Raw genomic sequence first — 144,179 nt, 5'->3', positions numbered from 1 at the left:
ACCCACAAGAAAATTAGAATATCACTGTGGGCCCCTCCCCTATGTCACCTTTAGGATGCATGGGGCCCCCTTCCCTAACTGCCTTTGTGGCCGGAGATCTACTCAGGGTGCCGGCATCATATAGTTATTTACTTACAGTCACACTGACTGCAGCCATCAGACTCCATCTGCTCCACTGCTGCTTGGGTAGGACTGCTGACCAATCACAGCACAGCTCCTTGCCTGAGCTGTGCTGTGAGCTCACACAAAGAAAACTCACTCTGATTGGCTGAATTGCAGCCAATCAGCGTTTACACTGCTGCCCAGGGCTTTGTGGATTGTGGAAGAGGAGCAAAGATCATACCCAGCACAGGAAACAGGTGACTGCGGGTCAGCTGCTGTGTGCTGTCTGCTCTCAGCCTCACAGTCAGCTGTTCCTCTGACTGTGCTGGCTGAAGTGAGGGTTGGGACTCTGCACACAGCTCTCCTGGCAGAGGAATGGCAGCAGCAGCAGGTGATGTGAAGGAGCTGTTCCTGCACTTCCCATCACCTGTGCAGTCTGCCAGCTGTGCCGACTATACAATAAAGTGCGCACTGCTGGGTGCACCCTATGAGCATGCAGGGCAGGCACACATGAAGGAGGCAGGAGCTGGGGGCGGGGCCCACCGGAGGATTCTCCGGTGTCCCGGTGCCCCAGTCCAACCCTGCACCTCATACACACAAGGCTCCGCTTCGAACACCACATACACACACGGCTCTGCTCCATACACCTCATACAAACCCAGCTCTGCTCCATACACCTCATACACACCCGGCTCTGCTCTGCACATTGCATACAAATCCGGCTCTGCTCCGTACACCTCATACACACATGGCTCTGCTCCATACACCTCATACACACACGGCTCTGCTCCGTACACCTAATACACACCCGGCTCCGCTCCGTACACCCCATACACACCCGGTTCTGCTCTGAACACCTCATACACACACGGCTCCGCTCCATACACCTCGTACACATTCAGCTCTGCTCCATACACCTCATACACACATGGCTCTGCTCCATACACACCCAGCTCCGCTCCATACACCCCATACACACCCGGTTCTGCTCCGAACACCTCATACACACACGGCTCCACTCCATACACCTCGTACACATTCAGCTCTGCTCCATACACCTCATACACACATGGCTCTGCTCCATACACCTCATACACACACGGCTCCGCTTGTTATGAATAGGTAATTCAGAACCACAATGGACCTTGAAGTTCAGAGCACACAAGTGACCTGACAAAAACCACAAAACATAGGACGAGCTCTGAGACGTGGAAACTCTGCTGACCGCAATCCCTAAACCTATCAAACCACACTAGAGGTAGCCGTGGATTGCGCCTAACGCTCCCTATGCAACTTGGCACAGCCTGAGAAACTAGCTAGTCCTGAAGATAGAAAAATAAGCCTACCTTGCCTCAGAGAAATTCCCCAAAGGAAAAGGCAGCCCCCCACATGTAATGACTGTGAGTTAGATGAAAATACAAACACAGAGATTAAATAGATTTAGCAAAGTGAGGCCCGACTTACTGAATAGACCGAGGATAGGAAAGATAGCTTTGCGGTCAACACAAAAACCTACAAACAACCACGCAGAGAGGCAAAAAGACCCTCCGCACCGACTCACGGTACGGAGGTGCTCCCTCTGCGTCTCAGAGCTTCCAGCAAGCAAGCAGAACCAAAAAAGCAAGCTGGACAGAAAATATCGCAAGAAAAGGACACAAGCAGAACTTAGCTTATGCTGAGCAGACAGGCCACAGGAACGATCCAGGAGGAAGCAAGACCAATACTAGAACATTGACTGGAGGCCAGGATCAAAGCACTAGGTGGAGTTAAATAGAGCAGCACCTAACGACTTAACCTCATCACCTGAGGAAGGAAACTCAGAAGCCGCAGTACCACTCGTGACCACAGGAGGGAGCTTGATCACAGAACTCACAACATCCACTCCATACACCTCATACACACACGGCTTTGCTCCGTACACCTAATACACACCCAGCTCTGCTCCGTACACCTTATAGACACCACGCTCTGCTCCGTACACCTCATTCAAACCCGGCTCTGCTCCGTGCACCTCATATACACAAGGCTCCGCTCCGAACACCTAATACACACCTGGCTCTGCTCCGTACACCTCATACACACCCAGCTCTGCTCCATACACCTCATACACACACGGCTCCGCTCCATACACCTCAAACACATCCAGCTCTGCTCCATACACCTCATACACACACGGCTCTGCTCCATAAACCACATGCACACACGGCTCTGCTCCATACACCTCGTACACATTCAGCTCTGCTCCATACACCTCATACACACATGGCTCCACTCCATACACACACGGCTCTGCTCCATACACCTCATACACACACTTACCATGGCAACCAGCACAGCAGAGTCCTGCAATCCATGGAGGTCCCGATCAAGTGACCCCTGACTCCTCCCCTCCTGTAACCTCATCACAGGTCCTGTTTGCACAGAGCAGCCAATATGTGGTGTGCTGCTCTGAGGGTGCAGGGATGACCAGCTGATATTGCACACTGTGGGTTGTGAGCAGGGGCTCGCGCACCGCACTAGTGACAGCAAATGTCAGGGATTATGGAGAGTCGGCACCAGGTGCTGTGACCGCCACTCTGCCACCCCCTGTCTTTCAGTGACGACTGCTGCCTGAAGCAAAGGGCTCAACTTGCCCCATGATAGCGGCGCCCCTGGTTGAGGTCAGGGGAAGATGGTGGCCACACCATGAGTTTATCTCCTTTTAGGCCCACAGCAGCCAATGACTCAGAGGTATTCTTTGTAGCATGAGATGCATGTCATGCATGAAGATGATTTTGCTCCTAAAGGCACGTTTCTGCTTTTTACCTAGGAAGAAAGTTGTCAGTCAGAAATGTTATATACTTTGCAGAGGTCATTTTCACACCTTCAGGAACCTTAAAGGGCCCTACCAGCTGTTTCCCCATGATTCCGGGCCCAAAAATGACTCATCCACCTCCTTGCTGACGTTCGTCCTTGTTGGGACATGGTGGCCATCCACCAATCATCCATCTGTGCTGAAATAACGCCGATCTCCATTTTTTTTCTTTCCCGCATTTACAGTGGGGAGGTGCAGTCTCTCAGCCTATCAGCAGTGCGCACACACACAGCAATGTGCATGTGATGCACACAAGCAAGGGCATGTGTCATTGGCTGTGCATGTCACATGTCCTTGCCCTATAAGAACCAGCCATTTGCCCCATCGCCACCATTTCCACAGTGCTGCAGCTTAGTGTTAGACAGCACCGCTGCTGCTGTGGCCGCTATACAGACAAAGAGTGTTTTTTGGAGCGAATTGTCAGATAGATGGGTTCAGGGAATCGGGAGGAGTTGGGACTAGATGTAATATCAGCCCTTTTCAGGGTAGGTTACAGCAGTTCATAGCACTGTTTGCCAGGCAGGTCTGTGCCAGTGCTGTGCAAGTGTTTGTCACAGCATTTGGTGTAATCTAGCTCAGCCAATACTTTTGGGCTAGTAGCATTGTCTGATAGTCATCTGAGTAACCCGCCTGTGAAGCTAGCTACACCGCCTGTGTATCTCTATTTTTACTGCATCTAACCCAGTTATTAGTTTTGGGCCTAGGAGCAGTGTCTGCACGTCAGCAGAGCAGCCCGCCTGTAAAACAAACTATACCGCCTGTGTAACTCTATTTTCACTGCATCTAATCCAGTTATTAGTTTTGGGTCTAGGAGCAGTGTCTGCATGTCAGCAGAGTAGCCCGCCTGTGAAACAAACTATACCGCCTGTGTATCTCTATTTTCACTGCATCTAATCCAGTTATTAGTTTTGGGCCTAGGAGCAGTGTCTGCATGTCAGCAGAGTAGCCCGCCTGTGAAACAAACTATACCACCTGTGTAACTCTATTTTCACTGCATCTAATCCAGTTATTAGTTTAGGGCCTAGGAGCAGTGTCTGCATGTCAGCAGAGTAGCCCGCCTGTGAAACAAACTATACCGCCTGTGTATCTCAATTTTCCCTGCATCTAATCCAGTTATTAGTTTTGGGCCTAGTACCACAGTTTGGCCACTCAGTTCTGCTCGGTTTTCAACCATCGGTTGTTGTGCCAACAACTACAGATACAGAGTTGCCAATTAGTTAAGCACTAAAATGAGTGGCAAAAGGCCTGCTGCTGGTGAAAAGGGGAATAGGTGTGTTGGAAAGGGAAAAAAAGGTTGTGTCTGTGCGGTGGTAAAGCAACAGTAACATCTGCAGAAGAAAGACCATCTTCCAGCCAAAGTAAGATGTCTACTTCTTTTTGTGGACAATCTGATATGATCCCTTTCTTATGACCATTGCTACAAGGATCGCCAAAAAATCTAGATGAGGCACAAAAACAGCAGGTGCTTGAACCGATATCAAGTGCTCGTTCAAGTGGGCTCTCCTCCATGTCAACTTCAACATCACAACTATTCCAGTCCTCAGAGTTGTCTTCCCAATTGCATTTGCTTCCTCACAGCTCCCAAATCTCCAGCTGCCCGTCTGAGCATGGGGTAACACACATGGTTGAGTCTGTAGAGCTGTTTACGCATACTATAGCATGGGAATCAGAGGTCAGCTCCAGAGCTTCTGTGAATCCAGACGAGGAAATGATCTGCACTGATGCCCAGAATCTTTGTGAGTCGGATCCAGGCCCAGATGAAGAAGGTTCTGAGCATAATGTAGACCCTCATTCCCAAACTGTAACTCCTGTTGGTGGAGACAATGAGGAAGATGATGATGAGACAGACCTGATTACAACGAAAACTTGACTTTTCAGTCGGGGCAGGAAGAGGTTGGCTCTGAGGACGACGGGTGTGAGAACACACAGGATGATGATGACGAGGTTGTAGACCCCACTTACTGTCAACCCCCAGTCCGCCAGTCCATGAGGTCAGCAGAGGAGGTGGAGGAGGATGCTAGAGACGAGTCTGATGACGAGGTAACGGTGTACCTTCCTGGACAGAGACGGAGTACTGGAAGCACGTCAACAACTGCATCCTCAACCCCAACTGTGCCTCAGACCAGAAATCGTGGTGGCTCTTCAGGTCGCACGGGCTCTAAGAGTTGCATAGCCTGGGCATTTTTTGACATCGCAAAGGATGACCCAACTCATGTTGTCTGTAAGATTTGTCAACAAAATCTCAGTAGAGGCCAAAAAATCACTAGCTTGAGTACTTCATGCATGAACCGTCATATGGATATGAGGCATAAGTTGCAGTGGGAAGCTCACTGTGCTACAATGCGGCCTAGTGGGCCGGGTCAACCACCGTCTGCCCCATCAAGTGCATCTGCATCCTCTTCATCCTCTGTGACTGTGGGGACAGCAGTCGCACATGGTTTTGGATGCAGACCTTCCACCTCTTTACCCGCAACAGTCAGTGTGATTGGCAGGTCGTCAGGACATTTGCTAGAGGAAACACCTGCTGGTGTTGAGCACTCTCTGACATCGACACCACATTTTGATCAAGGCAACATAACATCTCCGCCTGCACCTTCCTCACAGACCAGCAGTTTGCCGGGGACACCCTACTCAACGCCATCTAAGCACGGCAGCCAGCCCTCACTCCCTCAGATGTGGACAAGTAAAAGACCATTTCCTCCTAGCCATGAGAAAGCTAAGAGGTTGAATTTCTCCATCAGCAAGCTGTTGGCTACAGAAATGCTGCCTTTCCGCCTGGTGGACACAGAGGATTTTCGAGACCTTATGTCCGTCGCAGTGCCCCAGTACTAGATGCCCAGTCGCCACTACTTCTCAAAGAAAGCTGTGCCTGCGCTACACCAGCATGTCGCACACAACATCACCGCTCCCTTGAGAAACTTTGTGTGTGACAGGGTGCATTTCTCCACAGACACTTGGACGAGTAGACATGGACAGGGGCGTTACATGTCGGTGACTGGGCACTGGGTAACTACGGCAACATCAGGAGAAGGGGCGGCTGTCCAAGTCTTGCCGTCCCTACGAGTTGCTCGTCGATCCTCTGTATCTAGAAGTTCCTCCACTGCTTCTGCCTCCTCAACCTCCTCTTGGTCCTCCACCCGCACCCAAAGCCTGTCTGGTAATGCCACCCGCGTTGTAACTGCGCAGAAGGAATCCTGCACACCTCCTCACTATGCTGTCACCAGGGCTCAATGGCATCAGGCAGTGTTTACAATGAAATGTCTGGGAAATGTGAGTCACACAGCACGGAGTTGTGGTCAGCTCTGGAGATCGAGTTCCATCAATGGTTGTCTCCACTCAACCTGCAGCCAGGGAAGGCTGTGTGCGACAATGCTGCAAACCTGGGTGCGGCCCTTCGCCGGGGCAATGTCACATATGTGCCTTGTATGGCTCACGTTTTGAACCTGGTTGTCCAGCAATTTTTATTCCACTATCCCGGACTAGATGGGCTTCTGCTCACTTCCGCCATTCGCATCCCGCAGCTCGGGATGCACTTTTTGGAAGTGCATTTGAACAGCAAGGTGGATTGCTGTTAAGGGAACTAGTGAAAAAAAAATCTATAAATCTTCAGCATAGCGAGTGTGAGTGACTGAGTGTGAACTGAGCGTGAGTGTGAACGGCGGTAAGTGTGATTCAGTGACTTTGGATTCAGGGAGTTTCCAAGGAAGGAATTACTGAATTGCTGTCTGTTTTTTATTAATACATTGTATTTTTTTTTTATTTAACTTTTCTGTCTGGTGCAATCCCCATTAGGAAATGTGCTCCACTCTTGTTAATGCCATCCAGTGCACATCTTGCCACATGTATGCAGTCCTTGATCAGCCGGTCGAGGGTACATACTGCTGTGCGAGATGTGAGCACGTTGTGCATTTGGAAACCCAGATTCTGACTCTAAATGTGCAGCTGGCAACACTGAGATCCATAGGCAATATGGAGAGGAGTCTTCTGCTCACGGAGCAGACGCTCAATGGGACAGATGAGGGGGGGGATGGTAGGATGGAGCTGCAGGATGGTGAAGTAGCAAGCTGGGTGACAGTTAGGAAGCGGTGTAGAGGGAAGAGTGCCAGGGAGGCTAGTCCTGATCTGGAACACCCCAATAAGTTTGCTAAGTTGGCAGATGAGGGGGGTGCCAGTACAGGGGTAGCACTGCTGCAGCTAGGCATGTCCTCTGAAAGCCGGAGGAGTGACTGCTCCAGTAAGGAGGGAAATAGGAGAGCAGGGCAGGCCAGACAGGTGCTGGTAGTGGGGGACTCAATTATTAGGGGAACAGATAGGGCAATCTGTCACAAAGACAGGGATCGTCGAACTGTGTGCTGCCTACCTGGCGCTCGAGTCCGACACATCGCTGATCGGGTGGACAGATTATTGGGAGGGGTTGGTGAGGACCCAGCGGTCATGGTGCACATTGGCACTAATGACAAAGTTAGAGGTAGGTGGAAGGTCCTTAAAGATGATTTCAGGGAATTAGGCCGCAAGCTGAAAGCAAGAACCTCCAACGTGGTATTTTCCGAAATACTGCCGGTACCACGTGCCACGCCAGAGAGGCAACGGGAGATTAGGGAGTTTAATAAGTGGCTCAAGAATTGGTGTAGGAAGGAGGGGTTTGGGTTCCTGCAGAACTGAGCCGACTTCTCAGTTGGCTACAGGCTCTACGCTACGGACGGGCTTCATCTCAATGGGGAAGGTGCAGCTGTGCTGGGAGAGAAAATGGCTAGAAGGTTGGAGGAGTGTTTAAACTAGGAATTGAGGGGGAGGGTATTCATTTTATAGGAGGGGAAGATAGTGCAGATAGAGACCTGGGCACAAATAAGGAAGTTGGGGGTGGCGGTGGCATGGGGGGTGGGGTTAGAACAGTTAATAATTTAAGAAAGAATAGAGGTACAGAGAGGAACATCAAGTGCATGTATACTAATGCCAGAAGCCTCGCCAACAAAATGGACGAATTAGAATTATTGTTGTTGGAGCATAATTATGACATGGTGGGGATATCTGAAACATGGCTGGATGAGAGCCATGACTGGGCTGTTAACTTGCAGGGCTATAGCCTGTTCAGAAATGACCGTACAAGCGAGGGGGAGGGGTGTGTCTGTATGTAAAATCATCCTTAAAACCCATCCTGCGTGATAATATAGGTGAATTTAATGAAAATGTAGAATCCCTGTGGGTGGAGATAAGGGGAGGGGGAAAAAATAATAAATTACTGATAGGGGTTTGTTATAAATCTCCAAAAATAATGGAAGCAATGGAGAATATCCTCGTAAAGCAAATAGATGAAGCTGCGACTCAAGGAGAAGTCATTATTATGGGGGACTTCAACTACCCTGAAATAGATTGGGGAACAGAAACCTGCAGTTCCAGCAAAGGTAATCGGTTTTTGACAACTATGAGAGACAATTACCTTTCACAACTGGTTCAGGACCCAACAAGAAGGGGGGCACTGCTAGACCTAATATTAACCAACAGGCCAGACCGCATATCAAATATAAGGGTTGGGGGTCACTTGGGGAATAGTGATGACAAAATAATAAGTTTTCATGTATCCTTTAAAAAGATGTGTAATAGAGGGGTTACAAGGACACTAAACTTCAGAAGGGCAAATTTCCAAAGGATGAGAGAGGATCTTGGGGCAATTAACTGGGACGATATCCTGAGACACAAAAATGCACAAAGAAAATGGGAGACGTTTATTAGCATCCTGGATAGGACCTGTGCACAGTATATACCGTATGGGAATAAACATACTAGAAATAGGAGGAAACCAATATGGCTAAATAGAGCTGTAAGGGGCGCAATAAGTGACAAAAAGAAAGCATTTAGAGAATTAAAGGAAGTAGGTAGTGAGGAGGCATTAAATAAATACAAAAAATTAAATTCTGTAAAAAGCAAATCAAGGCAGCAAAGATTGAGACAGAGAGACTCATTGCCAGAGAGAGTAAAAATAATCCCAAAATATTCTTTAACTACATAAATAGTAAGAAACTAAAAAAATGATAGTGTTGGCCCCCTTAAAAATAGTCTGGGTGAGATGGTGGATGAGGATGAGGAAAAAGCCAATATGATAAATGACTTTTTTTCATCAGTATTTACACAAGAAAATCCCATGGCAGACAAAATGACTAGTGATAAAAATTCCCCATTAAATGTTACCTGCTTAACCCAGAAGGAAGTGCGGCGGCGTCTAAAAATCACTAAAATTGACAAATCTCCGGGCCCGGATGGGATACACCCCCGAGTACTGCAGGAATTAAGTACAGTCATTGATAGACCATTATTTTTAATCTTTAAAGACTCCATAATAACAGGGTCTGTACCACAGGACTGGCGTATAGCAAATGTGGTGCCAATATTCAAAAAGGGGACAAAAACTGAACTCGGAAATTATCGGCCAGTAAGCTTAACCTCTACTGTGGGTAAAATCCTGGAGGGCATTCTAAGGGATGCTATACTGGAGTATCTGAAGAGGAATAACCTCATGACCCAGTATCAGCATGGGTTTACTAAGGACCGTTCATGTCAGACAAATTTGATTAGTTTATATGAAGAGGTAAGTTCCGGATTGGACCAAGGGAACCCAGTGGATGTAGTGTATATGGACTTTTCAAAAGCTTTTGATATGGTGCCACACAAAAGGTTGATACATAAAATGAGAATAATGGGGATAGGGGAAAATATGTGCAAGTGGGTTGAGAGCTGGCTCAGGGATAGGAAACAAAGGGTGGTTATTAATGGAGCACACTCGGACTGGGTAGCGGTTAGCAGTGGGGTACCACAGGGGTCAGTATTGGGCCCTCTTCTTTTTAACATATTTATTAATGACCTTGTAGGGGGCATTCAGAGTAGAATTTCAATATTTGCAGATGACACTAAACTCTGCAGGGTAATTAATACAGAGGAGGACAATTTTATATTACAGGATGATTTATGTAAACTAGAAGCTTGGGCTTATAAATGGCAAATGAGCTTTAATGGGGATAAATGTAAGGTCATGCACTTGGGTAGAAGTAATAAGATGTATAATTATGTGCTTAATTCTAAAACTCTGGGCAAAACCGTCAACGAAAAAGACCTGGGTGTATGGGTGGATGACAAACTCATATTCAGTGGCCAGTGTCAGGCAGCTGCTACGAAGGCAAATAAAATAATGGGATGCATTAAAAGAGGCATAGATGCTCATGAGGAGAACATAATTTTACCTCTATACAAGTCACTAGTTCGACCACACTTAGAATACTGTGCACAGTTCTGGTCTCCGGTGTATAAGAAAGACATAGCTGAACTAGAGTGGGTGCAGAGAAGAGCGACCAAGGTTATTAGAGGACTGGGGGGTCTGCAATACCAAGATAGGTTATTACACTTGGGGCTATTTAGTTTGGAAAAACGAAGACTAAGAGGTGATCTTATTTTAATGTATAAATATATGAGGGGACAGTACAAAGACCTTAATGATGATCTTTTTAATCCTAGACCTGAAACATGGACAAGGGGGCATCCTCTGCCTTTGGAGGAAAAAAAGGTTTTAGCATAATAACAGACGTGGATTCTTTACTGTAAGAGCAGTGAGACTATGAAACTCTCTGCGATATGATGTTGTAATGAGTGATTCATTACTTAAATTTAAGAGGGGACTGGATACCTTTCTGGAAAAGTATAATGTTACAGGGTATATACACTAGATTCCTTGTTAGGGCGTTGATCCAGGGAACTAGTCTGATTGCCGTATGTGGAGTCAGGAAGGAATTTTTTTCCCCAATGTTGAGCTTACTCTTTGCCACATGGTTTTTTTTTGCCTTCCTCTGGATCAACATGTTAGGGCATGTTAGGTTAGGCTATGGGTTGAACTAGATGGACTTATAGTCTTCCTTCAACCTTAATAACGATGTAACTATATAACTATGTAGATGGGCTTCTGCTCACTTCCGTTATTCGCATCCCGCAGCTCGACGACTTGCATCTCTACAGAAGTCATTGGGCCTGCCAGTTCACCGGCTGAAATGCGATGTGCCCACATGGTGGAATTCAACTCTGCACATGTTTCAGCGACTGTGGCAGCACCGACGAGCCCTGGTGCAATACGTTATGACGTATAGCCTGGGCCAACGAGATCAAGAGGTGGGGCAAATCACGCTGCAGGAGTGGTCTCAGATCAGGGACCTTCTGCACAGTTTTGATAAAGCAACGAAGATGTTTAGTGCTGACTATGCCATTATCAGCAAGACCATTCCGGTGATATACATGCTAGAGCAGACCTTACACAGTGTTCGGAGTCAGGTGGTGGAACAAGAGGAGGAGGAGGAGGAACAGGAGGAGTCATATGTGGAAGGGATCATATCTCCAAGGTCAAGAAGGTTGGCAGCACCAAGGCAGCTGGCATTGGAGGCTGGGGGAGAGGGGTACCGAAGGCGCATGGTAGCAGCCAAACTGTTGAGGAAGGTGCAGGAGGTGAGGAAGAAGTGGAGGACAACTGGCGTTGGGCATGGAAGACTCATCAGATGAGGGAGACCTTGATCAAATTTCTGTTGTGCGAGGTTGGGGGGAGAGGGCAGATGAAGGAAGCATGATTCTCACCTCTCCACCACCAAGACAACAAGGACTTGGTCCTCCTGGACGCACAAGACACATGAGTGCCTTCTTGCTGCACTACCTGCAACATGACCCTCGGATTGTCAGAATCCGAAGTAATGCCGACTACTGGGTTGCCACACTCTTAGATCCCCGGCACAAAAGCAAATTTGGCAAAATAATTCCTGCCATAGAAAGGGATTCACGCATGCAGGAGTATCAGCAGAGACTGTTACAGACTCTAACATCTGCTTTTCCACAAAACACCAGTGGTGCACGTAGTCAATCTCTGAGTTCTAACTTGCCAATCGTGGGACTATCGATTCATCACTCAAACTGTAACAGTAACATCGTATCTGGTGGTAACAAGAATTTTTTCCAATCGTTTCAAGATTTTTTTAGACCATCCTTTGCAAGGCCACAGGAGACAAGAAGTCTGATGCACAGCCAACGCCTAGAGAGGATGGTACAAGAGTATCTCCAAGTTAACATCGATGCCATGACTGTGGAACTGGACCCTTGCTCATTTTGGGCTTCCAATCTTGAAAAATTGCCTGAGCTTGCCACTCATGCCTTGGAGATCTTGTCGTGCCCTGCAGCCAGCGTTCTCTCTGAACGTGTGTTCAGCGCTGCTGGTGGTGTGCTGACAGACAAGCGCAGGCGGCTGTCCAGTGACAATGTAGACAGACTAACGTTCATCAAGATGAACAAATCCTGGATCCGCAAGGACTTTTCTACCCCTGTGTCATCTTGGGGAGACCAAAAGCTTGATGATTTTTGAAAATCACCTCCCCAACAGTTTTAAAAAACTCTGGCGAAATTGATGCCACTTAAGTGGTGTCCGAATTTTTGGAAAAATGGAGATTCTTTTATTTAGTCCCCTTGCTGAGTTTTACATGACGTTGCCATTGTCAATTCCAGGTGGGTTGGGTCGTCTGCAGAGTTGTTTCCTCATACTATGGCCTGGGATTCAGAGGTCTGCTCCAAAGCTTCAGTGTCTGCTAGTCAGCAGAGTAGCCCAGCCACCCACCGCCTGTTTACCTAAGTACTATTTTTAATGGCATGTAGCCCAGGAAATCCTTTTGTGCCTAAAAGAATTTGGTGCTACTTAGCAGCGTACTTCACCCATGAAGCAAGCTACACCGCCTGTTTACCTAAGTACTATTTTTTAATGGCATCTAGCCCAGGAATTTTTTTTGTACCTAATAGCATTTAGTGCTACTCAGCAGTGTACCCCACCCATGAAGCAAGCTACACTGCCTGTTTGCCTAACTACTATTTTGTAACGGCATCTAGCCCAGGAAATCCTTTTGGGCCTAGTAGAATTTAGTGATACTCAGCAGCGTACCCCACCCATAAAGCAAGCTACACCGCCTGTTTACCTAACTACTATTTTGTAACGGCATCTAGCTCAGGAAAACCTTTTGGGCCTAGTAGAATTTAGTGATACTCAGCAGTGTACCCCACCCATGAAGCAAGCTACACCGCCTGTTTACCTAACTACTATTTTGTAACAGCATCTGGCCCAGGAAATCCTTTTGGGCCTAGTAGCAATTTCTGCTACTCAGCAGAGTACCCCACCTATGAAGCAAGCTACACCGCCTTCTTTCTTTCTCAATCTAACCCCTCGGCTCTGGGGTGTCCACTCTTCCTCCAGCTCTCTCCTTCTCACAGGTGAACTACCGCGTGTTTTCACACTTTGGCGAATCTTTTGGGCGAGGTAATGGATAATATGTATTATCTTACAAACGCCCATGACAACACATTCGAGGAAGCAACTAAACACCTCAAATAGTGAGCAGGATATGGAGCACCCCATGGGCAAACAGCGATCTATGTAGTATGCTCCTTCACAGAAGCAGCCCAATGGAAGGACACTATTCGGGAGCACAGGTAGTAACCGTAACGCCCCCTCAATGTCTGTTTTGCCCATTAGGGTGCCCCTTACCAACTTCTTGACCCGCCTGATTGCCTCGTCAAAGGAGGTAAAGTACAAAATACTGTACTTGGCTCCGTGTAGATGTTGTCGTTTACTGACATGCCCCTTGGATATGACAAATGGTGGATTAGTCTGAATGTATTGGGTTCATTTTTTGGCACAACTCCCAATGGGGGCACCACTACGTCTTCTAAGGAAAGTGTTCTGAATGGACCCGCCGCCATTCCACCTAAAGATATTTTTTTTTTTTTGTCAAGACGTCTGGGTGTTGGTGGAGTGAGTTTAGATTTTTACTCCAGCCTTTCTTGATTTTAGATGGGCATGACATGCCTATATCTGTGTCTCCTCCTCCTTTTACTCCTCCACCTCTTTTCTTTTCGCATGACTATATGTAGTTGTGACTTTTCCATGTTTGTTGTGTCTTCTGAGCAGTTTGTCAGCTTTTGGACACCTTTTAAGGTGTTTTCTATATGTTTTCCATGTGTTTGTATGTGTTTGTGTTTGCCTGCCATTGGTTTCAACGGGGTTCGAGGTTGTTCATCGAACGTTCGACGAACAGTTCAGCACCTCCCTGATCGACGAACCGAACCGAACCCGAACACTAGGGAGGTGGCTCAACACTACTCATTATGTTCAGTAAAAAATAAAGTCCAAAATAAAAAAGTTCAAAATTATAATCAGTAAAATGGTTCTACTAGAACTTCTGTACAGAGTAGAAAAAAGTATAGACACATAGCGATTGACAGATCACCATGTATACACTCATGCAGAAGCTGCCAAGCATCAATGAGTGGGAGGAGGAAAGCAGGAATCACAGACTTTCTATAGTAAACAATATTTTACCCAAAAATAATGATTCAAAGCATAGAAAAGTACACGTATATTTCCAAACTCTGTGCTCAGCATTTGGAATTCAAAAGATCTGCTCAAATAGAACTTGTATGTTTTTGTCGGTGTGTTTGTCAAACTCTTAGTCCTAACTCCTAAGTGAATATTTCAGTATTAAGCAAATACATGGAGATTTTACATTGAGCTCATTCACTTTTTTATTACAAGATTATTGACCAAAATATTGTACATTCTTGTGGTTGACTGAAGTCTGAAAAATGAATGATCTAGCACATTCCACCAGAGATGCTCTCATTTAATAACAATATTTTTGTAGAACCGCACTTACCAACATGTTTTAGTGTCTTGAAGATTGCTATTAAAGATATTTGTTGAACTGTATTTTTGTACTAAATTAGTTGTATTTTTTAAGTCTCTATACACGAACCCTTACATGTAGTTGAGATGAGAAGGTTTTGGAGACACTGGAGCAGTCCGCTGGCTCAAGCCTGCATGTACCACTGAACGCCTGCTCTTCTTTTTCTGTAAGGGAAATACAACTCAGACAACACCGGATGAGGGTAAAACAGTGTGGCAATACTTTATTGAACCACAAAAGAGCCAAAAAACACATAGAACAGTCCCAGCAAAATACCCAAGATGGTTTAAATTACAGAGCCTAACCCTTCTGCGGCATCACCAGGATTAGAGCTGCTCACAGGGTCGACTGCCCTCACCAGTGGCACCCCACTTTTAGCGAGCACCCACAGAGAATAGGTAACGGCAAGCTTAGGAAGCTAACAGAGAGCAGTGAGGTATGTGGCAAGGTGACCTGATTGTCCCAACCTGAATTCTTCAAGACATCTCAGAGGGTTCAGCGCTGGTCAATGGAGCACATCTGTGTTCTTCCAGCTGGTGCCATGGTCTCCTAAGCTGACATGCTGTAGAGTCACTTGGAACAGAGACAATGTCTCCTTATTTAGGTCACAACTGTCCTTCAAGCCATCATTCAAAGGTCAAGGGGAAGGGGTGATGAAGTCAACTCGCATTGTTTGATTATTTGTAGTTTATCCTTCAGTGTTTGCAAGTCAGCAAACTGCATGGCCTAGTATAATGTGTAATCAACATATCAGCAAAATTCGTTGTTCTGTGACCCTGGATCCCTGTTTTGTAAAGATAGCAGTTCAATTAACTGTAGGAATTGATATAAGCATGAATGAAATTCATTCATTAATTTACAAATATATATTAAAGCTACACGTAGAGTCAATAATTCAGACATATAGTCTATGATTCTGGGCCTACGGAATTTACATCTGGCATAATTAAAATGAAATGCTTTGTCATCAGATTCCTTCTTAATTAGCCCCCAAGACGGCTGGATCCTGTAGTGAGTCGCTGTTGACAGTGCTTCCAGATGTGATAGACTTCTAGTCATCCTTTTCCATTTGTCGGCACAGTCTACAGGCATTTCCATGATCTTTGCCCTTTTTATGGGTAACAAAAAAATTATAGGATTGTAATGCTAGACTCCATCTCAGTAAACATTCGTTGTCCCCAGCAGTCCGATTTAGAGAACTTAAAGGATGGTGGGCGGTTATGACAGTGTATTCCTCGCTGTTGAGGTAGGGCTGCTATTTTTTAGGGACCAGACTATGGCAAAGCATTTTTTTTCTATTATGGCATATGCCCTCTCCTGGCCCAACAGCTTCGAGGAGATATAGGCTATCAGGAGTTCCTGACCCCAATTGACTAAGAACAGCTCCCAATCCAGTATCCAATGTGTCTCTTTTGAGCAATGAACTGGTGGTATAAGTCAGGAGCAGTCAGCACTGTGCTTTGAGCTAGCTTGGGTTTCAACTGGAGGAATGAAGACTCGCATTCTGGAGTCCAGAAGAGATTGCTGGCATATTGTTTGGCATATCGTTTGGTGTTAAGGTCAGTGAGGGGCTATGCTGCTGTACTGTAATTGGGGATAAACTTTCGATAATAGTTTGCAGTCTCTAGGATTGCGCGGACCAGTTTTTCATTGGCTGGGTGAGGCCACTGGGTAATGGCTTCTACTTTTGCAGGTTCGCGACGAAGGTACCCACTTCCCACCCAATGTCCCAGGTTTAGTACCTCGGCCAACCCCATCTGGCACTTGTCAGGTCGGATGGTAAGCTGCGCTTTTGCTACTGTCTGCAACACCTGGAACACATGTTTCAGACACTCTTCCCAGGTGTTGCTAAAGATAGTGATGTCATCATTGAAGGCCTGGGCATAGCCAGTTGACATAATCGATTAGCTCACGTACACCTGTTCAATCCAAGGCTACAGTGTAGTCAGTCTCCTCACATTTTCTGGTGATGGTGAATGGACTCGCCCACATGGCTTGCAGCTTGTTTTTGTGTACCGTTACTAGTACTAGAACCTTCTCTCCACAGGTAAATTTTTGGAGTCTGGCAGCACAGTTGTAACACCATTGTTGCCTTTCCTGAGCTACTTCTAAGTTCCCATGGGCTAAGGCAATGAATATCTCATCTTTTTCCTAAACTTTTGGACATACTCTAGAATGAAAACCTTTCTGTGGGAAAAGGGCCCTCCTAACTGTCTCTTACTAACTCCAACTGCCCTTATACTTTTTGGCAGTACAGCAATTCAAAAGGAGAAAACCCTGCGGCACCTCCCGATAGGCGAACATGAGCTGCTGCAGGTTTTTCTCCCAGTCTCCTCCTCAAACTCCACATACCAACTAATGAGCTTCTTGAGCATTTTGTTGAAACGCTCACGCAACATGTTAGTTTCAAGGTGGTAGGGGGTGGTACGCATAGGGCTGACCCCATGATTCCTCCAGAGAGTCAGCTCACTTTGGAACTGGGTCCCTTGGTCAGTGAATACCTCCTGTGGAAACCGTGCTAGACTAAAAATGTCCAGCATAGCAAGAGCCATGTGCTCCACATCTATGGATGACAAGACAATGGCCTCTGGGTAACAGGTAGCAGAGTCAACCAAAGTGAGGTTGCAGCTAGGGACAGCTAAGGGGCCCACTAAATCTATTGCAACACTCTGGAATGGTTCACCTATCAAGGGCATGGATTGGAGCGGGACACGACATTGTGCTCCCCTATCCGTTAAACAGGAAAAGAGACTCAGTTTTTTCAAACCTCTTGAGTGACCCTTCGCCAGAAGATACTATGCAGCATTGGAGTCTGTTTTTTTTACCCCCAAGTGCCCAGCTGCAGGAACCAAGCACAGGAGTTGGGATTGGTACTCCATGGGAGATCATCGTGGGACACTCGTGGATTTCTGCGGACAGGGAGTATATTGGTTGTTTGTTATTTTAATCTTTTTACAGATGACGCTGGCTTCGGGGATCAAAATGACAAGTAATGGTGAGTGGTGAGTATGTACTCTATGTTATATGTACTGTATGTCTGTATGTATGTATTGTATGTAATGTATGAATGTATTGCATGTAGTATGTATGTATGCTGTATGTAGTATGTATGTATGTAGTATGTATGTAGTATGTATGTAGTATGTATGTAGTATGTATGTAGTATGTAGCAGTAGTATGTAGCATGTATGTAGTATGTATGAATGTAGTATGTATGTTGTATGTATGTAGTATGTATATATTATGTATGTATGTAGTATGTTGTATGTATGTATTATGTATGTAGTATGTATGTATGTATGTAGCATGTATGTAGTATGTATGTATTATGTATGTATATAGTATGTATGTTGTATGTACGTAGTATGTATGTAGCATGTTGTATGTATGCATGTAGTATGTATGTAGTATGTATGTATGTAGCATGTTGTATGTATGTAGTATGTATGTAGTATGTTGCATGTATGTAGTATGTATGTATATACGTAGTATGCATGTAGTATGCATGTAGTATGTATGCTTTTTTTTTTTTTTTACTTTCAACACATTAGCCGGATGATGGAACTACTACTGTTCTACTACTACTACACATTGGCTAATGTGTCAATCACTGCCATTGTAGCAGGCATAGCCCGATGGGACTTGTAGTCCCATCAGACGATGCCTGCACATACGCACAGACCCCCGAGAGGTCCATACAGACCCCCGGCAGGCCGCACAGACCCCCGGCAGGCTGCACAGACCCCCGGCATGCCACACCGACCCCCTGAGAGGCCCATACAGACCCCCTGTAGGCTGCACAGACCCCTGGCAGGCCACACAGACGCCAGAGAGGCCCGTACAGACCCCCGGCAAGCCATACATACCCCCAGCAGCCCACACAGAACCCCCGAGAGGCCCGTACAGACCCCCGGCATGCAGCACAGACCCCAGAGAGGCCCGTACAGACACCCGGCAGGCCCGCACAGACCCCCCACGGTCACGCACAGACGCAGTCTCTGCCCATTCACCACCCACACTCCATTATAGTGCATCATTGCACCATAGGAACTTCCAATTCCGGTATCCGATATCTTAAAAATATCGGAACTCAGTATCGGAAATCCGATACAGCGAATATCGGCTGATACCCGATATTTGCAGTATCGGAATGCTCAACACTAATCACCAGTGACATTACACACAGGAGTTCTGTATATAGTGTATAGGTAATACAGTGATCACTGGTGACATTATACACAGGAGCTCTGTAAATAGTGTCAGGGTACAGGTAATACAGTGATCACCAGTGACATTACACACAGGAGATCTGTATATAGTGTCAGGGTACGGGTAATACAGTGATCACCAGTGAAATTATACACAGGAGCTCTGTATATAGTGTCAGTGTACAGATAATACAGTGATCACCAGTGACTTTATGCACAGGAGCATTGTATATAGTGTACACATATTACAGGGATCACCAGAAAAATTATACACAGGAGCTCTGTATATAGTGTCAGTGTTTAGTGTAAGTGTACAGTGTACACATTGACTAACCAGTGGCATCTCTAGTTGAAGATATTCCTCTTCGCTTTTCATCTTCATCCAGCACAGACTGCCATCATTTCTTCCAGCCAGGACTCGTCTCTGCAGAAAATAACAGTTATCCAGAACACCGCTTCCAAAACGCATTCCTCAATGTTTCCCCAACTTCTATATTATGCCAGATGACTTTGCGTACTTATGCAAAATCAAAACTGCAGTGGCCAGATACTAAAGCATAGTGGATGGGATTTCTAAAATCCCATGTCCACTATGCGTGTATGTGTACCTGTGGATCACCCGCAGAGACAGAAAGTGCGGCGCGGGTTTATGAGCCATAGCATGTCAATTTCTCTTGTGGAGAGGCTCGTCTCTGCAATAGAAATGTCAACAATAGAAATATATTTGCATGCAGTAAATCCACATGGTTCAGTGAACACATGTGGATTTAGCTATGTGATTAGAATGCAGCAATTTGGAAAATACGCTGCGTCCAAAGCACTGCTACTTCCTGATTGTGGGAACATAGCCTAAATGGCTAGTGGGTCCTATTGCTGTGCAGGAAGCGGTCTTGCATGACAATAGACTTAAACTGAATGTGCGTCTGAGGATGCACGTTCAGTTACTGAGTGAACGGTTGAATCCTGACCCTGGGGTCTAGTGAGGAGAAGGGCCCTGACTGGTGAGGGGAAGAGCCCTAACTGGTGAGGAAAAGGGCCCTGACTGGTGAGGAGAAGGGCCCAGACTGAGGATGCCCGTTCAGTTACTGAGTGAACGGCTGAATCCTGACCCTGGGGTCCAGTGAGGAGAGGGGCCCTGACTGGTGAGGAGAGGGGCCCTGACTGGTGAAGAAAGGGGCCCTGGCTGGTGAGGCAAGGGCCCAGACCGAGGACGCACGTTCAGTTACTGAGTGAACGGCTGAATCCTGACCCTGGGGTCCAGTGAGGAGAGGGACCCTGACTGATGAGGGAAGGGCCCAGACCGAGGATACATGTTTAGTTGCTAAGTGAATGGCTGAATCCTGACCCTGGGATCCAGTGAGGAGATGGGCTTTTACTGGTGAGCAGAGGGCCCCTGACTGGTGAGGGAAGGGCCCAGACCAAGGATGCATGTTCAGTTACTGAGTGAATGGCTGAATCCTGACCCTGGGGTCCAGTGAGGACATGGGCCCTGACTGGTGAGCTGAGGGGCCCTGACTGGTGAGGGAAGGGCCCAGACCGAGGATGCACATTCAGTTACTGAGTGAATGGCTGAATCCTGACCCTGGGGTCCAGTGAAGCGATGGGCCCTGACTGGTGAGGAGCAGGGCCCTGACTAGTGAGGGAAGGGCCCAGACTGAGGACACACGTTCAGTTACTGAGTAAACGGCTGAATCCTGACCCTAGGGTCCAGTGAGGAGAATGGCCCTGACTGGTGAGGAGAAGGGCCCTGACTGGTGAGGGAAGGGCCCAGACCGAGGATGCACATTCAGTTACTGAGTGAATGGCTGAATCCTGACCCTGGGGTCCAGTGAGAAGATGGGCCCTGACTGGTGAGGAGCCGGGCCCTGACTAGTGAGGGAAGGGCCCAGACCGAGGACGCACGTTCAGTTACTGAGTAAACGGCTGAATCCAGACCCTGGGGTCCAGTGAGGAGTGGGGCCCTGACTGGTGAAGAGAGGGGCCCTGACTGGTGAGGCAAGGGCCCAGACCGAAGATGCATGTTCAGTTACTGAGTGAACGGCTGAATCCTGACCCTGGGGTCCAGTGAGGAGAGGGACCCTGACTGATGAGGGAAGGGCCCAGACTGAGGATGCATGTTTAGTTGCTAAGTGAACGGCTGAATACTGACACTGGGGTCCAGTGAGGACATGGGCCCTGACTGGTGAGCTGAGGGGCCCTGACTGGTGAGGGAAGGGCCCAGACCGAGGATGCATGTTCAGTTACTGAGTGAACGGCTGAATCCTGACCCTGTGGTCCAGTGAGGAGAGGGGCCCTGACTGGTGAGGAGAGGGGCCCTGACTGGTGAAGAGAGGGGCCCTGACTGGTGAGGCAAGGGCCCAGACTGAGGACGCACGTTCAGTTACTGAGTGAACGGCTGAATCCTGACCCTGGGGTCCAGTGAGGAGAGGGACCCTGACTGATGAGGGAAGGGCCCAGACTGAGGATGCATGTTTAGTTGCTAAGTGAACGGCTGAATCCTGACCCTGGGGTCCAGTGAGGACATGGGCCCTGACTGGTGAGCAGAGGGCCCCTGACTGGTGAGGAAAGGGCCCAGACCAAGGATGCATGTTCAGTTACTGAGTTAACGGCTGAATCCTGACCCTGGGGTCCAGTGAGGACATGGGCCCTGACTGGTGAGCCGAGGGGCCCTCACTGGTGAGGGAAGGGCCCAGACCGAGGATGCACGTTCAGTTACTGAGTGACTGGCTGAAACCTGACCCTGGGGTCCAGTGAGGAGATGGGCCCTGACTGGTGAGGGAAGGGCCCAGAACGAGGATTCACATTCAGTTAATGAGTGAATGGCTGAATCCTGACCCTGGGGTCCAGTGAGAAGATGGGCCCTGACTGGTGAGGAGCCGGGCCCTGACTAGTGAGGGAAGGGCCCAGACCGAGGACGCACGTTCAGTTACTGAGTAAACGGCTGAATCCTGACCCTGGGGTCCAGTGAGAAGTGGGGCCCTGACTGGTGAGGAGAGGAGCCCTGACTGAGGATGCACATTCAGTTACTAAGTGAGTGGCTGAATCCTGGCCCTGGCGTCCAGTGAGGAGATGGACCCTGACTGGTAAGCAGAGGGCCCCTGACTGGTGAGGGAAGGGCCCAGACCGAGGATGCACATTCAGTTACTGAGTGAACGGCTGAATCCTGACCCTGGGGTCCAGTGAGGAAATGGGTTCTGACTGGTGAGCAGAGGGGCCCTGACTGGTGAGGGAAGGGCCCAGACCAAGGATGCACATTCAGTTACTGAGTGAATGGCTGAATCCTGACCCTGGGGTCCAGTGAGGAGATGGGCCCTGACTGGTGAGGGAAGGGCCCAGACCGAGGATGCACGTTCAGTTACTGAGTAAACGGCTGAATCCTGACCCTGGGGTCCAGTGAGGAGATGGGCCCTGACTGGTGAGGGAAGGGCCCAGACCGAGGATGCACGTTCAGTTACTGAGTAAACGGCTGAATCCTGACCCTGGGGTCCAGTGAGGAGATGGGCCCTGACTGGTGAGGGAAGGGCCCAGAACGAGGATGCACATTCAGTTACTGAGTGAATGGCTGAATCCTGACCCTGGGGTCCAGTGAGAAGATGGGCCCTGACTGGTGAGGAGCCGGGCCCTGACTAGTGAGGGAAGGGCCCAGACCGAGGACGCACGTTCATTTACTGAGTAAACGGCTGAATCCTGACCCTGGGGTCCAGTGAGGAGTGGGGCCCTGACTGGTGAGGAGAGGGGCCCTGACTGGTGAGGAGAGGAGCCCTGACTGAGGATGCACATTCAGTTACTAAGTGAGTGGCTGAATCCTGGCCCTGGCGTCCAGTGAGGACTGACCCTGACTGGTAAGCAGAGGGCCCCTGACTGGTGAGGGAAGGGCCCAGACCGAGGATACACATTCAGTTACTGAGTGAACGGCTGAATCCTGACCCTGGGGTCCAGTGAGGAAATGGGTTCTGACTGGTGAGCAGAGGGGCCCTGACTGGTGAGGGAAGGGCCCAGACCAAGAATGCACATTCAGTTACTGAGTGAATGGCTGAATCCTGACCCTGGGGTCCAGTGAGGAGATGGGCCCTGACTGGTGAGGGAAGGGCCCAGACCGAGGATGCACGTTCAGTTACTGAGTGAATGGCTGAATCCTGACCCTGGGGTCCAGTGAGAAGATGGGCCCTGACTGGTGAGGAGCCGGGCCCTGACTAGTGAGGGAAGGGCCCAGACCGAGGACGCACGTTCAGTTACTGAGTAAACGGCTGAATCCTGACCCTGGGGTCCAGTGAGAAGTGGGGCCCTGACTGGTGAGGAGAGGGGCCCTGACTGGTGAGGAGAGGAGCCCTGACTGAGGATGCACATTCAGTTACTGAGTGAACGGCTGAATCCTGACCCTGGGGTCCAGTGAGGAAATGGGTTCTGACTGGTGAGCAGAGGGGCCCTGACTGGTGAGGGAAGGGCCCAGACCAAGGATGCACATTCAGTTACTGAGTGAATGGCTGAATCCTGACCCTGGGGTCCAGTGAGGAGATGGGCCCTGACTGGTGAGGGAAGGGCCCAGACCGAGGATGCACGTTCAGTTACTGAGTGAATGGCTGAATCCTGACCCTGGGGTCCAGTGAGAAGATGGGCCCTGACTGGTGAGGAGCCGGGCCCTGACTAGTGAGGGAAGGGCCCAGACCGAGGACGCACGTTCAGTTACTGAGTAAACGGCTGAATCCTGACCCTGGGGTCCAGTGAGAAGTGGGGCCCTGACTGGTGAGGAGAGGGGCCCTGACTGGTGAGGAGAGGAGCCCTGACTGAGGATGCACATTCAGTTACTGAGTGAACGGCTGAATCCTGACCCTGGGGTCCAGTGAGGAAATGGGTTCTGACTGGTGAGCAGAGGGGCCCTGACTGGTGAGGGAAGGGCCCAGACCAAGGATGCACATTCAGTTACTGAGTGAATGGCTGAATCCTGACCCTGGGGTCCAGTGAGGAGATGGGCCCTGACTGGTGAGGGAAGGGCCCAGACCGAGGATGCACGTTCAGTTACTGAGTAAACGGCTGAATCCTGACCCTGGGGTCCAGTGAGGAGATGGGCCCTGACTGGTGAGGGAAGGGCCCAGACCGAGGATGCACGTTCAGTTACTGAGTAAACGGCTGAATCCTGACCCTGGGGTCCAGTGAGGAGATGGGCCCTGACTGGTGAGGGAAGGGCCCAGACCGAGGATGCATGTTCAGTTACTGAGTGAACGGCTGAATCCTGACCCTGTGGTCCAGTGAGGAGAGGGGCCCTGACTGGTGAGGAGAGGGGCCCTGACTGGTGAAGAGAGGGGCCCTGACTGGTGAGGCAAGGGCCCAGACTGAGGACGCACGTTCAGTTGCTGAGTAAACGGCTGAATCCTGACCCTGGGGTCCAGTGAGGAGAGGGACCCTGACTGATGAGGGAAGGGCCCAGACTGAGGATGCATGTTTAGTTACTAAGTGAACGGCTGAATCCTGACCCTGGGGTCCAGTGAGGACATGGGCCCTGACTGGTGAGCAGAGGGCCCCTGACTGGTGAGGGAAGGGCCCAGACCAAGGATGCATGTTCAGTTACTGAGTGAACGGCTGAATCCTGACCCTGGGGTCCAGTGAGGACATGGGCCCTGACTGGTGAGCCGAGGGGCCCTCACTGGTGAGGGAAGGGCCCAGACCGAGGATGCACGTTCAGTTACTGAGTGAATGGCTGAAACCTGACCCTGGGGTCCAGTGAGGAGATGGGCCCTGACTGGTGAGGGAAGGGCCCAGAACGAGGATGCACATTCAGTTACTGAGTGAATGGCTGAATCCTGACCCTGGGGTCCAGTGAGAAGATGGGCCCTGACTGGTGAGGAGCCGGGCCCTGACTAGTGAGGGAAGGGCCCAGACCGAGGACGCACGTTCAGTTACTGAGTAAACGGCTGAATCCTGACCCTGGGGTCCAGTGAGGAGTGGGGCCCTGACTGGTGAGGAGAGGGGCCCTGACTGGTGAGGAGAGGAGCCCTGACTGAGGATGCACATTCAGTTACTAAGTGAGTGGCTGAATCCTGGCCCTGGCGTCCAGTGAGGAGATGGACCCTGACTGGTAAGCAGAGGGCCCCTGACTGGTGAGGGAAGGGCCCAGACCGAGGATACACATTCAGTTACTGAGTGAACGGCTGAATCCTGACCCTGGGGTCCAGTGAGGAAATGGGTTCTGACTGGTGAGCAGAAGGGCCCTGACTGGTGAGGTGAAGGGCCCAGACCAAGAATGCACATTCAGTTACTGAGTGAATGGCTGAATCCTGACCCTGGGGTCCAGTGAGGAGATGGGCCCTGACTGGTGAGGGAAGGGCCCAGACCGAGGATGCACGTTCAGTTACTGAGTGAATGGCTGAATCCTGACCCTGGGGTCCAGTGAGAAGATGGGCCCTGACTGGTGAGGAGCCGGGCCCTGACTAGTGAGGGAAGGGCCCAGACCGAGGACGCACGTTCAGTTACTGAGTAAACGGCTGAATCCTGACCCTGGGGTCCAGTGAGAAGTGGGGCCCTGACTGGTGAGGAGAGGGGCCCTGACTGGTGAGGAGAGGAGCCCTGACTGAGGATGCACATTCAGTTACTGAGTGAACGGCTGAATCCTGACCCTGGGGTCCAGTGAGGAAATGGGTTCTGACTGGTGAGCAGAGGGGCCCTGACTGGTGAGGGAAGGGCCCAGACCAAGGATGCACATTCAGTTACTGAGTGAATGGCTGAATCCTGACCCTGGGGTCCAGTGAGGAGATGGGCCCTGACTGGTGAGGGAAGGGCCCAGACCGAGGATGCACGTTCAGTTACTGAGTGAATGGCTGAATCCTGACCCTGGGGTCCAGTGAGGAGATGGGCCCTGACTGGTGAGGAGTCGGGCCTTGACTAGTGAGGGAAGGGCCCAGACCGAGGACGCATGTTCAGTTACTGAGTAAATGGCTGAATCCTGACCCTGGGGTCCAGTGAGGAGAGGGGCCCTGACTGGTGAGGGAAGGGCCCAGACCGAGGACGCACATTCAGTTACTAAGTGAATGGCTGAATCCTGGCCCTGGCATCCAGTGAGGAGATGGGCCATGAGTGGTGAGGGAAGGACCCAGACCGAGGACGCACGTTCAGATACTGAGTGAATGGCTGAATCCTGACTCTGGGGTCCAGTGAGGAGAGGGGCCCTGAGTGGTGAGGGAAGGGCCCAGATCGAGGACGCACGTTCAGTTTTTAAGTGAACGGCTGAATCCTGACACTGGGGTCCAGTGAGGAGAGGGGCCCTGACTGGTGAGGGAGGGGCCCTGACTGGTGAAGAGAGGGGCCCTGACTGGTGAGGCAAGGGCCCAGACCGAGGATGCATGTTCATTTACTGAGTGAACGGCTGAATCCTGACCCTGGGGTCCTGTGAGGAGAGGGACCCTGACTGATGAGGGAAGGGCCCAGACTGAGGATGCATGTTAGTTGCTAAGTGAACGGCTGAATACTGACCCTGGGGTCCAGTGAGGACATGGGCCCTGACTGGTGAGCTGAGGGGCCCTGACTGGTGAGGGAAGGGCCCAGACCGAGGATGCATGTTCAGTTACTGAGTGAACGGCTGAATCCTGACCCTGTGGTCCAGTGAGGAGAGGGGCCCTGACTGGTGAGGATAGGGGCCCTGACTGGTGAAGAGAGGGGCCCTGACTGGTGAGGCAAGGGCCCAGACTGAGGATGCACGTTCAGTTACTGAGTGAACGGCTGAATCCTGACCCTGGGGTCCAGTGAGGAGAGGGACCCTGACTGATGAGGGAAGGGCCCAGACTGAGGATGCATGTTAGTTGCTAAGTGAACGGCTGAATACTGACCCTGGGGTCCAGTGAGGACATGGGCCCTGACTGGTAAGCTGAGGGGCCCTGACTGGTGAGGGAAGGGCCCAGACCGAGGATGCATGTTCAGTTACTGAGTGAACGGCTGAATCCTGACCCTGTGGTCCAGTGAGGAGAGGGGCCCTGACTGGTGAGGAGAGGGGCCCTGACTGGTGAAGAGAGGGGCCCTGACTGGTGAGGCAAGGGCCCAGACTGAGGATGCACGTTCAGTTACTGAGTGAACGGCTGAATCCTGACCCTGGGGTCCAGTGAGGAGAGGGACCCTGACTGATGAGGGAAGGGCCCAGACTGAGGATGCATGTTTAGTTGCTAAGTGAATGGCTGAATCCTGACCCTGGGGTCCAGTGAGGACATGGGCCCTGACTGGTGAGCAGAGGGCCCCTGACTGGTGAGGGAAGGGCCCAGACCAAGGATGCATGTTCAGTTACTGAGTGAACGGCTGAATCCTGACCCTGGGGTCCAGTGAGGACATGCGCCCTGACTGGTGAGCCGAGGGGCCCTGACTGGTGAGGGAAGGGCCCAGACCGAGGATGCACGTTCAGTTACTGAGTGAATGGTTGAAACCTGACCCTGGGGTCCAGTGAGGAGATGGGCCCTGACTGGTGAGGGAAGGGCCCAGACCGAGGATGCACATTCAGCTACTGAGTGAATGGCTGAATCCTGACCCTGGGGTCCAGTGAGAAGATGGGCCCTGACTGGTGAGGAGCCGGGCCCTGACTGGTGAGGGAAGGGCCCAGACCGAGGACGCACGTTCAGTTACTGAGTAAACGGCTGAATCCTGACCCTGGGGTCCAGTGAGGAGTGGGGCCCTGACTGGTGAGGAGAGGGGCCCTGACTGGTGAGGACAGGAGCCCTGACTGAGGATGCACATTCAGTTACTAAGTGAGTGGCTGAATCCTGGCCCTGGCGTCCAGTGAGGAGATGGACCCTGACTGGTAAGCAGAGGGCCCCTGACTGGTGAGGGAAGGGCCCAGACCGAGGATGCACGTTCAGTTACTGAGTGAATGGTTGAATCCTGACCCTGGGGTCCAGTGAGGAAATGGGTTCTGACTGGTGAGGGAAGGGCCCAGACCGAGGATGCACGTTCAGTTACTGAGTGAACGGCTGAATCCTGACCCTGGGGTCCAGTGAGGAGATGGGCCCTGACTGGTGAGGAGTCGGGCCTTGACTAGTGAGGGAAGGGCCCAGACCGAGGACGCACGTTCAGTTACTGAGTAAACGGCTGAATCCTGACCCTGGGGTCCAGTGAGGAGAGGGGCCCTGACTGGTGAGGAGAGGGGCCCTGACTGGTTTGGGAAGGGCCCAGACCGAGGACGCACATTCAGTTACTAAGTGAACGGCTGAATCCTGACCCTGGGGTCCAGTGAGGAGAGGGACCCTGACTGATGAGGGAAGGGCCCAGACTGAGGATACATGTTTAGTTGCTAAGTGAATGGCTGAATCCTGACCCTGGGGTCCAGTGAGGACATGGGCCCTGACTGGTGAGCAGAGGGCCCCTGACTGGTGAGGGAAGGGCCCAGACCAAGGATGCATGTTCAGTTACTGAGTGAACGGCTGAATCCTGACCCTGGGGTCCAGTGAGGACATGCGCCCTGACTGGTGAGCCGAGGGGCCCTGACTGGTGAGGGAAGGGCCCAGACCGAGGATGCACGTTCAGTTACTGAGTGAATGGTTGAAACCTGACCCTGGGGTCCAGTGAGGAGATGGGCCCTGACTGGTGAGGGAAGGGCCCAGACCGAGGATGCACATTCAGCTACTGAGTGAATGGCTGAATCCTGACCCTGGGGTCCAGTGAGAAGATGGGCCCTGACTGGTGAGGAGCCGGGCCCTGACTGGTGAGGGAAGGGCCCAGACCGAGGACGCACGTTCAGTTACTGAGTAAACGGCTGAATCCTGACCCTGGGGTCCAGTGAGGAGTGGGGCCCTGACTGGTGAGGAGAGGGGCCCTGACTGGTGAGGAGAGGAGCCCTGACTGAGGATGCACATTCAGTTACTAAGTGAGTGGCTGAATCCTGGCCCTGGCGTCCAGTGAGGAGATGGACCCTGACTGGTAAGCAGAGGGCCCCTGACTGGTGAGGGAAGGGCCCAGACCGAGGATGCACGTTCAGTTACTGAGTGAATGGTTGAATCCTGACCCTGGGGTCCAGTGAGGAAATGGGTTCTGACTGGTGAGGGAAGGGCCCAGACCGAGGATGCACGTTCAGTTACTGAGTGAACGGCTGAATCCTGACCCTGGGGTCCAGTGAGGAGATGGGCCCTGACTGGTGAGGAGTCGGGCCTTGACTAGTGAGGGAAGGGCCCAGACCGAGGACGCACGTTCAGTTACTGAGTAAACGGCTGAATCCTGACCCTGGGGTCCAGTGAGGAGAGGGGCCCTGACTGGTGAGGAGAGGGGCCCTGACTGGTTTGGGAAGGGCCCAGACCGAGGACGCACATTCAGTTACTAAGTGAATGGCTGAATCCTGGCCCTGGCATCCAGTGAGGAGATGGGCCCTGACTGGTAACAGAGGGGCCCTGACTGGTGAGGGAAGGGCCCAGACCGAGGACGCACGTTCAGATACTGAGTGAATTGCTGAACCCTGACTCTGGGGTCCAGTGAGGAGATGGGCCCTGACTGGTGAGGAGAGGGGCCCTGACTGGTGAGGGGAAGGGCCCAGACTGAGGACGCACATTCAGTTTAAATAGGTGGCACACAGAACCAGATCGGAGAACTGGCTGCAATTTGAATAATTGGTCCCCCCGAACAGGACAAATCCCATCCCTGGTTGTGTCCTTTTCTGACAGCTTATAAAATCATAGGCTGCAATAGAAAAGGGACACAAAATAATGCATTTAATTTATCAAAAACCATAAGCAGCACTGGCATATATTGCCAATATACTGCAGCCAGACAAGAGGGAGGACAGTGCAGAAAAAGGGGGAAGTCAGAGAGGAGACAGCCAGTGTCTTATATTCAGCCCCCTCACCTGTCTCTGTTGTCTCTCATTCCTCTCTCGTCTTCTGCCTTCATCTTTGCTGTCTCCATGCCTCTCTTTCTTTCTTGACACTTCTTTCATCTTTTCTATCCCCCGCTCTTTTCCTTCATTCCTGCTGCCTCTCCTTGGTTGTCTGTGGCTACACCACCTCCATTTAGCTCCGTCCCTACATGTTATTCCACAGCCTGATAGATGTGACGCTGCTGGAGGGGAGGGATCAGTAGCCCGGCTCCTGGCTCCGCTGCTGACTGCAGGCTGGGGTGAGTGATTATCCCATGTCAGGACTACTGCCCAGACTGCACTGCAGCGCCGAGTGCTATCTCTCAGGGGACAGCACAGTGCTCCTGCTGTAGGAGGATTGTGCCGCCCCCCTGAGTGACACATGGGAGCGCAGATGCCGACATTAGGCACTTTTTCTTGCCAGCATGTTTCACTCAGTCCGGGCCCCTCCTCTTTCCTTCTGCTCCCGGGCCCCTTACACCAGTTAGGACAGTAATGCCCTGATGGCAGCCCTGTCTTATGCATGGCCCATGGCTGATTGCTGCTGTGCCATTATCAAATTTTACTGTGGGTCAATTGATACCCCTTTTCCTGTTGTCTGCACCTAATTTTTAGAAATGTTTGGACTCAAAGTTGGATCTCTTTCATGTGTGTTGCCTGAACTTGGCAGACCTCTCAGAGCACCAGGCCTACTCCTGTCACTAATTCTCAGTCATTTAGTTACTGATGAAGGTTTCAGTTTAAAATGCTGGTCCAAGCCCTGTTTCATGCATCCATGCTGTATTTGTAATCTTGACCAATCGATGCCACTTTTCCTGGTGTTTGCCCCTATAGCTGTTTTGAAGCTTTTTGGGCCCCTCCTTAAGGTGTTGTCTATGTGTTTGGTTTGAATTCAATGGGGTTCGGGTGTGTTTGCGAACATGTTTGGCGAACATCGTGACGTTCGCCTAACCAAACCGAACCTTGAAAAGTGTGTTCATCTCTACTCTTCAACCAGTAACTATTTAAACTCTACTGGAATAGGCATTTGGAACCCAGTGTTAGTGATCATTTGGAGTTGAAGTGATCACAAATTTTGTTCATGGTCTACCCACCTTTCTCTCTACATAAGTGAAACTTTCTAAAACTTTCTAACACTTTACATTTACGTTGTGTACTAATTACCATTTTCCATTGTTAAGATATTAAATGGAACTAGTCAAGTCCCCCATGCTCTCCAACCCAGTAACATTCACCTATTTATGAGTAAATTTTCTGCCTAACTATCCATCCATGTCTAATATTTTTCTGTACAAATTAGGTTTAAGAAAAGCATTTATATTGCTCCATTTGCTATGCTAATGAGGGCTTTGACTAGTCAGTGTAGAGTAGTGTAGTTGCCCCAGACTAGTCGGCCCTCTTTACCTGTTATCACGTCAAAGCCCTGATTAGCTTACCAAACAATATAAAAGCTTTTTTAAACAAAATTTTTACAGGAAAATTTTATACAGGGATGGTTAGGCAGGGACTCAGAAATAAGTGAATCCTGCTGCGTTGGAGGGCATGGGGGACCTGACAGGTTCCCTTTAAGGAGGATGTCTACTTTGGAACAAATCAAAATATAGCCAGTCCTGGTCTAAGCAAAGAAGTGAATTATTGTATCCAGTTTAGGTAATGCCATATGAGCTTTATACACGAGCAACAGAAATGTCTGTCTAGTTTACTACAATGTACATATCAATCTGGAGACCAGTCCTTTTAGCTCACAAGACATTACCTAACCTAGATACAGCTGTCTTCAACTGAGAAAAGGACTAGGCCTGTATTGGTTAGATATAGCGCAATTCAAAAGTTCCATTGCATTGTCAAGGCTTCCAATGATCACATAAGCCTCATCCAGAGTTAACTTATGAAATCATTGGCACTGGCCTTCAGAAAGTATTTGCGACAATTAGGTGTATGTTGTCTGTGTTGGCACATTGTTCCATAGAGTGTTGAGCTCTATTCCACAAGTGCTCTAAGCCTGAATATAATTGAAAATGTGTGGATATAATCTGCGCTGCTGAATAAATTAGGAATCCGGACACTTAAAATATAGATGACGGTGGTTTATTCTCAACGCGTTTCAAAGTCCATACAACTTCTTCCTCAGGCGACAACCACAACCAATAAAAGGAGCACCAGGTGAAATATATATCTTGAATAGCCTAAGACCCTATTTTGCACTTATTTCTCCTGCAGTTTTTTTCATTGCTAAGCCTGAATATGGCAGGAACCACTCAATCAAGTAAAGAGAAATGGTCATCCATCATTACTTTAAGAAATGAGAGTCAATCAATCCAGAAAATTGCTAGAACCTTGGAGGTATTCTAAACAGCAAGAGCACAAGAAGAGGATTCAGAGATCCTCCAAAAAATAGAAAAAAAAAACAGCAAAACAAGGCAGAGCTTCTTACCTGCCTAGGCCTCTAAACAAATGCACTTAAGATGGAGACAACACAGGTGCAGCATAACCGATGAGGCAGCCACTCTCAACCTACCAAACTAATGGAGGTGGTGGCTGCTTGGCACAATGCTGCACATAAAAGACTTGTATGTGGCGCTGTTCACACAATGGAGATGCACAGCATCCAGGCAAGCCTAGTAGTGACACCCTTCTATTAGATCAGGCGGGCCTGCCCAGCGCTATCCAAATGCACCCCATGTGAACAGACACCACAGTTTACAAGACAAAAATGGGCCCAACTGCACCCCGAAAAAAAGTGCAAAAAACACAAGAAAATATAAAAAAAATTTTTGTGAGGTATTAGTTTATACTTTGGCCAAAATACGCAAGCTCGTAACCCGCGTCAAGGGTCCCCACGCTTACGAGTCCTAATTCTAAACAGCAAGAGCACAAGAAGAGGATTCAGAGATCCTCCAAAAAATAGAAAAAAAACAGCAAAACAAGGCAGAGCTTCTTACCTGCCTAGGCCTCTAAACAAATGCACTATCAGGATGCAGTGGACCCATGTGGTTAAGATGGAGACAACACAGGTGCAGCATAACCGATGAGGCAGCCACTCTCAACCTACCAAACTAATGGAGGGGGTGGCTGCTTGGCACAATGCTGCACATAAAAGACTTGTATGTGGCGCTGTTCACACAATGGAGATGCACAGCATCCAGGCAAGCCTAGTAGTGACAAAAAAATATAAAATTTTTTTTTGTGAGGTATTAGTTTATACTTTGGCCAAAATACGCAAGCTCGTAACCCGCGTCAAGGGTCCCCACGCTTACGAGTCCTAATTCTAAACAGCAAGAGCACAAGAAGAGGATTCAGAGATCCTCCCAAAAAAATTTTTTTATATTTTTTTGTGTTTTTTGCACTTTTTTTCGGGGTGCAGTTGGGCCCATTTTTGTCTTGTAAACTGTGGTGTCTGTTCACATGGGGTGCATTTGGATAGCGCTGGGCAGGCCCGCCTGATCTAATAGAAGGGTGTCACTACTAGGCTTGCCTGGATGCTGTGCATCTCCATTGTGTGAACAGCGCCACATACAAGTCTTTTATGTGCAGCATTGTGCCAAGCAGCCAACCCCTCCATTAGTTTGGTAGGTTGAGAGTGGCTGCCTCATCGGTTATGCTGCACCTGTGTTGTCTCCATCTTAACCACATGGGTCCACTGCATCCTGATAGTGCATTTGTTTAGAGGCCTAGGCAGGTAAGAAGCTCTGCCTTGTTTAACCTTGGAGGTATCCTCAAGTGCCATCATTAAAACCATCAACTGCCTTGATGAAATTTGCTCTCATGAGGATTGCTCCAGGAAGGGAAAACCAAGAATTACCTCTGCTGCACAAGCCTGAGAATCTGCAAATTGATAAGGCCTAAGATAACAATAACAAAAATCAATGCACAGACATGAAGTAGCAAACACATCTCAACATCAACTGCCCAGAGAATACTGCAAAAAGAAGGAATGTTCCCTGAGCTGCAGGTTGGTGATATAGTTGGTTTCATACTTATTTCTTTACTTCTTTTTTTCCATATGTGTTTCTTTGAGGTTTTGCTGCCTTCAGTCAGAATCTACAATGTATAAATTCCAATAAGAACATGGAAAACTACTACATACATATGTGTCCAAACTTTTTATTGGTACTGTATGTTGCTTTATTTTGCTTTTAATGGTAAACATTAAGTGATATGATAGCTTCTTGTGTTCAATAATAGTCTAGTAACGCTCTGCTTCCATTTTTACACAGGTAGGATTGCAGATCCTAACAATGTGGTCTTTTTTAAAAACATTCATATTTAAGTGAAAGAAGAATATTGTGGGGCTGTTCGAATGGAGAAGCCAAACAAAGTAAAATTATTACATTAACGAAACATGAACAATAGCTAAAAGTCCAAAGTTCAATGTGTAGTATTATTTGACACTAATAATTTACAGCATGTAAATTATTATTTCTATTTATTTTCTTAGTTATCGAAACTCAGCATTTTCTATTATTTTTGTAGCTCTTCCTTCTCCATCACATGATTTTATTGGTAGGTGCTGACATGAGGTCTGTTTGTCAGTCATCACATCTATGTAACCTTCTAACCTTGTACTTATTGGTGGATGAGCCTTGAGAATATATAACAGGCCATTTTCCATCAGAGTACTAGATCTGATTTTCATCCAGTTTTGTTTTGATTGTTAGTTTACCATCAGCATGGCATCTGTTTTTCTTTTATGCAAAAAAAGAAAATAATTCCCCAAATTCTCTTAACAGTTAATGGGTTGTCCACTACTTGGACAACCCCTTCTAAATCTCCATGTTTCCCCCTTATAACATAATAACACCTAACCCTGCCCTACCATTCTCATGTCATGTCAATTTAGACCTGCAGCCTATAGAATGGTTTTATAGAAGGGACAAACGTTGCGGCACTAACTTTTGGGCCACAACCCTGACCACACCCCTTTGGCACACTCATTTGCCATTTCTTTCTACCCTGGCCAGAGAATTTGTTAATTTAAACATAGCAGATTTTCTGTGCCAAAACATTGTAGTGGAAACAAAATGCAGCATTTCAGCTACATGTGAACACGGCCTAACTGTCCACAGAAGATGGATTTGATTTCATGAAAACTCCTGCCCACTGTGTGCCTATAGACACTGTTGAACTGTACTTTTTTGGAAATTTTTTCTCCATGGACTTCTACGTAGAGCCTGAAAAAATATTAATATGTATATACAGTATGTGTTTATTTTTTGCTACACTATCTCTTTTTAGTATATATGTGGTGGGGGGTGGGTTTCAAAAGGCAATATTGGTGTATATACAGTGGGGCAAAAAAGTATTTAGTCAGTCAGCAATAGTGCAAGTTCCACCACTTAAAAAGATGAGAGGCGTCTGTAATTTACATCATAGGTAGACCTCAACTATGGGAGACAAACTGAGAAAAAAAAATCCAGAAAATCACATTGTCTGTTTTTTTAACAATTTATTTGCATATTATGGTGGAAAATAAGTATTTGGTCAGAAACAAACAATCAAGATTTCTGGCTCTCACAGACCTGTAACTTCTTCTTTAAGAGTCTCCTCTTTCCTCCACTCATTACCTGTAGTAATGGCACCTGTTTAAACTTGTTATCAGTATAAAAAGACACCTGTGCACACCCTCAAACAGTCTGACTCCAAACTCCACTTTGGTGAAGACCAAAGAGCTGTCAAAGGACACCAGAAACAAAATTGTAGCCCTGCACCAGGCTGGGAAGACTGAATCTGCAATAGCCAACCAGCTTGGAGTGAAGAAATCAACAGTGGGAGCAATAATTAGAAAATGGAAGACATACAAGACCACTGATAATCTCCCTTGATATGGGGCTCCATGCAAAATCCCACCCCGTGGGGTCAGAATGATCACAAGAACGGTGAGCAAAAATCCCAGAACCACGCGGGGGGACCTAGTGAATGAACTGCAGAGAGCTGGGACCAATGTAACAAGGCCTACCATAAGTAACACACTACGCCACCATGGACTCAGATCCTGCAGTGCCAGACGTGTCCCAATGCTTAAGCCAGTACATGTCCGGGCCCGTCTGAAGTTTGCTAGAGAGCATTTGGATGATCCAGAGGAGTTTTGGGAGAATGTCCTATGGTCTGATGAAACCAAACTGGAACTGTTTGGTAGAAACACAACTTGTCGTGTTTGGAGGAAAAAGAATACTGAGTTGCATCCATCAAACACCATGCCTACTGTAAAGCATGGTGGTGGAAACATCATGCTTTGGGGCTGTTTCTCTGCAAAGGGGCCAGGACGACTGATACGGGTACATGAAAGAATGAATGGGGCCATGTATCGTGAGATTTTGAGTGCAAACCTCCTTCCATCAGGAAGGGCATTGAAGATGAAACGTGACTGGGTCTTTCAACATGACAATGATCCAAAGCACACCGCCAGGGCAATGAAGGAGTAGCTTCGTAAGAAGCATTTCAAGGTCCTGGTGTGGCCTAGCCAGTCTCCAGATCTCAACCCTATAGAAAACCTTTGGAGGGAGTTGAAAGTCCGTGTTGCCAAGCGAAAAGCCAAAAACATCATTGCTCTAGAGGAGATCTGCATGGAGGAATGGGCCAACATACCAACAACAGTGTGTGGCAACCTTGTGAAGACTTACAGAAAACGTTTGACCTCTGTCATTGCCAACAAAGGATATATTACAAAGTATTGAGATGAAATTTTGTTTCTGACCAAATACTTATTTTCCACCATAATATGCAAATAAATTGTTAAAAAAACAGACAATGTGATTTTCTGGATTTTTTTTTCTCAGTTTGTCTCCCATAGTTGAGGTCTACCTATGATGTAAATTACAGACGCCTCTCATCTTTTTAAGTGGTGGAACTTGCACTATTGCTGACTGGCTAAATACTTTTTTGCCCCACTGTATGTGACCAGAGGGCAATATTAGTATATATGTGATATCAGAGGTCATTATTATATATGGAGGGATAAGGGGTTATTATTAATATACCGTATTTTCCGGCGTATAAGATGACTCTTTAACCCCTGAAAATCATCTCAAAAGTCGGGGGTCGTCTTATACGTCGGGTACGGCATGTGCAGGGAGCCGTCCTGTATGGTTGCCAGCGTCTGAAGGAGAGGAGACTCTCCTTCAGGCCCTGGGATCCATATTCATGTAAAAAAAGAATAAAAATAAAAAATATGGGATATACTTACCCTCCGATGGCCCCCGGCTCTCAGCGATGCAAGCGGCGGCCTCTGTTCCTAAGGATGCATTGCGCGAAGGACCTTCGATGATGTCGCGGTCGCGTGACCGTGACGTCATCGAAGGTCCTTCGCTCAATGCATCCTTAGGAACGGAGGCCGCCGCTTGCACCGCTGAGAGTCGGGGGCCATCGGAGGGTAAGTATATCCCATATTTTTTATTTTTATTCTTTTTTTTATATGAATATGGATTCCAGGGCCTGAAGGAGAGTCTCCTTCTCCTCCAGACCCTGGGAACCATCCGCACCGCACACGCCCTATAAGATGACTGGGCGTATAAGATGATCCCCGCCTTATACGGTGAGTATATCCCAAACTCCATATTTTATATGGAAGAGTTGGAGATCGTCTTATACGCCCAGTCGTCTTATACACCAGAAAATACGGTATATAGAATCAGGTATCATTATTAGTATACAGCTCTGACAAAAATTAAGAGACCACTGCAAAATCTTCAGTTTGTCTGATTATTCTCTTTATTGGTAGTGTTGAGCATTCCGATACCGCAAGTATCGGGTATCGGCCGATATTTGCGGTATCGGAATTCCGATACTGAATTCCGATACTTCCCGCGTATCGGATACCGGAATCGGAAGTTCCCAGAATTCAAATTGAACGCAGCAGCCAATGAGGAATGAATGAAAGTGTGGGCACATCCTGTTTAGCATGGTGGGCATGTAAGTACTGGCAAGGCTGGGATTGGCTGCTGAAATGATGTCACTCTGCACTATAAAAAAGCGCTGCCGCCATTTTGCGCTCACTCTGCTGTGATTTCAGTTAGGGACAGGACGCTGTGTTCTAACTGAGGGCCAGTCGAGCTAGCTAATTGCTTTATTTTCCTTTCCAAAGGCTAATTTAGCAAAACGCTGTGTGTTCTTCACTGTTCACCTTGCTCTTGCCTTGCAGCGCTGTTTTAACAGCGTTCTGCAAGGTCTCTGTGTGTGTGTGTGTGTGCAGCTCACTCTGTAGTCTGTGTGCAGCCATATACCCGGTTGTATTCAGCTCAGGGGGGGTTCACACTGCCTCACACAGTTGTTCTTTTTTGCTCTTAGTGCAGCCTGCTGCACATTTTTTCTCAAATTTCCTATTAGTGTTTTTCCACCAGTCTCCAGCTCTATTGTGGAAAAACACTACATAGGATAACCTAGAGGGGGGTTTTTGGGCCTTGCAGCGCCGTTTACGGCTGTCTGCACGGTCTCCGTGTGAGCCCAGCTCGCCCTGTAGTCTGTGTGCAGCCATAGCCGGTTGGATTCAGCTCAGGGTTCGTTACTGGCTCATACCTTGAGAAAAATTTTCCTTTTTTTCAAATAGTGCAGCCTGTTTAAAATTTGAAAAAAAAAATTCCTATTAGTGTCTTTCCACTCGTATCCAGCTAAATAGTGGAAAAACACTATATAGGATAACCTAGAGGAGGGTTTTTTGGCCTTGCAGCGCCGTTTACGGCTGTCTGCACGGTCTCCGTGTGAGCCCAGCTCGCCCTGTAGTCTGTGTGCAGCCATAGCCGGTTGGATTCAGCTCAGGGTTCGTTACTGGCTCATACCTTGAGAAAAATTTTCCTTTTTTTCAAATAGTGCAGCCTGTTTAAAATTTGAAAAAAAAAAAAATTCCTATTAGTGTCTTTCCACCAGTCTCCAGCTCAATTGTGGAAAAACACTACATAGGATAACCTAGAGGTTTTTTTGGGGGCCTTGCAGCGCCGTTTACGGCTGTCTGCACGGTCTCTGTGTGAGCGCAGCTCGCCCTGTAGTCTGTGTGCAGCCATAGCCGGTTGGATTCAGCTCAGGGTGCGTTACTGCCTCATACCTTGAAAAACAATTTCCTTTTTTTCAAATAGTGCAGCCAGTTTAAAATTTGAAAAAAAAAATTCCTATTAGTGTCTTTCCACTTGTATCCAGCTAAATAGTGGAAAAACACTATATAGGATAACCTAGAGGAGGGTTTCTTGGCCTTGCAGCGCCGTTTACGGCTGTCTGCACGGTCTCCGTGTGATTTAAACTAGCTCTGTAGCCCGATCTGCACCAAAAAAAAGGTTAAGTTCACCAAACACAACTTACACTTGTGTAGGCCACATTTGAAAAATAATAAAGTTTAGTCCACAATTTACAACATTAGTGTTTCTTACACCTGTTAGGAGGAGCATTACAGGAATAAGCACACTAAGGCCTTAGTACTTTTCTGCTTATCTTTATCTGTCAACCAAGATGAAGAGGGCAGGGAGTAAGGCACGTGGGCGTGGGCGCGGAGCAGGGAGAGGAGCAGGGAGAGGACGTGGTGATTCTGTGCCTGCTGCGGGCGCCGGTGACTCGTCGTCACTCAGTTTCAGCAGGGAACAGTCCTTCATGCGCAGCTTTGTCGGAGAGCGCCGTGCACCGCTGCTGCGTGAAGACCAAATTGAAGCCGTTGTCGGGTGGATGGCAGCTAACGCCTCGGCATCGACTTCAGTTAGTGCCACATCCTCTCAGGCACAGAGCACTGGAGAGCAGCCATCTGTCTCTTCACCACCTGCCAAATTGGCCAGGCAGTCAGAGAGCCCAGGACAGGAGCCGTCTCTACTTCTGTTCTCTGAATCTCTTGGCTTGGAAACAGGGGGCCAGCCAAGCAGCATTGGAGAAATGGAAGAAGAGGCAGTGTGCAGTGATGCCCAACACCTTTTTCTCTCTGACTCTGAAGAGGCAGGTGGGCCAGTGCCTCCGGTGACCACAGCGCAGTACGCATCTGATGATGAAACTCAGGTGCCGCTTTCTCGTGCGTACTGTGCTGCTGAGACTACCCAGGAGGAGCAGTTGGTGGCAGAGGGTAGTGGAGATGATGAGGTCCTTGACCCATCGTGGCGTGAGGAACAGGAAGGTGGTGGGAGCAGCTCAGAGGAAGAGCTTCCTCTTACGGGCCAAAGAGGGAGAGGGAGGGGGAAGACTGCGGAGCCTGTAGCCTCCACTTTGGCACCCGTTAGGAGCCTGTCTCTTTCCAAAGCCAAAAAGGGCGCTCCCAAGACTTGCAGTGCCTGGTCCTTTTTTGACACAGTTGCAGATGACATTTGTTTTGTCAAATGCAAGCTGTGTCATCATAAAGTAAAAAGAGGGAAAAATGTCAGCAACCTCAATACCACAAATATGTGGAAACATGTGCGGACCAGGCACGCGGTGGAGTTACAGAAACACACTGAAGATGTAGGCCAACCAACAGCGGCAGCTACCACCTCTTCTGCTCGTATTGCCTCTTCCTCCAGCTCACGCACAGCTGGTTTGGCTTCCTCCCAGAGACCTTGTGTAATTCCACCCACAGCACCACCTTCCCAGTCATCCTCACACTCCCAGTCTACTCTACAGCCATCGGTAGTACAGGCATGGGAGAAAAGGCGGGCATTCTCGGCCAACCACCCCCGAGCACAGGCTCTGAATGCAGGCATTGCCAAACTGTTGTCCCTGGAAATGCTCTCGTTCAGGCTGGTGGAGACTGACAGCTTCCGTGACTTGATGGCATTGGCAGTCCCACAGTACAAGGTGCCCAGCCGCTTTTACTTCAGCAGGCAGGCTGTCCCTGCCCTGCACAGGCATGTTGAGGCAAACATAAAACATGCGCTACTGAACGCCGTCAGTAGCAAGGTCCACCTCACCACCGATGCGTGGACCAGTCAGCATGGACAGGGGCGATATGTTTCCCTCACTGCCCATTGGGTTAATGTTGTTGAGCCAGGTACAGATCGTGCGAGTGGCGCAGGACGTGTCCTGCCCACTCCAAGGATTGCAGGAATCCAGTCTGTACGCATCGACTCCTCCTCTTACACCAGTTCCTCTGATTCCTCTCTGCAGGATCCGTCACAGTCCACCCCCACATGGACCCGTGAACGTTTACCTATGACCGACATGAGCACAGCCGTGGCCAAACGTCAGCAGGCCGTCTTGAAACTAGTTTCATTGGGGCATCGAAGCCACACAGCGCAGGAGCTCTGGAATGCCATAAAGCAGGAGAGCGATGTGTGGTTACTGCCAGCGAATCTCCAGCCAGGCATGGTAGTGTGTGACAATGGCCGAAATCTGGTGGCAGCTTTGGCCCTTGGCAACCTCACTCACATCCCATGTCTGGCACATGTGCTCAATTTGGTTGTGCAGAGTTTTCTGAGGGACTATCCGGATCTTGATGCCCTGCTGCACAAGGTCCGCCTAGAGTGTGCTCACTTGCGGCGTTCCAGCTTGGCCAGATCCCGCATTGCTGCTCTGCAGCGCCGATTCCGCCTTCCGGAACACCGCATCATATGTGACCTACCTACCCGGTGGAATTCCACGTTACATATGTTGGAGCGGTTGTGTGAGCAGCAGCAAGCAGTTATGGAGTACCAGCTGCATCAGGCGCAAAGAAGTCGCAGTCAGCGCCGATCAGACTTCACAACCACAGAGTGGGCCACTATGAAGGACGTCTGCCAGGTTTTGCGTCCTTTTGATTATTCCACGCGGATGGCAAGTGCAGATGATGCACTAGTCAGCATGACTGTCCCCCTTATCTGCCTGCTTCAGCAAACTTTGCAAGGGTTAAGGGATGATGTGGTGGAAGAGGTGGAGGATGAGGAGTCACCTTTTCCATCAGCTTCTGGAGAGTCAGCGCCACGTGGTTCCTCACAAAGGGGTACGCAGGGGCCAATTTGTGAGGAGGATGAGGAGGAGTCAATGGAGGAGGAAGAGCTCCGTCCAGAGGAGGGAGCGACACAATTGTCCAGTGGTCAGTGTGTACAGCGAGGGTGGGGTGATGACGAGCGGGCAGAGATCATGTCTCAAGCAGGGGACAGCGTTTCTGGGCCGGTTGGCACTCTGCAGCACATGGTGGATTTCATGCTGCAGTGCCTGAGAAACGACCGCCGCATCGACCACATTCTCAACATGCCTGATTATTGGGTGTTCACCCTCCTCGATCCTCGCTACCGGGACAACGTCCAAAACCTCATCCCTGCGTTGACCCGGGAGCGTAAATTGCGGGAGTACCACGACACACTGGTGAATTCCATCATCTTCTCCTGTCCAACTGAGAGGAGTGCTGCTAGTGCTTTACAAAGCAGCTCAGTGCGTCGAGGCAGTGGGGGAGGCTCTGCCCAAAGAGGGAGCAGAAGCAGTGCCTCTGCCCAAGGCAAGCCCAGTATGGCACAACTCTGGCACACTTTTGTGTGCCCGCCCCAAATGTCTACACCATCACCGGCGGCTCCAGTCAGCAGGAGGCAACGGTTCCGTCAGATGGTGACAGACTACATGGCTTGCCCTCTTACTGTACTCCCAGACGGCTCTTCCCCGTTCAAGTTTTGGGTCTCTAAGCTGGATACATGGCCAGAGCTAAGCCAGTATGCATTGGAGGTGCTGGCTTGCCCTGCGGCTAGTGTCTTATCGGAACGTGTCTTTAGTGCCGCAGGTGGTGTACTAACAGACCGTCGCATGCGACTATCCTCCGATAACGTTGACCGGCTTACTTTCCTGAAAATGAACCAGGCCTGGATCTCGCAGGAATTTGCCACTCCTCTGCCTGATTAAGTAATTGGGTGTCATCCAGGTCTCCTGCTGTGTTCATCTTTCTACCACCTGAACTGCTATTCCTGGGCTCCAACACCGCCAGTTGCGGCTCAGAAGTGCAGGCTGCACAGTAAAAACATACGACCCAGTGTTATTGGGTTTCAGTAACGTCAGCTGATCCCCAGCTGTGTAGCCGGCAATGTGTCCTGCGACCGCCACGCTGGCACAACAACCTAAATGTAAGGGAACCTGTCCCCCCCCCCCCCCCGTCGTTTGTTACTGAAAGAGCCATCTTGTGCAGCAGTAATGCTGCACAAGGAAAAGGTAGCTCTTTTTTTTTAGCTCTTTGCACACGCAGAACTTAACACTTATAAAATGTGTTCACTGATACCGTTATACCGTCCCGGAGCTGGGACTTTCCTTTGTAATGTGACGCAGCACAGCCGTCATTCCTACCCCCTTGGTGCCATGCGCTGCCTCCTCAGCGTTGTTTTAAGCTGTCACGGAGCCTGCGCTGTTCTGTTATCCCTTGGGCATGCCCTATTTGCGCTGCCTGTCTTCTGACATAATTTGGTGTCAGGCTGGCTGCGCCTGTGCGGCCGCGGTGCCCGAGATCCCGCCTCGCAGTGTCTTCTGATTGAGTCACACTGCGGGCCTGGGATCCATGGGCATGCGCAGTGCATATCTTCCCCTCGGGCTCTCGCTCATTTCCCTCCGCCTTCTTTAGACTGTGCGCCGTCAGCTGATCCCTAGCATGCCACGGCCGTGACACCGCACAGTCTGAAGAAGAGGGAAGGAGGGGAGTGAGAGTCGAGGTTATGCACTGTGCATGCCCATGGTTCCAAGGCCCGCAGTGGGATTACGTTAGATGAGACTGCGAGGTGGGATCTGGAGCAGCGTGGACGCACAGGCACTGACAGCCTGACACCAAATTATGTCAGAAGACAGGCAGCGCTAATTGGGCATGGCCAAGGGCTAACAGAACAGCGCAGGCTCCGTGGCAGCTTAAAACAACGCTGAGGAGGCAGCGCACGGCATCAAGGGGATAGGAATGACAGCTGTGCTGTGTCCCATTACGAAGGAAATTCGCACCTCCGGAACGGTTTAACGGTATAAAGGGACACATTTTTAGTGTTTACTTCGGTGTTTGCAAGGAGCATAATTAAAAGAGCAACCTTTTCCTTTTGCATCCTTAGTGCTGCACAACATGGCTCTTTCAGCTACAAACGTCTTGGGGGGGGGGGGTTAAAGGTTTCCTTTCAACTTGCTCCAATCAGGCTTCGGCCTACACTCTGTTCCTCTGCTCCTCCTGCTGTCCCTGGGCTCTAACACCGCCAGTTGGTGCCTGGAAGTGCTGTGTGCACAGTCAACAGTCGCTCCTCTGTTATTGGGGTTCAGTAACGTCAGCTGATCCCCAGCTGTGTGTGCGGCAATACCTCCAATCTGCTCCTCCTGCTGTCCCTGGGCTCTAACACCGCTAGTTGGTGCCTGGAAGTGCTGTGTGCACAGTCAACAGTCGCTCCTCTGTTATTGGGGTTCAGTAACGTCAGCTGATCCCCAGCTGTGTGTGCGGCAATACCTCCAATCTGCTCCTCCTGCTGTCCCTGGGCTCTAACACCGCCAGTTGGTGCCTGGAAGTGCTGTGTGCACAGTCAACAGTCGCTCCTCTGTTATTGGGGTTCAGTAACGTCAGCTGATCCCCAGCTGTGTATCCGGCAACGTGTCATGCGACCGCCACGCTGGCACAACTAAAATGTAAGGGGACCTGTCCCCCCCCCCCCTAGGCGTTTGTTACTGAAAGAGCCACCATGTGCAGCACTAATACTGCACAAGGGAAAGGTCGCTCTTGAAATTATGCTCCTTGCAAACGCTGAACTACACACTCATGTAATGTGTCCCCTCACACCGTCCAACCGTCCCGGAGGTGGGACTTTCCTTTGTAATGTGACGCAGCACAGCCGTCATTGCTACCCCCTTGGCACCGTGCGCTGCCTCCTTAGCGTTGTTTGATTCCGTCATGGACCCTGCGCTGTTATGTTATCCCTTGGCCATGCACAGTTTGCGCTGCCCGTCCTCTGACATCATTTGTTGTCGTCCTGGCTGCGCCTGTGCGTCCACGCTGCCCGAAATCACACCTCGCAGTGTCGTCTAATGTGATCCCACAGTGGGCCTGGTATCCATGGCCATGCGCAGTGCATATACTAGCCTCTCACTCCCCTTCTTCACGCTTCTTCAGACTAGGCGGCGTCAGCTGATCCCTAATAGCATGCCACGGCCGTGACGCCGCACAGTCTGAAGAAGCAGGAAGGAGGTGAGTGAGAGGCGATGATATGCACTGCGCATGCCCATGGATCCCTGGCCCGCAGTGGGACTACATTAGATGACACTGCAAGGTTGGATCTCGGGCAGCTTGGACGCACAGGCACTGCCAGCCTGACACCTACATGATGTCAGAAGACGGGCACCGCTAACTGTGCATGGCCAAGGGATAACATTACAGTGCGGGCTCCGTGACAGAACCAAACAACGTTGAGGAGGTGGTGCCCGGCACCAAGGGGGTTGGAATGACGGCTGTGCTGTGTCACATTACAAAGGAAAGTCCCACTTCCGGGATGGTTTGACGGTGTGAGGGGACACATTATATGAGTGTGTACTTCAGCGTTTGCAAGGAGCATAATTTTCGGAGCCACCATTTTCCATGTGCAGTATTACTGCTGTACAAGATGGCTCTTTCAGCAACAAATGCCTGGGGGGGGGGGTTAAAGGTTCCCTTTCAACTTGCTCCACTGCAGGCTTCGGCCTACACTCTGCTCCTCTTTGATTCCCTGGGTTTCAACACTGTCAGTTGCCACCTGGAAGTGTTGTCTACACAGAAAAAAACACTAGGTGATGTGTCAGTGGGGTTCAGCACCGCCAGCTGTTCCCCTGCTGTGTAGTCGGCAACGTGTCCAGCACAAGCCACGCTGGCACAACCGACCAAAAGCTGCCACCAGTGCAGGCTTCGGCCTACACTTTGCTCCTCTCCTCCTCCTGCTGACCCTGGGCTCAAACAACGCCAGTTTCTGCCCGGACATGCTAGCTGCACAGAGAAAAACACCAGCCAATGTGTTAGTGGGGTTCAGCACCGCCTGCTGTTCCCCCGCTGTGTAGCCGGCATCGTGTCCAGCACAAGCCACGCTGGCACAACCGACCAAAAGCTGCCACCAGTGCAGGCTTCGGCCTACACTTTGCTCCTCTCCTCCTCCTCCTGCTGACCCTGGGCTCTAACACCGCTAGTTTTTGCCCGGACATGCAATCTGCACAGAGAAAAACACCAGTCAATGTGTCAGTGGGGTTCAGCAACGCCAGCTGTTCCCCTGCTGTGTAGCTTGCAACGTGACCTGCAAACGCCACGCAGGCACATGAACTGAAATTGAAGGGAGCCTGCCCCCCACCCACAGGTGTTTCTATGTATATCAGCCACCTTGTACAGCAGTACTGCTGCATTTGTACGAGGTGGCTGACTTTTTCTCCTTGCCCACGTGGAACTCAACACGTACAAAATGTGTCTCATTAGAGACCATTACAATGTCCCTGAGGTGTGACTTTCCTTTGTAATGACACGCAGCACCACCCTTGTTAGCGCTGCCCGTCTTTTGACATCATTGGTTAGCTGGCTGCGCCTGTGCATCTCCCCTGCTCGAAACAACGGCCCTCGGTGTCTTATTTTTTTGGACAGCGAGGGTGTGATTGATGGGCATGTGCAGTGCATATGTTTGCCTGTGTTCACTCATCTCCTTCCGCCTTCTTCAGACTGGGTGTCCTCATGGCCGCGGCAGGCGATAAGGGATCAGATGAGGCCGCCCAGTCTGAAGCAGGTGTAAGGACATGTGTGAGCGGCAAACATATTTAGTGCACCAGGGCACGAATCCCAGCACCGCAGTGTGATTTTTTAAAAACACACTGTGGGTCTGGGATTCATGTCCATCGCTAACCGCAACGGCCGACATGAAATGAGGTCAGAAGACAGGAAGCGCTCACAGCGCATGGCCAAGGGATCACAATAGCGCAGACTCCTGTACAGCAAATAACAACGCTCAGGAATCTGCGCCCAGTACCTAGGTGCAAATTTTGACACCTGTGCTGCGTCTCGTTAAAAAGACAAGTCACGCCTCCACAACTGTTTGACAGTATAATGGGCTAAATAGTGTACGTGTTTAATTCAGCGTGTGCAAGGAGCAAAATTAAATAGAGCAACCTTTGACTTGTGCATCATTAATGCTGTTCAAGGTGTGGCTCTTGTACCTTGCAACACCTGAGGGGGGGGTTAAAGGTAACCTTTGAAATTGGTTCAACTAGGCTTCGGCCTACACTCTGCTCCTCTCCTCCTCCTGCTGACCCTGGGCTCAAACACCGCTATTTTTTGCCCGGAAATGCTAGCTGCACAGAGAAAAACACCAGCCAATGTGTTAGTGGGGTTCAGCACCGCCAGCTGTTCCCCTGCTGTGTAGACTAGTCGGCAACGTGTCCAGCACAAGCCACGCTGGCACAACAGAACAAAAGCTGCCACCAGTGCAGGCTTCGGCCTACACTTTGCTCCTCTCCTCCTCCTGCTGACCCTGGGCTCAAACAACGCCAGTTTCTGCCCGGACATGCTAGCTGCACAGAGAAAAACACCAGCCAATGTGTTAGTGGGGTTCAGCACCGCCAGCTGTTCCCCCGCTGTGTAGCCGGCATCGTGTCCAGCACAAGCCACGCTGGCACAACCGACCAAAAGCTGCCACCAGTGCAGGCTTCGGCCTACACTTTGCTCCTCTCCTCCTCCTCCTGCTGACCCTGGGCTCTAACACCGCTAGTTTTTGCCCGGACATGCAATCTGCACAGAGAAAAACACCAGTCAATGTGTCAGTGGGGTTCAGCAACGCCAGCTGTTCCCCTGCTGTGTAGCTTGCAACGTGACCTGCAAACGCCACGCAGGCACATGAACTGAAATTGAAGGGAGCCTGCCCCCCACCCACAGGTGTTTCTATGTATATCAGCCACCTTGTACAGCAGTACTGCTGCATTTGTACGAGGTGGCTGACTTTTTCTCCTTGCCCACGTGGAACTCAACACGTACAAAATGTGTCTCATTAGAGACCATTACAATGTCCCTGAGGTGTGACTTTCCTTTGTAATGACACGCAGCACCACCCTTGTTAGCGCTGCCCGTCTTTTGACATCATTGGTTAGCTGGCTGCGCCTGTGCATCTCCCCTGCTCGAAACAACGGCCCTCGGTGTCTTATTTTTTTGGACAGCGAGGGTGTGATTGATGGGCATGTGCAGTGCATATGTTTGCCTGTGTTCACTCATCTCCTTCCGCCTTCTTCAGACTGGGTGTCCTCATGGCCGCGGCAGGCGATAAGGGATCAGATGAGGCCGCCCAGTCTGAAGCAGGTGTAAGGACATGTGTGAGCGGCAAACATATTTAGTGCACCAGGGCACGAATCCCAGCACCGCAGTGTGATTTTTTAAAAACACACTGTGGGTCTGGGATTCATGTCCATCGCTAACCGCAACGGCCGACATGAAATGAGGTCAGAAGACAGGAAGCGCTCACAGCGCATGGCCAAGGGATCACAATAGCGCAGACTCCTGTACAGCAAATAACAACGCTCAGGAATCTGCGCCCAGTACCTAGGTGCAAATTTTGACACCTGTGCTGCGTCTCGTTAAAAAGACAAGTCACGCCTCCACAACTGTTTGACAGTATAATGGGCTAAATAGTGTACGTGTTTAATTCAGCGTGTGCAAGGAGCAAAATTAAATAGAGCAACCTTTGACTTGTGCATCATTAATGCTGTTCAAGGTGTGGCTCTTGTACCTTGCAACACCTGAGGGGGGGGTTAAAGGTAACCTTTGAAATTGGTTCAACTAGGCTTCGGCCTACACTCTGCTCCTCTCCTCCTCCTGCTGACCCTGGGCTCAAACACCGCTATTTTTTGCCCGGAAATGCTAGCTGCACAGAGAAAAACACCAGCCAATGTGTTAGTGGGGTTCAGCACCGCCAGCTGTTCCCCTGCTGTGTAGACTAGTCGGCAACGTGTCCAGCACAAGCCACGCTGGCACAACAGAACAAAAGCTGCCACCAGTGCAGGCTTCGGCCTACACTTTGCTCCTCTCCTCCTCCTGCTGACCCTGGGCTCAAACAACGCCAGTTTCTGCCCGGACATGCTAGCTGCACAGAGAAAAACACCAGCCAATGTGTTAGTGGGGTTCAGCACCGCCAGCTGTTCCCCCGCTGTGTAGCCGGCATCGTGTCCAGCACAAGCCACGCTGGCACAACCGACCAAAAGCTGCCACCAGTGCAGGCTTCGGCCTACACTTTGCTCCTCTCCTCCTCCTCCTGCTGACCCTGGGCTCTAACACCGCTAGTTTTTGCCCGGACATGCAATCTGCACAGAGAAAAACACCAGTCAATGTGTCAGTGGGGTTCAGCAACGCCAGCTGTTCCCCTGCTGTGTAGCTTGCAACGTGACCTGCAAACGCCACGCAGGCACATGAACTGAAATTGAAGGGAGCCTGCCCCCCACCCACAGGTGTTTCTATGTATATCAGCCACCTTGTACAGCAGTACTGCTGCATTTGTACGAGGTGGCTGACTTTTTCTCCTTGCCCACGTGGAACTCAACACGTACAAAATGTGTCTCATTAGAGACCATTACAATGTCCCTGAGGTGTGACTTTCCTTTGTAATGACACGCAGCACCACCCTTGTTAGCGCTGCCCGTCTTTTGACATCATTGGTTAGCTGGCTGCGCCTGTGCATCTCCCCTGCTCGAAACAACGGCCCTCGGTGTCTTATTTTTTTGGACAGCGAGGGTGTGATTGATGGGCATGTGCAGTGCATATGTTTGCCTGTGTTCACTCATCTCCTTCCGCCTTCTTCAGACTGGGTGTCCTCATGGCCGCGGCAGGCGATAAGGGATCAGATGAGGCCGCCCAGTCTGAAGCAGGTGTAAGGACATGTGTGAGCGGCAAACATATTTAGTGCACCAGGGCACGAATCCCAGCACCGCAGTGTGATTTTTTAAAAACACACTGTGGGTCTGGGATTCATGTCCATCGCTAACCGCAACGGCCGACATGAAATGAGGTCAGAAGACAGGAAGCGCTCACAGCGCATGGCCAAGGGATCACAATAGCGCAGACTCCTGTACAGCAAATAACAACGCTCAGGAATCTGCGCCCAGTACCTAGGTGCAAATTTTGACACCTGTGCTGCGTCTCGTTAAAAAGACAAGTCACGCCTCCACAACTGTTTGACAGTATAATGGGCTAAATAGTGTACGTGTTTAATTCAGCGTGTGCAAGGAGCAAAATTAAATAGAGCAACCTTTGACTTGTGCATCATTAATGCTGTTCAAGGTGTGGCTCTTGTACCTTGCAACACCTGAGGGGGGGGTTAAAGGTAACCTTTGAAATTGGTTCAACTAGGCTTCGGCCTACACTCTGCTCCTCTCCTCCTCCTGCTGACCCTGGGCTCAAACACCGCTATTTTTTGCCCGGAAATGCTAGCTGCACAGAGAAAAACACCAGCCAATGTGTTAGTGGGGTTCAGCACCGCCAGCTGTTCCCCTGCTGTGTAGACTAGTCGGCAACGTGTCCAGCACAAGCCACGCTGGCACAACAGAACAAAAGCTGCCACCAGTGCAGGCTTCGGCCTACACTTTGCTCCTCTCCTCCTCCTGCTGACCCTGGGCTCAAACAACGCCAGTTTCTGCCCGGACATGCTAGCTGCACAGAGAAAAACACCAGCCAATGTGTTAGTGGGGTTCAGCACCGCCAGCTGTTCCCCCGCTGTGTAGCCGGCATCGTGTCCAGCACAAGCCACGCTGGCACAACCGACCAAAAGCTGCCACCAGTGCAGGCTTCGGCCTACACTTTGCTCCTCTCCTCCTCCTCCTGCTGACCCTGGGCTCTAACACCGCTAGTTTTTGCCCGGACATGCAATCTGCACAGAGAAAAACACCAGTCAATGTGTCAGTGGGGTTCAGCAACGCCAGCTGTTCCCCTGCTGTGTAGCTTGCAACGTGACCTGCAAACGCCACGCAGGCACATGAACTGAAATTGAAGGGAGCCTGCCCCCCACCCCCCCAGGTGTTTCTATGTATAACAGCCACCTTGTACAGCAGTACTGCTGCATTTGTACAAGGTGGCTGACTTTTTCTCCTTGCACACGTGGAACTCAACAAGTACAAAATGTGTCTCATTACAGACCATTACAATGTCCCTGAGGTGTGACTTTCCTTTTTAATGACACGCAGCACCCCCATTGTTAGCGCTGCCCGTCTCCTGACATCATTGGTTGGCTGGCTGTGCCTGTGCGTCCCCCCTGCCCGACACAACGCCCCCCGTTGTCTCATATATTTTGACTGCGAGGGTGTGATTGATGGGCACGAGCAGTGCATATGTTCCCCTGTTTTCACTCCCCTCCTTCCGCCTTCTTCTGACTGTGCGGCCTCATGGCCGCGGCATGCGATAAGGGATCAGCTGAGGCCGCCCAGTCTGAAGCAGGTGTAAGGACATGTGTGAGCGGCGAACATATTTACTGCACAAGGCCACGAATCCCAGCACCGCAGTGTGACTTTAGGAAAAGCCACTGTGGGTCTGGGATTTATGGCCATCGTTAACCGCACCGGCCAACATGAAATGAGGTCATGAGACGGCCTGCACTAACAGGGTATTGCCAAGGGATAACACAAGAGCGCAGTTTCCTGTACTGCAAATAACAACGGTAAGGAATCTGCGCACAGCACCTAGGTGTAAATTTGTACACCTGTGCTGCGTCTCCTTAAAAAGACTAGTAGTCACGCCTCCACTACTGTTTGACAGTATAATGGGCTAAATAGTGTACGTGTTTAATTCAGCGTGTGCAAGGAGCAAAATTAAATAGAGCAACCTTTGACTTGTGCATCAATAATGCTGTTCAAGGTGTGGCTCTTGTACCTTGCAACACCTGAGGGGGGGGTTAAAGGTAACCTTTGAAATTGGTTCAACTAGGCTTTGGCCAACACTCTGCTCCTCTACTCCTCCTGCTGACCCTGGGCTCAAACACCGCTAGTTTTTGCCCGGAAATGCTAGCTGCACAGAGAAAAACACCAGCCAATGTGTTAGTGGGGTTCAGCACCGCCAGCTGTTCCCCTGCTGTGTAGTCGGCAACGTGTCCAGCACAAGCCACGCTGGCACAACCGACCAAAAGCTGCCACCAGTGCAGGCTTCGGCCTACACTTTGCTCCTCTCCTCCTCCTGCTGACCCTGGGCTCAAACAACGCCAGTTTCTGCCCGGACATGCTAGCTGCACAGAGAAAAACACCAGCCAATGTGTTAGTGGGGTTCAGCACCGCCAGCTGTTCCCCCACTGTGTAGCCGGCATCGTGTCCAGCACAAGCCACGCTGGCACAACCGACCAAAAGCTGCCACCAGTGCAGGCTTCGGCCTACACTTTGCTCCTCTCCTCCTCCTGCTGACCCTGGGCTCAAACAACGCCAGTTTCTGCCCGGACATGCTAGCTGCACAGAGAAAAACACCAGCCAATGTGTTAGTGGGGTTCAGCACCGCCAGCTGTTCCCCTGCTGTGCAGCTTGCAACGTGACCTGCAAACGCCACGCAGGCACATGAACTGAAATTGAAGGGAGCCTGGCCACCACCCCCAGGTGTTTCTATGTATAACAGCCACCTTGTACAGCAGTACTGCTGCATTTGTACAAGGTGGCTGACGTTTTCTCCTTGCCCACGTGGAACTCAACACGTACAAAATGTGTCTCTTTGAGACCATTCCACTGTCCCTGAGGTGTGACTTTCCTTTCTAATGATACGCAGCACCCCCCTTGGTAGCGCTTCCCGTCTTCTGACATCATTGGTTGGCTACTTGCGCCTGTTCGTCCGCCCTGCCTGAATAAAATGCTCCTCGTTGTCTTAATTATTTTGACTGCGAGGGTGTGATTGATGGGCACGAGCAGTGCATATCTTCGCCTGTCTTAACTCATCTCCTTCCGCCTTCTTCAGACTGTGCAGCCTCATGGCCGCGGCATGCGAGAAGGGATCAGCAGAGGCCGCCCAGTCTGAAGCAGGTGTAAGGACGTGTGTGAGCGGCCAAAATATTTACTGCTCAAGGCCACGAATCCCAGCACCGCAGTGTGGCTTTATGAAAAGACACTGTGGGTCTGGGATTTATGGCCATCGTTAACCGCACCGGCCAACATGAAATGAGGTCATAAGATGGGCAGCGCTAACAGGGCATTGCCAAGGGATAACACAAGAGCGCAGACTCCTGTACAGCAAATAACAACGCTCAGGAAGCTGCGCCAAGCACCAAGGCGTTATTTTGGACACCTGTGCTGCGTCTCATCAAAAAACCAAGTCACGCATCCACTACAGTTTGACTGTAGAATGGGGTAAATTGTGTATGTCTTTCATTCAGCGTGTGCAAGTAGACAAATTAATAGAGCAACCTTTCACTTGTGCAGCATTAATACTGCACAAGGTGTGTCTCTTGTACTTTGTAACACCTGAGGGGGGGGTTAAAGGTTTCCTTTGAAATTGGTTCAACTAGGCTTCGGCCTACACTCTGCTCCTCTCCTCCTCCTCCTGCTTCAACACGGGCTCTAACATCGCAAGTTTTTGCCCGCAAGTGCTAGCTGCACAGATAAAAACACACGCCATTGTGTTAGTGGGGTTCAGCAACGCCAGCTGTTCCCCCAGTGTGTAGCCGGCAAAGTGTCCTGCAAACGCAACGCAGACACAAAGCTGCCTCCAGTGCAGGCTTCGGCCTACACTCATCTCCCCCTGCTTACCCTTTGCTCCAACACCGCTAGTTGGGGCTCTAGGAAGACAATCTTTAATAGGCAAGGCAACGCATCCGGGTTCCAGCACCGCCAGCTGGTTCTCGGCAGTGTTCTTGTCACAGGTACTCCCTCGTGCCAAGCCTGGTTTCAGCACCGTCAGCTGTTTCCGGGTTGTGTCAACTTCACTGAGACGCCTATGCTTGCCCCGTCGTGGGGCGGTCGAGTTAGCCAACTCCAGGGTGCCTCCAGTTTAGGAGCTTCCTATGTGGGCTGCGTGAACTGGTAGTCAAGGCTGGTTCTGTAGTGCCAGTAGGCCCAGCTCCCCCTGTAGGACTGTTGGGGTTCGGTAACTGCGGCTGCCTCGCGGCCTAGCTGTTCTCTCCTCTCCTGTGGGCCTTGGGGTCCACCACCTGGTTCCAGCACCGTCAGCTGGTTCCGGGCCGAGCCTTTGGCTTAGGTGCCTCCTCCTGGGTATCCGAGTTCCGCCAACGCCAGGCGGTCCTTGGTAGTGCTTTTAAGCGCGGGCACCTACAGCTTAGTAACCGGGTTCCAGCACCGTCAGCTGGTCCTCGGTCGTGCCATTGGCTCTTGCACACTGGGGCAACGCATCCGGGTTCCAGCACCGCCAGCTGGTTCTCGGCAGTGTTCTTGTCACAGGTACTCCCTCGTGCCAAGCCTGGTTTCAGCACCGTCAGCTGTTTCCGGGTTGTGTCAACTTCACTGAGACGCCTATGCTTGCCCCGTCGTGGGGCGGTCGAGTTAGCCAACTCCAGGGTGCCTCCAGTTTAGGAGCTTCCTATGTGGGCTGCGTGAACTGGTAGTCAAGGCTGGTTCTGTAGTGCCAGTAGGCCCAGCTCCCCCTGTAGGACTGTTGGGGTTCGGTAACTGCGGCTGCCTCGCGGCCTAGCTGTTCTCTCCTCTCCTGTGGGCCTTGGGGTCCACCACCTGGTTCCAGCACCGTCAGCTGGTTCCGGGCCGAGCCTTTGGCTTAGGTGCCTCCTCCTGGGTATCCGAGTTCCGCCAACGCCAGGCGGTCCTTGGTAGTGCTTTTAAGCGCGGGCACCTACAGCTTAGTAACCGGGTTCCAGCACCGTCAGCTGGTCCTCGGTCGTGCCATTGGCTCTTGCACACTGGGGCAACGCATCCGGGTTCCAGCACCGCCAGCTGGTTCTCGGCAGTGTTCTTGTCACAGGTACTCCCTCGTGCCAAGCCTGGTTTCAGCACCGTCAGCTGTTTCCGGGTTGTGTCAACTTCACTGAGACGCCTATGCTTGCCCCGTCGTGGGGCGGTCGAGTTAGCCAACTCCAGGGTGCCTCCAGTTTAGGAGCTTCCTATGTGGGCTGCGTGAACTGGTAGTCAAGGCTGGTTCTGTAGTGCCAGTAGGCCCAGCTCCCCCTGTAGGACTGTTGGGGTTCGGTAACTGCGGCTGCCTCGCGGCCTAGCTGTTCTCTCCTCTCCTGTGGGCCTTGGGGTCCACCACCTGGTTCCAGCACCGTCAGCTGGTTCTCGGCAGTGTCTTTTGCTCTTGTACCTTCTGCTCCCCATCCTGGTTCCAGTACCGTCAGCTGGTTCCGGGCAGAGCCTTTGGCTTAGGTGCCTCCTTCTGGGTATCCAAGTTCCACCAATGTCAGGTGGTCCTTGGTAGTGCTTTCAGGCACGGGTACCTCCTGCTTAGTAACCGGGTTCCAGTAACGTCAGCTGGTCCTTGGTAGTTCCATTGGCTCTTGGACATTCGGCTACCCATCCGGGTTCCAGTACCGTCAGCTGGTTCTCGGCAGTGTCTTTTGCTCTTGTACCTTCTGCTCCCCATCCTGGTTCCAGTAACGTCATCTGGTTCCGGGCAGAGCCTTTGGCTTAGGTGCCTCCTTCTGGGTATCCGAGTTCCGCCAACGTCAGGCGGTCCTTGGTAGTGCTTTTTAGCACGGGTACCTCCTGCTTAGTAACCGGGTTCCAGTAACGTCAGCTGGTCCTCGGTAGTTCCATAGGCTCTTGAACCTTCGGGTAGCCATCCGAGTTCCAGTTCCATCAGCTGGTTCTTGGCATTTTCTCAGCCTTCTTGTACCTTCTGCTACATTTCCAAGTTGAAGACCCTAACGTCGACAACCCGGAAGACCACCCCGATGACGACGACCCGGAAGACCACCCCGATGACGACGACGACGACGACGGCGGAGACGACGACGGCTGAGACGACGACGGCGGAGATGACGACACTGGAGACGAAGACCCTGGAGACGACAACATGGAAGACCGAGAAGCAGAAGAACAAGAGGCTGCAGAACAAAGAGCAGAAGAACATTAAGCATAAGACTTAATATCAGAGCAAAAGATATTATCTAAATTATATGCAGAAGAAGACTAAGCAGTGTATGGGGGTGAGTCCGTTCCTCCTCGTGGTGCCCCTGGATAAAGCCTGATGCTGCAGGCCAAACTGAACGCGGACAAATGTAACTTTTGTGACTGGCAGAACGGAAGGTGTAATCTTCCAACTTTTATAGATAACAACAACGGGAATGCCTGTCACAAATGAGAATATGATGAAGAAGTAGAATAGGAAGAATAATAACAGTGGAATAAAAAGAATATGTAGAATAGGAAGAATAATAATAGTTGAAGAAAATGAATATGAAGAATGTAATAAAAAAAAAAATAGGTAGAAGATGAAGAAGAAGATGAATAAGGTGAAGAAGTTGATGTCAAGGATGCTGATGATGATGAAGATGAAAGTGTGGGAAAAGAAAAAAAAAAAAAAGAAAAAAAAGAAGGGGAAGGGCGTGGAATAGTGAAACATCAATATCTGACAAAATAAAAAAAATTTACATACTCAATATCTTTTTCAATCCGAACTTCTTTAAAAAAAAAAAAAAAACATGCTATTCTATTTGATTGGACTAATCCTCATTGCCTTTAATGTCTCCGCCACCTGCCCCATACATCCTACATTATTCTTAGTTGTTTTCCTTCAGGTAGAATGAACCTACAAGGAAAGAAAGGGTTTATTTTAATTCCGATATTTTGGTCCCATTGACTTGCATTGGGATCGGGTATCGGTATCGGCGATATCCGATATTTTTTGAATATCGGCCGATCCAAACCGATACCGATACTTTCCGATATCGGAAGGTATCGCTCAACACTATTTATTGGTATATTTTTGAGTAAAAAGTAAATCGTTCTTTTATTGTGTAAACTTCTGACAACATGTCTCCAAATTTTCAAGCAATAAATTTTGTATTTTTTTCTGAAAAGGGGAAGTGGTAAATTTTTTTTTAAAAACAGTGCTTTCAGACCTCAGATAATGCAAAGAAAACAAGTTCATAATAATTTAGAAACAACAATACTAATGTTTTAACTCAGGAAGAGTTCAGAAATCAATATTTTGTGGAATAACCATGATTTTTAATCACAGCTTTCATGCGTCTTGGCATGCTTTCCACCAGTCTTTCACACTGCTTCTGGCACAAAAATGTAAGCAGTTCTTTGTTTGATGGCTTGTGACTATCCATCATCCTCTTGATTACATTCTAGAGGTTTTCAATGGGGTTCAGGTCTGGAGAGTGGGATGCCCATGACAGAGTTTTGATGTGGTGGTCTCTTAATTTTTGGCAGAGCTGTGTCATGATCCCAATGGCAGGGGATCACAAAAGGACAAGCACACAAAAAACAGAACAAGCTCTAGGGTGATGGAAACTGAGCTGACCGCGATCCTGAACCTAATTCACAACACTAGCAGTAGCCGGGGAACGTGCCTACGATGATTCTAGATGTCTCGCGCCAGCCGAAGGACTAGCTTCCCCTATTAGAAGAAACAAAGACCTCTCTTGCCTCCAGAGAAACACCCCACAGAAATAGCAGCCCCCCACATGTAATGACGGTGAAATGAGAGGAAAGCACATACGTAGTAATGAAAACAGATTCAGCAAAATGAGGCCCGCTAAAACTAGATAGCAGAGGATACAAAAGTGAACTGCGCGGTCAGCGAAAAACCCTACAAAAAACCATCCTGAAATTACCTGAACTCATGTGCCAACTCATGGAACATGAGGAGTAATATCAGCCCACTAGAGCAACCAGCAACAAGGAATCACATAACTGCAAGCTGGACTAAAACAAAAATAAAGCAAAACGTGGAACAGGAAAATCAAAAACTTAGCTTGTCCTGAAGATTACTGAAGCGGAAAGCAGAGGAAACAAGACACACTGATTACATTGATCGCCGGCGAGGAAATGACAAGAAAGCCAGGTTAAATAGGAAACTCCCATATCCTGATAGAACAGGTGGACACCAGAGACCGCAGAGAACACAAGTCACCCAGTACCATCTGTAACCACCAGAGGGAGCCCAAAAACAGAATCCACAACAGTACCCCCCCCTTGAGGAGGGGTCACCGAACCCTCACGAGAACCACCAGGGCGACCAGGATGAGCCCTATGAAATGCACGGACCAAATCAGCAGCATGAACATCAGCGGCAACCACCCAAGAATTATCCTCCTGACCATAACCCTTCCACTTGACCAAATACTGAAGTTTCCGTCTGGAAACACGAGAATCCAAGATCTTCTCCACAACATACTCCAATTCTCCCTCCACCAGCACCGGAGCAGGAGGCTCAAGCGAAGGAACAACAGGTACCTCATACTTCCGCAACAACGACCGATGGAACACATTATGAATAGCAAACGATGCCGGGAGATCCAAACGAAACGACACAGGGTTAAGAATTTCCAAGATCCTATAGGGACCGATGAACCGAGGCTTGAACTTAGGAGAAGAGACCTTCATAGGAACAAAACGAGAAGACAACCACACCAAGTCCCCAACACGAAGTCGAGGACCCACGCGGCGACGGCGATTAGCAAACTGCTGAGCCCTCTCCTGGGACAACTTCAAATTGTCCACCACATGACTCCAAATCTGATGCAACCTATCCACCACCATGTCCACTCCAGGACAATCAGAAGGCTCCACCTGACCAGAGGAAAAACGAGGATGAAACCCCGAATTACAAAAGAAAGGAGAAACCAAGGTAGCAGAACTAGCCCGATTATTAAGGGCAAATTCGGCAAGCGGCAAAAAGGTAACCCAGTCATCTTGATCAGCAGAAACAAAACACCTTAAATAAGTTTCCAAGGTCTGATTAGTTCGTTCCGTCTGGCCATTCGTCTGAGGATGGAATGCAGACGAAAAGGACAAATCAATGCCCATCTTAGCACAGAACGTCCGCCAAAATCTAGACACAAACTGGGATCCCCTGTCAGAAACAATGTTCTCCGGAATCCCATGCAAACGAACCACGTTCTGAAAAAACAGAGGGACCAACTCAGAGGAGGAAGGTAACTTAGGCAAGGGGACCAGATGAACCATCTTAGAAAAGCGGTCACACACAACCCAGATGACGGACATTTTTTGAGAGACAGGGAGATCCGAAATAAAGTCCGTGGAAATGTGCGTCCAAGGCCTCTTCGGGATAGGCAAAGGTGACAACAATCCACTGGCCCGAGAACAGCAAGGCTTAGCCCGAGCGCAAACTTCACAAGACTGCACAAAAGAACGCACATCCCTCGACAAGGAAGGCCACCAAAAAGACCTGGCCACCAAGTCTCTAGTACCAAATATTCCAGGATGACCTGCCAACGCAGAAGAATTGACCTCGGAGATGACTCTACTGGTCCAATTATCCGGAACAAACAGTCTTTCAGGCGGACAACGATTAGGTTTATCCGCCTGAAACTCCTGCAAAGCACGTCGCAAGTCTGGGAAGACAGCCGACAAAATCACCCCATCCCTAAGGATACCAGTGGGCTCAGAATTTCCAGGGGAATCAGGCACAAAACTCCTAGAAAGAGCATCCGCCTTCACATTCTTTGAACCTGGCAGGTATGAAACCACAAAATCGAAACGGGAGAAAAACAGTGACCAACGAGCCTGTCTAGGATTCAGACGCTTGGCAGACTCAAGGTAAATCAGATTTTTGTGATCAGTCAAGACCACCACATGATGTCTAGCACACTCAAGCCAATGACGCCACTCCTCAAATGCCCACTTCATGGCCAAAAGCTCCCGATTACCAACATCATAATTCCGCTCAGTGGGCGAAAACTTTCTAGAAAAGAACGCACATGGCTTCATCACCGAGCAATCGGAGCTTCTCTGTGACAAAACCGCCCCCGCTCCAATCTCAGAAGCATCAACCTCAACCTGAAAAGGAAGCGAAACATCTGGCTGACGCAACACAGGAGCAGAAGAAAACCGGCGCTTAAGTTCCTGAAAGGCCTCCACAGCCGCAGGAGACCAATCAGCAACATCAGCACCCTTCTTAGTCAGATCCGTCAAAGGCTTAACAACACTAGAAAAATTAGTTATGAAACGACGATAGAAATTAGCAAAGCCCAAGAACTTCTGTAGACTCTTAAGAGATGTAGGCTGCGTCCAGTCACAAATAGCTTGAACCTTGATGGGATCCATCTCAATAGTAGAAGGGGAAAAAATATACCCCAAAAAAGAAATCTTCTGGACTCCAAAGAGACACTTTGAACCTTTTACAAACAAAGAATTGGCCCGCAGAACCTGAAACACCTTCCTGACCTGCTGAACATGGGACTCCCAGTCATCAGAAAAAACCAAAACATCATCCAAATACACAATCATAAATTTATCCAGATATTCACGGAAAATATCGTGCATAAAGGACTGGAAGACAGAAGGAGCATTAGAAAGTCCAAAAGGCATCACCAAATACTCAAAATGGCCCTCAGGCGTATTAAATGCGGTTTTCCACTCATCACCCTGCTTAATCCGCACAAGATTATACGCACCCCGAAGATCAATCTTAGTGAACCATTTAGCCCCCTTAATGCGAGCGAACAAATCAGTCAACAATGGCAAAGGATACTGATATTTGACCGTAATCTTATTCAAAAGACGGTAATCTATACAAGGCCTCAAGGAACCATCTTTTTTGGCCACGAAAAAAAAACCTGCTCCCAAAGGAGACGAAGATGGACGGATATGTCCCTTTACCAAGGACTCCTTAACATAATCCCGCATAGCAGTATGCTCTGGCACTGACAGATTGAACAAACGACCTTTAGGAAATTTACTGCCAGGAATCAAATCTATAGCACAATCGCCATCCCTGTGAGGAGGAAGCGAATTGAGCTTAGGCTCCTCATAAACATCCCGATAATCAGACAAAAATACAGGAACCTCAGAAGGAGTAGATGAAGCGATAGAAATCGGAGGTGCATCATCATGAACCCCCTGACATCCCCAGCTTAACACAGACATCGTTTTCCAGTCCAAGACTGGGTTATGAGTTTGTAACCATGGCAGACCAAGCACTAAGACATCATGTAAATTATACAGTACCAGGAAGCGAATCACCTCCTGATGAACGAGAGTCATACGCATGGTCACGTGTGTCCAGTACTGCGGTTTATTCATAGCCAAAGGTGTAGAGTCAATTCCTTTCAAAGGAATAGGGACTTCCAGAGGCTCCAGACTAAACCCACAGCGGTTGGCAAATGACCAATCCATAAGACTCAGGGCAGCGCCTGAATCCACATAGGCATCGACGGAAATGGCTGATAATGAACAAATCAGAGTCACAGACAGAATGAACTTAGACTGTAAAGTACTAATGGCAACAGACTTATCAACCTTTTTTGTGCGTTTAGAGCATGCTGATATAACATGAGCTGAATCACCACAATAAAAACACAACCCATTTTTCCGCCTATAGTTTTGCCGTTCACTTCTGGACTGAATTCTATCACATTGCATTGTCTCAGGTGCCTGTTCAGAAGACACCGCCAAATGGTGCACAGGTTTGCGCTCCCGTAAACGCCGATCAATCTGAATAGCCATAGTCATAGACTCATTCAGACCTGTAGGCGCAGGGAACCCCACCATAACATCTTTAATGGCCTCAGAAAGGCAATCTCTGAATCTTGCAGCCAGGGCGCACTCATTCCACTGAGTAAGCACCGACCATTTCCGAAATTTCTGACAATATAATTCTGCTTCATCTTGCCCCTGAGAGAGAGCCAATAAAGCTTTTTCAGCCTGAATCTCTAGGTTAGGTTCCTCATAGAGCAAACCCAATACCAGAAAAAACGCATCCACATTGAGCAACGCAGGATCCCCTGGTGCCAATTCAAATGCCCAATTCTGAGGGTCACCCCGCAGGAAAGATATTACAATCTTGACTTGCTGAGCAGGGTCTCCAGAGGAGCGAGATTTCAAAGAAAGAAACAACTTGCAATTGTTCCTAAAATTCAGAAAACTAGATCTATCTCCAGAAAAAAACTCTGGGATAGGAATTCTAGGTTCAGACATAGGAGCATGTACAACAAAATCTTGTATATTTTGAACCTTAGCAGCAAGATTATTCAGGCTGGAAGCCAAACGCTGGACGTCCATGATAAACAGCTGAGGTCAGAGCCATTCAAGGATTAAGAGGAGGTAAGACGCAGCAAACTCTGAGGGAAGGGAAAAAAAAAAAAAAAAAATTCCTCAGACTACTTTTCCTCCTACTTCAGCCAATATGATTACCACTTTTCGGGCCGGCGATACTGTCATGATCCCAATGGCAGGGGATCACAAAAGGACAAGCACACAAAAAACAGAACAAGCTCTAGGGTGATGGAAACTGAGCTGACCGCGATCCTGAACCTAATTCACAACACTAGCAGTAGCCGGGGAACGTGCCTACGATGATTCTAGACGTCTCGCGCCAGCCGAAGGACTAGCTTCCCCTAGTAGAAGAAACAAAGACCTCTCTTGCCTCCAGAGAAACACCCCACAGAAATAGCAGCCCCCCACATGTAATGACGGTGAAATGAGAGGAAAGCACATACGTAGTAATGAAAACAGATTCAGCAAAATGAGGCCTGCTAAAACTAGATAGCAGAGGATACAAAAGTGAACTGCGCGGTCAGCGAAAAACCCTACAAAAAACCATCCTGAAATTACCTGAACTCATGTGCCAACTCATGGAACATGAGGAGTAATATCAGCCCACTAGAGCAACCAGCAACAAGGAATCACATAACTTGAAGCTGGACTAAAACAAAAATAAAGCAAAACGTGGAACAGGAAAATCAAAAACTTAGCTTGTCCTGAAGATTACTGAAGCGGAAAGCAGAGGAAACAAGACACACTGATTACATTGATCGCCGGCGAGGAAATGACAAGAAAGCCAGGTTACATAGGAAACTCCCATATCCTGATAGAACAGGTGGACACCAGAGACCGCAGAGAACACAAGTCACCCAGTACCATCTGTAACCACCAGAGGGAGCCCAAAAACAGAATCCACAACAGAGCTGTATATGGGGCATTATTAGGGGATAAAGGCTCGTTATTAGTAAATATGGGAAGCAAGGGTCATTATTAGTATATGTGTGGGATAAGTGGGTCATTATTACATTTGGTCATCAGAAGACATTATTAGTATATATAGGAGATCATGGGCAGTATTAGTCTATATGGGGTCATTGTTAGTATATATAGAGTGATATGGGGTCATTAATAGCATATACAGGTCCTTCTCAAAAAATTAGCATATAGTGTTAAATTTAATTATTTACCATAATGTAATGATTACAATTAAACTTTCATATATTATAGATTCATTATCCACCAACTGAAATTTGTCAGGTCTTTTATTGTTTTAATACTGATGATTTTGGCATACAACTCCTGATAACCCAAAAAACCTGTCTCAATAAATTAGCATATTTCACCCATCCAATCAAATAAAAGTGTTTTTTAATAACAAACAAAAAAACCAACAAATAATAATGTTCAGTTATGCACTCAATACTTGGTCGGGAATCCTTTGGCAGAAATGACTGCTTCAATGCGGCGTGGCATGGAGGCAATCAGCCTGTGACACTGCTGAGATGTTATGGAGGCCCAGGATGCTTCAATAGCGGCCTTAAGCTCATCCAGAGTGTTGGGTCTTGCGTCTCTCAACTTTCTCTTCACAATATCCCACAGATTCTCTATGGGGTTCAGGTCAGGAGAGTTGGCAGGCCAATTGAGCACAGTAATACCATGGTCAGTAAACCATTTACCAGTGGTTTTGGCACTGTGAGCAGGTGCCAGGTCGTGCTGAAAAATGAAATCTTCATCTCCATAAAGCATTTCAGCCGATGGAAGCATGAAGTGCTCCAAAATCTCCTGATAGCTAGCTGCATTGACCCTGCCCTTGATGAAACACAGTGGACCAACACCAGCAGCTGACATGGCACCCCACACCATCACTGACTGTGGGTACTTGACACTGGACTTCAGGCATTTTGGCATTTCCTTCTCCCCAGTCTTCCTCCAGACTCTGGCACCTTGATTTCCGAATGACATGCAAAATTTGCTTTCATCAGAAAAAAGTACTTGGGACCACTTAGCAACAGTCCAGTGCTGCTTCTCTGTAGCCCAGGTCAGGCGCCTCTGCCGCTGTTTATGGTTCAAAAGTGGCTTTACCTGGGGAATGCGGCACCTGTAGCCCATTTCCTGCACACGCCTGTGCACGGTGGCTCTGGATGTCTCCACACCAGACTCAGTCCACTGCTTCCTCAGGTTCCCCAAGGTCTGGAATCGGTCCTTCTCCACAATCTTCCTCAGGGTCCGGTCTCCTCTTCTCGTTGTACAGCGTTTTCTGCAACATTGTTTCCTTCCAACAGACTTACCATTGAGGTGCCTTGATACAGCACTCTGGGAACAGCCTATTTGTTGAGAAATTTCTTTCTGGGTCTTACCCTCTTGCTTGAGGGTGTCAATGATGGCCTTCTTGACATCTGTCAGGTCGCTAGTCTTACCCATGATGGGGGTTTTGAGTAATGAACCAGGCAGGGAGTTTATAAAAGCCTCAGGTATCTTTTGCATGTGTTTAGAGTTAATTAGTTGATTCAGAAGATTAGGGTAATAGGTCGTTTAGAGAACCTTTTCTTGATATGCTAATTTATTGAGACAGGTTTTTTGGGTTATCAGGAGTTGTATGCCAAAATCATCAGTATTAAAACAATAAAAGACCTGACAAATTTCAGTTGGTGGATAATGAATCTATAATATATGAAAGTTTAATTGTAATCATTACATTATGGTAAATAATGAAATTTAACACTATATGCTAATTTTTTGAGAAGGACCTGTATAGGTGGATTAGGAGTATTTTATATGGGGAGAATCAGCGTTCATTATTATTATATATAGGTGATAAGGGGGTCATTATTAGTGTATATGAGGGATCAGGGGCATTATTAGTATATATGGTGGCTCAGGGGACATTTGGCATTTCAGAAGTAACAATGATGACCCTTCATTTTCTTATGTAAGGAGGAACATGGGGCATTATCGCTAATGGCATTATCGCTATATATGAGGTATCATGGGACATTATTAGTATATATGGGGTATGGTGGTAAGGTTGAGCAGCAGATGGGATAGGATGGGGCAGGGTCCAGGGTTGGACTGGGGCACCAGGACACCGGAGAATCCTCCGGTTGTCCCACCCCCAGCCTCAGCTCCTGCCACCTACAAAGGAGGCCCCCTGCATCTGCAGCCCCTTTATGAAGTGCGCAGACTGTGTACAGCATTCCTTACAGTGAATTACACTGTGCATCCTCTGCAGTCCTTGATCATCTTTCCCAAACCCCCGTCCATCCCTCCTCTCTCTCTTACTGCATTGTCAGGTTAAGTTGAGAGTGAGGACAGCAGAGGTCAGAGCCAGGACAGGAAGATGACTGCAGCCCTGTGTGTGTGTATGTGTCCTCATAACCTGGTAAGTATACATATATATATGTATCTGTGTGTGTACATGTGCAGTATACAGTGTGTGTCTGTATATTTGTATATAGCATGTATGAGTATATATGCAGTATATAGTATGATTGTGTATATCTGTGGTGCATGTGTGTATATATATGCATGTACATACAGTATAGAGGATGTGTCTGTGTATATTATATTTTTATACTGTATATGTATGTGAGCATTGTAATGCAGCGGTATAACCGTATGCAGTGAAAACGGAAAACAGTGACCCAGGCAAGTTCAAACAAAACTTTCCTTTAATGTGTTACTTCACACAGTCCATAACAATACATAGTACACGGCTTTATGTTTGCAGTCCCTAAACAGGCCAGACTTCACTTTGTCCAGTTTCCCTGGGCTACCACACGCCGGGACCAAGTCTCTTTACTCACGCAGTGCACAGCACGCTGTATCCTCTGAATCGCAGCCGGGTAAACAAAAGACAGCCGAGATGCAGGGTGTCAGTCTCTTTGGTTCCTCTTGCCCCTGTGTTGCCTCACACAGGGAGTGCTCTGCAGACAACTGCTCTGTCCGCTTCCAAGACCAACACTGACACACCTCCCCCTCTACTACAGGGCTTTAAATCAGTCACTGCTTTACCATTCTAATCACAGCTACACCTGTGTCTGCAGTATGCCCTCATGGACTCCCTACGCCTCCGTGTGCATTCTGGAGAGCAGAAACTGCACCCCCCAGCTGTAACAGGGGTCACTGCCTCACAGCATACTGTATATAAACTGAACGTTTCTGTGCATGCATACCTTATATTTGTTTTTGTACATACTGTCTGTATACTATATATACAGTATATAGTGTATGTCTCTATATGTATAAAGTTTATATAATGTGTGTACATGTATAGTGTATATCTGTGTATATGTGCTGCATATATAGTTCTGTAATTGTAGTGTCGCCATAATAGGGATCAACAGCTAATGTCTAATGTATGTGTTTTATATTAGGGTCTGTTCACACTGTCTTTCGGTGGGTTCTTCCTGAATCCCCTATAGTGCCATAGATTGCAATGGCAGGAATGGAGCTAAAATCAATTTCACAGGTGATTTTTTTTTTTTAAAGTGTCCGTCTGTCCCAACAGCCACAAAAAAGTGGACACTTTTAGACAAAAAAAACACAGACTCTGATGGTAGGTGCACATGATCACTATTCGCTGCGGGTTGGTCGCTGCGTATTTGTGCAGTGTCCAGATGTTACAGCATAGTGGATGGGATTTCAAGAAATCCCATGCCCATTATATATGCACCGACACCCGCGAATCAGCCGCAGAGACGGACATGCAGCACGTCTTTCCAGACCGCAACATGTCTATTTATCTTGCGGAGATGTGAGTCTCCACAAGATAAATGTCCCCATACAATGTATTGTACACAGGATTCCACAAGGTTCAGTGATCACAGCGGAGTCACCTTCGTTCAATAGCCGGAAGTGGACATGTGCTACATCCAAAGCGCTGCCAATTCCTGATCGTGTGCACATACCCAAAGAAAATAAATCAGTCAATTTCAGAAAAAAACAAATTCATTTGACCTCTGCTTGTGTCAGTGCAGTCTGCTGCCCTGTAGGGGATTTATGTGAATCCTATTTTAGGGGGATTCAGGCAGAGACCCCGGATGCACTGCAGAAGCGCAGTGTGAACATAGCCTAATATTTCCTGCCAACACTGTAGATCAATCCACAACAAAAATGGTGCTTGTGAACAAACACTACAGGGGTTTTCTGAGTCTCTATATATAACACCATGTAACACAATTTTTGTTCCTTGCTTCCAAGTGTAATACTTCAACTGCTTATGTTTAAAGACTATGGAAAAATGACTACATTCAGCACAAACTGACCACAGGCCAGAAAAAATTCGTATTGTGTCAAAAAAAGGAAATGAAATGACACTATAACAAATTTTTTTTTTTTTTTGTTCCTTAGTCAAAAGTGTGTTTTCCTAACCCGTTATGCCTAAAACAAATAGAAAATAGTTGTTGTTTCACAAAACCTTTGCTTCTGTGATCAGGACAATGAAATTTTCAAATTTGTCTGTTTTCGGGAAAATTCTCCATTCGTATTTAATACTGAGTAGTCTTCATTGTCCTTATCACAGAAGCAAAGTTTTTGTGGGACAACAACTATTTTCTATTTGTTTTCTATTTGTTTTAGGCATAATGGGTTAGCAAAATACACTTTGGACCTAGGAACAAAAAATAAATACAAATTTGTTACATAGTGTAATTAGCATGAAATGATAAATCCCCTGTGGCTCCAGCACTGATACTCTTGGGGTCTCTGCCAGTCTCTGCACTGGCTTCAGTTGTCTTGAGGCTCTGGGGGTCTCAGTCAGTCTCCGCACTGGGCTGCAGGGGTCTTGTGGCAGCACCTTATATTATAGCTGCAAAGTGATTAATAACCATCAGGGACCCTGAACCATCAGCCACTGAGCCAGAGGGATTTAGCAGAGTAGTTTGGGGACATGTAAGACTTTTTTTAATCTCTTTTTATTCTGCTGTTTGTGAGGTAGAATGTAGAAAAAGACGGCAATTCTGCTAATGGTTTCTATGATGTGACTATACGGTCTCCTTCACACAACCAGGTATCATGTTTTTCACGGATGCCACATGTTCCCTATTTAACCTACGGTGCTGCACTCATATCCGTGTTTTCCGAGCAGCAGATGACAAGGGCCAATACAAGTCTATGGGTCCATGTAAACATGCCGTCCGTGTGCTGTCCGTGTGCTGTCCATGTGCTGTCCGTGTGCTGTACGTGTTTAACATTGAAAGTATTTGAGAGGCTTTGTAATTTCATTTCCAGTATCCATACCAGAAAACCTCCTATGGCACATGGGGAACACACTGATTGAAAACACTGGTGACACCGATATCGGTGTAACATGTACATGCTTTATATGGACCTGTGAAGGGGGGCTAACAGTGTTGTTGGTTGGGCAAGTTTGATGTGCTGCTTCAATGGTGCTGCTGGGTGATCCCAGCATATTCTCAACATACTGTGAGCTAATTTTGTGTATTTGCATTACTGAGTAGATGCTAAGAATATGCTGAGATGGCTTTTAGGCAAATTTGATTTCCAATTTTTAAAATTGGGAAAGGTGAAATTCCTATTTCTTTGGAAATTATACATTTTTGTTCAGTGAAGTCTGTTTTATATAATATTTATTTTTATCTAGTAAATAATACTCATTTTTGTTACTGCACTTTAATGGGTACTCCCATGTTTCCGGGATGTGCCACAATAGTAGATGTGGTTCTCACAAATGGAACAGGCATCTGTTTCGCTGTTAGTGAAGAGATGGCCAGAATTTTGTCTACCTCACCACTTACTTTACTGTGTGACGGGGCCCCGTGCTCAAAATAGATGCAAGTTCCATTTGTGGGACTTATACTTTAAGGAAAGGTACCTTGAAGGAATTTATTGTTGTGTTATGCAACTTTCCAACAGGCCCTGAACGAGACATAAGTGCTTCTGTTTTGCCTGGAGTGTTTCTTTAGTTTGTTATTTATACATTAATTTAAATTGGTTATTTTTTCGCTAATTATTATTATTATTATTCACCGTTATAACGCCCTTTATTCCATGGCGCTTTGCATGTGAAAAAGGGTCATACATAGACAAGTACAATAAACATGAGCAAAAACAAGGCACAAATAAGTACAAAAGGAGAGACGACCCTGCCCACGAGGATTCACAGTCTACATGGGATGGGTGAGGATACACTAGGAGAGGGTAGAGCTGGTCGTGCAGCGGTTCAGTAGGTTGAGGATCACTGCAGGTTGTAGCGTTGTCAGAAGAGGTGGGTCTTCAGGTTCCTTTTGAACGTTTACGTGGTAGGCTAAAAAACACTTTGTTTGATATTACCTCATTTTGCAACAGAATTGGTATTATTTCTATGTAACTGCAAGGTGGGTTCTAAGAATGATTTTTCTCTGGTGGGCCCAAGGTACTCCAGTACGACGCTGGGATGGAGTCAAGTGCATAGGCAGTGAGGTGTGATTTTGAGAGATAATAAGCAAGCTTCTCTTCATTTATAGAGGGACAGAAGGTTATAGGTTTATTCTATTTAAATTTCTGTAAAATTATATGTTGCTCTGATAGTCCGTGCCTAAATATAATATACAGAACTATTATCTTAATTTCTACTTTTGATGTAGTCTTTTGAAATGTTTTGAGTACAATCATTTTAAATGTGCTATTAATCTTTGCTGTGGTTCAGCCATATAAATGCAGCAGGTACACAAAATTTAGGCATTAGCTTTGAAACCTTACATTTGAATTATACATGTGGTAAAATATATTACTCAGTCACACCGTAGAGAGAAATGTAGCTAATAATACCGAAAACCCTCAGAAGAGAGAATCTTACAGATGACTTTAACATGAGCGAGTGTTTGACCTTGCCTAAATTATTAAAGGTCATTTAAAATTAGTGCAGAAATCCAGGGAGATTAGAGAGAGTACAATTATTGATCTGGAAATTGCTCTAATCCGCAAGAAATAGGTCTGTGTTTCACAGGGTATAAATAATGGAAACTTGTAGTTGCAAAATAAAGGCAATTGTCAATTTCCAAGAGATAGATAGATAGATAGATAGATAGATAGATACGATAGATAGATAGATAGATACGATAGATAGATAGATAGATAGATAGATAGATACTGTAGATAGATAGATAGATAAACACTCCAACTAATATTTGATTTTATGTTTTCACCAACCTCTTTACCCCCAGGCGATTTTCCATTTTTCATTTTGTTTTTTTCCTCCCCTTCTTCCAAGAGCCATAACTTTTTTATTTCTTGAATGTCAACATTCATTTTATCATGCACTGGAAAGCTGGAAAACAATTCCAAGTGAGTTGAAATTGCCAAAAAAGTGCTGTTCCTCAATTGGTTTTGCAATTTTTATTTATTGTATTCACTATAGGTTAAAATTGACCAGGCAATATGATTCTCCAGGTCAGCATGATTACACAGATACTAAACATGTATAGTTTTTTTATTTACATAGTAAACATGGTAAATAAAAACCTTAAAAACAATTGTGGAATTGCATTTTTTTGTAATTTCATCATATGATGAAAAAAGCATGAAAACAAAGAAACTGTATTAGTAGGAGCCTAATAGTGGAAGAGATTAAAGATTACACTGGGTCAGGTGACACCTGTGTCGGTCTGCGTTTGCACCAGAACTTGAACCTGGCAGGTCGTGTGGCTGCGAAAGAGGTCAGATGTCGGGGAAGGCCTGAGCTGTGAGGAAGATCTGTGACCAGCTCCAGGAGAAGACTGTAAGCAGCACCAGTAGAATGCCGTGACCACATCCCAACCAGGCTCAGGAGACGAGCTGGCTGTAGTAGAGGACCGTTCCCATGTGCCATTACTTCCAGGGTAGATGTACAATACAGAGTGTGGGCTGGGTCTGTGCTTCAAGGAATGGAGATGGCCAGTACGATGAGCACACTATACACCCAGTGACTCGCATATCGAGGGCTTGAGGCCTGACGGGAAATTTAGGTGATCCCCGCTAGGGCCAGTGTAACGATTAGAGGGGCTTAGAGACACTATGATGGGAATGAGTCTAGTCCTGAAATTGAGACATAAGGGCAATAATAGTCGTTTAACTGCTGGATAATTAGAACATTAAGAACAGTGTATATAATAGATTGTTGCACAGATATTATATTTAGTCGCATCGCTGTGTTCTGATAGTGTAATAACATACTGTATTGACCTTGCTACTGTTACCCGTAATATAGTGCTTACTAGCACATAAACAGAGTGGGCCATGTATACGGATACACCTAAATAAAATGGAAAGGTTTTGCCATTTTGAAGTCGGCAATTTTGGATCCAACATTATTTTTTCCAATGGGAAGAGGGTCATGTGACACATCAAACTTATTGAGAATTTCACAAGAAAAACAATGTTGCGTTTGATTTTAGCGTAACTTTATTCTTTCAAAATGGCCGCCATGGTCGCCACCCATCTTGAAAAGTTTCCCCCTCCCATATACTAATGTGCCATAAATAGGAAGCTGATATCACCAACCATTCCCATTTTATTTAGGTGTATCCATATACATGGCCCACCCTGTATATACTGATATATTTTCTTTCTGTGCTTCTGTATCAAATAAATATTTTTTGTTAAATACCACTACCACTGTCTCCTGCTTACAAGAGCATCTTTAAGTTGACATTTAAATGATATGCACTCTTCTCTGGGGAAGAAGCTTGGAACAAGTGTTCAATTTCCTTCAGCATGACCTCAGTGTGTATGATTCTTTAGGTCGCATTCAGATGTCAGTATTTTCCACATACGGGAGAAATGGACCAGTTATTTTGATCAGAGTTTAATCAGAGTGTTGTCCCAATGTCATCAGTTTTTCTCATAGCAGGAGAAAAAAAATGTTTCTTCACCTTCTTTTTTTTGACAGTTTGCGAAAATTGGACTATACTCGGATATCATCCTAGGGTGGTCCGCTATTTTTCAGTGTCCCATAGATTTGCATTGCTGGTTTTGAGCCTTGTATCAAAATTGGACAAGACTCTGCAATTTTCACTGAATTTGTATGGCCCCATAAATATTACAGGTACAGGTCGTGAAAAACAGCACTCGTACGTGGAAAACCGACTTCTGAATGAGTCCTTACATTGTGACTTTTGAAATCCACAGTCTGTTGATGCAATACTTGAACACCCTGAGTCTTCCAAAGATAGAGATGAACTTTTAACTGTTTCATTTACTCGGAATACCTGCATAAGGTGTCCTAAAGGTGGTTGTAGATATTAGATTTATGTCAACTGAATCCACCAATTTAAGTGGGATTGGTCAACCACCTAATATATATAGGGTCCTCCTAACTCTTCACCAACAGCAGATGTTGAGGAGATATGGAATTCAACTGCTCAATACTTTTATTCTCAGGAGAGAAAAACTGATCTTCTACTGAGAACACATGTTTAATGCCCCGATATTGGGGACTACATTAATGTTTTGTAGTGTGAAGTATGTTTTATGTATGACTTTAAAGACTTGAAGTTCTGCACCATTTTGTATGTGGTATGAAGCAGCACACACACCAAGGGTTAAACTCACCACTTAGCTGGTGGCTAGGGAATAGCTTTGTTGGTAGAGTTTGGGGAACAAGACTGCTGTAACCATGATTTCTAATTAGAATAGTCAGAAAAGAGCAGAGAGCAGCAACAGCAACATGTAGGAGAATTACTCGCCCTAATCTGAGAAGATGTGAAACAGCACATAAAATACTTGCAGCACCTAAATGCGCACAGTCTAATTACAAGTATGCCACAGGAGGAGTATTCATGGACTGAAGTGAGTTGCTCATAGAGCACAAGGGGACGTTAGAAACCTACCTGTAATGAAAATTTCTGTTTGCCCTGGGCCACCCCAATGTTTTTCTGGACCTCTCTCCAAACCTCCCCCAACTGTTGAACCGCCGAATCAGCCCATGGAAACCCCGAATCCAGCCTGGAAAATTCAGCAAAATGGGATGAAAACCATAGTTACAGAAAAGCGGAGAAGTGTCAGTGGACTGATTAACCCGATTATTAAATGCGAACTCAGCCACGGGCAATGAGGAACACCAATCATCCAGCTGGGAAGTGGCAAAACACCACAAAATCTGTTCTAGTGACTGATTTGTCCCCTCCGTCTGGCCGTTGGTCTCTGGATGTTGGGAAGAGGAGAAGGTCAAGCTAATACCCAACCTCTTACAAAACTCCCTCCAAAATTTTGACATGAATTACACCCCTCTGTCAGACACCAAATTCAGGGGCACGCCATGCAACGGCACAACGTGCTCAATAAACAACTTAGATAATGTTTCATTGTTAGGTAGTCCTGCCAAAGGTACAAAATGCGCCTGTTTGCTACATCTGTCAACCACTACCCAGACCACAGTTTTGCCATTGGAAGGAGGGTGATCAGTGATAAAATCCATGGACAAATGACTTCAAGGTCTATCTGGAATTGGCAATGGCACCAATTTCCCGGCTGGCCACTTATGGGAGACTTTAGCATGGGCACACGTATCACAACCAGACACAAACACGACGATGTCAGAAGACATGGGAGACCACCAAAACAGTCTAGCAATTGCTCTCCGGGTGGCCGCGACTCCTGGGTGTCAACTGAGAGCAGATTCGTGGAACTCCCGGTGAAGCCTCGGTGAAACCGATATTGAACTGGGACGAAGAGCTTGTTATCGGGCAATGACAGAGGAGCAAGAGACTGAGCCTCACAGATATCAAGTTCCAATTCAGAAGGCACAGCAGCCACGACCACCCCATGCTGAAGAATGGAGGAGAGAGGTTCAAGAGGAGATATCGGATCCAAGCTGCAAGATAAGGCATCGGCCTTGACATTTGTCGGGATCACACTCAGTCGGAGCAGCCTTTGGAAGTGGGGCATCACCAGAAATAATACACAAGACACGTCTTGTATAGTGTATCACTGGGAAGTCTCTGAAGCACGCCTGCCTTCAAAGTGCTATCCCTTCTTTATATAGTTGTTTTCAGTAGGTTTAGTGGTTATACAAGTTTTGCATGTTTAAACAAAGAGACAAAACAGGAAAGAAAGAAAAGAAAAGAAAACAGTTTCGTGGGCGGCAGTTTCACAACAAACAGTACAAAGGCAATTCCACAGACAAGAAAAACAGGATTTCATACTATAGCTAAAATGTCCTTGAATGGACAGGTCAATATTTATCACAAATTCTTTTTTTTTATTTTTGTTCATTGAGGTAATCATTTTTGTTCTGCTCTTCACAATCCCCCCTTTGACATATTCCATTCAAAACCTTGTCGATCATTTTAGTCATTCTTTTTGTGATATTACAAAAAAAAACTTTATATTCTCGCATCCATTACACAAAATTTATTTGTGCATACCGAGATACCCTTGAGTACAACCTTGAATAATACATATATAATTACAATAACCATAACTGTATGTATTAGGCTTTGCATAATCCCGGTAACCCACCCACCGATCCCTCTGAACCAATTGGCCGGGTTAAGAAAAGAAAAGGTATCTGACCACCAGCTATCCTTATTTTGGTCATTGTCTTTGTCATACTGATCCCTGAGTCGTTGTACGTCTTTTAATTTAAATCTCATACTCATAGTACTATTCGGGTCTATATAATGACAGCAGGTGGGTCCGATGATTTGACACATACCCCCTTGTGAGGCAGTTAGGTAATCCAATACCAGGGTATGTTGGTTAGTGACTATTATAAGCTGATTCTGTACAGCTATACTAGTATTTAATATGTCCAATATATCCCAAATCTGATCATCTAGATAATCCGTGGCTCTAACTAATTTATCCCACATTTGTGTTAACATAGGATAAATAAAAATGGTACTAGCAATTTTGTTGGGAATTCCCATTTGTACTATATGCGGCCTCCCCGAGGGACGTGGTGAGTTATCTGCAGCTCTTTTATACAGTGTGTGCTTGGGCACGGCTTGCATATTCACTTGTTTATTTGAAATTATGAAAGTAGCCGGGGTTAGGCGTCCTAATGTACAAGTACCCTTTATACCTACGGGAAGCCATTTATATGCTCCTTCTCCGCATATCCAAAATGTACCCTCAGGCAGATCCCACAAAGCTGAGTGCTGCAATACCAATCTGTGAGCCAAATCCACAAAACTAGATACATTCTGAAGCATACACCAAGAGGGTTTTTGTCCCAAGGGGCTACAGTACCCGGCTGCGGGATTCCCACATACATGCATTCCGTTGACATACTCATTGGATTCATTACAAACCAGGTTCCCCGGCTTACTTGTACAACTGTTTGCATCACCTTGGGGGAACAACTCAGAGTGTTCCCATTTTCTATTATGTATGTATCTTTCCAATACTGTAGGTTTGAAAGCATCAGAGGAAGGGGTGGTTGTACTGAAACTGAGCTGTAGATTTTCAGTGGGGACCTGTCCTAAATCAGTTAATCCAGTCTTATTCCTAGGTACCCATTTTCCTCCCTTGAATGCTAAATATTGTAAGTTGTCTATTTTTCCTGTAAGATTGCCCTGCCACCAAGGAAATTCTACCCATCCCACAATTGGTATGGCGATTGTAGTATTCCATAGTCTAGTATTGCCAGGTTGGTTGTTGGCCAGGTTGTCTGAACAATTAGGCCAAGCGAATATTTCTTCAGCTGACACGGGAACTGCTAGAAAAGGTATACTTGTGGCTGATACTGGTGAATGGGTACAGATCCAACAATCTGCCAGGGGTTGCGTATTATTTAACAAGTCATGCACTAATTTTCTATGATGTTGTACGAATCTATTGTTCAAAGGGGCTAGAGAATTCAGTCTTTCCCATGCCTCCGTTGAGGTTAACATTATTAACATCAATATCATGAGTCTTATACTGCTTTTTTGCAATGGCTTGCATGTATCCATGATGCCTTTCCTTCAAGCTTGACTGCTGTTGGAGTTGTTAACAGGACTTGGAAAGGTCCGTCAAATCTCGGTTCCAGAGTCTTTCTGGTGTGTCTTTTCACGTAGACTTGATCACCAGGTTCCAACTTGTGGCCTCCTTCGAGATTTTCTGGATCTGGAAGGGAAGCAAAAACTTGCGAATGCACTTTAGTTAAACGTTTTTGTAATTCTTGTACATAAGCAGTTAAAGTCTCAGTATTCAACATCAGTTGTTGTGGAAAATAACAACCCAAATTTGCTGCTCTACCAAAAAGAATCTCATGTGGTGACAGCTTAGCCTTCCCCCTTGGGGTGTTTCGGATGGAATACAGGGCAAGTGGTAGACACTCGGTCCAAGGCTTTCCTGTTTCTGCCATGGCCTTCTGGATTTTTAATTTTATTGTCCCATTTAATCTTTCCACTTTACCTGAACTCTGTGGATGATATGGAGTGTGAAACTGGTTTTCTACTCCCAACATTTTCATAACATTCTGGAATATTTCCCCAGTAAAATGGGTACCCCTATCTGACTCGATCACCTCAGGCATGCCGTAACGGGGTATCAGTTCATGTGCTATTTTAATGGCAGTAGTTTTTGCTGGGGCTTTACGAACTAGATAAGCCTCTGGCCACCCTGAGAACATGTCCACACACACAAGCACATATTCGTATCCATTGTATCTAGGAAGTTGGATGTAGTCGATCTGGAGTCTTTGAAAGGGATACAGTGGTCTTACATGATGCTTGGTTGGGGTTCTAATGGCCTGACCTGGATTGTGTGCCAGGCATATAGCGCATGCAGCACACATGTTCCGAGCAAAATTACCAAAGCCTGGAGCCAACCACCTTTCTTTTACCTTGAGCGTCATACCATTTGCCGACACATGCGTGGGTAGGTGGAGGTCACTTGCCACTGCGGGGTACCAGGCTCTGGGTAAACACAACAAAGTTCCTTTTTTCCATAATCCTTGCTGATCTTCTGCCCCTTTTTTCTGCCACTGCCCTCGTTCTTCGTCGTCTACCTGTTTCTGAGCTTCCTTCAATCTTTCCTCATCATCTTCAGAGCTATCTAGTGTGTGGGCATGATGTAAGGGTTTACGTGCTGCCTGTTTTGCTGCCTTATCGGCTTTATCGTTACCCCTGGCTTCCTCGGTGTCGAGTCTCACATGTGCAGCTACCTTTATCACCGCTATTTCTTTAGTTTCTTGTGCTGCCTCCAGAATCTGTCTAATGAGGGGAGGCATGTTTAACAGGTTGGCCTGAAGCAGTCATATAACCTCTGGCTCTCCATATTACGCCAAAATCGAAAATAATGCCATGTGCATATCTAGAATCAGTGTATATGTTTGCTGTCTGATCTTTGGCTATTTTTAGAGCTTCAACTAATGCCGTAAGTTCTGCTTCTTGTGCAGACTGATTAGCAGGGAGAGGTTCTGCTTTCAGCACTTCATGCTGAGTTACTACCGCATAACCTGTATGAAATTGTCCATTCATATCTGCATATCTACTGCCATCTATGAAAAGTTCAAATGTAGCATTACAGAGTGGCTTGTCACGTACATTACATAAGCCCTGAGTCTCTTGTTCCATTAATTGTACACAATCATGCATTGACTTTGATGGGTCAAAGGAGTTGGAGAGTGCAGTTGCAGTTTCCTCAGGTATGGTACCCCCCTCAGACTCTAAAGGGAGCAAAGACGCGAGATTAAGAGTCTGAATCCTGGCAAAGGAAATGTTGGGCGGCAGTAGTAGGGAACATTGGAGACGGAGGTGTCTGGCCATTGAAATATGTTTAGGTTGGACCTGGTTAAGAATGCCATGTACATCATGAGTGGTCTGAACTAGAAGTGGGTGATCAAGAACAATCTCAGAAGCTTTATCTAATAACAGTGAAATTGCGGCTACTACTCTTACACAAGAAGGTGCGGCTGTAGCTACAGGGTCCAGATGAGCTGATATGTATGCCACAGGTCTCTGTTTGTTTCCATGTTTTTGTGTGAGCACCCCTGTAGCATGTGAGGATATCTCAGCTGCCATCAATTGAAAAGGTTTAGTGTAGTCTGGGAGTCCCAAAGCCGGAGCTGATACCAGTGCTGTTTTCAAAGAGGAAAATGACTGTTTAGCCTCTTCACTGAGTGAATATGGTGTGTTGGCAATACAGTCATATAAAGGCTGCATGAGTTGACTTGCATGTATGATCCACTGTCTACAGTGTGAAACAATACCTAGGAAAGCACGCAGCTGTTTGTGATTCCTGGGTTCAAGCATGTTACGTATGGCTTCCGTACGTTGAGGTGTGAGGTGTCTGATGCCCTGTGATATGCAGTGACCTAAAAACACGACTGTTTGTTGACAAGCCTGGAGTTTCTGTCTATTTACTTTACAGCCTTCTTGCGCTAGGAAAATTAAGAAATTAACAGTTGAGGTAACTGCCGTCTGCTCATCAGGGCAACAAATAAGTAAGTCATCTACATACTGTAGAATGACTACTCCTGGTTCTGGGATGAAATTTTTTAGCACGGTCTGCATTGCTTCAGAGTACAAAGTTGGTGAGTGTACCATACCTTGTGGCAATCTTGTCCATGCTAATTGTTTACCCTTGAATGTAAAGGCAAACAAATGCCAACAGTTCTTATGTAGTGGCACAGAAAAAAATGCGTTTGATAAGTCAATTACCGTAAAATATGCAGCAGTGCTGGGAATTTGAGACAGTAAGGTATGAGGATTCGGTACCACAGGGGTGACCGGTGCCAAAACCTTATTGATTTCCCGTAAGTCGTGCACCATGCGATATTTCACCATAGTTTCTTTGGAGGACACTTTCTTTTTAACAGGATATAAGGGTGTATTGGCGGGTGACCTGATTTCTACCAAAACACCTTGTAACACATAATCCTGAATTTGTTGAGAAATCGCCTGTTCTTGCTGGGCGCTGATGGGGTATTGCCTAAGCTGAGGTAATATGGTTCCCGGGGCAGTTTCTAACAGTATAGGAGCTACTGATAAAAATCCTACATCAGTGTCTCCTTTTGCCCATAGGCTGTCAGGTACCCGAGACAAGTAAATTTTTGCTTGTTGAGTGTAAATTTCGGGAAAATCCTCCATTGCCTGTATTCTAACATATGGTTCCAGAGTTTCTGCATCTTCAGGGATGGTCAGCATAACTGTGCCATCTTCTCTAAAATGGATGTTTGCATGCATTTTACTTAAGACATCAGTACCCAACAAGCAGGTAGGTGCACCTTTAGCAAATAAAAATTTGGATACAAAAGTTTTAGGGCCAAAGCTCACATTTAAAGGTTTTGTAAAGGGCAACGCCTGAATTTTACCATCATACCCTTCTGCATATGTAACCTTTGAGGATATATTGTCAGGATATGGTAAAAAGTCCTGATTTAAAATGGAGGATGTTGCTCCCGTATCTATCAGAAAAGGTACATTTTTACCCTCAACTTCAACTTGTATTATTGGTCTTCTAGAAGGAAGAGAGACCTGCATAACTTTCAGTCATTCTGAGCTGTCTGTTTGATCAGGCACTGGGTTATTTATCCTATTTTTGGGTACAAAGGTTCCTGAATCTATATCTGCTTTTCTCTTCCTACATTCCCTTTGGAAATGTCCTGGCTTCTTACAGTAATGACAAGTAAACTTTTGATTAGCAGAGCCAGTATTAGCCTGTGCAATTCTTACTGGCTTAGAATTTTCTCTTAAGTCCATTTCTATCCCTACAGCTTTCTGTCTAGCCAGGTGTGGGTCTTCCAAGGTTCTCCAATCAGGGGTTGCGGCCTTAAGCTTTTCCTTCACTTTTGGAGACAATCCATCTATAAAGGTTTTTGTAACTAACCTCATCATTCCTGGAGCGGTTAGATCCATGCCTTCATCTCTGAAATTATTTTCTACACTTAGATAATATTCGTCTACTGATTGTCCAGATTTCTGAGCCACCACTCCCGTTGTTCCTCTCTGCCTCTGTCTCTCCCTCATGAAAACCATTAAGTGATCTACAAATTGTGTACCTGATTCTATCGTTTGTAAGGCACCATCTCCTGCTTGGGGCCTATGTACCTGTAGATTTGCTAATAGCTCCTGGAAGAGTCCAGGAGTCATTTTCATTCTACATAATTCTTCTCCATCTGCCCAAACTCCAGCGTGAGTCTGCATAATTTGCTGTATATATTGTGCAAATCTAACTGGACACTGGGTGGGATCTGGTGCGTTATGCAAGAGAGACATGCCTTCAGCGGGGGACCAAGGGAAATATTGTCGAGTTTGGTGATATCTAGTTCCCATTACTCCGTCAGCACCAGGTTCCCTAAAGGGTCTTGGTACTACCCTAACAGGGGCAAGTACAGCGCCATGTCTAGGTGTACCACAGGCTAGGCAATCATTTCTCCAGTCTGGATTTTGTTGTCCACAGTGCGGACATACCCATCCTCCTGGTCCGGCTAAACTTTGAGGTGGTGTTTGGAGAAAAGATGGGGCATGTGGGTTAAGGTATGGGGGTGGGGTATTTTTAGATTCCACATTTTGTTTTTCTCCACAGCCTGTGGGTCTAATACACCACTTTTTACTCTGTTGATTATATGTCCATCCCTAATTTTCTGCTACCCTATAGACATCAATCAATGCTTGGATCTGATCTATCCATTTCTTGTCTCTGATTATGCCTTTTTTCCTTTCCTGAATTCCTTCCCATAGTTTTCTACTAAAAGCTTCTGCCCTAGTAACTCCAAACTTACTAAAAATCTTTTTCAGCCCCTTAGTGGCATCTTCACCACTTCTCTCCTTTATGATAGTATAGATATCTAATTCTTCTGGTTCCGACTTTGTTTGCTTATTCCCCATTTTCTTATCCTGAGCTTTCTTGCCCTAGGTGGCGTTTGGGTATGAGAATACCTCGTTACCTTCTTCCTAAGGAGCTAGGATGTCTTTTTTCTTGCCCTAGGTGGCATTTGGGTATGAGAATACCTCGTTACCTTCTTCCTAAGGAGCTAGGATGTTTAAACTGTGTTGATGTAAGAAAATCCTGATTCCTACACCTATAGCAAACAACACAAATGCAACCAGACAGAAAAAGAAAAAGAACATACAACGTATCTTGTCCCAGGCTAATTTATCTGTCCTGGGCTTATACTATCACATACAACGTATTCTTGTCCCAGGCTAATTTATCTGTCCTGGGCTCATACTATCATACACTTATCCGTCACCAGGTTTTTGTCAAAGACAGGATCAGAGATTGAACATAGGCGCGGAGGTCTCCCCGAAAGGACGCAACCACGTTGCCCAGTGGGACAGTCACTTCTTCTGTTTCAACCCCCTGGGCGGCTTATAGGGCTATTCCCAACTTCCACACACCTTCTATTCACATTCACTCTCATTCAATGCCGTACTCCGTGAGGTGATCAATTCCTAAATAGTTCAAGAACCCGAGCTATAGGTATCCTCCTCTACTAGAACTACCCGCTAAAGAACACGACACAGAAAATCTTACGGACAGTGCAGGGCAGATATAAGAGATCTAACAGTGTCTCTTACCTGGCCAAGTTTTTGTTCATCTGCCGTCCATTATCCCAGATTCTCTTTTCGTTCGTATTCTGCCGGTGTTCTTGAAGGAATACACAGACCTCGGGTCCCTGTTCAGGCGCCAGGAAATGTCGGGATCACACTCAGTCGGAGCAGCCTTTGGAAGTGGGGCATCACCAGAAATAATACACAAGACACGTCTTGTATAGTGTATCACTGGGAAGTCTCTGAAGCACGCCTGCCTTCAAAGTGCTATCCCTTCTTTATATAGTTGTTTTCAGTAGGTTTAGTGGTTATACAAGTTTTGCATGTTTAAACAAAGAGACAAAACAGGAAAGAAAGAAAAGAAAAGAAAACAGTTTCGTGGGCGGCAGTTTCACAACAAACAGTACAAAGGCAATTCCACAGACAAGAAAAACAGGATTTCATACTATAGCTAAAATGTCCTTGAATGGACAGGTCAATATTTATCACAAATTCTTTTTTTTTATTTTTGTTCATTGAGGTAATCATTTTTGTTCTGCTCTTCACACATTCTTGGAACCAGTCCAAAGGTGATAGAAAAATGAAAATGAGAAAAAAAAGCGACCACCTCCCCTGTTTAGGAGTCAAACATTTGGCAGTCTCAATGTAAGACAGGTTCTCATGGTCCGTAATCACCGGGATCCAATGGACAGCCCCCTCCAAAAATGCCTCCATTCTTCAAAAGCCAATTTTATCGCTAATAACTCTTGATTCCTGACATCGTAATTTCTCTCAGCAGGAGAAAATTTCTTGGAGAAAAAGGCACAAGGTCTTAAATTAGTCAAAGTGACGGGTCCCTGAGACAGCACCACCCCCACTCCCACCTCCGATGCATTCACCTCTACAATTAATAGTTCAGACAGATCGGGCAGGACCAACACAGGAGCAGACATAAAACATTTGTTCAATGTAGAAAAGGCTACAACTGCCGTAGACGACCAGTTTTTAAGATCAGCCCCCTTGCTAGTGAGATCCGTGAGAGACTTGACCACCTGAGAAAGCCCCTTAATAAATTTGCGATAGTAATTGGCAAAATCCAAAAAACACTGAAGACTAGTGTTGAGCGATACCTTCCGATATCGGAAAGTATCGGTATCGGTTTGGATCGGCCGATATTCAAAAAATATCGGATATCGCCGATACCGATACCCGATCCCAATGCAAGTCAATGGGACCAAAATATCGGAATTAAAATAAACCCTTTCTTTCCTTGTAGGTTCATTCTACATGAAGGAAAACAACTAAGAATAATGTAGGATGTATGGGGGAGGTGGCGGAGACATTAAAGGCAATGAGGATTAGTCCAATCAAATAGAATAGCATGATTTTTTTTTTTTTTAAAGACGTTCGGATTGAAAAAGATATTGACTATGTAAATTTTTTTTTATTTTGTCAGATATTGATGTTTCACTATTCCACGACCTTCCCCTTCTTTTTTTTCCTTTTCCCACACTTTCATCTTCATCATCATCAGCATCTTTGACATCAACTTCTTCACCTTATTCATCTTCTTCTTCATCTTCTACCTATTTTTTTTTTTTATTACATTCTTCATATTCATTTTCTTCAACTATTATTATTCTTCCTATTCTACATATTCTTTTTATTCCACTGTTATTATTCTTCCTATTCTACTTCTTCATCATATTCTCATTTGTGACAGGCATTCCCGTAGTTGTTATCTATAAAAGTTGGAAGATTACACCTTCCGTTCTGCCAGTCACAAAAGTTACATTTGTCCGCGTTCAGTTTGGCCTGCAGCATCAGGCTTTATCCAGGGGCACCACGAGGAGGAACGGACTCACCCCCATACACTGCTTAGTCTTCTTCTGCATATAATTTAGATAATATCTTTTGCTCTGATATTAAGTGTTATGCTTAATGTTCTTCTGCTCTTTGTTCTGCAGCCTCTTGTTCTTCTGCTTCTCGGTCTTCCATGTCGTCGTCTCCAGGGTCGTCGTCTTCAGTGTCGTCATCTCCGCCGTCGTCGTCTCCGCCGTCGTCGTCTCCGTCGTCGTCTCCGCCGTCGTCGTCGTCGTCATCGGGGTGGTCTTCCGGGTCGTCGTCGTCGTCGTCATCGGGGTGGTCTTCCGGGTCGTCGACTTTAGGGTCTTCAACTTGGAAATGTAGCAGAAGGTACAAGAAGGCTGAGAAAATGCCAAGAACCAGCTGATGGAACTGGAACTCGGATGGCTACCCGAAGGTTCAAGAGCCTATGGAACTACCGAGGACCAGCTGATGTTACTGGAACCCGGTTACTAAGCAGGAGGTACCCGTGCTAAAAAGCACTACCAAGGACCGCCTGACGTTGGCGGAACTCGGATACCCAGAAGGAGGCACCTAAGCCAAAGGCTCTGCCCGGAACCAGCTGAAGTTACTGGAACCAGGATGGGGAGCAGAAGGTACAAGAGCAAAAAACACTGCCGAGAACCAGCTGACGGTACTGGAACCCGGATGGGTAGCCGAAGGTCCAAGAGCCAATGGAACTACCGAGGACCAGCTGACGTTACTGGAACCCGGTTACTAAGCAGGAGGTACCCGTGCCTGAAAGCACTACCAAGGACCACCTGACGTTGGTGGAACTTGGATACCCAGAAGGAGGCACCTAAGCCAAAGGCTCTGCCCGGAACCAGCTGACGTTACTGGAATCAGGATGGGGAGCAGAAGGTACAAGAGCAAAAGACATTGCCTAGAACCAGCTGACGGTGCTGGAACCAGGTGGTGGACCCGAAGGCCCACAGGAGAGGAGAGAACAGCTAGGCCGCGAGGCAGCCGCAGTTACCGAACCCCAACAGTCCTACAGGGGGAGCTGGGCCTACTGGCACTACAGAACCAGCCTTGACTACCAGTTCACGCAGCCCACATAGGAAGCTCCTAAACTGGAGGCACCCTGGAGTTGGCTAACTCGACCGCACCACGACGGGGCAAGCATAGGCGTCTCAGTGAAGTTGACACAACCCGGAAACAGCTGACGGTGCTGAAACCAGGCTTGGCACGAGGGAGTACCTGTGACAAGAACACTGCCGAGAACCAGCTGGCGGTGCTGGAACCCGGATGCGTTGCCCCAGTGTGCAAGAGCCAATGGCACGACCGAGGACCAGCTGACGGTGCTGGAACCCGGTTACTAAGCTGTAGGTGCCCGCGCTTAAAAGCACTACCAAGGACCGCCTGGCGTTGGCGGAACTCGGATACCCAGGAGGAGGCACCTAAGCCAAAGGCTCGGCCCGGAACCAGCTGACGGTGCTGGAACCAGGTGGTGGACCCGAAGGTCCACAGGAGAGGAGAGAACAGCTAGGCCGCGAGGCAGCCGCAGTTACCGAACCCCAACAGTCCTACAGGGGGAGCTGGGCCTACTGGCACTACAGAACCAGCCTTGACTACCAGTTCACGCAGCCCACATAGGAAGCTCCTAAACTGGAGGCACCCTGGAGTTGGCTAACTCGACCGCACCACGACGGGGCAAGCATAGGCGTCTCAGTGAAGTTGACACAACCCGGAAACAGCTGACGGTGCTGAAACCAGGCTTGGCACGAGGGAGTACCTGTGACAAGAACACTGCCGAGAACCAGGTGGCGGTGCTGGAACCCAGATGCGTTGCCCCAGTGTGCAAGAGCCAATGGCACGACCGAGGACCAGCTGACGGTGCTGGAACCCGGTTACTAAGCTGTAGGTGCCCGCGCTTAAAAGCACTACCAAGGACCGCCTGGCGTTGGCGGAACTCGGATACCCAGGAGGAGGCACCTAAGCCAAAGGCTCGGCCCGGAACCAGCTGACGGTGCTGGAACCAGGTGGTGGACCCGAAGGTCCACAGGAGAGGAGAGAACAGCTAGGCCGCGAGGCAGCCGCAGTTACCGAACCCCAACAGTCCTACAGGGGGAGCTGGGCCTACTGGCACTACAGAACCAGCCTTGACTACCAGTTCACGCAGCCCACATAGGAAGCTCCTAAACTGGAGGCACCCTGGAGTTGGCTAACTCGACCGCACCACGACGGGGCAAGCATAGGCGTCTCAGTGAAGTTGACACAACCCGGAAACAGCTGACGGTGCTGAAACCAGGCTTGGCACGAGGGAGTACCTGTGACAAGAACACTGCCGAGAACCAGCTGGCGGTGCTGGAACCCGGATGCGTTGCCCCAGTGTGCAAGAGCCAATGGCACGACCGAGGACCAGCTGACGGTGCTGGAACCTGGTTACTAAGCTGTAGGTGCCCGCGCTTAAAAGCACTACCAAGGACCGCCTGGCGTTGGCGGAACTCGGATACCCAGGAGGAGGCACCTAAGCCAAAGGCTCGGCCCGGAACCAGCTGACGGTGCTGGAACCAGGTGGTGGACCCGAAGGTCCACAGGAGAGGAGAGAACAGCTAGGCCGCGAGGCAGCCGCAGTTACCGAACCCCAACAGTCTTACAGGGGGAGCTGGGCCTACTGGCACTACAGAACCAGCCTTGACTACCAGTTCACGCAGCCCACATAGGAAGCTCCTAAACTGGAGGCACCCTGGAGTCGGCTAACTCGACCGCACCACGACGGGGCAAGCATAGGCGTCTCAGTGAAGTTGACACAACCCGGAAACAGTTGACGGTGCTGAAACCAGGCTTGGCACGAGGGAGTACCTGTGACAAGAACACTGCCGAGAACCAGCTGGCGGTGCTGGAACCCGGATGCGTTGCCCCAGTGTGCAAGAGCCAATGGCACGACCGAGGACCAGCTGACGGTGCTGGAACCCGGTTACTAAGCTGTAGGTGCCCGCGCTTAAAAGCACTACCAAGGACCGCCTGGCGTTGGCGGAACTCGGATACCCAGGAGGAGGCACCTAAGCCAAAGGCTCGGCCCGGAACCAGCTGACGGTGCTGGAACCAGGTGGTGGACCCGAAGGTCCACAGGAGAGGAGAGAACAGCTAGGCCGCGAGGCAGCCGCAGTTACCGAACCCCAACAGTCCTACAGGGGGAGCTGGGCCTACTGGCACTACAGAACCAGCCTTGACTACCAGTTCACGCAGCCCACATAGGAAGCTCCTAAACTGGAGGCACCCTGGAGCTGGCTAACTCCACCGCACCACGACGGGGCAAGCATAGGCGTCTCAGTGAAGTTGACACAACCCGGAAACAGCTGACGGTGCTGAAACCAGGCTTGGCACGAGGGAGTACCTGTGACAAGAACACTGCCGAGAACCAGCTGGCGGTGCTGGAACCCGGATGCGTTGCCCCAGTGTGCAAGAGCCAATGGCACGACCGAGGACCAGCTGACGGTGCTGGAACCCGGTTACTAAGCTGTAGGTGCCCGCGCTTAAAAGCACTACCAAGGACCGCCTGGCGTTGGCGGAACTCGGATACCCAGGAGGAGGCACCTAAGCCAAAGGCTCGGCCCGGAACCAGCTGACGGTGCTGGAACCAGGTGGTGGACCCAAAGGTCCACAGGAGAGGAGAGAACAGCTAGGCCACGAGGCAGCCGCAGTTACCGAACCTCAACAGTCCTACAGGGGGAGCTGGGCCTACTGGCACTACAGAACCAGCCTTGACTACCAGTTCACGCAGCCCACATAGGAAGCTCCTAAACTGGAGGCACCCTGGAGTTGGCTAACTCGACCGCACCACGACGGGGCAAGCATAGGCGTCTCAGTGAAGTTGACACAACCCGGAAACAGCTGACTGTGCTGAAACCAGGCTTGGCACGAGGGAGTACCTGTGACAAGAACACTGCCGAGAACCAGCTGGCGGTGCTGGAACCCGGATGCGTTGCCCCAGTGTGCAAGAGCCAATGGCACGACCGAGGACCAGCTGACGGTGCTGGAACCCGGTTACTAAGCTGTAGGTGCCCGCGCTTAAAAGCACTACCAAGGACCGCCTGGCGTTGGCGGAACTCGGATACCCAGGAGGAGGCACCTAAGCCAAAGGCTCGGCCCGGAACCAGCTGACGGTGCTGGAACCAGGTGGTGGACCCGAAGGTCCACAGGAGAGGAGAGAACAGCTAGGCCGCGAGGCAGCCGCAGTTACCGAACCCCAACAGTCCTACAGGGGGAGCTGGGCCTACTGGCACTACAGAACCAGCCTTGACTACCAGTTCACGCAGCCCACATAGGAAGCTCCTAAACTGGAGGCACCCTGGAGTTGGCTAACTCGACCGCACCACGACGGGGCAAGCATAGGCGTCTCAGTGAAGTTGACACAACCCGGAAACAGCTGACGGTGCTGAAACCAGGCTTGGCACGAGGGAGTACCTGTGACAAGAACACTGCCGAGAACCAGCTGGCGGTGCTGGAACCCAGATGCGTTGCCCCAGTGTGCAAGAGCCAATGGCACGACCGAGGACCAGCTGACGGTGCTGGAACCCGGTTACTAAGCTGTAGGTGCCCGCGCTTAAAAGCACTACCAAGGACCGCCTGGCGTTGGCGGAACTCGGATACCCAGGAGGAGGCACCTAAGCCAAAGGCTCGGCCCGGAACCAGCTGACGGTGCTGGAACCAGGTGGTGGACCCGAAGGTCCACAGGAGAGGAGAGAACAGCTAGGCCGCGAGGCAGCCGCAGTTACCGAACCCCAACAGTCCTACAGGGGGAGCTGGGCCTACTGGCACTACAGAACCAGCCTTGACTACCAGTTCACGCAGCCCACATAGGAAGCTCCTAAACTGGAGGCACCCTGGAGTTGGCTAACTCGACCGCACCACGACGGGGCAAGCATAGGCGTCTCAGTGAAGTTGACACAACCCGGAAACAGCTGACGGTGCTGAAACCAGGCTTGGCACGAGGGAGTACCTGTGACAAGAACACTGCCGAGAACCAGCTGGCGGTGCTGGAACCCAGATGCGTTGCCTTGCCTATTAAAGATTGTCTTCCTAGAGCCCCAACTAGCGGTGTTGGAGCAAAGGGTAAGCAGGGGGAGATGAGTGTAGGCCGAAGCCTGCACTGAAGGCAGCTTTGTGTCTGCGTTGCGTTTGCAGGACACTTTGCCGGCTACACACTGGGGGAACAGCTGGCGTTGCTGAACCCCACTAACACAATGGCGTGTGTTTTTCTCTGTGCAGCTAGCACTTGCGGGCAAAAACTAGCGATGTTAGAGCCCGTGTTGAAGCAGGAGGAGGAGGAGAGGAGCAGAGTGTAGGCCGAAGCCTAGTTGAACCAATTTCAAAGGAAACCTTTAACCCCCCCCTCAGGTGTTACAAAGTACAAGAGACACACCTTGTGCAGTATTAATGCTGCACAAGTGAAAGGTTGCTCTATTAATTTGTCTACTTGCACACGCTGAATGAAAGACATGCACAATTTACCCCATTCTACAGTCAAACTGTAGTGGATGCGTGACTTGGTTTTTTGATGATACATTTCAAAAAACCTGATCTGCACATCCAAACATAGACACAGTGTGAACAGGTGCTGAACCCAGAGTCGCCAACTCGTATATATTTAAGTAAATAGGGCAGCACACTGCAGCGCCAAAACATGCAAACTTGAAAACACAAAATTTGAACTGCATTACTGCACTGAAAATATGAAAAATGAGAGCTTTTAGCGCATAAAAATGGCCAATTTTATGTGTACCTCGTAGCCACGATAAGGCATCTCTCTTATACGAGGCCCTACACTTGACCTACCTCTCTGAGAATAAACGTCTCCATCTGAATGGGTACATGTGAAACCTCTCCTTGGACTCAAATTCTCTCTCACTGTGGAGGGGTATTGGACCTATTATAATTAAAACACCTGAAGCTAGGAGGCGGGGAGTGCACGATCAGAAGGCTAGAGAATACATTTCAAAAAACCTGATCTGCACATCCAAACATAGACACAGTGTGAACAGGTGCTGAACCCAGAGTCGCCAACTCGTATATATTTAAGTAAATAGGGCAGCACACTGCAGCGCCAAAACATGCAAACTTGAAAACACAAAATTTGAACTGCATTACTGCACTGAAAATATGAAAAATGAGAGCTTTTAGCGCATAAAAATGGCCAATTTTATGTGTACCTCGTAGCCACGATAAGGCATCTCTCTTATACGAGGCCCTACGCTTGACCTACCTCTCTGAGAATAAACGTCTCCATCTGAATGGGTACATGTGAAACCTCTCCTTGGACTCAAATTCTCTCTCACTGTGGAGGGGTATTGGACCTATTATAATTAAAACACCTGAAGCTAGGAGGCGGGGAGTGCACGATCAGAAGGCTAGAGAATACATTTCAAAAAACCTGATCTGCACATCCAAACATAGACACAGTGTGAACAGGTGCTGAACCCAGAGTCGCCAACTCGTATATATTTAAGTAAATAGGGCAGCACACTGCAGCGCCAAAACATGCAAACTTGAAAACACAAAATTTGAACTGCATTACTGCACTGAAAATATGAAAAATGAGAGCTTTTAGCGCATAAAAATGGCCAATTTTATGTGTACCTCGTAGCCACGATAAGGCATCTCTCTTATACGAGGCCCTACGCTTGACCTACCTCTCTGAGAATAAACGTCTCCATCTGAATGGGTACATGTGAAACCTCTCCTTGGACTCAAATTCTCTCTCACTGTGGAGGGGTATTGGACCTATTATAATTAAAACACCTGAAGCTAGGAGGCGGGGAGTGCACGATCAGAAGGCTAGAGAATACATTTCAAAAAACCTGATCTGCACATCCAAACATAGACACAGTGTGAACAGGTGCTGAACCCAGAGTCGCCAACTCGTATATATTTAAGTAAATAGGGCAGCACACTGCAGCGCCAAAACATGCAAACTTGAAAACACAAAATTTGAACTGCATTACTGCACTGAAAATATGAAAAATGAGAGCTTTTAGCGCATAAAAATGGCCAATTTATGGAGACGTTTATTCTCAGAGAGGTAGGTCAAGCGTAGGGCCTCGTATAAGAGAGATGCCTTATCGTGGCTACGAGGTACACATAAAATTGGCCATTTTTATGCGCTAAAAGCTCTCATTTTTCATATTTTCAGTGCAGTAATGCAGTTCAAATTTTGTGTTTTCAAGTTTGCATGTTTTGGCGCTGCAGTGTGCTGCCCTATTTACTTAAATATATACGAGTTGGCGACTCTGGGTTCAGCACCTGTTCACACTGTGTCTATGTTTGGATGTGCAGATCAGGTTTTTTGAAATGTATTCTCTAGCCTTCTGATCGTGCACTCCCCGCCTCCTAGCTTCAGGTGTTTTAATTATAATAGGTCCAATACCCCTCCACAGTGAGAGAGAATTTGAGTCCAAGGAGAGGTTTCACATGTACCCATTCAGATGGAGACGTTTATTCTCAGAGAGGTAGGTCAAGCGTAGGGCCTCGTATAAGAGAGATGCCTTATCGTGGCTACGAGGTACACATAAAATTGGCCATTTTTATGCGCTAAAAGCTCTCATTTTTCATATTTTCAGTGCAGTAATGCAGTTCAAATTTTGTGTTTTCAAGTTTGCATGTTTTGGCGCTGCAGTGTGCTGCCCTATTGGTTTTTTGATGAGACGCAGCACAGGTGTCCAAAATAACGCCTTGGTGCTTGGCGCAGCTTCCTGAGCGTTGTTATTTGCTGTACAGGAGTCTGCGCTCTTGTGTTATCCCTTGGCAATGCCCTGTTAGCGCTGCCCATCTTATGACATCATTTCATGTTGGCCGGTGCGGTTAACGATGGCCATAAATCCCAGACCCACAGTGTCTTTTCATAAAGCCACACTGCGGTGCTGGGATTCGTGGCCTTGAGCAGTAAATATTTTGGCCGCTCACACACGTCCTTACACCTGCTTCAGACTGGGCGGCCTCTGCTGATCCCTTCTCGCATGCCGCGGCCATGAGGCTGCACAGTGTGAAGAAGGCGGAAGGAGATGAGTTAAGACAGGCGAAGATATGCACTGCTCGTGCCCATCAATCACACCCTCGCAGTCAAAATGATTAAGACAACGAGGAGCATTTTATTCAGGCAGGGCGGACGAACAGGCGCAAGTAGCCAACCAATGATGTCAGAAGACGGGAAGCGCTACCAAGGGGGGTGCTGCGTATCATTAGAAAGGAAAGTCACACCTCAGGGACAGTGGAATGGTCTCAAAGAGACACATTTTGTACGTGTTGAGTTCCACGTGGGCAAGGAGAAAACATCAGCCACCTTGTACAAATGCAGCAGTACTGCTGTACAAGGTGGCTGTTATACATAGAAACACCTGGGGGTGGGGGGCAGGCTCCCTTCAATTTCAGTTCATGTGCCTGCGTGGCGTTTGCAGGACACGTTGCAAGCTGCACAGCAGGGGAACAGCTGGCGTTGCTGAACCCCACTAACACATTGGCTGGTGTTTTTCTCTGTGCAGATCGCATGTCCGGGCAAAAACTGGCGGTGTTTGAGCCCAGGGTCAGCAGGAGGAGGAGAGGAGCAAAGTGTAGGCCGAAGCCTGCACTGGTGGCAGCTTTTGGTCGGTTGTGCCAGCGTGGCTTGTGCTGGACACGATGCCGGCTACACAGCGGGGGAACAGCTGGCGGTGCTGAACCCCACTAACACATTGGCTGGTGTTTTTCTCTGTGCAGCTAGCATTTCCGGGCAAAAACTAGCGGTGTTTGAGCCCAGGGTCAGCAGGAGGAGGAGGAGAGGAGCAAAGTGTAGGCCGAAGCCTGCACTGGTGGCAGCTTTTGGTCGGTTGTGCCAGCGTGGCTTGTGCTGGACACGATGCCGGCTACACAGCGGGGGAACAGCTGGCGGTGCTGAACCCCACTAACACATTGGCTGGTGTTTTTCTCTGTGCAGCTAGCATTTCCGGGCAAAAACTAGCGGTGTTTGAGCCCAGGGTCAGCAGGAGGAGGAGGAGAGGAGCAAAGTGTAGGCCGAAGCCTGCACTGGTGGCAGCTTTTGGTCAGTTGTGCCAGCGTGGCTTGTGCTGGACACGATGCCGGCTACACAGCGGGGGAACAGCTGGCGGTGCTGAACCCCACTAACACATTGGCTGGTGTTTTTCTCTGTGCAGCTAGCATTTCCGGGCAAAAACTAGCGTTGTTAGAGCCCAGGGTCAGCAGGAGGAGGAGAGGAGCAGAGTGTAGGCCGAAGCCTAGTTGAACCAATTTCAAAGGTTACCTTTAACCCCCCCCCCAGGTGTTACAAAGTACAAGAGCCACTCCTTCTGCAGCATTAATGCTGCACAAGTAAAAGGTTGCTCTATTAATTTGTCTACTTGCACAAGCTGAATGCAACACGTACACTATTTAGCCCATTATACTGTTAAACAGTAGTGGAGGCGTGACTTGTCTTTTTAAAGAAAAGCAGCACAGGTGTCGAAAACAACACCTTTTTGCATGGGCGCAGCTTCCTGAGCGTTGTTAGTTGCTGTACAGGAGTCTGCGCTCTTGTGATCCTTTGGCCATGCGCTGTGAGCGCTTCCTGTCTTATGACCTCATTTCATGTTGGCCGTTGCGGTTAGCGGTGGACATGAATCCCAGACCCACAGTGTGTTTTCAAAAAATCACACTGCGTGGCTGGGATTCGTGGCCTTGTGCAGTAAATATGTTTGACGCTCACACATGTCCTTACACCTGCTTCAGACTGGGCTGCCTCATCTGATCCCTTATCGCCTGCCGCGGCCATGAGGACACCCAGTCTGAAGAAGGCGGAAGGAGATGAGTGAACACAGGCAAACATATGCACTGCACATGCCCATCAATCACACCCTCGCTGTCCAAAAAAATAAGACACCGAGGGGCGTTGTTTCGAGCAGGGGAGATGCACAGGCGCAGCCAGCTAACCAATGATGTCAAAAGACGGGCAGCGCTAACAAGGGTGGTGCTGCGTGTCATTACAAAGGAAAGTCACACCTCAGGGACATTGTAATGGTCTCTAATGAGACACATTTTGTACGTGTTGAGTTCCACGTGGGCAAGGAGAAAAAGTCAGCCACCTTGTACAAATGCAGCAGTACTGCTGTACAAGGTGGCTGTTATACATAGAAACACCTGGGGGTGGGGGGCAGGCTCCCTTCAATTTCAGTTCATGTGCCTGCGTGGCGTTTGCAGGTCACGTTGCAAGCTACACAGCAGGGGAACAGCTGGCGTTGCTGAACCCCACTGACACATTGACTGGTGTTTTTCTCTGTGCAGATTGCATGTCCGGGCAAAAACTAGCGGTGTTAGAGCCCAGGGTCAGCAGGAGGAGGAGGAGAGGAGCAAAGTGTAGGCCGAAGCCTGCACTGGTGGCAGCTTTTGGTCGGTTGTGCCAGCGTGGCTTGTGCTGGACACGATGCCGGCTACACAGCGGGGGAACAGCTGGCGGTGCTGAACCCCACTAACACATTGGCTGGTGTTTTTCTCTGTGCAGCTAGCATTTCCGGGCAAAAACTAGCGGTGTTTGAGCCCAGGGTCAGCAGGAGGAGGAGAGGAGCAGAGTGTAGGCCGAAGCCTAGTTGAACCAATTTCAAAGGTTACCTTTAACCCCCCCTCAGGTGTTACAAAGTACAAGAGCCACTCCTTCTGCAGCATTAATGCTGCACAAGTAAAAGGTTGCTCTATTAATTTGTCTACTTGCACAAGCTGAATGCAACACGTACACTATTTAGCCCATTATACTGTTAAACAGTAGTGGAGGCGTGACTTGTCTTTTTAAAGAAAAGCAGCACAGGTGTCGAAAACAACACCTTTTTGCATGGGCGCAGCTTCCTGAGCGTTGTTAGTTGCTGTACAGGAGTCTGCGCTCTTGTGATCCTTTGGCCATGCGCTGTGAGCGCTTCCTGTCTTATGACCTCATTTCATGTTGGCCGTTGCGGTTAGCGGTGGACATGAATCCCAGACCCACAGTGTGTTTTCAAAAAATCACACTGCGTGGCTGGGATTCGTAGCCTTGTGCAGTAAATATGTTTGACGCTCACACATGTCCTTACACCTGCTTCAGACTGGGCGGCCTCATCTGATCCCTTATCGCCTGCCGCGGCCATGAGGACACCCAGTCTGAAGAAGGCGGAAGGAGATGAGTGAACACAGGCAAACATATGCACTGCACATGCCCATCAATCACACCCTCGCTGTCCAAAAAAATAAGACACCGAGGGGCGTTGTTTCGAGCAGGGGAGATGCACAGGCGCAGCCAGCTAACCAATGATGTCAAAAGACGGGCAGCGCTAACAAGGGTGGTGCTGCGTGTCATTACAAAGGAAAGTCACACCTCAGGGACATTGTAATGGTCTCTAATGAGACACATTTTGTACGTGTTGAGTTCCACGTGGGCAAGGAGAAAAAGTCAGCCACCTTGTACAAATGCAGCAGTACTGCTGTACAAGGTGGCTGTTATACATAGAAACACCTGGGGGTGGGGGGCAGGCTCCCTTCAATTTCAGTTCATGTGCCTGCGTGGCGTTTGCAGGTCACGTTGCAAGCTACACAGCAGGGGAACAGCTGGCGTTGCTGAACCCCACTGACACATTAACTGGTGTTTTTCTCTGTGCAGATTGCATGTCCGGGCAAAAACTAGCGGTGTTAGAGCCCAGGGTCAGCAGGAGGAGGAGGAGAGGAGCAAAGTGTAGGCCGAAGCCTGCACTGGTGGCAGCTTTTGGTCGGTTGTGCTAGCGTGGCTTGTGCTGGACACGATGCCGGCTACACAGCGGGGGAACAGCTGGCGGTGCTGAACCCCACTAACACATTGGCTGGTGTTTTTCTCTGTGCAGCTAGCATTTCCGGGCAAAAACTAGCGGTGTTTGAGCCCAGGGTCAGCAGGAGGAGGAGAGGAGCAAAGTGTAGGCCGAAGCCTGCACTGGTGGCAGCTTTTGGTCGGTTGTGCCAGCGTGGCTTTTGCTGGACACGATGCCGGCTACACAGCGGGGGAACAGCTGGCGGTGCTGAACCCCACTAACACATTGGCTGGTGTTTTTCTCTGTGCAGCTAGCATTTCCGGGCAAAAACTAGCGTTGTTAGAGCCCAGGGTCAGCAGGAGGAGGAGAGGAGCAGAGTGTAGGCCGAAGCCTAGTTGAACCAATTTCAAAGGTTACCTTTAACCCCCCCTCAGGTGTTACAAAGTACAAGAGCCACTCCTTCTGCAGCATTAATGCTGCACAAGTAAAAGGTTGCTCTATTAATTTGTCTACTTGCACAAGCTGAATGCAACACGTACACTATTTAGCCCATTATACTGTTAAACAGTAGTGGAGGCGTGACTTGTCTTTTTAAAGAAAAGCAGCACAGGTGTCGAAAACAACACCTTTTTGCATGGGCGCAGCTTCCTGAGCGTTGTTAGTTGCTGTACAGGAGTCTGCGCTCTTGTGATCCTTTGGCCATGCGCTGTGAGCGCTTCCTGTCTTATGACCTCATTTCATGTTGGCCGTTGCGGTTAGCGATGGACATGAATCCCAGACCCACAGTGTGTTTTTAAAAAATCACACTGCGGTGCTGGGATTCGTGCCCTGGTGCACTAAATATGTTTGCCGCTCACACATGTCCTTACACCTGCTTCAGACTGGGCGGCCTCATCTGATCCCTTATCGCATGCCGCGGCCATGAGAACACCCAGTCTGAAGAAGGCGGAAGGAGGTGACTTAAAACAGGCGAACATATGCACTGCACATGCCCATCAATAACACCCTCGCATCCAAAATATGAGACAACGAGGGGCGTTGTGTCGGGCAGGGCGGACGCACAGGCACAGGCAGCCAACCAATGATGTCAGAAGACGGGCAGCGCTAACAATGGGGGTGCTGCGTGTCATTAAAAAGGAAAGTCACACCTCAGGGACATTAGCATTGGTCTCTAATGATTCACATTTTGTACGTGTTGAGTTCCACGTGGGCAAGGAGAAAACATCAGCCACCTTGTACAAATGCAGCAGTACTGCTGTACAAGGTGGCTGTTATACATAGAAACACCTGGGGGTGGGGGGCAGGCTCCCTTCAATTTCAGTTCATGTGCCTGCGTGGCGTTTGCAGGTCACGTTGCAAGCTACACAGCAGGGGAACAGCTGGCGTTGCTGAACCCCACTGACACATTGACTGGTGTTTTTCTCTGTGCAGATTGCATGTCCGGGCAAAAACTAGCGGTGTTAGAGCCCAGGGTCAGCAGGAGGAGGAGGAGAGGAGCAAAGTGTAGGCCGAAGCCTGCACTGGTGGCAGCTTTTGGTCGGTTGTGCCAGCGTGGCTTGTGCTGGACACGATGCAAGCTACACAGCAGGGAAACAGCTGGCGTTGCTGAACCCCACTAACACATTGGCTGGTGTTTTTCTCTGTGCAGCTAGCAGTTCCGGGCAAAAACTAGCGGTGTTAGAGCCCAGGGTCAGCAGGAGGAGGAGGAGAGGAGCAAAGTGTAGGCCGAAGCCTGCACTGGTGGCAGCTTTTGGTCGGTTGTGCCAGCGTGGCTTGTGCTGGACACGATGCAAGCTACACAGCAGGGAAACAGCTGGCGTTGCTGAACCCCACTAACACATTGGCTGGCGTTTTTCTCTGTGCAGCTAGCATTTCCGGGCAAAAACTAGCGTTGTTAGAACCCAGGGTCAGCAGGAGGAGGAGAGGAGCAAAGTGTAGGCCGAATCCTAGTTGAACCAATTTCAAAGGTTACCTTTAACCCCCCCTCAGGTGTTACAAAGTACAAGAGCCACTCCTTCTGCAGCATTAATGCTGCACAAGTAAAAGGTTGCTCTATTAATTTGTCTACTTGCACACGCTGAATGCAACACGTACACTATTTAGCCCATTATACTGTTAAACAGTAGTGGAGGCGTGACTTGTCTTTTTAAAGAAAAGCAGCACAGGTGTCGAAAACAACACCTTTTTGCATGGGCGCAGCTTCCTGAGCGTTGTTAGTTGCTGTACAGGAGTCTGCGCTCTTGTGATCCTTTGGCCATGCGCTGTGAGCGCTTCCTGTCTTATGACCTCATTTCATGTTGGCCATTGCGGTTAGCGGTGGACATGAATCCCAGACCCACAGTGTGTTTTTAAAAAATCACACTGCGGTGCTGGGATTTGTGCCCTGGTGCACTAAATATGTTTGCCGCTCACACATGTCCTTACACCTGCTTCAGACTGGGCGGCCTCATCTGATCCCTTCTCGCATGCCGCGGCCATGAGGCTGCACAGTCTGAAGAAGGCGGAAGGAGATGAGTTAAGACAGGCGAAGATATGCACTGCTCGTGCCCATCAATCACACCCTCGCAGTCAAAATAATTAAGACAACGAGGAGCATTTTATTCAGGCAGGGCGGACGCACAGGCGCAACTAGCCAACCGATGATGTCAGAACATGGGAAGCGCTACCAAGGGGGGTGCTGCGTATCATTAGAAAGGAAAGTCACACCTCAGAGACAGTGGAATGGTCTCAAAGAGACACATTTTGTACGTGTTGAGTTCCACGTGGGCAAGGATAAAAAGTCAGCCACCTTGTACAAATGCAGCAGTACTACTGTACAAGGTGGCTGTTATACATAGAAACACCTGGGGGAGAGGGGGCCAGGCTCCCTTCAATTTCAGTTCATGTGCCTGCGTGGCGTTTGCAGGACACGTTGCCAGCTACACAGCAGGGGAACAGCTGGCGTTGCTGAACCCCACTAACACATTGGCTGGTGTTTTTCTCTGTGCAGCTAGCATTTCCGGGCAAAAACTAGCGGTGTTTGAGCCCAGGGTCAGCAGGAGGAGGAGAGGAGCAAAGTGTAGGCCGAAGCCTGCACTGGTGGAAGCTTTTGGTCTGTTGTGCCAGCGTGGCTTGTGCTGGACACGATGCCGACTACACAGCAGGGGAACAGCTGGCGGTGCTGAACCCCACTGACACATCACCTAGTGTTTTTTCTGTGTAGACAACACTTCCAGGTGTCAACTGACAGTGTTGAAACCCAGGGAATCAAAGAGGAGCAGAGTGTAGGCCGAAGCCTGCAGTGGAGCAAGTTGAAAGGGAACCTTTAACCCCCCCCCCCCAGGCATTTGTTGCTGAAAGAGCCATCTTGTACAGCAGTAATACTGCACATGGAAAATGGTGGCTCCGAAAATTATGCTCCTTGCAAACGCTGAAGTACACACTCATATAATGTGTCCCCTCACACCGTCAAACCATCCCGGAAGTGGGACTTTCCTTTGTAATGTGACACAGCACAGCCGTCATTCCAACCCCCTTGGTGCCGTGCGCCACCTCCTCAACGTTGTTTGGTTCTGTCACGGAGCCCGCGCTGTAATGTTATCCCTTGGCCATGCACAGTTAGCGGTGCCCGTCTTCTGACATCATTTAGGTGTCAGGCTGGCAGTGCCTGTGCGTCAAAGCTGCCCGAGATCCAACCTTCCAGTGTCATCAAATGTAATCCCACTGCGGGCCAGGGATCCATGGGCATGCGCAGTGCATATCATCGCCTCTCACTCACCTCCTTCATGCTTCTTCAGACTGTGCGGCGTCACGGCCGTGGCATGCTATTAGGGATCAGCTGACGCCGCCTAGTCTGAAGAAGCATGAAGAAGGGGAATGAGAGGCTAGTATATGCACTGCGCATGGCCATGGATACCAGGCCCACTGTGGGATCACATTAGACGACACTGCGAGGTGGGATTTCGGGCAGCGTGGACGCACAGGCGCAGCCAGGACGACAACAAATGATGTCAGAGGACGGGCAGCGCAAACTGTGCATGGCCAAGGGATAACATAACAGTGCAGGGTCCATGACGGAATCAAACAACGCTAAGGAGGCAGCGCACGGTGCCAAGGGGGTAGCAATGACGGCTGTGCTGCGTCACATTACAAAGGAAAGTCCCACCTCTGGGACGGTTGGACGGTGTGAGGGGACACATTACATGAGTGTGTAGTTCAGCGTTTCCAAGGAGCATAATTTCAAGAGCGACCTTTCCCTTGTGCAGGATTAGTGCTGCACATGGTGGCTCTTTCAGTAACAAACGCCTAGGGGGGGGGGGGGGACAGGTCCCCTTACATTTTAGTTGTGCCAGCGTGGCGGTCGCATGACACGTTGCCGGATACACAGCTGGGGATCAGCTGACGTTACTGAACCCCAATAACAGAGGAGCGACTGTTGACTGTGCACACAGCACTTCCAGGCACCAACTGGCGGTGTTAGAGCCCAGGGACAGCAGGAGGAGCAGATTGGAGGTATTACCACACACACAGCTGGGGATCAGCTGACGTTACTGAACCCCAATAACAGAGGAGCGACTGTTGACTGTGCACACAGCACTTCCAGGCACCAACTGGCGGTGTTAGAGCCCAGGGACAGCAGGAGGAGCAGATTGGAGGTATTACCGCACACACAGCTGGGGATCAGCTGACGTTACTGAACCCCAATAACAGAGGAGCGACTGTTGACTGTGCACACAGCACTTCCAGGCACCAACTGGCGGTGTTAGAGCCCAGGGACAGCAGGAGGAGCAGAGGAACAGAGTGTAGGCCGAAGCCTGATTGGAGCAAGTTGAAAGGGAACCTTTAACCCCCCCCCAAGACGTTTGTAGCTGAAAGAGCCATCTTGTGCAGCGCTAAGGATGCAAAAGGAAAAGGTTGCTCTTTTAATTATGCTCCTTGCAAACACAGAAGTAAACACTAAAAATGTGTCCCCTTATACCGTTAAACCGTCACGGAGGTGCGAATTTCCTTCGTAATGGGACACAGCACAGCTGTCATTCCTATCCCCTTGGTGCCATGTGCTGCCTCCTCAGCGTTGTTTTAAACTGTCACGGAGCCTGCGCTGTTCTGTTATCCCTTGGCCATGCCCAATTAGCGCTGCCTGTCTTCTGACATAATTTGGTGTCAGGCTGTCAGTGCCTGTGCGTCCACGCTGCTCCAGATCCCACCTCGCAGTCTCGTCTAACGTAATCCCACTGCGGGCCTTGGATCCATGGGCATGCACAGTGCATATCCTCGACTCTCACTCCCCTCCTTCCCTCTTCTTCAGACTGTGCGTTGTCACGGCCGTGGCATGCTATTAGGAATCAGCTGACGGCGCACAGTCTAAAGAAGGCGGAGGGAAATGAGCGAGAGCCCGAGGGGAAGATATGCACTGCGCATGCCCATGGATCCCAGGCCCGCAGTTTGACTCAATCAGAAGACACTGCGAGGCGGGATCTATGGCAGCGCGGCCGCACAGGCGCAGCCAGCCTGACACCAAATTATGTCAGAAGACAGGCAGCGCAAATAGGGCATGGCCAAGGGATAACAGAACAGCGCAGGCTCCGTGACAGCTTAAAACAACGCTGAGGAGGCAGCGCATGGCACCAAGGGGGTAGGAATGACAGCTGTGCTGCGTCACATTACGAAGGAAAGTCCCAGCTCTGGGACGGTATAACGGTATCAGTGAACACATTTTATAAGTGTTAAGTTCTGCGTGTGCAAGGAGCCCAAAAAAAATAGCTACCTTTTCCTTGTGCAGCATTACTGCTGCACAAGATGGCTCTTTCAGTAACAAACGACGGGGGGGGGCAGGTTCCCTTACATTCAGGTTGTTGTGCCAGCGTAGCGGTCGCAGGACACATTGCCGGCTACACAGCTGGGGATCAGCTGACGTTACTGAAACCCAATAACACTGGGTCGTATGTTTTGACTGTGCAGCCTGCACTTCTGAGCCGCAACTGGCGGTGTTGGAGCCCTGGAATAGCATTTCAGGTGGTAGAAAGATGAACACAGCAGAAGACATGGATGACACCCAATTAATTAATCAGGCAGAGGAGTGGCAAATTCCTGCGAGATCCATGCCTGGTTCATTTTCAGGAAAGTAAGCCGGTCAACGTTATCGGAGGATAGTCGCATGCGACGGTCTGTTAGTACACCACCTGCGGCACTAAAGACACGTTCCGATAAGACACTAGCCGCAGGGCAAGCCAGCACCTCCAATGCATACTGACTTAGCTCTGGCCATGTATCCAGCTTAGAGACCCAAAACTTGAACGGGGAAGAGCCGTCGGGGAGTACAGTAAGAGGGCAAGCCATGTAGTCTGTCACCATCTGACGGAACCGTTGCCTCCTGCTGACTGGAGCCGCCGGTGATGGTGTAGACATTTGGGGCGGGCACACAAAAGTGTGCCAGAGTTGTGCCATACTCGGCTTGCCTTGGGCAGAGGCACTGCTTCTGCTCCCTCTTTGGGCAGAGCCTCCCCCACTGCCTCGACGCACTGAGCTGCTTTGTAAAGCACTAGCAGCACTCCTCTCAGTTGGACAGGAGAAGATGATGGAATTCACCAGTGTGTCGTGGTACTCCCGCAATTTACGCTCCCGGGTCAACGCAGGGATGAGGTTTTGGACGTTGTCCCGGTAGCGAGGATCGAGGAGGGTGAACACCCAATAATCAGGCATGTTGAGAATGTGGTCGATGCGGCGGTCATTTCTCAGGCACTGCAGCATAAAATCCACCATGTGCTGCAGAGTGCCAACCGGCCCAGAAACGCTGTCCCCTGCTTGAGACATGATCTCTGCCCGCTCGTCATCACCCCACCCTCGCTGTACACACTGACCACTGGACAATTGTGTCGCTCCCTCCTCTGGACGGAGCTCTTCCTCGTCCATTGACTACTCCTCATCCTCCTCACAAATTGGCCCCTGCGTACCCCTTTGTGAGGAACCACGTGGCGCTGACTCTCCAGAAGCTGATGGAAAAGGTGACTCCTCATCCTCCACCTCTTCCACCACATCATGCCTTAACCCTTGCAAAGTTTGCTGAAGCAGGCAGATAAGGGGGACAGTCATGCTGACTAGTGCATCATCTGCACTTGCCATCCGCGTGGAATAATCAAAAGGATGCAAAACCTGGCAGACGTCCTTCATAGTGGCCCACTCTGTGGTTGTGAAGTCTGATCGGCGCTGACTGCGACTTCTTTGCGCCTGATGCAGCTGGTACTCCATAACTGCTTGCTGCTGCTCACACAACCGCTCCAACATATGTAACGTGGAATTCCACCGGGTAGGTAGGTCACATATGATGCGGTGTTCCGGAAGGCGGAATCTGCGCTGCAGAGCAGCAATGCGGGATCTGGCCAAGCTGGAACGCCGCAAGTGAGCACACTCTAGGCGGACCTTGTGCAGCAGGGCATCAAGATCCGGATAGTCCCTCAGAAAACTCTGCACAACCAAATTGAGCACATGTGCCAGACATGGGATGTGAGTGAGGTTGCCAAGGGCCAAAGCTGCCACCAGATTTCGGCCATTGTCACACACTACCATGCCTGGCTGGAGATTCGCTGGCAGTAACCACACATCGCTCTCCTGCTTTATGGCATTCCAGAGCTCCTGCGCTGTGTGGCTTCGATGCCCCAATGAAACTAGTTTCAAGACGGCCTGCTGACGTTTGGCCACGGCTGTGCTCATGTCGGTCATAGGTAAACGTTCACGGGTCCATGTGGGGGTGGACTGTGACGGATCCTGCAGAGAGGAATCAGAGGAACTGGTGTAAGAGGAGGAGTCGATGCGTACAGACTGGATTCCTGCAATCCTTGGAGTGGGCAGGACACGTCCTGCGCCACTCGCACGATCTGTACCTGGCTCAACAACATTAACCCAATGGGCAGTGAGGGAAACATATCGCCCCTGTCCATGCTGACTGGTCCACGCATCGGTGGTGAGGTGGACCTTGCTACTGACGGCGTTCAGTAGCGCATGTTTTATGTTTGCCTCAACATGCCTGTGCAGGGCAGGGACAGCCTGCCTGCTGAAGTAAAAGCGGCTGGGCACCTTGTACTGTGGGACTGCCAATGCCATCAAGTCACGGAAGCTGTCAGTCTCCACCAGCCTGAACGAGAGCATTTCCAGGGACAACAGTTTGGCAATGCCTGCATTCAGAGCCTGTGCTCGGGGGTGGTTGGCCGAGAATGCCCGCCTTTTCTCCCATGCCTGTACTACCGATGGCTGTAGAGTAGACTGGGAGTGTGAGGATGACTGGGAAGGTGGTGCTGTGGGTGGAATTACACAAGGTCTCTGGGAGGAAGCCAAACCAGCTGTGCGTGAGCTGGAGAAGAGGCAACACGAGCTGAAGAGGTGGTAGCTGCCGCTGTTGGTTGGCCTACATCTTCAGTGTGTTTCTGTAACTCCACCGCGTGCCTGGTCCGCACATGTTTCCACATATTTGTGGTATTGAGGTTGCTGACATTTTTCCCTCTTTTTACTTTATGATGACACAGCTTGCATTTGACAAAACAAATGTCATCTGCAACTGTGTCAAAAAAGGACCAGGCACTGCAAGTCTTGGGAGCGCCCTTTTTGGCTTTGGAAAGAGACAGGCTCCTAACGGGTGCCAAAGTGGAGGCTACAGGCTCCGCAGTCTTCCCCCTCCCTCTCCCTCTTTGGCCCGTAAGAGGAAGCTCTTCCTCTGAGCTGCTCCCACCACCTTCCTGTTCCTCACGCCACGATGGGTCAAGGACCTCATCATCTCCACTACCCTCTGCCACCAACTGCTCCTCCTGGGTAGTCTCAGCAGCACAGTACGCACGAGAAAGCGGCACCTGAGTTTCATCATCAGATGCGTACTGCGCTGTGGTCACCGGAGGCACTGGCCCACCTGCCTCTTCAGAGTCAGAGAGAAAAAGGTGTTGGGCATCACTGCACACTGCCTCTTCTTCCATTTCTCCAATGCTGCTTGGCTGGCCCCCTGTTTCCAAGCCAAGAGATTCAGAGAACAGAAGTAGAGACGGCTCCTGTCCTGGGCTCTCTGACTGCCTGGCCAATTTGGCAGGTGGTGAAGAGACAGATGGCTGCTCTCCAGTGCTCTGTGCCTGAGAGGATGTGGCACTAACTGAAGTCGATGCCGAGGCGTTAGCTGCCATCCACCCGACAACGGCTTCAATTTGGTCTTCACGCAGCAGCGGTGCACGGCGCTCTCCGACAAAGCTGCGCATGAAGGACTGTTCCCTGCTGAAACTGAGTGACAACGAGTCACCGGCGCCCGCAGCAGGCACAGAATCACCACGTCCTCTCCCTGCTCCTCTCCCTGCTCCGCGCCCATGCCCACGTGCCTTACTCCCTGCCCTCTTCATCTTGGTTGACAGATAAAGATAAGCAGAAAAGTACTAAGGCCTTAGTGTGCTTATTCCTGTAATGCTCCTCCTAACAGGTGTAAGAAACACTAATGTTGTAAATTGTGGACTAAACTTTATTATTTTTCAAATGTGGCCTACACAAGTGTTAAGTTGTGTTTGGTGAACTTAACTTTTTTTTTGGTGCAGATCGGGCTACAGAGCTAGTTTAAATCACACGGAGACCGTGCAGACAGCCGTAAACGGCGCTGCAAGGCCAAAAAACCCTCCTCTAGGTTATCCTATATAGTGTTTTTCCACTATTTAGCTGGATACAAGTGGAAAGACACTAATAGGAATTTTTTTTTTCAAATTTTAAACTGGCTGCACTATTTGAAAAAAAGGAAATTGTTTTTCAAGGTATGAGGCAGTAACGCACCCTGAGCTGAATCCAACCGGCTATGGCTGCACACAGACTACAGGGCGAGCTGCGCTCACACAGAGACCGTGCAGACAGCCGTAAACGGCGCTGCAAGGCCCAAAAAAAACCCTCTAGGTTATCCTATGTAGTGTTTTTCCACAATTGAGCTGGAGACTGGTGGAAAGACACTAATAGGAATTTTTTTTTTTTCAAATTTTAAACAGGCTGCACTATTTCAAAAAAAGGAAAATTTTTCTCAAGGTATGAGCCAGTAACGAACCCTGAGCTGAATCCAACCGGCTATGGCTGCACACAGACTACAGGGCGAGCTGGGCTCACACGGAGACCGTGCAGACAGCCGTAAACGGCGCTGCAAGGCCAAAAAACCCTCCTCTAGGTTATCCTATATAGTGTTTTTCCACTATTTAGCTGGATACGAGTGGAAAGACACTTATAGGATTTTTTTTTTCAAATTTTAAACAGGCTGCACTATTTGAAAAAAAAGGAAAATTTTTCGCAAGGTATGAGCCAGTAACGAACCCTGAGCTGAATCCAACCGGCTATGGCTGCACACAGACTACAGGGCGAGCTGGGCTCACACGGAGACCGTGCAGACAGCCGTTAACGGCGCTGCAAGGCCAAAAAACCCTCCTCTAGGTTATCCTGTATAGTGTTTTTCCACTATTTAGCTGGATACGAGTGGAAAGACACTAATAGGAATTTTTTTTTTCAAATTTTAAACAGGCTGCACTATTTGAAAAAAAGGAAAATTTTTCTCAAGGTATGAGCCAGTAACGAACCCTGAGCTGAATCCAACCGGCTATGGCTGCACACAGACTGCAGGGCGAGCTGGGCTCACACGGAGACCGTGCAGACAGCCGTAAACGGCGCTGCAAGGCCCTAAAAACCCCCTCTAGGTTATCCTATGTAGTGTTTTTCCACAATAGAGCTGGAGACTGGTGGAAAAACACTAATAGGAAATTTGAGAAAAAATGTGCAGCAGGCTGCACTAAGAGCAAAAAAGAACAACTGTGTGAGGCAGTGTGAACCCCCCCTGAGCTGAATACAACCGGGTATATGGCTGCACACAGACTACAGAGTGAGCTGCACACACACACACACAGAGACCTTGCAGAACGCTGTTAAAACAGCGCTGCAAGGCAAGAGCAAGGTGAACAGTGAAGAACACACAGCGTTTTGCTAAATTAGCCTTTGGAAAGGAAAATAAAGCAATTAGCAAGCTCAACTGGCCCTCAGTTAGAACACAGCGTCCTGTCCCTAACTGAAATCACAGCAGAGTGAGCGCAAAATGGCGGCAGCGCTTTTTTATAGTGCAGAGTGACATCATTTCAGCAGCCAATCCCAGCCTTGCCAGTACTTACATGCCCACCATGCTAAACAGGATGTGCCCACACTTTCATTCATTCCTCATTGGCTGCTGCGTTCAATTTGAATTCTGGGAACTTCCGATTCCGGTATCCGAGACGCGGGAAGTATCGGAATTCGGTATCGGAATTCCGATACCGCAAATATCGGCCGATACCCGATACTTGCGGTATCGGAATGCTCAACACTACTGAAGACCCTTGAGGTCTCTAGGTTGCACACAATCAACAATGGCCTGTACTTTTCCAGGGTCCATATGAAACCCCTTGGTAGAATTGATGAACCCCAGAAAGGACAGCTCCTGGACACAAAATTAATGCTTTTCAGGTTTAGTGAACAGAGAGTTCTCCTGTAACCTCTGAAGAACAGCATGTAAATGACCAATACGAAATTCTTTGTCAGATGAAAATGTCATCTAGATAAACCACCATAAAGTGCCCAATAAAGTCAGAAAATACATCATTAATGAAATTTTGAAAAAACGCTGGCGTGTTAGTGAGACCAAAGGGCATGACCACATTTTCAAACAAACCCTCAGAGGTGAGAAATGCCATTTTCCACTTATCCTCTCCCGAATATGAATAAGATTATACAGGCCGGAAAGATTCTACAAACGGGCCTTGGACAATTGAGCACCCGGAATGAGGTTAATGGTACAATCATAGAGGCGATGTGGTAACAATACCTCAGCCTCTTTTTCGGAAAACACGTCCTGACTGAGGACTGAGGAGTCAAAATGAGGATCTGGATCTAAGCGAGAAAAGTAACTTACAACTCTCTTTGAATGTACGGAACTTCTCCTTTTCTCAAGAGAAAGTATTTGGGAGCCTTACCGTGAGTTCAGGAGAGTGTAAAGATATATCAATGGGTCGGTGTGCCTACAGGCTGAATGTGCCATAGAACCCTAAAAAGACTTAACCGTTTCAGTCAGTTCCCTCTGGAGTATATTATGGGAAGTGGCCAGGGTTCTATGTTCCACAGACAACATCTGCATCAATTGGGTCAAATTTGACATCTGATCCGCAAGAGTACAAAGCAGATCAATAGAGAGAGGGTTAAGGGAAAAAAACCCTGTTTCTGGTAAGTTATAATGTCACGCTGCAGCTCCACAGGTAAGTGCAGACTTCACTAGATGTCAGCAGACTGGAGGGAGGGCAGAAATCCTGCGCAGAGCAGACCAGCAGAACTGCAGCGAGGCTACCACCAGGTGGCAGCAGAATGGTCAGACAAGCCAGGTAAATACCTGAGAGTTGCATAGTACAAAGGAAAATTCCAGACACAGAGTCAAAGGAGCACCAGAAGGACAGTACTGGACAAACAGAGTCAGGGGCGTGAAGAGAGTCAGCTAAATGCAGCAGGACAAATCAGGGTTTCACCAGAGCTAGCTACACACGCCGTAGGCAGGAAATATAACTGACACTGCCTGCAGTATGCAGCTCAGCTAATTAGCAGACCCAACACCGGAACGAGGCAGAGAAAGTTAACCCCTGACATGACCAGACTGGGAAAGGAGAGGCAAGACCCAAAGCCCGGTCTGGATCATGAAAGAAGTTGAAAAGGGGACATTGTATTCATGTGACAGGGAACCAGGGTGCGATTGAGCAATATATGTCAGCCACGACTACGACCCTGCTACCCCTCACAATGTCAGTACTGGATTCCAGCTTAGACCTTGGATAGACTTGCTGCAAAGCACTCCTCACATACACCTGGTTTCTGTATCTGCTGCTGATAGCTTATATCATGCAAACTGCCTTAAACGAAAATGTACCATCATCTGCTCGTTTACACCTGCTGCCATTGAAAGTAAAGTTTGCTTTTGTTTAACATCATGCCTGCCTGCTGAATCCTCCACCTCCTCTGTGCCCTCCAACGCATCACATCATGAGGAGGGAACAGTAAAATATTGGTGTCAACCCCCACATATCTGCAGCTATGCTCCCTATTCACTCCACCAGTGGGCCAGGGACCAGGCACGGCCACCACCACCATCACCGATGACCAGAAGCATCTGACCCATGCCCGGTGTACTGGGTTATCTGCGCACTGCGTGTCAAACATGCATTATCAACTGAGCTGAGCTTGCATGTGTATGGAGTAATCTATATGTATAATTGTCTAAGGGTTACTTCCGTCTGTCTGTCCTTCTGTCACGGATATTGGTCCTGGCCCTTGTCTATCATGGAAATCCAAGTCGCTGATTGGTCGCCGCAAAACAGCCACGACCAATCAGCGATGGGCACAGTCCGGAAGAAAATGGCCGCTCCATACTCCCCTCCGCTCACCGCTAACACAGGGTTAATGCCGGCGGTAACGCATTCCGTTACCGCTGATATTAACCCGGTGTGTCCCCAACCTTTTACTATTGATGCTGCCTATGCGGCATCAATAGTAAAAATATGTCATGTTAAAAATAAATTAAAAAAACAAAACCTGCTATACTCACCCTCCGCCGCCTTTCTCGCTCCTCTCCATGCTCCCGGGATCGCTCATTGCAAGCGGCAGGTTCCGCTCCTGTCCCAGGGCTGGTGTGCGACAAGGACCTGCTGTGACGTCACGGTCAGTCATGTGACCACGACGTCATCATAGGTCCTGCTCACACCAGCCCTGGGACGGGACCGCAAGCTGCCGCTTGCAATGGAGCGATCCCGGGAGCGTGGAGATGAGTGAGAAAGGCGGCAAATGGTAAGTATAGCAGGACTTCAACGGGTTATAGTTGAGTATATGTAACATAGTAACATAGTTAGTAAGGCCGAAAAAGGACATTTGTCCATCCAGTTCAGCCTCTATTCCATCATAATAAATCCCCAGATCTACGTCCTTCTACAGAACCTAATTGTATGATACAATATTGTTCTGCTCTAGGAAGACATCCAGGCCTCTCTTGAACCCCTCGACTGAGTTCGCCATCACCACCTCCTCAGGCAAGCAATTCCAGATTCTCACTGCCCTAACAGTAAAGAATCCTCTTCTATGTTGGTGGAAAAACCTTCTCTCCTCCAGACGCAAAGAATGCCCCCTTGTGCCCGTCACCTTCCTTGGTATAAACAGATCCTCAGCGAGATATTTGTATTGTCCCCTTATATACTTGGTTATTAGATTGCCCCTCAGTTGTCTTTTTTCTAGACTAAATAATCCTAATTTCGCTAATCTATCTGGGTATTGTAGTTCTCCCATCCCCTTTATTAATTTTGTTGCCCTCCTTTGTACTCTCTCTAGTTCCATTATATCCTTCCTGAGCACCGGTGCCCAAAACTGGACACAGTACTCCATGTGCGGTCTAACTAGGGATTTGTACAGAGGCAGTATAATGCTCTCATCATGTGTATCCAGACCTCTTTTAATGCACCCCATGTGTTTTTTTTTTAAGTCTCTATACTACGTGCCTCTGTGCTGGGCAATATACTACGTGGCTCTGCTATATACTATGTGGCTGAGCAATACGTGGCTGGGCAATATACTACGACGCTGGGCAATCTACTACGTGGCTGGGCAATATACTATGTGGCTGGGCAATATACTACGTGGCTCTGTGCTGGGCAATATACTATGTGGCTGGGCAATATACTACATGGCTAGGCAATATACTACGTGGCTAGGCAATATACTACGTGGCTCTGTGCTGGGCAATATACTATGTGGCTGGGCAATATACTACGTGGCTCTGTGCTGGGCAATATGTGGCTGGGCAATATACTACGATGCTGGGCAATATACTACGTGGCTGGGCAATATACTACGTGGCTGGGCAATATACTACGTGGCTCTGTGCTGGGCAATATGTGGCTGGGTAATATACTACGACGCTGGGCAATATACTACGTGGTTGGGCAATATACTACGTGGCTCTGTGCTGGGCAATATACTATGTGGCTGGGCAATATACTACGTGGCTGGGCAATATACTACGTGGCTGGGCAATATACTACGTGGCTGGGCAATATAGTACGTGGCTGGGAAATATAGTACGTGGCTGGGCAATATACTACGTGGCTGGGCAATATACTACGTGACTGGGCAATATACTACGTGGCTCTGTGCTGGGCAATATACTACGTGGCTGGGCAATCTACTACGTGACTAGGCAATATACTATGTGGCTGGGCAATATACTACGTGTCTGTGCTGTATACTACATGACTGGGCAATATACTACGTGGCTGGGCAATATACTACGTGGACTTGCATATGCTAGAATACCCGATGCGTTAGAATCGGGCCACCATCTAGTTAGAGATAAATGGCTATCACTTAAATGTGGATTCAGCAGAGTTATCTGATGTGTATGGCCAGCATAAACCAGAGAACTTCTTGTACAGATTTTACACTGTTGGGCTTTTCATTTGCTTTCTACAATTCATTTTGATAGTTTATACATGAGTACAAGTAAATTTGTCTTTACTTTTGCAATTCTTACATCATATTAATACTGTATGGTAGAATATTTCACCCACATGTATTTTATAATAATCTGATTTATATATGTTCTAGATGCATATAGGAAATTGGTCTTCCCTTCTAAAAGGGATGCCGTGATCTGCATCTTTATGTGTCTCTGATGATCACTTGCAATTAATAATTCATTGAACTGATTAAGCTTCCTACAATAGCATGTAATCTATCACTGAGGTCATTGCAAACTTGTAGAATATGACACTAAGCATTATGTGGACATGAAATCACATGAATAATGGAAAACCATCAACCTTGTTGTGTTAAAAATGGACATTAACTGCTGTTTTTTTCTTCAATGCCATGAAGAACAAACAAAATGTACATGGCATGCTTATTATTACAGAAAAGTATTTATTTTGCTTCTTTTGAACCAGTCACAAGATCTCAAGGCTCTATTCACATGCAGTGGATTTTACTGCTGTAGATTTGGGGGCATGTGGCCGTGCAAAGATTGAAATGCATAGCAAATCCACAATTCCATTTATGACCACATCTTCATAAAATAGTTTGCTGTGGAGTCATTAAAAAAGGAATCTAAAGACAAATCATAGGCCTCATTCAGAAGGCTTTTTTTGTTTGCATACAATTGTAACATATTTTTGGAACTCGTGACTTTTTTTAACCATCATTCTGGCATTGTTTTTTCTCATCTGTGAATTTTTTTTTCCCCAAACCTCTTTAACCTGGTAAGACTCATTCAGACATCTGTGTTTACCCGTTTCACAACATCCACCGTACCATGTGCGGGAAGTGAGTTTCTGCAAATCGCCGTACATATACGCCACTTTGATCGCACTGGCTCACAAGCAGAGTCGGCAAAATCATCACTAAGGCTATGTGCCCATGTTGCATTTTTTTAAAGTGTTTTTGCCACGATTTTCCGATGCGGAAACACTTAAAAAACGCTTACAAACAGCATCCCATTCATTTCTAATACATTCCGCAATTGAAGTGCCCATGCTGCGTTTTTTTCCACAGCGGAAATGCATCGCGGTGAAAAACGCTGCATGTTCATTATTTTTGCGGAATCGCTGCAATTCCGCACCCATAGACATGCATTAGAAAAACGCTTGAAAATCGCCAGAAAAACACATGCAAAACGTGTCAATTACACATCAAAAACTCATATAAATGCATCTAAATCCGCATGCGTTTTTCCTGCCAAGGATGTGCAGATTTGAAGCAGAAAATTCTGCTTCAATTCTGCAACGTAGGCACATAGCCTAAGTGCCAGCCATGCATCATAGTTGACTTATGATCCGGTGACCTTGGAGCAGCATGAAAACTTTCAGTGGAGTAGGTGGTAACTATACTGACCGCAAGTCCTGATCTTAACAGTGCAACTAGAAGTAGCCGTGGAGTGTACCTAACAAGCCCTAGACACCTTGTCACAGCCGGAGGACTAAATACCCCTTAAGATGGAAATAGGAATTCTACCTTGCCTCAGAGCAGAACCCCAAAGGATAGGCAGCCCCCCACAAATATTGGCTGTGAGTAGGAGAGGAAAGACACACACAGTCAGAAAACAGGATTTAGCACAAGAGGCTACTCTAGCTAAAATAGGAAAGGATAGGACAGAGTTCTGTGCGGTCAGTATTAAAACCCTTCCAAAAATATCCACAGCAGATTATACAAAAATTCCTCCATCTAACTAAAGACGTGGAACGTATATCTGCAATCTGCAACTCCAGAGACTCCTACACACAGAGCAGGAATACAATAAAACAAGCACACAGCTTGTGTGCCATAGAAAAAGAAACAGACACTTATCTTTGCTGAATTGGCAGCTAAGCAGGAGAAGCCAGACAGAGGTCCAACACTTCCCAAGAATCATTGACAACTGGCAAGGACTAATGAGTCCTGCAAACCTAAATACCCCAGTCAGAATTGCAATCAGCAGATACACCTGTCCAAGACTGCAGCCCAAGGACAACTGCATTACCACCTACAACCACCGGAGGGAGCCCAAAAGCAGAATTCACAACAGTTGACATCCTACAGTGACGCCCATAATTGGTGCTAGTGCTGATTGCGGGTGTCTAACCCCCTCAGTCTAGCTGTCTACAACGACAGCGGCATCGATTTGCAGTATACATTTCTTTACAGTGGGACCCTATGGTGCTTTGGGATCCATCGTAAGTGCACGCTGATGAGCACATACCTCTTGAGCAGATTTCTATTGTTTTGGATGCTTAGGCTATGTGCCCACGTTGCGGATTCGTGTGCGGATTTTTCCACGCAGATTTTGAAACGCACTGCGTTTTACCTGCGGATTACCCGCGGATTTTGCGTGGATTTCCAGCATTTTTTGTGGGGATTTCACCTGCTTTTTAACACCTGCGGATTCCTATTGAGGAACAGGTGTAAAATGCTGTGGAATCCGCATAAAGAATTGACATGCTGCGTAAAATAAACCACAGTGTTTCCGCGTTTTATTTTCCACAGCATGTGCACTGCGGATTTGGTTTTCCATAGGTTTACATGGTACTGTAAACCGGATGGAAAACTGCTGTGAATCCGCAACGTGTGCACATACCCTTAGGGGCTCTGCAAATGGTGCTACAAACTACTCCAGGAAACCCTGCCCCCTAAAAGCCAAATTGTGATTTGTCCTGACTTATGATTACTTTGAAACGTGTTGACGAATATAAACCGCATCCAAATAATCTTGGTCTCCCATTGTATATTGAAAAACTACAGAATCACTCCTTAAAGAAAAAGAATCAAGACCTTCTTTGGAATAATGCTTAAAAGGAGCAGAAACATATACATACAAATATAATATGTGTATTTGTCTAATAGACCAACATACAGATTTATAAACATGATCTCTCAATACCTGGCTTTCCTGTATTTTCTTTCCCCTTTTTTCTTTTTATGTTTATTGCCTATTTTCTCTATGTATATCACTTTAGTTTCTTGTTTATATATAAATATTATATCTAGAGTGGCTAATGTATGCTATATATTTACCGTATCTGCATTTCTAATAAGATAATGTACAGAGTACTATTTTATAGCTATGGTAAAGATGAAACATTTTTATTTAACCCCTCTGTGACCTTAGACGTACTATCCCGTCGAGGTGCCCTGGGCTTATCTGACCCTGGACGGGATAGTACGTCATAGCCGATCGGCCGCGCTCACGGGGGGAGCGCGGCCGATCGCGGCCGGGTGTCAGCTGCTTATCGCAGCTGACATCCGGCACTATGTGCCAGGAGCGGTCACGGACCGCCCCCGGCACATTAACCCCTGGCACACCGCGATCAAAGATGATCGCGATGTGCCGGCGGTGCAGGGAAGCACCGCGCAGGGAGGGGGCTCCCTGCGGGCTTCCCTGAGCCCCCCGCAGCAACGCGATGTGATCGCGTTGCTGCGAGGGTCTCCTCACCTCCCTCCCTGCTCGAGCCCCGGATCCAAGATGGCCGCGGATCCGGGTCCTGCAGGGAGGGAGGTGGCTTCACAGAGCCTGCTCAGAGCAGGCACTGTGAAGGCTGCAGCGCTGCATGTCAGATCAGTGATCTGACAGAGTGCTGTGCAAACTGTCAGATCACTGATCTGTGATGTCCCCCCCTGGGACAAAGTAAAAAAGTAAAAAAAAAATTTTCCAAATGTGTAAAAAAAATAAAAAAAAATATTCCAAAATAATGAAAAAAAAAAAAAAATATTATTCCCATAAATACATTTCTTCATCTAAATAAAAAAAAAAAACCAATAAAAGTACACATATTTAGTATCGCCGCGTCCGTAACGACCCGACCTATAAAACTGTCCCACTAGTTAACCCCTTCAGTAAACACCGTAAGAAAAAAAAAAAAAAAACGAGGCAAAAAACAACGCTTTATTATCATACCGCCGAACAAAAAGTGGAATAACACGCGATCAAAAGGACAGATATAAATAACCATGGTACCGCTGAAAGCGCCATATTGTCCCGCAAAAAAAGAGCCGCCATACAGCATCATCAGCAAAAAAATAAAAAAGTTATAGTCCTGAGAATAAAGCGATGCAAAAATAATTATTTTTTCTGTAAAATAGTTTTTATCGTATAAAAGCACCAAACCATAAAAAAATGATATAAATGAGGTATCGCTGTAATCGTACTGACCCGAAGAATAAAACTGCTTTATCAATTTTACCAAACGCGGAACGGTATAAACGCCTCCCCCAATAGAAATTCATGAATAGCTGGCTTTTGGTCATTCTTCCTCACAAAAATCAGAATAAAAAGCGATAAAAAAAAATCACGTGCCCAAAAATGTTTTCAATAAAAACGTCAACTCGTCCCGCAAAAAACAAGACCTCACATGACTCTGTGGACCAAAATATGGAAAAATTATAGCTCTCAAAATGTGGTATTGCAAAAAATATTTTTTGCAATAAAAAGGGTCTTTCAGTGTGTGACGGCTGCCAATCATAAAAATCCGCTAAAAAACTCGCTATAAAAGTAAATCAAACCCCCCTTCATCACCCCCTTAGTTAGGGAAAAATAAAAAAAAATGTATTTATTTCCATTTTCCCATTAGGGCTAGGGTTAGGGCTAGGGTTAGGGCTAGGGTTAGGGCTAGGGTTAGGGCTAGGGCTAGGGTTAGGGCTAGGGTTAGGGCTAGGGCTAGGGTTAGGGCTAGGGTTAGGGCTAGGGTTAGGGTTAGGGCTAGGGCTAGGGCTAGGGTTAGGGCTAGGGTTAGGGTTGGGGCTACAGTTAGGGTTGGGGCTAAAGTTAGGGTTAGGGTTTAGATTACATTTACAGTTGGGAATAGGGTTGGGATTAGGGTTAGGGGTGTGTCAGGGTTAGAGGTGTGGTTAGGGTTACCGTTGGAATTAGGGTTAGGGGTGTGTTTAGATTAGGGTTTCAGTTATAATTGGGGGGTTTCCACTGTTTCGGCACATCAGGGGCTCTCCAAACACGACATGGCGTCTGATCTCAATTCCAGCCAATTCTGCGTTGAAAAAGTAAAACAGTGCTCCTTCCCTTCCGAGCTCTCCTGTGTGCCCAAACAGGGGTTTACCCCAACATATGGGGTATCAGCGTACTCAGGACAAATTGGACAACAACTTTTGTGGACCAATTTCTCCTGTTACCCTTGGGAAAATACAAAACTGGGGGCTAAAAAATAATTTTTGTGGGAAAACAAAAAGATTTTTTATTTTCACGGCTCTGCGTTATAAACTGTAGTGAAACACTTGGGGGTTCAAAGTTCTCACAACACATCTAGATAAGTTCATTGAGGGGTCTAGTTTCCAATATGGGGTCACTTGTGGGGGGTTTCTACTGTTTAGGTACATTAGGGGCTCTGCAAACGCAATGTGACGCCTGCAGACCAATCCATCTAAGTCTGCATTCCAAATGATGCTCCTTCCCTTCCGAGCCCTCCCATGCGCCCAAACGGTGGTTCCCCCCCACATATCGGGTATCAGCGTACTCAGGACAAATTGGACAACAACATTTAGGGTCCAATTTCTCCTGCTAACCTTGGAAAAATACAAAACTGGGGGCTAAAATATAATTTTTGTGGAAAAAAAAATATTTTTTATTTGCATGGCTCTGCGTTATAAACTGTAGTGAAATACTTGGGGGTTCAAAGCTCTCACAACACATCAAGATGAGTTCCTTAGGGGGTCTACTTTCCAAAATGGTGTCACTTGTGGGGGGTTTCTACTGTTTAGGTACATTAGGGGCTCTGCAAACGCAATGTGACGCCTGCAGACCATTCCATCTAAGTCTGCATTCCAAATGGCGCTCCTTCCCTTCCGAACCCTCCCATGCGCCCAAACGGTGGTTCCCCCCCACATATGGGGTATCAGCGTACTCAGGACAAATTGGACAACAACTTTTGGGGTCCAATTTCTCCTGTTACCCTAGGGAAAATACAAAACTGGGGGCTAAAAAATAATTTTTGTGGGAAAAAAATTTTGTTTTATTTTTATGGCTCTGCATTATAAACTTCTGTGAAGCCCTTGGTGGGTCAAAGTGCTCACCACACATCCAGATAAGTTCCTTAGGGGGTCTACTTTCCAAAATGGTGTCACTTGTGGGGGGTTTCAATGTTTAGGCACATCAGTGGCTCTCCAAACGCAACATGGCGTCCCATCTCAATTCCTGTCAATTTTGCATTGAAAAGTCAAACGGCGCTCCTTCCCTTCCGAGCTCTCCCATGCGCCCAAACAGTGGTTTACTGCCACATATGGGGTATCAGCGTACTCGGGACAAATTGGACAACAACTTTTGAGGTCCAATTTCTTCTCTTACCCTTGGAAAAATAAAAAATTGGGGGCAAAAATATAATTTTTGTGAAAAAATATGATTTTTTATTTTTACGGTTCTGCATTATAAACTTCTGTGAAGCACTTGGTGGGTCAAAGTGCTCACCACACCTCTAGATAAGTTCCTTAGGGGGTCTACTTTCCAAAATGGTGTCACTTGTGGGGGGTTTCAATGTTTAGGCACATCAGTGGCTCTCCAAACGCAACATGGCGTCCCATCTCAATTTCTGTCAATTTTGCATTGAAAAGTCAAACTGCGCTCCTTCCCTTCCGAGCTCTCCCATGCGCCCAAACAGTGGTTTACTGCCACATATGGGGTATCAGCGTACTCAGGACAAATTGGACAACAACTTTTGAGGTCCAATTTCTTCTCTTACCCTTGGAAAAATAAAAAATTGGGGGCAAAAATATAATTTTTGTGAAAAAATATGATTTTTTATTTTTACGGTTCTGCATTATAAACTTCTGTGAAGCACTTGGTGGGTCAAAGTGCTCACCACACATCCAGATAAGTTCCTTAGGGGGTCTACTTTCCAAAATGGTGTCACTTGTGGGGGGTTTCAATGTTTAGGCACATCAGTGGCTCTCCAAACGCAACATGGCGTCCCATCTCAATTCCTGTCAATTTTGCATTGAAAAGTCAAATAGCGCTCCTTCCCTTCCGAGCTCTCCCATGCGCCCAAACAGTGGTTTACTGCCACATATGGGGTATCAGCGTACTCAGGACAAATTGGACAACAACTTTTTGGGTCCAATTTCTCCTGTTACCCTTGGTAAAATAAAACAAATTGGAGCTGAAGTAAATTTTTTGTGTAAAAAAGTTAAATGTTCATTTTTATTTAAACATTCCAAAAATTCCTATTAAACACCTGAAGGGTTAATAAACTTCTTGAATGTGGTTTTGAGCACCTTGAGGGGTGCAGTTTTTAGAATGGTGTCACACTTGGGCATTTTCTATCATATAGACCCCTCAAAATGACTTCAAATGAGACGTGGTCCCTAAAAAAAAATGGTGTTGTAGAAATGAGACATTGCTGGTCAACTTTTAACCCTTATAACTCCCTAACAAAAAAAAAAATTGGTTCCAAAATTATGCTGATGTAAAGGAGACATGTGGGAAATGTTACTTATTAAGTATTTTGTGTGACATATCTCTGTGATTTAATTGCATAAATATTCAAAGTTTGAAAATTGCGAAATTTTCAAAATTTTCGCCAAATTTCCGTTTTTTTCACAAATAAACGCAGGTACTATCAAAGAAATTTTACCACTATCATGAAGTACAATATGTCACGAGAAAACAATGTCAGAATCACCAGGATCCGTTGAAGCGTTTCGGAGTTATAACCTCATAAAGGGACAGTGGTCAGAATTGTAAAAATTGGCCTGGTCATTAACGTGCAAACCACCCTTGGGGGTAAAGGGGTTAAATTAACTTATTATTGTAAAAAATTAATTTTTCATTTTCTCACATTCCAATGGTAAAGAAATTGTTAATAAATTTCTGATATCAAAACATTTATTATACCCACAGATGAACTCCTAGAGGGGAGTAGTTTCCAAAATAGCATCAGTTGTTGGGAATTTAACCTGTTCTGGCTCGCCAGGGGCTCTGCAATTGTTGCTCACAAACTATGAGGCCGGCGTCACACTGGCGTTTTAAACGGCCGAGTGCAATGTGATAAAAAATCGCATTGCACTCGGACCAATGTTAAGCTATGGGGCAGCTCCCAGCAGCCGACTTTTTGTCGGCCGTTTTCCTCGGTCCGAGACAATCGCAACATACTGTCGAGATAGGAATCATCTGGAGTGAGGGACTGATTCTGACTGTGCATGCTGCAAACACCACTGGGTTATAACCATGTCTAGAAATGATCATTTAAGGCAATGTAACAAACATCATTTTTCAGCTCTGATTATCAGCTGAAAGTTACAAGCATATGCAAGGCATGACAGCAAAAAACATGATACTTATCAAGAGATGATGGTTTATACGCCGCTACGCGTTTCACCTCAACGGATCATCAGGATGCCATGATATGTGGATGCATCCACATATCATGGCCTTAAATGCCTTAAATGATCATTTCTAGACATGGTTATAACCCAGCTAACCTATCAGGTTAATATTATATATCAATAGGGTTTTTCCAGGGTCAGCCACCGCTGAGTGGGGGCGCCATATCCGCTGACAAGTAGGGTGCCAACCCCCGCAGTTAGGCAGGTGAATATCAGTAAGGGACAGTGAGAGTTTAAATATTTGTTTTCACATGCACTTTTTTTGTTTTTTGCACCATTGTCTCTGTCCGTGTACTGCACCCTGCTTCAATTAAGTTCATCCATATGATTCGATTTATATTTTTCCTGTCATGTACAGCTGGTGGCCCGTATGAGACACTTTAATTAGGGCTCATTGCAGGAGATATAGGGCCAGCCGACGGTGAGTGGGGGCGCCAATCTCATATTATTGTTTAGGGTGCCAACCTCCGCTGACAGGTAAAATTTGATATAGGACTAACAGCTGCAGGGAATATCTAGAGTGCACGGTTGTGTGTTTTTTTGTGAATAATTGTCTGTGGCTGGCTCATGGTTTTAGGATTTATAATAATAAAAATTTAGTATTTTATCTTTGGTATTAAAAAAATAGAAAGGTTATTCCTGATTTTGTTATATTGATATTTTCCGACCTTCAGGCTGTATAGCAGTCTATGTGTGGTATATTACTACAAAACCATAAGTAAGACACTGGTTGAGAAGGAGACAACTGTTGGTGCAATAGTAAAAAAAGGGAAGATATACAAAATGACTGTGAATCGTCATCGATCTGGGGCACCATACAAAATCTCACCTTGTTGGGTATCCTTGATCATGAGGAACGTGAGAGATCATCCTAAAACTACACAGTTGGAACTTGTTAATGAGCTCAAGGCAGCTGGGATCACAGCCACCAAGAAAACCATTGGTAACTAGTGTTGAGCATTCCGATACCGCAAGTATCGGGTATCGGCCGATATTTGCGGTATCGGAATTCCGATACTGAATTCCGATACTTCCCGCGTATCGGATACCGGAATCGGAAGTTCCCAGAATTCAAATTGAACGCAGCAGCCAATGAGGAATGAATGAAAGTGTGGGCACATCCTGTTTAGCATGGTGGGCATGTAAGTACTGGCAAGGCTTGGATTGGCTGCTGAAATGATGTCACTCTGCACTATAAAAAAGCGCTGCCGCCATTTTGCGCTCACTCTGCTGTGATTTCAGTTAGGGACAGGACGCTGTGTTCTAACTGAGGGCCAGTTGAGCTAGCTAATTGCTTTATTTTCCTTTCCAAAGGCTAATTTAGCAAAACGCTGTGTGTTCTTCACTGTTCACCTTGCTCTTGCCTTGCAGCGCTGTTTTAACAGCGTTCTGCAAGGTCTCTGTGTGTGTGTGTGTGCAGCTCACTCTGTAGTCTGTGTGCAGCCATATACCCGGTTGTATTCAGCTCAGGGGGGGTTCACACTGCCTCACACAGTTGTTCTTTTTTGCTCTTAGTGCAGCCTGCTGCACATTTTTTCTCAAATTTCCTATTAGTGTTTTTCCACCAGTCTCCAGCTCTATTGTGGAAAAACACTACATAGGATAACCTAGAGGGGGGTTTTTGGGCCTTGCAGCGCCGTTTACGGCTGTCTGCACGGTCTCCGTGTGAGCCCAGCTCGCCCTGTAGTCTGTGTGCAGCCATAGCCGGTTGGATTCAGCTCAGGGTTCGTTACTGGCTCATACCTTGAGAAAAATTTTCCTTTTTTTCAAATAGTGCAGCCTGTTTAAAATTTGAAAAAAAAAATTCCTATTAGTGTCTTTCCACTCGTATCCAGCTAAATAGTGGAAAAACACTATATAGGATAACCTAGAGGAGGGTTTTTTGGCCTTGCAGCGCCGTTTACGGCTGTCTGCACGGTCTCCGTGTGAGCCCAGCTCGCCCTGTAGTCTGTGTGCAGCCATAGCCGGTTGGATTCAGCTCAGGGTTCGTTACTGGCTCATACCTTGAGAAAAATTTTCCTTTTTTTCAAATAGTGCAGCCTGTTTAAAATTTGAAAAAAAAAATTCCTATTAGTGTCTTTCCACTCGTATCCAGCTAAATAGTGGAAAAACACTATATAGGATAACCTAGAGGAGGGTTTTTTGGCCTTGCAGCGCCGTTTACGGCTGTCTGCACGGTCTCCGTGTGAGCCCAGCTCGCCCTGTAGTCTGTGTGCAGCCATAGCCGGTTGGATTCAGCTCAGGGTTCGTTACTGGCTCATACCTTGAGAAAAATTTTCCTTTTTTTCAAATAGTGCAGCCTGTTTAAAATTTGAAAAAAAAAATTCCTATTAGTGTCTTTCCACTCGTATCCAGCTAAATAGTGGAAAAACACTATATAGGATAACCTAGAGGAGGGTTTTTTGGCCTTGCAGCGCCGTTTACGGCTGTCTGCACGGTCTCCGTGTGAGCCCAGCTCGCCCTGTAGTCTGTGTGCAGCCATAGCCGGTTGGATTCAGCTCAGGGTGCGTTACTGCCTCATACCTTGAAAAACAATTTCCTTTTTTTCAAATAGTGCAGCCAGTTTAAAATTTGAAAAAAAAAATTCATATTAGTGTCTTTCCACTTGTATCCAGCTAAATAGTGGAAAAACACTATATAGGATAACCTAGAGGAGGGTTTCTTGGCCTTGCAGCGCCGTTTACGGCTGTCTGCACGGTCTCCGTGTGATTTAAACTAGCTCTGTAGCCCGATCTGCACCAAAAAAAAGGTTAAGTTCACCAAACACAACTTACACTTGTGTAGGCCACATTTGAAAAATAATAAAGTTTAGTCCACAATTTACAACATTAGTGTTTCTTACACCTGTTAGGAGGAGCATTACAGGAATAAGCACACTAAGGCCTTAGTACTTTTCTGCTTATCTTTATCTGTCAACCAAGATGAAGAGGGCAGGGAGTAAGGCACGTGGGCGTGGGCGCGGAGCAGGGAGAGGAGCAGGGAGAGGACGTGGTGATTCTGTGCCTGCTGCGGGCGCCGGTGACTCGTCGTCACTCAGTTTCAGCAGGGAACAGTCCTTCATGCGCAGCTTTGTCGGAGAGCGCCGTGCACCGCTGCTGCGTGAAGACCAAATTGAAGCCGTTGTCGGGTGGATGGCAGCTAACGCCTCGGCATCGACTTCAGTTAGTGCCACATCCTCTCAGGCACAGAGCACTGGAGAGCAGCCATCTGTCTCTTCACCACCTGCCAAATTGGCCAGGCAGTCAGAGAGCCCAGGACAGGAGCCGTCTCTACTTCTGTTCTCTGAATCTCTTGGCTTGGAAACAGGGGGCCAGCCAAGCAGCATTGGAGAAATGGAAGAAGAGGCAGTGTGCAGTGATGCCCAACACCTTTTTCTCTCTGACTCTGAAGAGGCAGGTGGGCCAGTGCCTCCGGTGACCACAGCGCAGTACGCATCTGATGATGAAACTCAGGTGCCGCTTTCTCGTGCGTACTGTGCTGCTGAGACTACCCAGGAGGAGCAGTTGGTGGCAGAGGGTAGTGGAGATGATGAGGTCCTTGACCCATCGTGGCGTGAGGAACAGGAAGGTGGTGGGAGCAGCTCAGAGGAAGAGCTTCCTCTTACGGGCCAAAGAGGGAGAGGGAGGGGGAAGACTGCGGAGCCTGTAGCCTCCACTTTGGCACCCGTTAGGAGCCTGTCTCTTTCCAAAGCCAAAAAGGGCGCTCCCAAGACTTGCAGTGCCTGGTCCTTTTTTGACACAGTTGCAGATGACATTTGTTTTGTCAAATGCAAGCTGTGTCATCATAAAGTAAAAAGAGGGAAAAATGTCAGCAACCTCAATACCACAAATATGTGGAAACATGTGCGGACCAGGCACGCGGTGGAGTTACAGAAACACACTGAAGATGTAGGCCAACCAACAGCGGCAGCTACCACCTCTTCAGCTCGTGTTGCCTCTTCCTCCAGCTCACGCACAGCTGGTTTGGCTTCCTCCCAGAGACCTTGTGTAATTCCACCCACAGCACCACCTTCCCAGTCATCCTCACACTCCCAGTCTACTCTACAGCCATCGGTAGTACAGGCATGGGAGAAAAGGCGGGCATTCTCGGCCAACCACCCCCGAGCACAGGCTCTGAATGCAGGCATTGCCAAACTGTTGTCCCTGGAAATGCTCTCGTTCAGGCTGGTGGAGACTGACAGCTTCCGTGACTTGATGGCATTGGCAGTCCCACAGTACAAGGTGCCCAGCCGCTTTTACTTCAGCAGGCAGGCTGTCCCTGCCCTGCACAGGCATGTTGAGGCAAACATAAAACATGCGCTACTGAACGCCGTCAGTAGCAAGGTCCACCTCACCACCGATGCGTGGACCAGTCAGCATGGACAGGGGCGATATGTTTCCCTCACTGCCCATTGGGTTAATGTTGTTGAGCCAGGTACAGATCGTGCGAGTGGCGCAGGACGTGTCCTGCCCACTCCAAGGATTGCAGGAATCCAGTCTGTACGCATCGACTCCTCCTCTTACACCAGTTCCTCTGATTCCTCTCTGCAGGATCCGTCACAGTCCACCCCCACATGGACCCGTGAACGTTTACCTATGACCGACATGAGCACAGCCGTGGCCAAACGTCAGCAGGCCGTCTTGAAACTAGTTTCATTGGGGCATCGAAGCCACACAGCGCAGGAGCTCTGGAATGCCATAAAGCAGGAGAGCGATGTGTGGTTACTGCCAGCGAATCTCCAGCCAGGCATGGTAGTGTGTGACAATGGCCGAAATCTGGTGGCAGCTTTGGCCCTTGGCAACCTCACTCACATCCCATGTCTGGCACATGTGCTCAATTTGGTTGTGCAGAGTTTTCTGAGGGACTATCCGGATCTTGATGCCCTGCTGCACAAGGTCCGCCTAGAGTGTGCTCACTTGCGGCGTTCCAGCTTGGCCAGATCCCGCATTGCTGCTCTGCAGCGCCGATTCCGCCTTCCGGAACACCGCATCATATGTGACCTACCTACCCGGTGGAATTCCATGTTACATATGTTGGAGCGGTTGTGTGAGCAGCAGCAAGCAGTTATGGAGTACCAGCTGCATCAGGCGCAAAGAAGTCGCAGTCAGCGCCGATCAGACTTCACAACCACAGAGTGGGCCACTATGAAGGACGTCTGCCAGGTTTTGCGTCCTTTTGATTATTCCACGCGGATGGCAAGTGCAGATGATGCACTAGTCAGCATGACTGTCCCCCTTATCTGCCTGCTTCAGCAAACTTTGCAAGGGTTAAGGGATGATGTGGTGGAAGAGGTGGAGGATGAGGAGTCACCTTTTCCATCAGCTTCTGGAGAGTCAGCGCCACGTGGTTCCTCACAAAGGGGTACGCAGGGGCCAATTTGTGAGGAGGATGAGGAGGAGTCAATGGAGGAGGAAGAGCTCCGTCCAGAGGAGGGAGCGACACAATTGTCCAGTGGTCAGTGTGTACAGCGAGGGTGGGGTGATGACGAGCGGGCAGAGATCATGTCTCAAGCAGGGGACAGCGTTTCTGGGCCGGTTGGCACTCTGCAGCACATGGTGGATTTCATGCTGCAGTGCCTGAGAAACGACCGCCGCATCGACCACATTCTCAACATGCCTGATTATTGGGTGTTCACCCTCCTCGATCCTCGCTACCGGGACAACGTCCAAAACCTCATCCCTGCGTTGACCCGGGAGCGTAAATTGCGGGAGTACCACGACACACTGGTGAATTCCATCATCTTCTCCTGTCCAACTGAGAGGAGTGCTGCTAGTGCTTTACAAAGCAGCTCAGTGCGTCGAGGCAGTGGGGGAGGCTCTGCCCAAAGAGGGAGCAGAAGCAGTGCCTCTGCCCAAGGCAAGCCCAGTATGGCACAACTCTGGCACACTTTTGTGTGCCCGCCCCAAATGTCTACACCATCACCGGCGGCTCCAGTCAGCAGGAGGCAACGGTTCCGTCAGATGGTGACAGACTACATGGCTTGCCCTCTTACTGTACTCCCAGACGGCTCTTCCCCGTTCAAGTTTTGGGTCTCTAAGCTGGATACATGGCCAGAGCTAAGCCAGTATGCATTGGAGGTGCTGGCTTGCCCTGCGGCTAGTGTCTTATCGGAACGTGTCTTTAGTGCCGCAGGTGGTGTACTAACAGACCGTCGCATGCGACTATCCTCCGATAACGTTGACCGGCTTACTTTCCTGAAAATGAACCAGGCCTGGATCTCGCAGGAATTTGCCACTCCTCTGCCTGATTAAGTAATTGGGTGTCATCCAGGTCTCCTGCTGTGTTCATCTTTCTACCACCTGAACTGCTATTCCTGGGCTCCAACACCGCCAGTTGCGGCTCAGAAGTGCAGGCTGCACAGTAAAAACATACGACCCAGTGTTATTGGGTTTCAGTAACGTCAGCTGATCCCCAGCTGTGTAGCCGGCAATGTGTCCTGCGACCGCCACGCTGGCACAACAACCTAAATGTAAGGGAACCTGTCCCCCCCCCCCCCCCGTCGTTTGTTACTGAAAGAGCCATCTTGTGCAGCAGTAATGCTGCACAAGGAAAAGGTAGCTCTTTTTTTTTAGCTCTTTGCACACGCAGAACTTAACACTTATAAAATGTGTTCACTGATACCGTTATACCGTCCCGGAGCTGGGACTTTCCTTCGTAATGTGACGCAGCACAGCCGTCATTCCTACCCCCTTGGTGCCATGCGCTGCCTCCTCAGCGTTGTTTTAAGCTGTCACGGAGCCTGCGCTGTTCTGTTATCCCTTGGGCATGCCCTATTTGCGCTGCCTGTCTTCTGACATAATTTGGTGTCAGGCTGGCTGCGCCTGTGCGGCCGCGGTGCCCGAGATCCCGCCTCGCAGTGTCTTCTGATTGAGTCACACTGCGGGCCTGGGATCCATGGGCATGCGCAGTGCATATCTTCCCCTCGGGCTCTCGCTCATTTCCCTCCGCCTTCTTTAGACTGTGCGCCGTCAGCTGATCCCTAGCATGCCACGGCCGTGACACCGCACAGTCTGAAGAAGAGGGAAGGAGGGGAGTGAGAGTCGAGGTTATGCACTGTGCATGCCCATGGTTCCAAGGCCCGCAGTGGGATTACGTTAGATGAGACTGCGAGGTGGGATCTGGAGCAGCGTGGACGCACAGGCACTGACAGCCTGACACCAAATTATGTCAGAAGACAGGCAGCGCTAATTGGGCATGGCCAAGGGCTAACAGAACAGCGCAGGCTCCGTGGCAGCTTAAAACAACGCTGAGGAGGCAGCGCACGGCATCAAGGGGATAGGAATGACAGCTGTGCTGTGTCCCATTACGAAGGAAATTCGCACCTCCGGAACGGTTTAACGGTATAAAGGGACACATTTTTAGTGTTTACTTCGGTGTTTGCAAGGAGCATAATTAAAAGAGCAACCTTTTCCTTTTGCATCCTTAGTGCTGCACAACATGGCTCTTTCAGCTACAAACGTCTTGGGGGGGGGGGTTAAAGGTTTCCTTTCAACTTGCTCCAATCAGGCTTCGGCCTACACTCTGTTCCTCTGCTCCTCCTGCTGTCCCTGGGCTCTAACACCGCCAGTTGGTGCCTGGAAGTGCTGTGTGCACAGTCAACAGTCGCTCCTCTGTTATTGGGGTTCAGTAACGTCAGCTGATCCCCAGCTGTGTGTGCGGCAATACCTCCAATCTGCTCCTCCTGCTGTCCCTGGGCTCTAACACCGCCAGTTGGTGCCTGGAAGTGCTGTGTGCACAGTCAACAGTCGCTCCTCTGTTATTGGGGTTCAGTAACGTCAGCTGATCCCCAGCTGTGTATCCGGCAACGTGTCATGCGACCGCCACGCTGGCACAACTAAAATGTAAGGGGACCTGTCCCCCCCCCCCCCTAGGCGTTTGTTACTGAAAGAGCCACCATGTGCAGCACTAATACTGCACAAGGGAAAGGTCGCTCTTGAAATTATGCTCCTTGCAAACGCTGAACTACACACTCATGTAATGTGTCCCCTCACACCGTCCAACCGTCCCGGAGGTGGGACTTTCCTTTGTAATGTGACACAGCACAGCCGTCATTGCTACCCCCTTGGCACCGTGCGCTGCCTCCTTAGCGTTGTTTGATTCCGTCATGGACCCTGCGCTGTTATGTTATCCCTTGGCCATGCACAGTTTGCGCTGCCCGTCCTCTGACATCATTTGTTGTCGTCCTGGCTGCGCCTGTGCGTCCACGCTGCCCGAAATCACACCTCGCAGTGTCGTCTAATGTGATCCCACAGTGGGCCTGGTATCCATGGCCATGCGCAGTGCATATACTAGCCTCTCACTCCCCTTCTTCACGCTTCTTCAGACTAGGCGGCGTCAGCTGATCCCTAATAGCATGCCACGGCCGTGACGCCGCACAGTCTGAAGAAGCAGGAAGGAGGTGAGTGAGAGGCGATGATATGCACTGCGCATGCCCATGGATCCCTGGCCCGCAGTGGGACTACATTAGATGACACTGCAAGGTTGGATCTCGGGCAGCTTGGACGCACAGGCACTGCCAGCCTGACACCTACATGATGTCAGAAGACGGGCACCGCTAACTGTGCATGGCCAAGGGATAACATTACAGTGCGGGCTCCGTGACAGAACCAAACAACGTTGAGGAGGTGGTGCCCGGCACCAAGGGGGTTGGAATGACGGCTGTGCTGTGTCACATTACAAAGGAAAGTCCCACTTCCGGGATGGTTTGACGGTGTGAGGGGACACATTATATGAGTGTGTACTTCAGCGTTTGCAAGGAGCATAATTTTCGGAGCCACCATTTTCCATGTGCAGTATTACTGCTGTACAAGATGGCTCTTTCAGCAACAAATGCCTGGGGGGGGGGGTTAAAGGTTCCCTTTCAACTTGCTCCACTGCAGGCTTCGGCCTACACTCTGCTCCTCTTTGATTCCCTGGGTTTCAACACTGTCAGTTGCCACCTGGAAGTGTTGTCTACACAGAAAAAAACACTAGGTGATGTGTCAGTGGGGTTCAGCACCGCCAGCTGTTCCCCTGCTGTGTAGTCGGCAACGTGTCCAGCACAAGCCACGCTGGCACAACAGAACAAAAGCTGCCACCAGTGCAGGCTTCGGCCTACACTCTGCTCCTCTCCTCCTCCTGCTGACCCTGGGCTCAAACACCGCTAGTTTTTGCCCGGAAGTGCTAGCTGCACAGAGAAAAACACCAGCCAATGTGTTAGTGGGGTTCAGCAACGCCAGCTGTTCCCCTGCTGTGTAGCCGGCAACGTGACCTGCAAATGCCATGCAGGCACAGGAACTGAAATTAAAAGGGAACCTGGCCCCACCCCCCCAGGTGTTTCTATGTATAACAGCCACCTAGTACAGCAGTACTGCTGCATTTGTACAAGGTGGCTGACTTTTTCTCCTTGCCCACGTGGAACTCAACACGTACAAAATGTGTCTCATTGAGACCATTCCACTGTCCCTGAGGTGTGACTTTCCTTTGTAATGATACGCAGCACCCCCCTTGGTAGCGTTTCCCGTCTTTTGTCATCATGGTTAGCTGGCTGCGCCTGTGCATCCGCCCTGCTAGAAACAACGCCCCTCGTTGTCATATTTATTTTGTCAGCGAGGGTGTGGTTTATGGGCACGAGCAGTGCATATGTTCGCCTGTCTTAACTCATCTCCTTCCGCCTTCTTCAGACTGTGCGGCCTCCTGGCCGTGGTAGGCGATAAGGGATCAGCTGAGGCCGCCCAGTCTGGAGCCGGTGTAAGGACATGTGTAAGCGGCAAACCTATTTACTGCACAAGGCCACGAATCCCAGCCACGTAGTGTGATTGTTTGAAAACACACTGTGGGTCTGGGATTCATGTCCATCGCTAACCGCAACGGCCGATATGAAATGAGGTCAGAAGACAGGAAGCGCTCACAGCGCATGGCCAAGGGATCACAATAGCGCAGACTCCTGTACAGCAAATAACAACGCTCAGGAATCTGCGCCCAGTACCTAGGTGCAAATTTTGACACCTGTGCTGCGTCTCGTTAAAAAGACAAGTCACGCCTCCACAACTGTTTGACAGTATAATGGGCTAAATAGTGTACGTGTTTTAGTCAGCGTGTGCAAGGAGCAAAACAAATAGAGCAACCTTTTACTTGTGCAGCATTAATGCTGCACAAGGTGTGGCTCTTGTACCTTGCAACACCTGAGGGGGGGGTTAAAGGTAACCTTTGAAATTGGTTCAACTAGGCTTCGGCCTACACTCTGCTCCTCTCCTCCTCCTGCTGACCCTGGGCTCAAACAACGCCAGTTTCTGCCCGGACATGCTAGCTGCACAGAGAAAAACACCAGCCAATGTGTTAGTGGGGTTCAGCACCGCCTGCTGTTCCCCCGCTGTGTAGCCGGCATCGTGTCCAGCACAAGCCACGCTGGCACAACCGACCAAAAGCTGCCACCAGTGCAGGCTTCGGCCTACACTTTGCTCCTCTCCTCCTCCTCCTGCTGACCCTGGGCTCTAACACCGCTAGTTTTTGCCCGGACATGCAATCTGCACAGAGAAAAACACCAGTCAATGTGTCAGTGGGGTTCAGCAACGCCAGCTGTTCCCCTGCTGTGTAGCTTGCAACGTGACCTGCAAACGCCACGCAGGCACATGAACTGAAATTGAAGGGAGCCTGCCCCCCACCCACAGGTGTTTCTATGTATATCAGCCACCTTGTACAGCAGTACTGCTGCATTTGTACGAGGTGGCTGACTTTTTCTCCTTGCCCACGTGGAACTCAACACGTACAAAATGTGTCTCATTAGAGACCATTACAATGTCCCTGAGGTGTGACTTTCCTTTGTAATGACACGCAGCACCACCCTTGTTAGCGCTGCCCGTCTTTTGACATCATTGGTTAGCTGGCTGCGCCTGTGCATCTCCCCTGCTCGAAACAACGGCCCTCGGTGTCTTATTTTTTTGGACAGCGAGGGTGTGATTGATGGGCATGTGCAGTGCATATGTTTGCCTGTGTTCACTCATCTCCTTCCGCCTTCTTCAGACTGGGTGTCCTCATGGCCGCGGCAGGCGATAAGGGATCAGATGAGGCCGCCCAGTCTGAAGCAGGTGTAAGGACATGTGTGAGCGGCAAACATATTTAGTGCACCAGGGCACGAATCCCAGCACCGCAGTGTGATTTTTTAAAAACACACTGTGGGTCTGGGATTCATGTCCATCGCTAACCGCAACGGCCGACATGAAATGAGGTCAGAAGACAGGAAGCGCTCACAGCGCATGGCCAAGGGATCACAATAGCGCAGACTCCTGTACAGCAAATAACAACGCTCAGGAATCTGCGCCCAGTACCTAGGTGCAAATTTTGACACCTGTGCTGCGTCTCGTTAAAAAGACAAGTCACGCCTCCACAACTGTTTGACAGTATAATGGGCTAAATAGTGTACGTGTTTTAGTCAGCGTGTGCAAGGAGCAAAACAAATAGAGCAACCTTTTACTTGTGCAGCATTAATGCTGCACAAGGTGTGGCTCTTGTACCTTGCAACACCTGAGGGGGGGGTTAAAGGTAACCTTTGAAATTGGTTCAACTAGGCTTCGGCCTACACTCTGCTCCTCTACTCCTCCTGCTGACCCTGGGCTCAAACACCGCTAGTTTTTGCCCGGAAATGCTAGCTGCACAGAGAAAAACACCAGCCAATGTGTTAGTGGGGTTCAGCACCGCCAGCTGTTCCCCTGCTGTGTAGTCGGCAACGTGTCCAGCACAAGCCACGCTGGCACAACCGACCAAAAGCTGCCACCAGTGCAGGCTTCGGCCTACACTTTGCTCCTCTCCTCCTCCTGCTGACCCTGGGCTCAAACAACGCCAGTTTCTGCCCGGACATGCTAGCTGCACAGAGAAAAACACCAGCCAATGTGTTAGTGGGGTTCAGCACCGCCTGCTGTTCCCCCGCTGTGTAGCCGGCATCGTGTCCAGCACAAGCCACGCTGGCACAACCGACCAAAAGCTGCCACCAGTGCAGGCTTCGGCCTACACTTTGCTCCTCTCCTCCTCCTGCTGACCCTGGGCTCAAACAACGCCAGTTTCTGCCCGGACATGCTAGCTGCACAGAGAAAAACACCAGCCAATGTGTTAGTGGGGTTCAGCAACGCCAGCTGTTCCCCTGCTGTGTAGCTTGCAACGTGACCTGCAAACGCCACACAGGCACATGAACTGAAATTGAAGGGAGCCTGCCCCCCACCCACAGGTGTTTCTATGTATATCAGCCACCTTGTACAGCAGTACTGCTGCATTTGTACGAGGTGGCTGACTTTTTCTCCTTGCCCACGTGGAACTCAACACGTACAAAATGTGTCTCATTAGAGACCATTACAATGTCCCTGAGGTGTGACTTTCCTTTGTAATGACACGCAGCACCACCCTTGTTAGCGCTGCCCGTCTTTTGACATCATTGGTTAGCTGGCTGCGCCTGTGCATCTCCCCTGCTCGAAACAACGGCCCTCGGTGTCTTATTTTTTTGGACAGCGAGGGTGTGATTGATGGGCATGTGCAGTGCATATGTTTGCCTGTGTTCACTCATCTCCTTCCGCCTTCTTCAGACTGGGTGTCCTCATGGCCGCGGCAGGCGATAAGGGATCAGATGAGGCCGCCCAGTCTGAAGCAGGTGTAAGGACATGTGTGAGCGGCAAACATATTTAGTGCACCAGGGCACGAATCCCAGCACCGCAGTGTGATTTTTTAAAAACACACTGTGGGTCTGGGATTCATGTCCATCGCTAACCGCAACGGCCGACATGAAATGAGGTCAGAAGACAGGAAGCGCTCACAGCGCATGGCCAAGGGATCACAATAGCGCAGACTCCTGTACAGCAAATAACAACGCTCAGGAATCTGCGCCCAGTACCTAGGTGCAAATTTTGACACCTGTGCTGCGTCTCGTTAAAAAGACAAGTCACGCCTCCACAACTGTTTGACAGTATAATGGGCTAAATAGTGTACGTGTTTTAGTCAGCGTGTGCAAGGAGCAAAACAAATAGAGCAACCTTTTACTTGTGCAGCATTAATGCTGCACAAGGTGTGGCTCTTGTACCTTGCAACACCTGAGGGGGGGGTTAAAGGTAACCTTTGAAATTGGTTCAACTAGGCTTCGGCCTACACTCTGCTCCTCTACTCCTCCTGCTGACCCTGGGCTCAAACACCGCTAGTTTTTGCCCGGAAATGCTAGCTGCACAGAGAAAAACACCAGCCAATGTGTTAGTGGGGTTCAGCACCGCCAGCTGTTCCCCTGCTGTGTAGTCGGCAACGTGTCCAGCACAAGCCACGCTGGCACAACCGACCAAAAGCTGCCACCAGTGCAGGCTTCGGCCTACACTTTGCTCCTCTCCTCCTCCTGCTGACCCTGGGCTCAAACAACGCCAGTTTCTGCCCGGACATGCTAGCTGCACAGAGAAAAACACCAGCCAATGTGTTAGTGGGGTTCAGCACCGCCTGCTGTTCCCCCGCTGTGTAGCCGGCATCGTGTCCAGCACAAGCCACGCTGGCACAACCGACCAAAAGCTGCCACCAGTGCAGGCTTCGGCCTACACTTTGCTCCTCTCCTCCTCCTGCTGACCCTGGGCTCAAACAACGCCAGTTTCTGCCCGGACATGCTAGCTGCACAGAGAAAAACACCAGCCAATGTGTTAGTGGGGTTCAGCAACGCCAGCTGTTCCCCTGCTGTGTAGCTTGCAACGTGACCTGCAAACGCCACGCAGGCACATGAACTGAAATTGAAGGGAGCCTGCCCCCCACCCACAGGTGTTTCTATGTATATCAGCCACCTTGTACAGCAGTACTGCTGCATTTGTACGAGGTGGCTGACTTTTTCTCCTTGCCCACGTGGAACTCAACACGTACAAAATGTGTCTCATTAGAGACCATTACAATGTCCCTGAGGTGTGACTTTCCTTTGTAATGACACGCAGCACCCCCATTGTTAGCGCTGCCCGTCTCCTGACATCATTGGTTGGCTGGCTGTGCCTGTGCGTCCCCCCTGCCCGACACAACGCCCCCCGTTGTCTCATATATTTTGACTGCGAGGGTGTGATTGATGGGCACGAGCAGTGCATATGTTCCCCTGTTTTCACTCCCCTCCTTCCGCCTTCTTCTGACTGTGCGGCCTCATGGCCGCGGCATGCGATAAGGGATCAGCTGAGGCCGCCCAGTCTGAAGCAGGTGTAAGGACATGTGTGAGCGGCGAACATATTTACTGCACAAGGCCACGAATCCCAGCACCGCAGTGTGACTTTAGGAAAAGCCACTGTGGGTCTGGGATTTATGGCCATCGTTAACCGCACCGGCCAACATGAAATGAGGTCATGAGACGGCCTGCACTAACAGGGTATTGCCAAGGGATAACACAAGAGCGCAGACTCCTGTACAGCAAATAACAACGCTCAGGAATCTGCGCCCAGTACCTAGGTGCAAATTTTGACACCTGTGCTGCGTCTCGTTAAAAAGACAAGTCACGCCTCCACAACTGTTTGACAGTATAATGGGCTAAATAGTGTACGTGTTTAATTCAGCGTGTGCAAGGAGCAAAATTAAATAGAGCAACCTTTGACTTGTGCATCATTAATGCTGTTCAAGGTGTGGCTCTTGTACCTTGCAACACCTGAGGGGGGGGTTTAAGGTAACCTTTGAAATTGGTTCAACTAGGCTTCGGCCTACACTCTGCTCCTCTACTCCTCCTGCTGACCCTGGGCTCAAACACCGCTAGTTTTTGCCCGGAAATGCTAGCTGCACAGAGAAAAACACCAGCCAATGTGTTAGTGGGGTTCAGCACCGCCAGCTGTTCCCCTGCTGTGTAGTCGGCAACGTGTCCAGCACAAGCCACGCTGGCACAACAGAACAAAAGCTGCCACCAGTGCAGGCTTCGGCCTACACTTTGCTCCTCTCCTCCTCCTCCTGCTGACCCTGGGCTCTAACACCGCTAGTTTTTGCCCGGACATGCAATCTGCACAGAGAAAAACACCAGTCAATGTGTCAGTGGGGTTCAGCAACGCCAGCTGTTCCCCTGCTGTGTAGCTTGCAACGTGACCTGCAAACGCCACGCAGGCACATGAACTGAAATTGAAGGGAGCCTGCCCCCCACCCCCCCAGGTGTTTCTATGTATAACAGCCACCTTGTACAGCAGTACTGCTGCATTTGTACAAGGTGGCTGACTTTTTCTCCTTGCACACGTGGAACTCAACAAGTACAAAATGTGTCTCATTACAGACCATTACAATGTCCCTGAGGTGTGACTTTCCTTTTTAATGACACGCAGCACCCCCATTGTTAGCGCTGCCCGTCTCCTGACATCATTGGTTGGCTGGCTGTGCCTGTGCGTCCCCCCTGCCCGACACAACGCCCCCCGTTGTCTCATATATTTTGACTGCGAGGGTGTGATTGATGGGCACGAGCAGTGCATATGTTCCCCTGTTTTCACTCCCCTCCTTCCGCCTTCTTCTGACTGTGCGGCCTCATGGCCGCGGCATGCGATAAGGGATCAGCTGAGGCCGCCCAGTCTGAAGCAGGTGTAAGGACATGTGTGAGCGGCGAACATATTTACTGCACAAGGCCACGAATCCCAGCACCGCAGTGTGACTTTAGGAAAAGCCACTGTGGGTCTGGGATTTATGGCCATCGTTAACCGCACCGGCCAACATGAAATGAGGTCATGAGACGGCCTGCACTAACAGGGTATTGCCAAGGGATAACACAAGAGCGCAGACTCCTGTACAGCAAATAACAACGCTCAGGAATCTGCGCCCAGTACCTAGGTGCAAATTTTGACACCTGTGCTGCGTCTCGTTAAAAAGACAAGTCACGCCTCCACAACTGTTTGACAGTATAATGGGCTAAATAGTGTACGTGTTTAATTCAGCGTGTGCAAGGAGCAAAATTAAATAGAGCAACCTTTGACTTGTGCATCATTAATGCTGTTCAAGGTGTGGCTCTTGTACCTTGCAACACCTGAGGGGGGGGTTTAAGGTAACCTTTGAAATTGGTTCAACTAGGCTTCGGCCTACACTCTGCTCCTCTACTCCTCCTGCTGACCCTGGGCTCAAACACCGCTAGTTTTTGCCCGGAAATGCTAGCTGCACAGAGAAAAACACCAGCCAATGTGTTAGTGGGGTTCAGCACCGCCAGCTGTTCCCCTGCTGTGTAGTCGGCAACGTGTCCAGCACAAGCCACGCTGGCACAACAGAACAAAAGCTGCCACCAGTGCAGGCTTCGGCCTACACTTTGCTCCTCTCCTCCTCCTCCTGCTGACCCTGGGCTCTAACACCGCTAGTTTTTGCCCGGACATGCAATCTGCACAGAGAAAAACACCAGTCAATGTGTCAGTGGGGTTCAGCAACGCCAGCTGTTCCCCTGCTGTGTAGCTTGCAACGTGACCTGCAAACGCCACGCAGGCACATGAACTGAAATTGAAGGGAGCCTGCCCCCCACCCCCCCAGGTGTTTCTATGTATAACAGCCACCTTGTACAGCAGTACTGCTGCATTTGTACAAGGTGGCTGACTTTTTCTCCTTGCACACGTGGAACTCAACAAGTACAAAATGTGTCTCATTACAGACCATTACAATGTCCCTGAGGTGTGACTTTCCTTTTTAATGACACGCAGCACCCCCATTGTTAGCGCTGCCCGTCTCCTGACATCATTGGTTGGCTGGCTGTGCCTGTGCGTCCCCCCTGCCCGACACAACGCCCCCCGTTGTCTCATATATTTTGACTGCGAGGGTGTGATTGATGGGCACGAGCAGTGCATATGTTCCCCTGTTTTCACTCCCCTCCTTCCGCCTTCTTCTGACTGTGCGGCCTCATGGCCGCGGCATGCGATAAGGGATCAGCTGAGGCCGCCCAGTCTGAAGCAGGTGTAAGGACATGTGTGAGCGGCGAACATATTTACTGCACAAGGCCACGAATCCCAGCACCGCAGTGTGACTTTAGGAAAAGCCACTGTGGGTCTGGGATTTATGGCCATCGTTAACCGCACCGGCCAACATGAAATGAGGTCATGAGACGGCCTGCACTAACAGGGTATTGCCAAGGGATAACACAAGAGCGCAGACTCCTGTACAGCAAATAACAACGCTCAGGAATCTGCGCCCAGTACCTAGGTGCAAATTTTGACACCTGTGCTGCGTCTCGTTAAAAAGACAAGTCACGCCTCCACAACTGTTTGACAGTATAATGGGCTAAATAGTGTACGTGTTTAATTCAGCGTGTGCAAGGAGCAAAATTAAATAGAGCAACCTTTGACTTGTGCATCATTAATGCTGTTCAAGGTGTGGCTCTTGTACCTTGCAACACCTGAGGGGGGGGTTTAAGGTAACCTTTGAAATTGGTTCAACTAGGCTTCGGCCTACACTCTGCTCCTCTACTCCTCCTGCTGACCCTGGGCTCAAACACCGCTAGTTTTTGCCCGGAAATGCTAGCTGCACAGAGAAAAACACCAGCCAATGTGTTAGTGGGGTTCAGCACCGCCAGCTGTTCCCCTGCTGTGTAGTCGGCAACGTGTCCAGCACAAGCCACGCTGGCACAACAGAACAAAAGCTGCCACCAGTGCAGGCTTCGGCCTACACTTTGCTCCTCTCCTCCTCCTCCTGCTGACCCTGGGCTCTAACACCGCTAGTTTTTGCCCGGACATGCAATCTGCACAGAGAAAAACACCAGTCAATGTGTCAGTGGGGTTCAGCAACGCCAGCTGTTCCCCTGCTGTGTAGCTTGCAACGTGACCTGCAAACGCCACGCAGGCACATGAACTGAAATTGAAGGGAGCCTGCCCCCCACCCCCCCAGGTGTTTCTATGTATAACAGCCACCTTGTACAGCAGTACTGCTGCATTTGTACAAGGTGGCTGACTTTTTCTCCTTGCACACGTGGAACTCAACAAGTACAAAATGTGTCTCATTACAGACCATTACAATGTCCCTGAGGTGTGACTTTCCTTTTTAATGACACGCAGCACCCCCATTGTTAGCGCTGCCCGTCTCCTGACATCATTGGTTGGCTGGCTGTGCCTGTGCGTCCCCCCTGCCCGACACAACGCCCCCCGTTGTCTCATATATTTTGACTGCGAGGGTGTGATTGATGGGCACGAGCAGTGCATATGTTCCCCTGTTTTCACTCCCCTCCTTCCGCCTTCTTCTGACTGTGCGGCCTCATGGCCGCGGCATGCGATAAGGGATCAGATGAGGCCGTCCAGTCTGAAGCAGGTGTAAGGACATGTGTGAGCGGCAAACATATTTACTGCACCAGGGCACGAATCCCAGCACCGCAGTGTGATTTTTTAAAAACACACTGTGGGTCTGGGATTCATGTCCATCGCTAACCGCAACGGCCAACATGAAATGAGGTCATAAGACAGGAAGCGCTCACAGCGCATGGCCAAAGGATCACAAGAGCGCAGACTCCTGTACAGCAACTAACAACGCTCAGGAAGCTGCGCCCATGCAAAAAGGTGTTTTCGACACCTGTGCTGCTTTTCTTTAAAAAGACAAGTCACGCCTCCACTACTGTTAAACAGTATAATGGGCTAAATAGTCTACGTGTTGCATTCAGCTTGTGCAAGTAGACAAATTAATAGAGCAACCTTTTACTTGTGCAGCATTAATGCTGCAGAAGGAGTGGCTCTTGTTCTTTGTAACACCTGAGGGGGGGTTAAAGGTAACCTTTGAAATTGGTTCAACTAGGCTTCGGCCTACACTCTGCTCCTCTCCTCCTCCTGCTGACCCTGGGCTGTAACAACGCTAGTTTTTGCCCGGAAATGCTAGCTGCACAGAGAAAAACACCAGCCAATGTGTTAGTGGGGTTCAGCAACGCCAGCTGTTCCCCCGCTGTGTAGCCGGCATCGTGTCCAGCACAAGCCACGCTGGCACAACCGACCAAAAGCTGCCACCAGTGCAGGCTTCGGCCTACACTTTGCTCCTCTCCTCCTCCTCCTGCTGACCCTGGGCTCAAACACCGCTAGTTTTTGCCCGGAAATGCTAGCTGCACAGAGAAAAACACCAGCCAATGTGTTAGTGGGGTTCAGCAACGCCAGCTGTTCCCCCGCTGTGTAGCCGGCATCGTGTCCAGCACAAGCCACGCTGGCACAACCGACCAAAAGCTGCCACCAGTGCAGGCTTCGGCCTACACTTTGCTCCTCTCCTCCTCCTCCTGCTGACCCTGGGCTCAAACACCGCTAGTTTTTGCCCGGAAATGCTAGCTGCACAGAGAAAAACACCAGCCAATGTGTTAGTGGGGTTCAGCACCGCCAGCTGTTCCCCTGCTGTGCAGCTTGCAACGTGACCTGCAAACGCCACGCAGGCACATGAACTGAAATTGAAGGGAGCCTGGCCCCCACCCCCAGGTGTTTCTATGTATAACAGCCACCTTGTACAGCAGTACTGCTGCATTTGTACAAGGTGGCTGATGTTTTCTCCTTGCCCACGTGGAACTCAACACGTACAAAATGTGTCTCTTTGAGACCATTCCACTGTCCCTGAGGTGTGACTTTCCTTTCTAATGATACGCAGCACCCCCCTTGGTAGCGCTTCCCGTCTTCTGACATCATTGGTTGGCTACTTGCGCCTGTTCGTCCGCCCTGCCTGAATAAAATGCTCCTCGTTGTCTTAATTATTTTGACTGCGAGGGTGTGATTGATGGGCACGAGCAGTGCATATCTTCGCCTGTCTTAACTCATCTCCTTCAGCCTTCTTCAGACTGTGCAGCCTCATGGCCGCGGCATGCAAGAAGGGATCAGCAGAGGCCGCCCAGTCTGAAGCAGGTGTAAGGACGTGTGTGAGCGGCCAAAATATTTACTGCTCAAGGCCACGAATCCCAGCACCGCAGTGTGGCTTTATGAAAAGACACTGTGGGTCTGGGATTTATGGCCATCGTTAACCGCACCGGCCAACATGAAATGATGTCATAAGATGGGCAGCGCTAACAGGGCATTGCCAAGGGATAACACAAGAGCGCAGACTCCTGTACAGCAAATAACAACGCTCAGGAAGCTGCTCCAAGCACCAAGGCGTTATTTTGGACACCTGTGCTGCGTCTCATCAAAAAACCAAGTCACGCATCCACTACAGTTTGACTGTAGAATGGGGTAAATTGTGTATGTCTTTCATTCAGCGTGTGCAAGTAGACAAATTAATAGAGCAACCTTTCACTTGTGCAGCATTAATACTGCACAAGGTGTGTCTCTTGTACTTTGTAACACCTGAGGGGGGGGTTAAAGGTTTCCTTTGAAATTGGTTCAACTAAGCTTCGGCCTACACTCTGCTCCTCTCCTCCTCCTCCTGCTTCAACACGGGCTCTAACATCGCTAGTTTTTGCCCGCAAGTGCTAGCTGCACAGAGAAAAACACACGCCATTGTGTTAGTGGGGTTCAGCAACGCCAGCTGTTCCCCCAGTGTGTAGCCGGCAAAGTGTCCTGCAAACGCAACGCAGACACAAAGCTGCCTCCAGTGCAGGCTTCGGCCTACACTCATCTCCCCCTGCTTACCCTTTGCTCCAACACCGCTAGTTGGGGCTCTAGGAAGACAATCTTTAATAGGCAAGGCAACGCATCCGGGTTCCAGCACCGCCAGCTGGTTCTCGGCAGTGTTCTTGTCACAGGTACTCCCTCGTGCCAAGCCTGGTTTCAGCACCGTCAGCTGTTTCCGGGTTGTGTCAACTTCACTGAGACGCCTATGCTTGCCCCGTCGTGGTGCGGTCGAGTTAGCCAACTCCAGGGTGCCTCCAGTTTAGGAGCTTCCTATGTGGGCTGCGTGAACTGGTAGTCAAGGCTGGTTCTGTAGTGCCAGTAGGCCCAGCTCCCCCTGTAGGACTGTTGGGGTTCGGTAACTGCGGCTGCCTCGCGGCCTAGCTGTTCTCTCCTCTCCTGTGGGCCTTGGGGTCCACCACCTGGTTCCAGCACCGTCAGCTGGTTCCGGGCCGAGCCTTTGGCTTAGGTGCCTCCTCCTGGGTATCCGAGTTCCGCCAACGCCAGGCGGTCCTTGGTAGTGCTTTTAAGCGCGGGCACCTACAGCTTAGTAACCGGGTTCCAGCACCGTCAGCTGGTCCTCGGTCGTGCCATTGGCTCTTGCACACTGGGGCAACGCATCCGGGTTCCAGCACCGCCAGCTGGTTCTCGGCAGTGTTTTTGTCACAGGTACTCCCTCGTGCCAAGCCTGGTTTCAGCACCGTCAGCTGTTTCCGGGTTGTGTCAAGCTCACTGAGACACCTATGCTTGCCTCGTCGTGGTGCGGTCGGGTTAGCCAACTCCAGGGTGCCTCCAGTTTAGGAGCTTCCTATGTGGGCTGCGTGAACTGGTAGTCAAGGCTGGTTCTGTAGTGCCAGTAGGCCCAGCTCCCCCTGTAGGACTGTTGGGGTTCGGTAACTGCGGCTGCCTCGCGGCCTAGCTGTTCTCTCCTCTCCTGTGGGCCTTGGGGTCCACCACCTGGTTCCAGCACCGTCAGCTGGTTCCGGGCCGAGCCTTTGGCTTAGGTGCCTCCTCCTGGGTATCCGAGTTCCGCCAACGCCAGGCGGTCCTTGGTAGTGCTTTTAAGCGCGGGCACCTACAGCTTAGTAACCGGGTTCCAGCACCGTCAGCTGGTCCTCGGTCGTGCCATTGGCTCTTGCACACTGGGGCAACGCATCCGGGTTCCAGCACCGCCAGCTGGTTCTCGGCAGTGTTTTTGTCACAGGTACTCCCTCGTGCCAAGCCTGGTTTCAGCACCGTCAGCTGTTTCCGGGTTGTGTCAAGCTCACTGAGACACCTATGCTTGCCTCGTCGTGGTGCGGTCGGGTTAGCCAACTCCAGGGTGCCTCCAGTTTAGGAGCTTCCTATGTGGGCTGCGTGAACTGGTAGTCAAGGCTGGTTCTGTAGTGCCAGTAGGCCCAGCTCCCCCTGTAGGACTGTTGGGGTTCGGTAACTGCGGCTGCCTCGCGGCCTAGCTGTTCTCTCCTCTCCTGTGGGCCTTGGGGTCCACCACCTGGTTCCAGCACCGTCAGCTGGTTCCGGGCCGAGCCTTTGGCTTAGGTGCCTCCTCCTGGGTATCCGAGTTCCGCCAACGCCAGGCGGTCCTTGGTAGTGCTTTTAAGCGCGGGCACCTACAGCTTAGTAACCGGGTTCCAGCACCGTCAGCTGGTCCTCGGTCGTGCCATTGGCTCTTGCACACTGGGGCAACGCATCCGGGTTCCAGCACCGCCAGCTGGTTCTCGGCAGTGTTTTTGTCACAGGTACTCCCTCGTGCCAAGCCTGGTTTCAGCACCGTCAGCTGTTTCCGGGTTGTGTCAAGCTCACTGAGACACCTATGCTTGCCTCGTCGTGGTGCGGTCGGGTTAGCCAACTCCAGGGTGCCTCCAGTTTAGGAGCTTCCTATGTGGGCTGCGTGAACTGGTAGTCAAGGCTGGTTCTGTAGTGCCAGTAGGCCCAGCTCCCCCTGTAGGACTGTTGGGGTTCGGTAACTGCGGCTGCCTCGCGGCCTAGCTGTTCTCTCCTCTCCTGTGGGCCTTGGGGTCCACCACCTGGTTCCAGCACCGTCAGCTGGTTCCGGGCCGAGCCTTTGGCTTAGGTGCCTCCTCCTGGGTATCCGAGTTCCGCCAACGCCAGGCGGTCCTTGGTAGTGCTTTTAAGCGCGGGCACCTACAGCTTAGTAACCGGGTTCCAGCACCGTCAGCTGGTCCTCGGTCGTGCCATTGGCTCTTGCACACTGGGGCAACGCATCCGGGTTCCAGCACCGCCAGCTGGTTCTCGGCAGTGTTTTTGTCACAGGTACTCCCTCGTGCCAAGCCTGGTTTCAGCACCGTCAGCTGTTTCCGGGTTGTGTCAAGCTCACTGAGACACCTATGCTTGCCTCGTCGTGGTGCGGTCGGGTTAGCCAACTCCAGGGTGCCTCCAGTTTAGGAGCTTCCTATGTGGGCTGCGTGAACTGGTAGTCAAGGCTGGTTCTGTAGTGCCAGTAGGCCCAGCTCCCCCTGTAGGACTGTTGGGGTTCGGTAACTGCGGCTGCCTCGCGGCCTAGCTGTTCTCTCCTCTCCTGTGGGCCTTGGGGTCCACCACCTGGTTCCAGCACCGTCAGCTGGTTCCGGGCCGAGCCTTTGGCTTAGGTGCCTCCTCCTGGGTATCCGAGTTCCGCCAACGCCAGGCGGTCCTTGGTAGTGCTTTTAAGCGCGGGCACCTACAGCTTAGTAACCGGGTTCCAGCACCGTCAGCTGGTCCTCGGTCGTGCCATTGGCTCTTGCACACTGGGGCAACGCATCCGGGTTCCAGCACCGCCAGCTGGTTCTCGGCAGTGTTTTTGTCACAGGTACTCCCTCGTGCCAAGCCTGGTTTCAGCACCGTCAGCTGTTTCCGGGTTGTGTCAAGCTCACTGAGACACCTATGCTTGCCTCGTCGTGGTGCGGTCGGGTTAGCCAACTCCAGGGTGCCTCCAGTTTAGGAGCTTCCTATGTGGGCTGCGTGAACTGGTAGTCAAGGCTGGTTCTGTAGTGCCAGTAGGCCCAGCTCCCCCTGTAGGACTGTTGGGGTTCGGTAACTGCGGCTGCCTCGCGGCCTAGCTGTTCTCTCCTCTCCTGTGGGCCTTGGGGTCCACCACCTGGTTCCAGCACCGTCAGCTGGTTCCGGGCCGAGCCTTTGGCTTAGGTGCCTCCTCCTGGGTATCCGAGTTCCGCCAACGCCAGGCGGTCCTTGGTAGTGCTTTTAAGCGCGGGCACCTACAGCTTAGTAACCGGGTTCCAGCACCGTCAGCTGGTCCTCGGTCGTGCCATTGGCTCTTGCACACTGGGGCAACGCATCCGGGTTCCAGCACCGCCAGCTGGTTCTCGGCAGTGTTTTTGTCACAGGTACTCCCTCGTGCCAAGCCTGGTTTCAGCACCGTCAGCTGTTTCCGGGTTGTGTCAAGCTCACTGAGACACCTATGCTTGCCTCGTCGTGGTGCGGTCGGGTTAGCCAACTCCAGGGTGCCTCCAGTTTAGGAGCTTCCTATGTGGGCTGCGTGAACTGGTAGTCAAGGCTGGTTCTGTAGTGCCAGTAGGCCCAGCTCCCCCTGTAGGACTGTTGGGGTTCGGTAACTGCGGCTGCCTCGCGGCCTAGCTGTTCTCTCCTCTCCTGTGGGCCTTGGGGTCCACCACCTGGTTCCAGCACCGTCAGCTGGTTCCGGGCCGAGCCTTTGGCTTAGGTGCCTCCTCCTGGGTATCCGAGTTCCGCCAACGCCAGGCGGTCCTTGGTAGTGCTTTTAAGCGCGGGCACCTACAGCTTAGTAACCGGGTTCCAGCACCGTCAGCTGGTCCTCGGTCGTGCCATTGGCTCTTGCACACTGGGGCAACGCATCCGGGTTCCAGCACCGCCAGCTGGTTCTCGGCAGTGTTTTTGTCACAGGTACTCCCTCGTGCCAAGCCTGGTTTCAGCACCGTCAGCTGTTTCCGGGTTGTGTCAAGCTCACTGAGACACCTATGCTTGCCTCGTCGTGGTGCGGTCGGGTTAGCCAACTCCAGGGTGCCTCCAGTTTAGGAGCTTCCTATGTGGGCTGCGTGAACTGGTAGTCAAGGCTGGTTCTGTAGTGCCAGTAGGCCCAGCTCCCCCTGTAGGACTGTTGGGGTTCGGTAACTGCGGCTGCCTCGCGGCCTAGCTGTTCTCTCCTCTCCTGTGGGCCTTGGGGTCCACCACCTGGTTCCAGCACCGTCAGCTGGTTCCGGGCCGAGCCTTTGGCTTAGGTGCCTCCTCCTGGGTATCCGAGTTCCGCCAACGCCAGGCGGTCCTTGGTAGTGCTTTTAAGCGCGGGCACCTACAGCTTAGTAACCGGGTTCCAGCACCGTCAGCTGGTCCTCGGTCGTGCCATTGGCTCTTGCACACTGGGGCAACGCATCCGGGTTCCAGCACCGCCAGCTGGTTCTCGGCAGTGTTTTTGTCACAGGTACTCCCTCGTGCCAAGCCTGGTTTCAGCACCGTCAGCTGTTTCCGGGTTGTGTCAAGCTCACTGAGACACCTATGCTTGCCTCGTCGTGGTGCGGTCGGGTTAGCCAACTCCAGGGTGCCTCCAGTTTAGGAGCTTCCTATGTGGGCTGCGTGAACTGGTAGTCAAGGCTGGTTCTGTAGTGCCAGTAGGCCCAGCTCCCCCTGTAGGACTGTTGGGGTTCGGTAACTGCGGCTGCCTCGCGGCCTAGCTGTTCTCTCCTCTCCTGTGGACCTTCGGGTCCACCACCTGGTTCCAGCACCGTCAGCTGGTTCCGGGCCGAGCCTTTGGCTTAGGTGCCTCCTCCTGGGTATCCGAGTTCCGCCAACGCCAGGCGGTCCTTGGTAGTGCTTTTAAGCGCGGGCACCTACAGCTTAGTAACCGGGTTCCAGCACCGTCAGCTGGTCCTCGGTCGTGCCATTGGCTCTTGCACACTGGGGCAACGCATCCGGGTTCCAGCACCGCCAGCTGGTTCTCGGCAGTGTTTTTGTCACAGGTACTCCCTCGTGCCAAGCCTGGTTTCAGCACCGTCAGCTGTTTCCGGGTTGTGTCAAGCTCACTGAGACACCTATGCTTGCCTCGTCGTGGTGCGGTCGGGTTAGCCAACTCCAGGGTGCCTCCAGTTTAGGAGCTTCCTATGTGGGCTGCGTGAACTGGTAGTCAAGGCTGGTTCTGTAGTGCCAGTAGGCCCAGCTCCCCCTGTAGGACTGTTGGGGTTCGGTAACTGCGGCTGCCTCGCGGCCTAGCTGTTCTCTCCTCTCCTGTGGGCCTTGGGGTCCACCACCTGGTTCCAGCACCGTCAGCTGGTTCC

Source organism: Ranitomeya imitator, chromosome 1 (assembly GCF_032444005.1).
Source record: "Ranitomeya imitator isolate aRanImi1 chromosome 1, aRanImi1.pri, whole genome shotgun sequence".
Lineage (NCBI taxonomy): Eukaryota > Metazoa > Chordata > Amphibia > Anura > Dendrobatidae > Ranitomeya > Ranitomeya imitator.
Note: the sequence above shows the minus strand (reverse complement) of the source record.